At 43.2% G+C, this 141,141-nt stretch overlaps 8 protein-coding genes and 3 long non-coding RNA genes across 21 annotated transcripts in view; 6 read left to right on the top strand and 5 right to left on the bottom strand.

The window, feature by feature from the left end:
- Window positions 1-5,105: 5,105 nt before the first annotated feature.
- On the top strand, window positions 5,106-6,808 carry LOC120435494. The gene is made up of 3 exons (XR_005609768.1): window positions 5,106-5,266; window positions 6,186-6,214; window positions 6,652-6,808. It is a non-coding gene; the product is annotated as an uncharacterized LOC120435494 (long non-coding RNA).
- Window positions 6,809-38,451: 31,643 nt separating this feature from the next.
- Window positions 38,452-41,922, bottom strand: LOC120435866. The gene is made up of 3 exons (XR_005609979.1): window positions 41,414-41,922; window positions 40,246-40,489; window positions 38,452-38,488 (listed from the first exon to the last, which is right to left on the bottom strand). It is a non-coding gene; the product is annotated as an uncharacterized LOC120435866 (long non-coding RNA).
- A 4,453-nt stretch (window positions 41,923-46,375) lies between these two features.
- LOC116329868 (acidic leucine-rich nuclear phosphoprotein 32 family member E-like) lies at window positions 46,376-51,366 on the bottom strand. 2 transcript variants are annotated; one of them, XM_031751981.2, is made up of 7 exons: window positions 50,756-51,366; window positions 49,511-49,660; window positions 49,051-49,134; window positions 48,811-48,973; window positions 48,616-48,737; window positions 47,867-47,903; window positions 46,376-47,782 (listed from the first exon to the last, which is right to left on the bottom strand). In XM_031751981.2, exons 1-7 carry the CDS (start codon window positions 50,987-50,989, stop codon window positions 47,697-47,699), a joined length of 876 nt encoding a protein of 291 aa, XP_031607841.1. In that variant the 5' UTR covers window positions 50,990-51,366; the 3' UTR covers window positions 46,376-47,696. The 2 variants fall into 2 exon arrangements, with proteins under 2 accessions (XP_031607841.1, XP_031607839.1); XM_031751979.2 differs by having other exon boundaries at window positions 46,377-47,782; window positions 49,051-49,173; window positions 50,756-51,359.
- A 1,603-nt stretch (window positions 51,367-52,969) lies between these two features.
- Window positions 52,970-66,708, bottom strand: gabpb2a (GA binding protein transcription factor subunit beta 2a). 5 transcript variants are annotated; one of them, XM_031751971.2, is made up of 8 exons: window positions 66,570-66,708; window positions 64,606-64,713; window positions 63,947-64,114; window positions 63,676-63,870; window positions 59,785-59,938; window positions 55,699-55,875; window positions 55,493-55,611; window positions 52,970-54,654 (listed from the first exon to the last, which is right to left on the bottom strand). In XM_031751971.2, exons 2-8 carry the CDS (start codon window positions 64,711-64,713, stop codon window positions 54,304-54,306), a joined length of 1,272 nt encoding a protein of 423 aa, XP_031607831.1. In that variant the 5' UTR covers window positions 66,570-66,708; the 3' UTR covers window positions 52,970-54,303. The 5 variants fall into 5 exon arrangements, with proteins under 5 accessions (XP_031607831.1, XP_031607828.1, XP_031607829.1 ...); XM_031751968.2 differs by lacking the exon at window positions 66,570-66,708 and adding an exon at window positions 65,751-66,422; XM_031751969.2 differs by lacking the exon at window positions 66,570-66,708 and adding an exon at window positions 65,915-65,997.
- On the top strand, window positions 65,885-67,015 carry LOC120435702. Its single transcript, XR_005609852.1, has 2 exons — window positions 65,885-66,006; window positions 66,584-67,015. It is a non-coding gene; the product is annotated as an uncharacterized LOC120435702 (long non-coding RNA).
- Window positions 67,016-68,580: 1,565 nt separating this feature from the next.
- mllt11 (MLLT11 transcription factor 7 cofactor) lies at window positions 68,581-72,502 on the bottom strand. The gene is made up of 3 exons (XM_031751987.2): window positions 72,345-72,502; window positions 71,510-71,682; window positions 68,581-69,135 (listed from the first exon to the last, which is right to left on the bottom strand). Exons 2-3 carry the CDS (start codon window positions 71,675-71,677, stop codon window positions 69,049-69,051), a joined length of 255 nt encoding a protein of 84 aa, XP_031607847.1. The 5' UTR covers window positions 71,678-71,682; window positions 72,345-72,502; the 3' UTR covers window positions 68,581-69,048.
- Window positions 72,503-81,303: 8,801 nt separating this feature from the next.
- Window positions 81,304-98,788, top strand: cdc42se1 (CDC42 small effector 1). Of its 3 annotated transcripts, none has more exons than XM_031751992.2 (5): window positions 81,304-81,440; window positions 88,197-88,553; window positions 93,544-93,648; window positions 94,224-94,295; window positions 95,128-98,788. In XM_031751992.2, the coding sequence occupies exons 2-4, from the start codon at window positions 88,404-88,406 to the stop codon at window positions 94,290-94,292; spliced, it is 324 nt and encodes a 107-aa protein (XP_031607852.1). In that variant the 5' UTR covers window positions 81,304-81,440; window positions 88,197-88,403; the 3' UTR covers window positions 94,293-94,295; window positions 95,128-98,788. The 3 variants fall into 3 exon arrangements, with proteins under 3 accessions (XP_031607852.1, XP_031607854.1, XP_031607853.1); XM_031751994.2 differs by lacking the exon at window positions 81,304-81,440 and adding an exon at window positions 81,461-81,580; XM_031751993.2 differs by lacking the exon at window positions 81,304-81,440 and adding an exon at window positions 87,363-87,767.
- A 3,750-nt stretch (window positions 98,789-102,538) lies between these two features.
- Window positions 102,539-113,895, bottom strand: LOC116329870 (BCL2/adenovirus E1B 19 kDa protein-interacting protein 2). 3 transcript variants are annotated; one of them, XM_031751984.2, is made up of 15 exons: window positions 113,740-113,895; window positions 113,357-113,407; window positions 112,536-112,669; window positions 112,098-112,157; window positions 111,920-112,021; window positions 111,811-111,846; window positions 111,685-111,735; window positions 105,653-105,736; window positions 105,393-105,554; window positions 105,077-105,316; window positions 104,895-104,997; window positions 104,461-104,592; window positions 103,620-103,706; window positions 103,363-103,461; window positions 102,539-103,219 (listed from the first exon to the last, which is right to left on the bottom strand). In XM_031751984.2, the coding sequence occupies exons 2-15, from the start codon at window positions 113,395-113,397 to the stop codon at window positions 103,195-103,197; spliced, it is 1,356 nt and encodes a 451-aa protein (XP_031607844.1). In that variant the 5' UTR covers window positions 113,398-113,407; window positions 113,740-113,895; the 3' UTR covers window positions 102,539-103,194. The 3 variants fall into 3 exon arrangements, with proteins under 3 accessions (XP_031607844.1, XP_031607846.1, XP_031607845.1); XM_031751986.2 differs by having other exon boundaries at window positions 105,393-105,491; XM_031751985.2 differs by having other exon boundaries at window positions 111,811-111,843.
- Window positions 113,896-114,051: 156 nt separating this feature from the next.
- On the top strand, window positions 114,052-120,934 carry LOC116329873. Its single transcript, XM_039605377.1, has 7 exons — window positions 114,052-114,166; window positions 116,192-116,536; window positions 117,397-117,735; window positions 117,814-117,915; window positions 118,009-118,335; window positions 118,715-119,044; window positions 119,125-120,934. Exons 1-7 carry the CDS (start codon window positions 114,052-114,054, stop codon window positions 119,202-119,204), a joined length of 1,638 nt encoding a protein of 545 aa, XP_039461311.1. The 3' UTR covers window positions 119,205-120,934.
- A 3,766-nt stretch (window positions 120,935-124,700) lies between these two features.
- On the top strand, window positions 124,701-127,871 carry psmb4 (proteasome 20S subunit beta 4). Its single transcript, XM_031751983.2, has 8 exons — window positions 124,701-124,858; window positions 126,143-126,269; window positions 126,346-126,425; window positions 126,528-126,674; window positions 126,965-127,046; window positions 127,230-127,346; window positions 127,428-127,516; window positions 127,728-127,871. The coding sequence occupies exons 1-8, from the start codon at window positions 124,734-124,736 to the stop codon at window positions 127,738-127,740; spliced, it is 780 nt and encodes a 259-aa protein (XP_031607843.1). The 5' UTR covers window positions 124,701-124,733; the 3' UTR covers window positions 127,741-127,871.
- Window positions 127,872-135,280: 7,409 nt separating this feature from the next.
- Window positions 135,281-141,141, top strand: part of rfx5 (regulatory factor X, 5) — an 8,688-nt gene continuing 2,827 nt past the window's right edge. The window contains exons 1-11 of one of the 2 annotated variants that reach the window (XM_031751966.2): window positions 135,281-135,369; window positions 136,818-136,972; window positions 137,105-137,138; window positions 137,244-137,326; window positions 137,445-137,567; window positions 137,735-137,851; window positions 137,946-138,024; window positions 138,159-138,357; window positions 138,902-138,984; window positions 139,065-139,196; window positions 139,341-141,141. The exon at window positions 139,341-141,141 is cut by the window's right edge and continues 2,827 nt beyond it. In XM_031751966.2, the coding sequence (XP_031607826.1) occupies window positions 136,851-136,972; window positions 137,105-137,138; window positions 137,244-137,326; window positions 137,445-137,567; window positions 137,735-137,851; window positions 137,946-138,024; window positions 138,159-138,357; window positions 138,902-138,984; window positions 139,065-139,196; window positions 139,341-140,411 (2,043 nt within the window). In that variant the 5' untranslated portion in view covers window positions 135,281-135,369; window positions 136,818-136,850 and the 3' untranslated portion in view covers window positions 140,412-141,141. Of the gene's footprint in view, window positions 135,370-135,455; window positions 136,505-136,817; window positions 136,973-137,104; window positions 137,139-137,243; window positions 137,327-137,444; window positions 137,568-137,734; window positions 137,852-137,945; window positions 138,025-138,158; window positions 138,358-138,901; window positions 138,985-139,064; window positions 139,197-139,340 lie in introns of those variants that run through there. The other variant, XM_039605659.1, reaches the window with a different exon arrangement.

Genomic DNA, 141,141 nt, shown 5'->3' with positions numbered 1-141,141 from the left:
ATCTGGCTTCATGGATAGATAGAGCTGCGTGTCATCTGCATAGCAGTGAAAATGTATGCTATGTCTTCTAATGATACTGTCTAAGGGAAGCATGTATAATGTAAACAGAATTGGTCCTAGCACTGAACCCTGTGGAACTCCATAATTAACCTCAGTGTGTGAAGAGGACTCTCCATTTACATGTACAAATTGGAGTCTATTAGATAGATATGATACAAACCACTGCAGAACAGTACCTGTAATACCTACAGCGTGCTCTAATCGCTCTAATCATCATCATCATCATCGTTTATTAGTGTGAATGCTTGTAAAAGCATTCACAGTATTGTTCTTCTAATCTTTATTATTAGTGTGAATGCTTGTAAAAGCATTCACAGTATTGTTGTTGTAATCTTTATTATTCTATTTTATTATTATAGATTCCGTACGTTTTTTGTACTCTATCTCCTTCAAAACCGTTCAACTTAGAAAAACCATTCAAACACCGTTAGATTCCTCTTCTTTTGGACATGACTGCTTCTACTTTTCTCATTTATAACATTTATATTTTTAAAATTATTCAACTTTTTTTCAACAAAAATTTCCCATGTATTTCAATGGGAGACCCTTCAGATCCTCATTCAACTTACTCATTTTCAAACTGTATCTACTTCAACATACGTTGACATAGAGCTACCATTCAAACTTTAAAACGAAGACAAGACATTCAACTATTCAACTTGTATTTATCTTTTCAATATCTGTTATACTTTTTCTTCAGTTCCAGTTTAAGTTTCATGATGTTTTTTCAGCCGTTTCAGAGTTTATAATGGGTGTGTATGGGACGGAATGTTGGGGCTAGAGTGAGAGGAGCGAAAAAATTAATCTTAAAATCTTTTTTAAAACTGCTGCTGTGTCCGCAGCGTATGCTCTACAGGTATGATTTTACCCTCAAAACGTAGCCATCGCTGTCCTCTTTCATCCAATGTGTTTACTATTGTACTAGGTGTTATGGTTCTTTCATAAATGTCACCAAAGCACAGCCTCCTCCCTCCAACTCCTCCATAGACTCTAATGTTAAAATGGCTCAGAAGGTTCGTTTGAAAATCAGAAGAGCATGGTGTTTTTACACTGTCACCACGTCCATATAATAAACTCCACAGGCATGAAAACTGAGAATTAGGTAGACTGGACATTGCTGCCGCTCACGGTGAAAGAATTTCGTCAATAGGACCTGTACTTTTCATTTGGGAGCGATTTGTTTCGGCCTGACTTTTCTGTTCATTTTAAGCAGCAAAAGTGAGGTGCATGTCTGTGTGCGTGTGTACTGAGCCATTGGGTGCAGTTACTATAGCAACCAGGCTCACACCTGCCTGCCTAACGAGCTCTGTCTCTCACTGTGCCAAGATTCATCTTAAACACTTCTCTTTCAACTGCTGCTGTGTCCACAGTGTTTGCTCTACAGCCATCATTTTACCCTCAAAAAGAAGCCATCGTTCTTCTCTTTCCAACAGCATGTCTTTCAAAGCTCAGAGATGTAAACCTTTAAAAGTGTGTGGATCCAAGTGTAGGGATTACACTTTACTCATTCAGTGATTCAAAGAATATGAACTTTTAATATTCATTCAGGTGTTTTCTGACTCTAAATTTTCTGTTCTCATTTCTTAGGTTTTCCAAATTTTAATTTAAAAACTTTTCAGCTATTTTCCAACTTCTTCTGTGTGAACATCAGCTTTCAAAAGTTCTGCACTTTTGTTTTCAGTTTAATAAATCTGCATTTTCCAGCTCATTCAACATTTTTATTTTTAACTCAAAATTCAGCAATTAATTCATTTCAGTGCATACATTCAGATTCAAGCATTCACACTGCAGTTTCTTCAGAAAATGCACTTTCTAGTTAGTGTGAATGCTTGTAAAAGCATTCACAGTATTGTTGTTGTAATCTTTATTAGTGTGAATGCTTGTAAAAGCATTCACAGTATTGTTCTTCTAATCTTTATTAGTGTGAATGCTTGTAAAAGCATTCACAGTATTGTTGTTGTAATCTTTATTATTATTATATATTCCGTACGTTCTTTGTACTCTATCTCCTTCAAAACCGTTCAACTTAGAAAAACCATTCAAACACCGTTAGATTCCTCTTCTTTTGGACATGACTGCTTGTATTTTTCTCATTTATAACATTTATATTTTTAAAATTATTCAACTTTTTTCAACAAAAATTTCCCATGTATTTCAATGGGGAGACCCTTCAAATTCTCCTTCAACTTACTCCTCTTTAAACTGTATCTACTTCCACATACGTTGACGTAGATCCACCATTCAAACTTTAAAATGAAGACAAGACATTCAACTATTCAACTTGTATTTATCTTTTCAATATCTATTATACTTTTTCTTCAGTTCCAGTTTAAGTTTCATGATGATTTTTCAGCCGTTTCAGAGTTTATAATGGGTGTGTATGGGATGGAATGTTGGGGCTAGAGTGAGACAGCTGAACTGCTAGAGTGAGAGGAGCAAAAAAATTAATCTTAAAATATTTTTTAAAACTGCTGCTGTGTCCGCAGCGTTTGCTCTACAGGTATGATTTTACCCTCAAAACGTAGCCATCGCTGTCCTCTTTCATCCAATGTGTTTACTATTGTGCTAGGTGTTATGGTTCTTTCATAAATGTCACCAAAGCACAGCCTCCTCCCTCCAACTCCTCCATAGACTCCAATGTTAAAATGGCTCAGAAAGTTCCTTTGAAAATCAGAAGAGCAGGCTGTCTTTACACTGTCACCACGTCCATATAATAAACTCCACAGGCATGAAAACTGAGAATTAGGTAGACTAGACATTGCTGCCGCTCACGGTGAAAGAATTTTGTCAATACAACTTATACTTTTCATTTGGGAGCGATTTGTTTCGCCTGACTTTTCTGTTCATTTTAAGCAGCAAAAGTGAGGTGCATGTCTGCGTGTGTATGGGGCCATTGGGTGCAGTCACTATAGCAACCAGGCTCACACCTGCCTGCTTAACGAGCTCCCTCTCTCACTGTGCCAAGATTCATTTTAAACACTTCTCTTTCAACTGCTGCTGTGTCCACAGTGTTTGCCCTACAGCCATCATTTTACCCTCAAAACGTCGCCATCGATGTTCTCTTTCCAACAGCATGTCTTTCAAAGCTCAGAAATATAAACTTTTTAAACTGTGTGGATACAAGTGGAGGGATCACACATTTCAGTCATTCAGTGATTCAAAGAATATGAACTTTTAATATTCATTCAGATGTTTTCTGACTCTAAATTTTCTTTTCTCATTACTTAGGTTTTTCTAATTTACATTTAAAACATTTTCAGCTCTTTTCCAACTTCTTCTGTGTGGATTTCAGCTTTTAGCAGTTCAGCACTTTTGTTTTCAGGTGCAAATTTCTGTATTTTTCATCTCATTCAACATTTTTAACTTAAAATTCAGCAATTAATTTATTTCAGTGAATACATTCAGATTCAAGCATTCACACTGCAGTTTCTTCAGAAAATGCACTTTCTAGTTATTATTATTAGTGTGAATGCTTGTAAAAGCATTCACAGTATTGTTGTTGTAATCTTTATTCTATTTTATTATTATTATCTATTCCGTACGTTTTTTGTAGTCTATCTCCTTCAAAACCGTTCAACTTAGAAAAACCATTCAAACACCGTTAGATTCCTCTTCTTTTGGACATGACTGCTTCTATTTTTCTCATTTATAACATTTATATTTTTAATTTTATTCAACTTTTTTCAAGAAAAATTTCCCATGTATTTCAATGGAGAGACCCTTCAAATTCTCATTCAACTCACTCCTCTTTAAACTGTATCTACTTCCACATACGTTGACGTAGAGCCACCATTCAAACTTTAAAACGAAGAGAAGACATTCAACTATTCAACTTGTATTTATCTTTTCAATATCTTTTATACTTTTTCTTCAGTTCCAGTTTAAGTTTCATGATGTTTTTTCAACCGTTTCAGAGTTTATAATGGGTGTGTATGGGACAGAATGTTGCCGCTAGAGTGAGACAGCTCAACTGGTAGAGTGGAAGCAGGTCAAAAATTAATCTTAAAATCTTTTTTTAAAACTGCTGTTGTGTCCGCAGCGTTTGCTCTACAGGTATGATTTTAACCTCAAAATGTAGCCATCGCTGTCCTCTTTCATCCAATGTGTTTACTATTGTACTAGGTGTTATGGTTCTTTCATAAATGTCACCAATGCACAGCCTACTCCCTCCAACTCTTCCATAGACTCTAATGTTAAAATGGCTCAGAAGGTTCGTTTGAAAATCAGAAGAGCATGGTGTCTTTCCACTGTCACCACGTCCATATAATAAACTCCACAGGCATGAAAACTGAGAATGCAGTAGACTAGACATTGCTGGTGCTCACGGTGAAAGAATTTTGTCAATACGACCTGTACTTTTCATTTGGGAGCGATTTGTTTCGGGCTGACTTTTCTGTTCATTTTAAGCAGCAAAAGTGAGGTGCATGTCTGTGTGCATGTGTACTGAGCCATTGGGTGCAGTCACTATAGCAACCAGGCTCACACCTGCCTGCTTAACGATCTCAGTCTCTCACTCTGCCAAGGTTAAACCTAAAATGTCTGTTACATCTAAGCAGTTGTAGTAAGATTAACTTTTTCAATAGGTACAATAAGATAGGTTTTGACAGGGTTTTGCCACAGATTAACAGTGTGTCAGTAGTTAGTATAGGCCAACTGAATAGAGCATTCTCATTGCCCTGTTAAATTCAAGTTGATTGTGTGTTGGTGGACTTGTCTTCTCCACAGAGGTTTTTCAGATCTGGGCGGTTGGAGTCAGTTGATGACTTTAAAATAATCTTTTCTGACTGGATAGTTAAAGCTCTACCTGTCTGTAGTTGATTTTCCCACATTTTAAATAATCTAATCTCATTTAATGTCTCTGTTTTTAGTCTGTATAATTTATCTCCCCACTAATACACACAAAGTAGTCTTAAAATAAAACCCATAAAACAGTTCAAGATGACATACTTTTTATTTGCTAATTTAATGCCAGTTGCCCTCTTTCCTGAGTATAAGCGAATGAGTGACATAAAGAGAAAAAGTACCAATTTGTATGCTGATGAGTCTTGTGTGTTTTTTTCTCTGTCTCGCTATGACAGAGAAATGTATATGCTCAATATTGCTGTTTAAACTGATGCTCAAATTTCCAAGCACCACCTGAACGCCTCATCGGTCTTTAACTACTCACTGCACCAACTGTCGTCATTCCGCTTTGCTCTCTGCTGTGGTAAGTACAATACACTCAGTACAGCACTGTTTAATTTTTATGATGGTAAAAATACATGTTTGACATTTAAACTCACATATCAAGTCTTTTTAAAGTTCAACACAGTTCAAAGAATAAAGAAAGCAAAAAAAGAATAACTTTCGCTATCATTTATATAGGTTTATGACTTTTGCTGTTAGCAGCAGTGCTAACGCTAGCTTCAGTGCTAACGCTAGCTATAGTGCTAACACTAGCCTTAGCAGTTGTTAACTGACAAAAAGAATATTCCTGTGATATTCCTGTGATATTTATTGGGGGTCAGTAAGACAAAAGTAACAAATGAGCTTTATTATTGCCATTGTGGCTCAGTTTTAACACTAAGAGCGCTTTATGACTTTTGCTGTTAGTAGCAGTGCTAACGCTATCTTCAATGCTAACGCTAGCTTCAATGCTAACGCTAGCATCAATGCTAATGCTAGCATCAATGCTAACGCTACCTATAATGCTAACACTAGCCTTAGCAGTTGTTAACTGACAAAAAGAATATTCCTGTGATATTTATTGGCGGTCAGTGAGACAAAAGTAACAAATGATTTTTATTATTGCCATTGTGGCTCAGTTTTAACAGTAAGACTGCTAGTGCTAGCAGCAGTGCTAACAGTAACTGAAGTGCTAACGCTAACAGGAATGCTAGCGCTAGCAGCAATGCTAACGCTAGCAACAGTCTAACAGTAGCCTTACATAAGTACTTAAATCAATACTTCAGTTAATTAGTTTGAATTATAAAATGGCTGCTGTATCAGCTGGGGTGCTATATTACTCTATAATTACCCTGCTGACTATAAGTTCAGTGTATCATGTCATGTGGCCTTTGTATTTCTGTTAGTCTAATAACACTGTACAGACAACTAACATATTATTTCTCTTCTTACACTTTCAGGAACTTGACTGACATCTGTGCTTTGCCTGGTAGGTGTGCACATACTGTAAGAGAAGTAGACCAAAATAAAAAAAAAAAATAATCTGACTAATATAAGCTGTAAAGTGATGGGTTCAAACTTCGTGCTAGACCTTTTAAACACATTTTTATAATACATACACATAAGTTCAGCTTAACAATTGGGCTAAAATATTTTTTTCGTACATTTTTGTAGTCACATTACATGTGATTAGTTAACAATTCACTCAATCATATTTATATTTTAAAATATTATTGCTGAATTTAATTAAATATTTATTCTTTTAAAAAGTGCCCAATTATGCAACTTTTTGCACATGGCAGCCGACAGCAGTATAGCTTGAATATTTCTTTTGTCCTTTTTCAGTAGTCACAATTAGTTTATACAATTACCATGTGATATCATTTTAATGAATTATTATTATTTTTTCTTGTTTTTTGTTCACAGTGTGCAGAAGAAGAACAAGGACCAGATCTCCAGTCTTCTCTCTCACATCCCAACCCCCCAACCCCTCTATCCTCTGTACTGCTCCACCTGTTGTCTCTGCCTTCTTTCCATCTGTATTTCACCCTGTGGTTTGTGAGAAATTTTGCCAAACCAAGAATCTTATTATGGTTTGATTTCAAAGCCAAGTCTTCTAATTTTAGAGTTCGAGGAACTCTAATTCACGGTTTAATTGGGATTTCCCAGCCGTGTCTTTCCTGCTCTGTCTGTTCTCTCTGCTAAATTTTCTCTCTACCTGTTTTTCACTCCTGGCTTGCTGCTGAATAATGGCAAGCCAATAAAGCAATAAAGAGTGCATATTTTGCCTCAACCTATGAACAAACTGAACAAACAAAGAAAACTCTGCGGTTTGATTTCAAAGCCATCGTTCTCTAATTTTAGAGTTCAAGGAACTCTAATTCACGGTTTAATTGGGATTTCCCAGCCGTGTCTTTCCTGCTCTGTCTGTTCTCTCTGCTAAATTTTCTCTCTACCTGTTTTTCACTCTTGGCTTGCTGCTGAAAAATGCCAAGCCATTAAAGCAATAAAGAGTGCATATTGCCTCTACCTGAGAACAAACTGAACAAATAAAGAAAACTCTAATTCACGGTCTGATTGTGATTTCCCAGCCGTGTCTCTCCTGCTCTGTCTATTCTCTCTTCTAAATTTTCTCTCTACCTGTTTTTCATTCTGGGCTTGCTGCTAAGTTGTGCCAAGCCCATAAAGAGAGTGCATATTATTCTCTCGACTGACAAAAAAACTGTCAAACAAACAAAGACATCTGTTTCTGAGAAATAAAAACTGAAATATAAAGACAAAGACAACATCTCCTGGTGTGTGCCACTCTTATTTTTTGAATATATTTTCTAAAGACTAAGAGAAACACAGGTGTGTAAAAAAATGCCAAGGAAGCAGAAAAGTCACAAGCTGCAAAACAACGCTGGAAGAAGTTCCATGAGTTTCACAGTGTACCAACATGTGAACAAGCTGAGTGTGATTTTCCTAAGGGCTCTGCAGAAGACAGTGTGTCTGCAAAGACCAATGCTGATGGTGTCAAACAGACAGGTCAACATGTTCCTGCACATGTACAACAGGTATCCTATGCTGATGCTGTAAAGACTGGATTGCAGCATGAATTTAATGAACATCGGGTAAACCATAGAGACCAACCTGAGGTGTCAAGTTCCCCACAGGTGGGTTATGCTGATATTGTGAAAAGAGGCCATCACAGTGATGTGGCAGGGCCATCTCATGCAGAAAGAGTGAACCTTGAAAACCAGCCCTCTGTAACACATGTCTGTGCATCTCACAGCCAGGCTCATCCCAAATATGGAGACTCCAGAAACAGTCAGTGCACATGTAACTCACTCACATTTCTTGCTTTCCTTCATGAGAATGAAAACATAACTACAGCTGACCTTAATCTGGTCTTGGATAAAGGTGATGTGATGTACAAAGAGGCCAAGAAAAGATTCCCCAAGAGTATTCATTTGGCAACCGATGAGCTGCCAGACAAAGTTTATGCTCGCAGGTCTATGTATCATGTCGACATGACACAGCCTTCCCGGTATGGGACATTTGAAGAACCTCCAGAGGAGGCAGTAGATACCTTTCTCAGCTTAGAAGCAGGACTGAGCTGCCTGTTGTCAGATGTGCAGTATGCCTTATTGATTATGAGTGGATTGTGTATCGCAGTGTTCAGATCCACATCAGGCAAATATGGTTTCTTTGATCCACACTCCAGAACAGCCAATGGTCTTCCTCTACCACTACAGTCACGTAATCGTGGTACGGCTGTGATGCTGAAATTCACACTCCTCAGTGACATGATTAAGAGGCTCCAGGATTCTTATGAACGGATGGAGATATCACCTTCTTGTAACTATGAGCTGAAGCCTGTGCAGTTCTACAGTATGAGCACAGTCAACCTGAGTGATACCATCACAGACACACTCTGCAGACCAACAGCTGCCACTGTTGTGGCACCTACACACTCTGATACAACTGTTGATGAAGCAAACTCCTCTACTCCAAGGAGAAACACAACCACTGATCTGACTGAGAACATCTTTTGTCAAATGTCCATTTGCACGCCACTGGTGAAACAAAAAGAAGTCCACATGACTCAGTTCACACCATATGAACATCAGAATGAACCTCCTAATATACCCACTGAAGAACTATGCAGTGAATTAAATTTCCTTCCATCAAATGATGCTTTTTCATGTCAATCAAATGCTGCAATAACAAATGTTGCTGCCTGTGATCTTTCTGATATAGTTTTAAAAAAACTGAAAAAAGTTAATAAACAACAAAGGCACAAAATGAAAAGAAGATTAATGGCATCAGAGAAACCCAGAAATCAGAGAAAAGAAAACCAAAAAGGAAGAACGACAAAAAGTACGCTTCAAATAAAGATTACAAAGAAAAGAAAAATCTTGCACAAGCACGGCATATAAAAACAATCCTGAAGTTAGACAGAAACAACAACAGTATGTTAAAAGACGTTACTGTGAGAATGGAGAATTCAGACAAAAACAACAACAGTATGTTAAAAGACGTTACTGTGAGAATGGAGAATTCAGACAAAAACAACAACAGTATGTTAAAAGACGTTACTGTGAGAATGCAGAATTCAGACAGAAACAACAACAGTATGTTAAAAGACGTTACTGTGAGAATGCAGAATTCAGACAGAAACAGCAACAGTATGTTAAAAGACGTTACTGTGAGAATGCTAAAGTTAGACAGAAACAAAAACAATATATTAAAAGACGTTACTGTGAGAATACTGATTTCAGAGAGGAGAAAAAAAGCTATATCACTAAAAGGTATCGAGAAAACCCAGAATTCAGAGAGAGACAGAGACAACTGATGAAACAACTAATGCGAGTCAGGTATCAAAGTAATCTTGCATTCAGGATTATGCACAACATGAGATGTGCCATGAAAATAAAAAGGAAATACAGATGGGTGAACAGACAAACCCAAGAGAGTGACAACAGTGTGATCAACGAGGCCATATCTGTGTTCAAATCACAAATCAAAGTTGGACCATCATACCCATGTACTGTATGTTTCAAGGCTTCATTTCCAAACCAAGTGCGACCCTGCAGAAGGTCAAATTATGTCAAAACCCACATGTGGTTGCAACATGTTTGACAGGAAAGTTTGTTCATGTTTGTGATGAAAACTGCAGAAATGAGCAGTGCAATGTGCCTGATGAGAGAAAGAGAGAGTGGATTTGTCACACCTGCCACAATCATCTTAAAAATGGATCCATGCCAGCACTTGCTGTTGCCAATAAACTGGATCTTGCTGATATTCCATCTGAATTGTCTGATCTCAACATACTGGAGAGACATCTCATAGCCAAGTGCATACCATTTGCCAAGATTATTCCTCTTCCCAAAGGCAGACAGAGAGCAATTAGAGGAAATGTGGTCTGCGTCCCATCAGAGGTACAGGAAACTGTTGAAGCATTGCCTCGATTAAGAATTAATTCTCAGGTGATGAGAGTTAAACTGAAGAGACGCTTGTCTTACAAAGGTCATCAGCTGTTTCAGACTGTAAGTTGGTCTAAACTTGTGCAAGCACTGCATAAACTCAAGCAGATTCATCCACAGTATAAGGATGTGAGCATCAGAGATGATGCTGAGCTGTGTGATCCAACACTTCCTGATGAAGATGAGGAGGATGATGATGAGAACATGAATGAGGACGATTATGATGAGGCTGATTTAATGGAAATTGACAGCTGTGAGAAAAATGCACTGAGTGAAGCACAAAATAAAAATGAACAGGATATTGACACGTTACCCTGTGATGGTGAACAACCACGTGAACAGATGAGAGATGATTCAGAGCAAGAAGATGGACTGACTAATGGTGGTTTTGCACTCGAGTCCTGTTTGCAGCCCCCTGATGTGGCTGAGGAGATATTATGTTTCAGTGAAGGAATCTACTCTGTTGCTCCTGCAGAGAGAAACAATCCAATAAGTTTTTTCAAAACACCTAAACTGGAGGCCATGGCCTTCCCTGTGCAGTTTCCTACAGGCCAAAACACACTTGATGAAAGAAGGCTGATCAAGGTATCCCCCAGTGGGTATTTCAAATCAAGACTTTTCTGCACTGATGACCGTTTTGCCAAAGACACAAACTATTTGTTCTTTGCACAGTTTGTGACTGAAATACATTTGGCTACTTCCAGCATGACAATCCAGTTAAGGAAGGCAAAGCCTTTGACCAGAGATGGGAGAAAAATAACCTCAGGCATGCTGCAAGATAAACATGAGGTGGAGAAACTGGTGCGAAATAAAGATGCAGTGAGATTCATGCAGCCTCTGAGAGGAACCCCAGCCTATTGGGAGAAAACAACAAGAGATCTTTTTGCCATGATCAGACAGTTGGGAACTCCCACGTTCTTTTGCACATTCTCAGCTGCTGAAATGCGCTGGCCTGAAGTGATTGAAGCAATAACAAGGCAGCAAGGTGAACAAGTGAATTTTGAAGGACTCGACTGGTCAGCAAAGTGTGACATCCTGAGAAGCAATCCTGTCACAACAATGCGCATGTTTGACAAGAGAGTTGAAGCATTATTCAGAGATTTACTCTTATCTCCTGCAGAGCCACTTGGCAAAGTCATTGACTACTTTTACAGAGTGGAGTTTCAGCACAGAGGAAGCCCACACATACACTGCCTCCTGTGGGTAGAAGGTGCTCCTGTGTTTGAGGATGATGATGATCAAACTGTTGTTGATTTTATAAACAAATACATCACAGCACAGCTGCCTGATCCACATAAACAACCTGAACTGTACAAGAAAGTAACAGAAGTGCAAAAACACAGTAAGAACCACACAAAGACGTGCTTTAGGAGTTTAAACTCTGGGTGCCGTTTTGGTTTTCCCAAACCACCCTGCAATGAGACAATGATCACAAGACCCAGTGAGGATGATGAACTGGAGGTAGAAACTGCAAAGAACAAGCTCAGACCACTGAACCAGCTGCTGAATGAGCCTGAAATTGCTTCCATGAGTTTAGAGCAGCTCTTGGCAAGATGCAAGTTGACGCATGCAGAATATGAGAGATACCTGAATAAAATGAACACAAGGAGTACGATCATACTAAAGCGTGATCCAAAAGACTCTTGGATAAACGGCTATAATCCACATCTGCTTGAAGCCTGGAACAGTAATATCGACATAAGCTTTGTTCTAGATGCTTTTGGCGCTGCAAATTATTTAATGAAATATATATCTAAAAAAGAGGGTGGGCTATCTGAGTACCTGAAAACTGTCATTGAGAGCTCCCATAAAGACAGTGTAAATGAGTGCGATGAAATGAGAGCCGTCATGCAGGCATATTCAAAGAAGCGAGAGATCAGTGCACAGGAGTGTGTTGCTCGTGCATGTGGTCTTCACATGAAGCAATGTTCACGTGCTGTAATATTCATACCAACTGATGATAATCCAGTGAAAATGAGTCGTCCCCTGTCAGTTCTGGACAACACAACACCTGAGTCTTCCAATGTTTGGATGACATCTTTGAATGACAAATATAAAGCCAGACCTGAAACACCAGAGTATGAGGAGATGTGCATGGCAGACTTTGCTGCTACTTGCAGGATTGTCTATGGCCAACAGACAAAAGGTAAAGATGTTTTACCCTTCTCAATGAGATGGGATTTGTGCAAAGGCGCAAAAAGCGATAAGCCTGCTATCATCAGATTTCACCGCTGCTCACAAGAAAAACATCCAGAGCAATATTATGGAAGACTGCTTAAACTGTACCTTCCTCATCGTTCAGACAACGAACTGAAAACGCCATCTTTGCCAACCTATCAGGCTTTCTATGGTGCTGGCTGTGTACAGCTACCAGGTACTGACCGTCTTGAGTACGTGCAACACATTGTCAAAAGAAACAGAGAGAAATATGAGAAAAACAGTGAGGAGATCGAGACCGCTGTTGAGGAATATGAGCAGAACAGAGGTGTGACTGACGAATGGTGTAATCTGGCACCTGAATCAGATCTTGTAAGGTTGCCACTTGTTGAACAAGAAAGAGAGCAAGACAATGAAAATGAACAGGAAGATGTGCCCGACTACAGCCGTCAGGCTGATGCTTCAACAGAAGTCAGAGCCATCAGGGAACCCCCTGCTATTGATCCCACATTGTTACGTCAGATGTTTCAGAATCTGAATAAGAAGCAAGCCTGCATATTTTATGCAGTTAGAGACTGGTGCATTAAAAGAGTCTGTGCTCTAAATCCAGAGCAGTTTTTCTTTTATATTAATGGTGGTGCTGGAACAGGAAAATCACATCTTATCAAATGCATCTACTCAGAAGCATCTAAGATACTGAGCAAAGTGCCCAGATATGCAGACGATGTTGACATATCAAAACCCACTGTCCTGTTAACTGCTTTCACTGGGACTGCAGCATTTAACATTTCTGGAACAACTCTGCATTCTCTTCTCAAGCTCCCTAGAAGCTTAAAACCTCCCATTCAGGGACTTGGCAATCAGTTGGATGAAGTCAGATCAGAACTTTTGAATGCTGAAATAATCATCATTGACGAAGTGTCTATGGTGTCAAGACATCTCTTTGCATATGTAGATGCAAGACTCAAACAGATCAAAGGGACTCGGAGACCCTTTGGAGGCATGTCAGTCATTGCTGTTGGAGACTTCTATCAGCTACCCCCAGTGCGCCAGTCTAAACCTCTCTGTGTGCACGACCCGTCCGAGATCGACCTGTGGCGGGAGCATTTTCAGATGATCACTCTGACTGAGATTATGCGTCAGAAAGATGATGTTGTCTTTGCTGAGATGCTGAACAGAATCCGTGTGAAAGGAAAGTTGGATGTGCTTTGCGAAGCAGATAGAAAAATTTGTTGTCACAGGCCATAACTGAACCAGCCCATTGTCCGACTGATGCGTTGCACATTTTTGCAACTAATAAAGAAGTGGATGCGCACAACTCTGCAACACTGGGTCTGCTCCACACTCATATCATTGACATCCATGCAGATGATTATAGAAAGGATCCTAGAACTGGCAGAATGGCACTACAAGACAGACCATTGAAAGGAGGTAAAAACGAGTTACCAGACACACTGAAAGTTGCAGAAGGAGCTCGTGTCATGCTCACCAGAAACATTGACATACAAAATGGTTTGGTTAATGGAGCTTTTGGAAAACTACTTAGAGTAGTTTACTCTGAAAATGACCAACACATCATCAAGCTTGGACTTAAAATGGATAATGAGACATCTGAAAGAATAACCGCACACCAGCAGACGACATGGTGTACATTGAGAGAGCAGAGGAGAATCTAAAGCAGAAAGGAGTGGTACGAAGACAGTTCCCAGTAAAGTTGGCCTTTGCATGTACAATACATAAGGTACAAGGTATGACAACCACATCAGCTGTTGTCTCTCTTAAGAGCATTTTTGAGCCCGGCATGGCCTACGTGAGCTGTCAGTAGAGTGGCGTCTCTCAGTGGACTGTATCTTCTTGATATGGAGGAGAAAAAATATTCACCAACCCAGAAATCACTGCAGCGCTTGAGAACATGAGACAAGCCAACCTTGATGACATGATGCCTCTTCTACACGTGAGGCAAACACTGAGCAGGTCAGAGGTTTTCACCATTGTTCATCATAATACAGAGGGACTGCCAGCTCACATTAATGACATCAAGAGTCACCATGAATTGTGTCTAGCAGATGTTTTGTGCCTAACAGAAACACACCTGCGGGGCTCTTTTGTCGCAGAGAGTCTCCACTTGAAAAATTACAATTTGTTCAAACGCAACAGACACCTGTCCTACACAAACTTTCCCCAGATGGCAAACAGAAGTGGTGGGGAGTTGCTGTTTATGTGAAAAGTGACATTCAAGTGCATGAAAAACAGTACATCCATAATGTAACTGACCTTGAATTTCTGGCTTTAAAGGTTGAAGCACCAGTCAGTGCTCTGATTGCAGTTGTGTATAGACCTCCAGACTACACTCTGAGGCCATTCCTGAAAAACCTGGTAAGCCTATTAGACTCATTAGAGATCATGGACTGTCATCCCATCATAGTGTGTGGTGATTTTAATGAGAATGTTTTATCCAGTGCAAACAAACCAATCCTGGAGCTGTTTGAGTCTAGGGGATACGCACAGGTCATCACTGCCCCTACCACAGAGAAGAACACACTGCTTGACCTAATTTTCATTTCTCAGCCAGAGCGATGTCTCCATTCTGGAGTCATGAAGACCTACCATAGTTACCATGACCCTGTATACTGTGTATTGTCCTGTGATGACTCATGATCTAGATCTTTGAATACAGTAAGTAATGTTTATATTTTTGAATGACTTAAGAAAGTACAGCGATATATTTAAAGTTGACTTAAGAAAAAACGCCCTGCATTGCAGTATAATGTTTGAATTTTTTACATAAAATACAATTACATGAATTAAGTAATGATATCAGTAAAATATGACAAGTATATTTATTACAGAAAATCTAACAGTAATCTATGAATGTCAGAAAAATCAAATACAGCAGTTTAAAACAAACAGTGTAGGCATATCCTCTCTGCAGCCAGGCTTCAAAATCCTGCCAGGCTGCCCCAGTCTCACTGTGGCTGGGAGGGAGGGAGGGTGGACCAGAGGATTGCCCACACAACACATAAATGTTCAACAGATTCTTCATTGTTTCTGAGAGAACAACACAGACTAAACGTTTAAAATACCTAATTACAGCGATAATGACAGTTAAGTTAGTTTATCTGTGCCTCTATTTTGAAATAATATTTACAAAAATGTTATTGATTTCAGTTTGTTATAATCTTTAAACTTTTTCAAAAGTATATCATTATATTTTTGGACAAATCTTTCAATGAAACATACATTTTTATGAGCTTTTATCATGTTTCAGCCAGTGCATTTATCAGGGTGGGTCTGGGTCTGGGTTGATAACTGCACATTTCTGGCCAGAAATGTTTCAGCAGTATTACATATGCACTACATATGTTACACTTGCTTTTTGTTACCAGCTGATACCCTACATTTGTATAGACATTGGATGGTGTGAGGCTGGGGAGTTGAGTGGAGTGAGTAGGCGGGAGTTGAATGTGGGGGGGGGGGGGTACGGTGGGAGGTTGTTAGGTTTCTTTTCTTTCTTTTTTTTTTTTGTGAAGAGAGACACAGTCCTCTTGTGTCTTCTCCAAGCTTCACATGTAAAATCCAACAGTGTGAAGCACATAGCAGCCAGAAACTGTAATGCCACAGATCAGAGAGGCTTCATCATCACCATCTTCATCGCCGTACGATCAGAGCATGAGACTTCACATCTGGAGCACAGGAGAGATTCTGTGATAAGTCGGTGAGATTTACTCACAACAAAAAGGGTTAATGACATTATTTCCATGAAAACGTATTAATTCTTTGTAAAGTGTTTAAATTGTGTTTTCACTTGACCTTAGGAGTGTTATTTTGAGTGTATTTTAATATCTGTACTCAGGTGTTTCCCTCTGTGATCCATCCCCTTCAGAGCTGAGACACTCAGGACTGAACAGACTGCACAGTTTCTGTGACCGAGCCTCCAAAACATCTTCTTTGAAATCACACATGATAGAAGGGCTTTATATTTGCAGCAGCACTACTAAAGGTATTCAGTTTATTACAGGATGTGTTTGTTTCTTAGGACCAGCTCTAAGTGCACACTACCTAACATAAACACCTTTCTGTTTATTGCAAACCAACTACTCTGGATCATATGGCCAGTCGGCAGGACTGTTGCTGCAGGAAAACATCCCTGCAGATCACCATCATTGCCAGACTGACTGTGCCTCCTCTGTGCAGTGTCAAGATCCTCCCTAAATGAGTGTGTAAGTTCATTATTTTATTCCCTTTGACAAGACAAGTATCACCGATATTTACATTTACAACTACATATGTTCCTGTTTTCTGCTCTTCTTTTAAAGTCCTCAGCTATCCTGCTTCTGTGCTGCTTGCCGCACATCAAACACTGGCCGGATGACAGGGAGGATCCACTCTGAAGTCACTGGACTTGATTACAGGTTTTAAATGGACATAATGACTGCCTCTCTCTGATCAACAGGCTAAAGGATTGTTTTCATTGTTAGTGCTCTGTACAGTGTATGCTTATTTAATATTTCATCACAGAGCAAACCTTTATTTATTTAACATATTTTTATTTTGTTTTAATGTTGAATTAACTGTGGGGATTTTTTTAACTGGGCACTCGGGATGTCATATGACCAGAAATGTGGTAACTGGAATTCAACAGTATGTAAAGAAAGAATCTGCTAAGAACGAAACACACACAAAAAACCCCAAGAGAACTCAAATTCATTCCATGTAATCCAATCTAAGACATTTTAAACTGCTGAACAGCAACACAAACAGTGTTAAAGAAACAGTGTTAACAGAATAATTATGATGAGTTTGTACCAAAGTTTCAGGTCACATGGCACACCTAGTGTGTAACGTGGGGTATCAGCTGGTAAGTATAGGTTTTTACATATTTGTGTCATTAGAGTTCAGATAGATTAAGCCTTGTGTATAATAATTAGTCATAACCACAACTCAAAGTTAGGGATGAACTAAATTTGGGACTTTGTGCCTGAGCCCAGGTTAAAACACAGTGTTAAAAAGCATTTAGTGGCATGGCTGAACAATGCTGTAAACTAATGATACTTATTTATCCATGTTCACAAAAAGGACTAATGTGTTTATTTGATTATTTGTATGTGTTAAACTGTGTCACCACCTTAGGCTTTCGTTTGAGTTTACTCAAAAATCTCTATACAGTTCTCTTTTACCACTGTGTGGACACTGTTTACAATAAAACACAAAAAGAATGAGTAATAAAAGATGTGTAGACAGATCAGTAGATTAAGTAGACTGATAGAAACAGCTGTTCAGCCATTCAACACAATTTAAAGGTTCAGGATTGTGGTTTTAAAAGTTGAATTTTCATGTATTTCATATGTTGCTTATTATTTTTATTTGGTTATTTAATTTAGTTATTTTTATTTATTCTCCTGTGAAGTGTTTAACAAAAAAAAAGCTACTTTAATTTCAATTTTATTTGTTTATTATTTGGTAATTTGTTCTTTAAGAATCGAGTCTGTGCCAAAAACTAAAGTTGAACAGACACATGACAGGATCAGATTATTAACACCTTAAAACATTGCAAACGTCTCTTTTTAAAATGATTTTTATTCTATTTCAAAAAAAAAAACCATTTGTTGAATTGATTTAAGTCCTTTTCAGAAAGAAGCTGTACAATATGACTTAAGATTTTTATGTTATTTTGTATGACATTCAAAACAAATTGATGTATGTAATACCATTAAACATGATATACACATGTGTATATGTCTGAAAAACATTATCCTGGATATTAAAGCTTGTATTTTCTCCAGAATGTTTGTTCATCTTTTCAGTTCAATTCAACAAATTTGTTTTTACATTTATTTCATTTTTTTAATATGAATTAGAGATTTATAATACATAATTCCACTCTTTAAGTGATTAGAAGAATATGAACTTTTGTTATTCATTCAGAGGTTTTCTGACTAAATTTTCTTTTGTCATTACTCATCTTTTTCTAATTTATATTTTAAACATGTTCAGCTATTTTTCAACTTCTTCTGTGTGAAAATCAGCTTTCAAAAGTTCTGCACTTTTGTTTTCAGGTTAAAAATTCTGTATTTAATTAAGCATTTTTAGCTTAATATTCAGTATTTAATTCATTTCAGTGCATACATTCAGATTCAAGCATTCACACTGCAGTTTCTTCAGAAAATGCACTTTCTAGTTATTATTATATTTTATTATATATTCCGTACGTTTTTGTACTGTATCTCCTCCAAAACCGTTCAACTTAGAAAAACCATTCAAACACCGTTAGATTCCTCTTCTTTAGGACATGACTGCTTCTACTTTTCTCATTTTTAACATTTATATTTTTAATTTTATTCAACTTTTTTCAACAAAAATTTCCCATGTATTTCAATGGGGAGACCCTTCAAATCCTCATTCAACTTACTCATTTTCAAACTGTATCTACTTCAACATACGTTGACATAGAGCCACCATTCAAACTTTAAAACGAAGACAAGACATTCAACTATTTAACTTGTATTTATCTTTTCAATATCTCTTATACTTTTTCTTCAGTTCCAGTTTAAGTTTCATGATGATTTTTCAGCCGTTTCAGAGTTTATAATGGGTGTGTATGGGACGGAATGTTGGGGCTAGAGTGAGACAGCTCAACTGCTAGAGTGAGAGGAGCAAAAAATTAATCTGAAAATATTTTTAAAACTGCTGCTGTGTCCACGGTGTTTGGTCTACAGGTATGATTTTACCCTCAAAACGTAGCCATCGCTGTCCTCTTTCATCCAATGTGTTTACTATTGTACTAGGTGTTATGGTTCTTTCATAAATGTCACCAAAGCACAGCCTCCTCCCTCCAACTCCTCCATAGACTCTAATGTTAAAATGGCTCAGAAGGTTCGTTTGAAAACCAGAAGTACAGGCTGTCTTTACACTGTCACCACGTCCATATAATAAACTCCACAGGCATGAAAACTGAGAATTAGGTAGACTGGACATTGCTGTCGCTCACGGTGAAAGAATTTTGTCAATAGGACCTGTACTTTTCATTTGGGAGCGATTTGTTTGGACCTGACTTTTCTGTTCATTTTAAGCAGCAAAAGTGAGGTGCATGTCTGTGCGCTGCGTGTATGGAGCCAGTGGGTGCAGTCACTATAGCAACCAGGCTCACACCTGCCTGCCTGCCTAACGAGCTCTCTCTCACTGTGCCAATATTCATCTTAAACACTTCTCTTTCAACTGCTGCTGTGTCCACAGTGTTTGCTCTACAGCCATCATTTTACCCTCAAAACGAAGCCATCGTTGTTCTATTTCCAACAGCATGTCTTTCAAAGCTCAGAGATGTAAACCTTTAAAAGTGTGTGGATCCAAGTGGAGGGATTACACTTTAGTCATTCAGTGATTCAAAGAATATGAACTTTTAATATTCATTCAGATGTTTTCTGACTCTAAATTTTCTGTTCTCATTTCTTAGGTTTTCCAAATTTTAATTTAAAAACTTTTCAGCTATTTTCCAACTTCTTTTGTGTGAACATCAGCTTTCAAAAGTTCTGCACTTTTGTTTTTAGGTTAAAAACTCTGTATTTTTCATCTCATTCAACATTTTTAACTTAAAATTCAGCAATTAATTCTTTTCAGTGCATATATTCAGATTCAAGCATTCACACTGCAGTTTCTTCAGAAAATGCACTTTCTAGTTATTCTATTTTATTGTGTGGATGCTTTATGCATCCACACTATTGAGTTCCTGTTTCTCTTTATTCTTTATTCTACTTTATTATTATTCTAGTTGCCACTTTTTGTACGTTTTTGGCACTTAACTAGTCCCACAATTTTCAGCCGATTTTCACCGCTCAAATTTTAAACTATTCTGCTATTTCTGCTAATTCCTGCTATGACTTTTGGTATTTTCTGCTCTTATACTTTTTAAAATATTAAGCTTTTTCCTTTAATTTGTCCCATTGAAATGAATGGGAAACTTCCATAATTCTGCTAAAACTTGCTCGTTTTTGAAACTTAACTACTTTTTCCTACTTTCACGTAGAACAACCATTCAAACTTTAAAATGTTCACAAATTATTGGGCTATTCATGAATGATTCAGCTTTTTCATATCTGTTACCGTTTTCATCTTATCCCTCTTTAAGTTTTGAGTTTCATCTTTGTGATTTTTCACAAAATACATGCGTTGTTATGGTTGCTATGCACTTGGTTCTAAGTGAGCCACTGTACCTTTGGCAATTTTCTCTTCATGTCCGAACAACTTCTTGCTACTCGGTCAATTTTCACTCAATCCACACAAATTATACATCAAAACGTAGGTATTTTTGCTGGCTTTCAGAAAATGTCACTATCATTGTTGTGAGATTTATAGAATTTTGGCAAATCTCCTCAGACCAACACAAAGTAAGAAAACTCTCCATAGAAAGTCAATGGAGAGTTTGTTCAAAATCATCGCTGATTTCTCTAATGAGAGGCATATTCGAATCGTCATATCTCCTTAACGGCGAAGTTAAAACATGAGGCTTGTCCCGTATATCTTCAGACACTCCTGACGCTCACAATTCAAGAATTTTCTTCTCACCTATTACCGTTCTGAAATGAGTTAGACTTGTTTGAGGGTAGGAAATTGTCCTTCGCTCAGATTTCTTCAGATTTCAAACTCTGAAATGAACAACTTTTTCTCTCGTCATATCTTTTTTTTGATTTCCACAGAGACCTGAAAATTTCCATGACTGTTCACCAAAGCCTGCTGTCTCTTCACGGTGTAAAATGATATCGATACTCCAAATAGATTTAGAGTTAGAAAGCATTGTTTGAGGGCAAGTCAAGGCAGTTTTCGCTTTGCCTCTACTCAGTTATGGTGCATTAGAAGTCAAATATCTTTAATAATTCATATTTTAATGATAAAGTGTCAACACTTTAAGATTCCCCATCTCTTCTGAACAAAACGGTGTAAGAATGACCGTTCTAGCCCCTACGGTTAGGAAATTATGGCCATTTGTTTGAGAGGAATCCTCACTATGAGAAATACACTGCAGAAATCCTGTCTCTCTCTGTGCTGAGTGTGTAAAACGGCTGCACCTGTTTTGGCGGGAAAAAGTACACAGCCTCTCTGATTGGTGGATTCAAATTTAGCAGCTCCCAGGCTGCTTGACTGACCTAGGAACTTGCTTGTCTCTCCCTATGTGTGTGTGTGTGTGTGTGTGTGTGTGTGTGTGTGTGTGTGTGTGACAGAGAGAGAGAGAGGGAGGCGAGAGAGAGTTTTATGGGAGCATCTTATTATATGATTTCAATTCAATATATTTAGACTGGTTGACTGAATTTGATCCTGTGTGTGTCTCTCTGTGCATGTGTGTTTCCATGTGTCCATATTTGTGATTGTGTCACTGTTATACTTTTTTTTGCTGATTTTTTCATTTAACAATTACATTTGAGGGACCCTTAGCATGTTCAGGATTCTTTCAGCTGTCCATTTTGCTTTTCCAATTTTTCTATTTAAGTTATTACTATTGTGTTGAGTCATAGCATTTCTGCTGCTTTTCAGTATTTGTGCTAAATACAGCATTTCTGCAAAATCATACTATGTCTGCTATTTTATGAGATTTGTGCTAAATACAGCATTTCTGCTAAATCATACTCTTTGTGCTATTTCATAAGATTTGTGCTAAATATAGTGTTTCTGCTATTTCTGCCAAATTTAGTATTTTTGATTAATTAGGGTTTTTCTACCAAATCATAGTACAGTTTTACTGCTTTTTATAGGATTTTTAGAGGATATTTATATTGCTTAATATAGTATTTCTGCTTTTATAGGATTTGTGCTTAATATAGTTTTTCTAAAAAATTTAGTATTTATGCTTAATCATACTATTTGTATATATTTCTGCCAGGTCCCCAGGCAGCTAATCCTCTGTGAGGACTGATACATACAAATACATATCAGGGCCTGCACGGCTTCCCAGCCAGCCAATCATATCTGGGGTCTGCCCTTTCTTCTCTCGTCATATCTCAGCGACAGATGTACAAAGAGCAATGCAAATCACAGTCAAAGTACACGAAAGTACGCTGATTCACCCAGTACAAGAATTATGCTTCTAGTCCACCTAGTTTTTGAGTTACACGGCGTTTTGTAACTCCAAAAACAGCGTTTTTCGCCTCTCACCGCAATCTAATTCTGACTGCTCATCACCCTGTTTTCCAGGCGCTTGCTCTCTTCCCAGTGGCGCAGTTGGTAATGACACAGGTCTGCTACCCAAAGGTCGTGGGTTCAATTACACCTTGGGCAACATGTTTTTTTTCCCTACAAATTAATACACTATCACAGACCACTAATTCATATTCATCATTTATTACAATTCTGCAAACTTTTATGATTTTAGCAGCTTTTCTAATATGGACCTCAGATTCTTCTTAACACTCCATGGCACAAATACTGTTCCCTTTAGGCTCTGTGTATCTGTGTGTGTATCAATATTTTTCCCATTTTAAAGTATTACTCCTCCATAATTGCATTTCTGTTAAATCAAAGTACTTTTACTACATCTTAGTACTTCTGCTCAATCATAGTATTTCTGCTGAATCATAGTATTTTTGCCATATCATGGTATTTGTGATAAAGCATTGTATTTCCACAAAATAACAGTATTATGTACTGTTATATTATTACTGCTCATAGTATTTCTGCCAACTCATAATATAACTGCAAAATAAAGATTTTTGAGCCAAATCATAGTGTTTGTGCTAAATCCTAGTAAATCTGCTCAGTGATATAACTTCTGCTATGCTGTAGTGCTTTTGCTAGATTATAGAATTTCTTCTAAATCAAAGTATTTCATGTAAATCATAGAGCAGTTTTACAGTCATCTTACTGTTAAGCCATAAATTACGTTTGTTTGAGGGTGGAAATCTGTCCTCCTCTCACTTTTCAAACTCTGAAAATGAAGCCGTTTCTTCTCTCATCATATCTCCGTGACGGAGGTAAAAGGAGCAATGAAAATCGCAGTGAAAGTTCAGCAAAGTCTGCTGATTCACCCAGTACAAGAATTGTGCTTTATCCCACCTAGTTTTGGAGTTACATGACGTTTTGTAACTCCAAAATCGGCGTTTTACGCCTCTCACCGCGATCTAAATCTGACAGTTCATCTCCCCGTTTTCCAAAATGCTGCTCTGTTTCCCAGTGGCACAGTTGGTAATGACGCCGGTCGGCAGCCTAAAGATCACGGGTTCAATTCCGCCTTGGTCAACATTTTTTTTTTCCCTAGAAATTAATACACTATCACAGACAAGTAATTCATATTCATCATTTATTACAATTCTGCAAAGTTTTATGATTTTAGCAGCTTTTCTAATATGGACCTCAGATTCTTCTTAACACTCCATGGCACAAATACTGTTCCCTTTAGGCTCTGTGTATCTGTGTGTGTATCAATATTTTTCCCATTTTAAAGTATTACTCCTCCATAATTGCATTTCTGTTAAATCAAAGTACTTTTACTACATCTTAGTACTTCTGCTCAATCATAGTATTTCTGCTAAATCATAGTATTTTTGCCATATCATGGTATTTGTGCCAAAACATTGTATTTGTACAAAGTCATAATATTTCTTCTAAATCATATTATTTCAATCAAATCTCAGGAGTTGTGCTAAAACACAGTATTATTACCAAATCATAGTATCTGTACCCAAACATATCTGTTCAACTTATTTAACTCTTCTCAACAGTCCAACACCTCTTCTTCACCCCGTTTCAGCAGAATTGAGTTTTTTCACCCCTTTTCAGCACAAATCCCAGCTTTTTCAGGTGTTTTCAACAGAAATCTCTTTTATTTCTGATTGCTGATGTCTTTGTTTTCCAGCTGCCCACCCTCTTTCCAGGTGGTGCAATCAGTAATGACACAGCTCTGCAGCTCAAAGGTCATGGGTTCAATCCCACCTTGGTCAACATTTTTTTTTTCACTACAAATTTATACACTTTCACAGACCTGTAATTTATATTGCTAATTTTTTTTCACTACAAATGAGTAGTGCAAAACATACTATGTCTGCAACATCACAGTATATCTGTTATGTTATAGTATTACTACTAAATCACAGTATTTCTGCCAATTCAAGGAGGCTGACTGTTACTAAGTGCATCAGTGTACATAGGTCATCTCTTGTGTTGGAGTGCCCTCTTGTGGCGCCTTTTGGGTAGTGCCTTAGTAAACGTGAACGCTGCAAAGAAGTGGTATCAGACTGGTTTGTAGTGGAGGAATTTGTTGCCAGTTTCTTTCATCTTTAATCCGTATTCAAGTTGTAATGTGGTAACTTTTATGGCAGAAATACTATGTTTTGGCACAAATACTTTGATTTGGTGTACTTTAGCTTCTTCACCCCTTTTCAGCAAAATTTTCATTTTTTTCACCCCTTTTCAGCACAAATCCCAGCTTTTGCAGGTGTTTTCAACAGAAATCGCTTTTATTTCTGATTGCTGATGTCTTTGTTTTTCAGCCGCCCGCCCCCTTTCCAGGTGGCGCAATCAGTAATGACACGGCTCTGCAGCTCAAAGGTCGGGGGTTCAATCCCACCTTGGTTAAAAAAAATTTTTCACTACAAATTTATACACTTTCACAGACCTGTGATTTATATTGCTAATTTTTTTCACTACAAATGAGTAGTGCAAAAACATACTATGTCTGCAACATCACAGTATATCTGTTATGTTATAGTATTAATACTAAATCACAGTATTTCTGCCAATTCAAGGAGGCTGACTGTTACTAAGTGCATCAGTGTACATAGGTCATCTCTTGTGTTGGAGTGCCCTCTTGTGGCGCCTTTTGGGTAGTGCCTTAGTAAACGTGAACACTGCAAAGAAGTGGTATCAGACTGGTTTGTAGTGGAGGAATTTGGTGCCAGTTTCTTTCATCTTTAATCCGTATTCATGTTGTAATGTAGTAGTACCACAATATGGCAGAAACACTATGTTTTGGCACAAATACGTAAAACGGCTGCACCTGTTTTGGCGGGAAAAAGTACACAACCTCTCTGATTGGTGGATTCAAATTCAGCAGCTCCCAGGCTGCTTGACTGACCTAGAGTTTCTTCTCTCTCTCTCTGTGTGTGTGTGTGTGTGTGTGACAGACAGAGAGAGAGAGAGAGAGAGAGAGAGAGAGAAAGCCCTTTTATGGGATGATCTCATTGTAAGATTCAAATTCAATATATTTAGACTGGTTGACTGAATTTGATCCTGTGTGTCTCTCTGTACATGTGTGTTTCCATAGGTGTCCATATTTGTGATTGTGTGACTGTTATACTTTTTTGCTGAGTTTTTTTTTTCATTTAACAAGTACATTTGAAGGATCCTTAGCATGATCAGCATTTTTCAGCTGTCCATTTTGCTTTTCCAATTTTTCTGTTTAAGTTATTACTATTGTGCTGAATCATACTCTTTCTGCTATTTTACAAGATTTGTGCTAAATATAGTATTTCTGCCAAATATAGTATTTCTGATTAATTATAGTTTTCTACCAAATCATAGTATAGTATTTCTGCTTTTTATAGGATTTGTGCTTAATACAGTATTTCTGCTAAATGTAGTATTTATGCTTAATCATACTATTACTATATATTTCTGCCAGGTCCCCAGGCAGCCAATCCTCTGAGGACTGAGACATTCAAATTTACATATCAGGGCCTGCACGGCTTCCCAGCCAGCCAATCATATCTGAGGTCTGCCCTTTCTTCTCTCGTCATATCTCTGCGTCGGATGTACAAAGAGCAATGAAAATCGCAGTCAAAGTACACCAAAGTCCGCTGATTCACTCAGTACAAGAATTATGCTTCTAGTCCACCTAGCTTTTGAGTTACACGACGTTTTGTAACTCCAAAAATGGCATTCTTCGCCTCTCACCGCGATCTAATTCTGACTGCTCATCACCCTGTTTCCCAAAAGCTCACTGTCTTTCCCAGTGGCGCAGCTGGTAATGACATGGGTCTGCAACCCAAAGGTTGTGGATTCAAGTCCACCTTGGTCAACATCTTTTTTGCCCTACAAATTAATACACTATCACAGACCACTAATTCATATTCATCATTTATTACAATTCTGAAAACTTTTTACCAGCTTTTCTAATATGGACCTCAGTTTCTTCTTAACACTCCATGGCACAAATACTGTTCCCTTTAGGCTCTGTGTATGTGTGTGTGTATCAATATTTCTCCCATTTTAAAGTATTACTCCTCCATAATTGTATTTCTCTTAAATCATAGTACTTTTACTACATCTTAGTACTTCTGCTCAATCATAGTATTTCTGCTAAATCATAGTATTTTGCCAAATTATGGTTTTGTGCCAAATCATAACATTTGTGTTATGTTATAGTGTTACTACTAAGTGGAGGAATTTATGTCATGTTACAGTATATGTGCTGATTACAGTATTTCTGCTAAATCATAGTATTTCTACTATATTATATTTTTCTTTCTAATTATAGCATTTCTGCTATATAATTGTATTTCTGCTATGCTAAACCAGTGTATTTGTGCTAAAACATAGTATTTCTGCCAAATGTAGTATTTCTGTCAAATTACAGCATTTTTGCTATGTTGTACTGTTTCTCTAAATCATAGTATTTCTGTAATGTTTAAGAATGTTTGGCTAAATATATTCTTTCTGTTATCTTATACTATTTCTCCTAAATTCTTGTATTTTTGAGAAGTTATCGTGTTTCTGGTAAGTTACAATGTTTCTGCTAAGTTCTGCTATGCTATTGTATTTCTGCCAAGTATTATGTTTCCTCTAAGATATTGCAGTTCTGCTAAGTTACTACATTTTAGCAAAGTTCCTTTGCTTCTGCAAAGTTTTTACAATTTCTGCAACTTTTCAGCTTTTTCAGCTAGTTTCAGCAGAAAGCTTCAGCTTTAAAGCATCCACACTGCATTTTCGCAGGAAATGCAAATTTTTTTAGTAATAATAATTCCCGTACGTTTTTTGTACTCTATCTCCTTCAAAACCGTTCAACTTAGAAAAACCATTCAAACACCGTTAGATTCCTCTTCTTTTGGACATGACTGCTTCTACTTTTCTCATTTATAACATTTATATTTTTAAAATTATTCAACTTTTTTCAACAAAAATTTCCCATGTATTTCAATGGGGAGACCCTTCAGATCCTCATTCAACTTACTCATTTTCAAACTGTATCTACTTCAACATACGTTGACATAGAGCTACCATTCAAACTTTAAAACGAAGACAAGACATTCAACTATTCAACTTGTATTTATCTTTTCAATATCTGTTATACTTTTTCTTCAGTTCCAGTTTAAGTTTCATGATGTTTTTCAGCCGTTTCAGAGTTTATAATGGGTGTGTATGGGACGGAATGTTGGGGCTAGAGTGAGACAGCTGAACTGCTAGAGTGAGAGGAGCGAAAAAAATTAATCTTAAAATATTTTTAAAACTGCTGCTGTGTCCGCAGCGTTTGCTCTACAGGTATGATTTTACCCTCAAAACGTAGCAATCGCTGTCCTCTTTCATCCAATGTGTTTACTATTGTACTAGGTGTTACGGTTCTTTCATAAATCTCACCAAAGCACAGCCTCCTCCCTCCAACTCCTCCATAGACTCTAATGTTAAAATGGCTCAGAAGGTTCGTTTGAAAATCAGAAGAGCATGGTGTTTTTACACTGTTACCACGTCCATATAATAAACTCCACAGGCATGAAAACTGAGAATTAGGTAGACTGGACATTGCTGCCGCTAACGGTGAAAGAATTTCGTCAATAGGACCTGTACTTTTCATTTGGGAACGATTTGTTTCGGCCTGACTTTTCTGTTCATTTTAAGCAGCAAAAGTGAGGTGCATGTCTGTGTGCGTGTGTACTGAGCCATTGGGTGCAGTCACTATAGCAACCAGGCTCACACCTGCCTGCCTAACGAGCTCTGTCTCTCACTGTGCCAAGATTCATCTTAAACACTTCTCTTTCAACTGCTGCTGTGTCCACAGTGTTTGCTCTACAGCCATCATTTTACCCTCAAAACGTCGCCATCGTTCTTCTCTTCCAACACCATGTCTTTCAAAGCTCAGACATTTAAACTTTTTAAACTGTGTGAATTCAAGTGGAGGGATCACATTTTAGTCATTCAGTGATTCAAAGAATATGAACTTTTAATATTCATTCAGATGTTATCTGACTCTAAATTGTCTTTTCTCATTTCTTATTTTTTCTAATTTACAATTAAAACATTTTCAGCTATTTTCCAACTTCTTCTCTGTGCTTGTCAGCTTTTAGCAGTTCAGCTTTTTTGTTTGCAGGTGCAAATTTCTGTATTTGTCATCTCATTCAACATTTTTAACTTAAAATTCAGCAATTAATGTATTTCAGTGAATACATTCAGATTCAAGCATTCACACTGCAGTTTCTTCAGAAAATGCACTTTCTAGTTAGTGTGAATGCTTGTAAAAGCATTCACAGTATTGTTGTTGTAATCTTTATTATTAGTGTGAATGCTTGTAAAAGCATTCACAGTATTGTTCTTCTAATCTTTATTATTATTATTATATCATATTCCGTACGTTTTTTGGCATCTATCTCCTTCAAAACCGTTCAACTTAGAAAAACCATTCAAACACCATTAGATTCCTCTTCTTTTGGACATGACTGCTTCTACTTTTCTCATTTATAACATTTATATTTTTAAAATTATTCAACTTTTTCAACAAAAATTTCCCCATGTATTTCAATGGGGAGACCCTTCAAATCCTCATTCAACTTACTCATTTTCAAACTGTATCTACTTCAACATACGTTGACATAGAGCTACCATTCAAACTTTAAAACGAAGACAAGACATTCAACTATTCAACTTGTATTTATCTTTTCAATATCTGTTATACTTTTTTCTTCAGTTCCAGTTTAAGTTTCATGATGTTTTTCAGCCGTTTCAGAGTTTATAATGGGTGTGTATGGGACGGAATGTTGGGGCTAGAGTGAGACAGCTGAACTGCTAGAGTGAGAGGAGCGAAAAAATTAATCTTAAAATCTTTTTAAAACTGCTGCTGTGTCCGCAGCGTTTGCTCTACAGGTATGATTTTACCCTCAAAACGTAGCCATCGCTGTCCTCTTTCATCCAATGTGTTTACTATTGTGCTAGGTGTTATGGTTCTTTCATAAATGTCACCAAAGCACAGCCTCCTCCCTCCAACTCCTCCATAGACTCTAATGTTAAAATGGCTCAGAAGGTTCCTTTGAAAATCAGAAGAGCAGGCTGTTTTACACTGTCACCACGTCCATATAATAAACTCCACAGGCATGAAAACTGAGAATTAGGTAGACTGGACATTGCTGCCGCTCACGGTGAAGGAATTTCGTCAATAGGACCTGTACTTTTCATTTGGGAACGATTTGTTTCGGCCTAACTTTTCTGTTCATTTTAAGCAGCAAAAGTGAGGTGCATGTCTGTGTGCGTGTGTGTATGGAGCCCTGGCTCAGTCACTATAGCAACCAGGCTCACACCTGCCTGCCTAACGAGCTCTCTCTCACTCTGCCAAGATTCATCTTGAACACTTCTCTTTCAACTGCTGCTGTGTCCACAGTATTTGCCCTACAGCCATCATTTTACCCTCAAAATGAAGCCATCGTTCTTCTCTTTCCAACAGCGTGTCTTTCAAAGCTCAGAGATGTAAACCTTTAAAACTGTGTGGATCCAAGTGGAGTGATCATATTTTAGTCATTCAGTGATTCAAAGAATATGAACTTTTAATATTCATTCAGATGTTTTCTGACTCTAAATAGTCTTTTCTCATTTTTTAGGTTTTTCTAATTTACATTTAAAACATTTTTAGCTATTTTCCAACTTCTTCTCTGTGCTTGTCAGCTTTTAGCAGTTCAGCACTTTTGTTTTCAGGTGAAAATTTCTGTATTTTTCATCTCATTCAACATTTTAACTTAAAATTCAGCAATTAATTCTTTTCAGTGCATATATTCAGATTCAAGCATTCACACTGCAGTTTCTTCAGAAAATGCACTTTCTAGTTAGTGTGAATGCTTGTAAAAGCATTCACAGTATTGTTCTTCTAATCTTTATTATTATTATTATTATTATATTTTATTATATATTCCGTGACGTTTTTGTAGTCTATCTCCTTCAAAACCGTTCAACTTAGAAAACCATTCAAACACCGTTAGATTCCTCTTCTTTTGGACATGACTGCTTCTATTTTTCTCATTTTTAACATTTATATTTTTAATTTTATTCAACTTTTTCAACAAAAATTTCCCATGTATTTCAATGGGGAGACCCTTCAAATCCTCATTCAACTTACTCATTTTCAAACTGTATCTACTTCAACATAGGTTGACATAGAGCCACCATTCAAACTTTAAAACGAAGACAAGACATTCAACTATTCAACTTGTATTTATCTTTTCAATATCTGTTATACTTTTCTTCAGTTCCAGTTTAAGTTTCATGATGTTTTTCAGCCGTTTCAGAGTTTATAATGGGTGTGTATGGGACGGAATGTTGGGGCTAGAGTGAGACAGCTGAACTGCTAGAGTGAGAGGAGCGAAAAAATTAATCTGAAAATATTTTTTAAAACTGCTGCTGTGTCCGCAGCGTTTGCTCTACAGGTCTGATTTTACCCTCAAAACGTAGCCATCGCTGTCCTCTTTCATCCAATGTGTTTACTATTGTACTAGGTGTTATGGTTCTTTCATAAATGTCACCAATGCACAGCCTCCTCCCTCCAACTCCTCCATAGACTCTAATGTTAAAATGGCTCAGAAGGTTCGTTTGAAAACCAGAAGTACAGGCTGTCTTTACACTGTCACCACGTCCATATAATAAACTCCACAAGCATGAAAACTGAGAATTAGGTAGACTGGACATTGCTGTCGCTCACGGTGAAAGAATTTTGTCAATACGACATGTACTTTTCATTTGGGAAGGATTTGTTTGGGGCTGACTTTCCTGTTCATTTTAAGCAGCAAAAGTGAGGTGCATGTCTGTGTGCGTGTGTATGGAGCCCTGGCTCAGTCACTATAGCAACCAGGCTCATACCTGCCTGCCTAACGAGCTCTCTCTCTCACTCTGCCAAGATTCATCTTGAACACTTCTCTTTCAACTGCTGCTGTGTCCACAGTGTTTGCTCTACAGCCATCATTTTACCCTCAAAACGAAGCCATCGTTCTTCTCTTTCCAACAGCGTGTCTTTCAAAGCTCAGAAATGTAAACCTTTTAAACTGTGTGGATCCAAGTGGAGGGATCATATTTTAGTCATTCAGTGATTCAAAGAATATGAACTTTTAATATTCATTCAGATGTTTTCTGACTCTAAATAGTCTTTTCTCATTACTCAGGTTTTTCTAATTTACATTTAAAACATTTTCAGCTATTTTCCAACTTCTTCTCTGTGCTTGTCAGCTTTTAGCAGTTCACCACTTTTGTTTTCAGGTGCAAATTTCTGTATTTTTCATCTCATTCAAAATTTTTAACTAAAAATTCAGCAATTAATACATTTCAGTGCATACATTCAGATTCAAGCATTCACACTGCAGTTTCTTCAGAAAATGCACTTTCTAGTTATTATTATTATTATTATATCATATTCCGTACGTTTTTGTGCATCTATCTCCTTCAAAACCGTTCAACTTAGAAAAACCATTCAAACACCGTTAGATTCCTCTTCTTTAGGACATGACTGCTTCTATTTTTCTCATTTATAACATTTATATTTTTAAATTATTCAACTTTTTTCAAGAAAAATTTCCCATGTATTTCAATGGGGAGACCCTTCAAATCCTCATTCAACTTACTCATTTTCAAACTGTATCTACTTCAACATACGTTGACATAGAGCTACCATTCAAACTTTAAAACGAAGACAAGACATTCAACTATTCAACTTGTATTTATCTTTTCAATATCTGTTATACTTTTTCTTCAGTTCCAGTTTAAGTTTCATGATGTTTTTCAGCCGTTTCAGAGTTTATAATGGGTGTGTATGGGACGGAATGTTGGGGCTAGAGTGAGACAGCTGAACTGCTAGAGTGAGAGGAGCGAAAAAAATTAATCTTAAAATCTTTTTTAAAACTGCTGCTGTGTCCGCAGCGTTTGCTCTACAGGTATGATTTTACCCTCAAAACGTAGCCATCGCTGTCCTCTTTCATCCAATGTGTTTACTATTGTCCTAGGTGTTATGGTTCTTTCATAAATGTCACCAAAGCACAGCCTCCTCCCTCCAACTCCTCCATAGACTCTAATGTTAAAATGGCTCAGAAGGTTCGTTTGAAAATCAGAAGAGCATGGTGTTTTTACACTGTCACCACGTCCATATAATAAACTCCTCAGGCATGAAAACTGAGAATTAGGTAGACTGGACATTGCTGCCGCTCACGGTGAAAGAATTTCGTCAATAGGACCTGTACTTTTCATTTGGGAAGGATTTGTTTGGGCCTGACTTTTCTGTTCATTTTAAGCAGCAAAAGTGAGGTGCATGTCTGTGCGTGTGTATGGAGCCATTGGGTGCAGTCACTATAGCAACCAGGCTCACACCTGCCTGCCTAATGAGCTCTCTCTCTCTCACTGTGCCAAGATTCATCTTAAACACTTCTCTTTCAACTGCTGCTGTGTCCACAGTGTTTGCTCTACAGACATCATTTTACCCTCAAAACGTCGCCATCGTTCTTCTCTTTCCAACACTGTGTCTTTCAAAGCTCAGAGATGTAAAGCTTTAAAACTGTGTGGATCCAAGTGGAGGGATCACATTTTAGTCATTCAGTGATTCAAAGAATATGAACTTTTAATATTCATTCAGATGTTTTCTGACTCTAAATTTTCTTTTCTCATTACTTAGGTTTTTCTAATTTACATTTAAAACATTTTCAGCTATTTTCCAACTTCTTCTCTGTGCTTGTCAGCTTTTAGCAGTTCACCACTTTTGTTTTCAGGTGCAAATTTCTGTATTTTTCATCTCATTCAACATTTTTAACTTAAAATTCAGCAATTAATTCTTTTCAGTGCATATATTCAGATTCAAGCATTCACACTGCAGTTTCTTCAGAAAATGCACTTTCTAGTTATATTTTATTATAGATTCCGTAACGTTTTTGTACTCTATCTCCTTCAAAACCGTTCAACTTAGAAAAACCATTCAAACACCATTAGATTCCTCTTCTTTAGGACATGACTGCTTCTATTTTTCTCATTTATAACATTTATGTTTTTAATTTTATTCAACTTTTTGCAACAAAATTTTCCATTTATTTCAATGGAGAGACCCTTCAAATTCTCATTCAACTCACTCCTCTTTAAACTGTATCTACTTCAACATACGTTGACATAGAGCTACCATTCAAACTTTAAAACGAAGACAAGACATTCAACTATTCAACTTGTATTTATCTTTGCAATATCTGTTATACTTTTCTTCAGTTCCAGTTTAAGTTTCATGATGTTTTTCAGCCGTTTCAGAGTTTATAATGGGTGTGTATGGGACGGAATGTTGGGGCTAGAGTGAGACAGCTGAACTGCTAGAGTGAGAGGAGCGAAAAAAATTAATCTTAAAATCTTTTTAAAACTGCTGCTGTGTCCACAGCGTTTGATCTACAGGTATGATTTTACCCTCAAAACGTAGCCATCGCTGTCCTCTTTCATCCAATGTGTTTACTATTGTACTAGGTGTTATGGTTCTTTCATAAATGTCACCAAAGCACAGCCTCCTCCTCCAACTCCTCCATAGACTCCAATGTTAAAGTGGCTCAGAAAGTTCCTTTGAAAATCAGAAGAGCAGGCTGTCTTTACACTGTCACCACGTCCATATAATAAACTCCACAGGCATGAAAACTGAGAATTAGGTAGACTAGACATTGCTGCCGCTCACGGTGAAAGAATTTTGTCAATACGACATGTACTTTTCATTTGGGAAGGATTTGTTTGGGGCTGACTTTTCTGTTCATTTTAAGCAGCAAAAGTGAGGTGCATGTCTGTGTGCGTGTGTATGGAGCCCTGGCTCAGTCACTATAGCAACCAGGCTCACACCTGCCTGCCTAACGAGCTCTCTCTCACTGTGCCAAGATTCATCTTGAACACTTCTCTTTCAACAGCTGCTGTGTCCACAGTGTTTGCTCTACAGCCATCATTTTACCCTCAAAATGAAGCCATCGTTCTTCTCTTTCCAACAGCGTGTCTTTCAAAGCTCAGAGATGTAAACCTTTAAAACTGTGTGGATCCAAGTGGAGGGACCATATTTTAGTCATTCAGTGATTCAAAGAATATGAACTTTTAATATTCATTCAGATGTTTTCTGACTCTAAATAGTCTTTTCTCATTTTTTAGGTTTTTCTAATTTACATTTAAAACATTTTCAGCTGTTTTCTAACTTCTTCTCTGTGGATGTCAGCTTTTAGCAGTTCAGCTTTTTTGTTTTCAGGTGCAAATTTCTGTATTTTTCATCTCATTCAACATTTTTAACTTAAAATTCAGCAATTAATTCATTTCAGCGCATATATTCAGATTCAAGCATTCACACTGCAGTTTCTTCAGAAAATGCACTTTCTAGTTTGTATAGCACTTTGGACTGCCTGGTGTGTTCTTAAAGTGCTGAACAACACAGATCAAAACAACTACCAAATTAAAAATACGATAAAATCATTACATAGAATAAAATAAATAAGAAGGTGTCAGTTTCCTACAGAGTTAAAAGCCAGGGAATAAAAATAGGTTTTCAATCTGGACTTAAAGACCTGCACTGATGACGCTTGTCTAATTTGGAGGGGAAGGTTATTTCAGAGCATCGGAGCCACAATTGAAAAAGCTCGGTCTCCTCTGCATTTCAGCTGCGACTTAGGGACCGACAGCAACAGCTGCTCAGCTGAACGGAGCGAGCGAGGAGGAACATGTGGCTTCAGCAAATCAGATAAGTAGACAGGAGCCAGACCATTTAAAGATTTAAAAACCAATAAAAGGACTTTAAAACGAACCCTAAATTCAATGGGAAGCCAATGCAAGGAAGCCAGAACCAGAGTGATGTGGTCGAATTTCCTACTACCGGTTAAAAATTTTGCACTAACTGCAGGCGTGACAAGGTGCCCGACCCGACCCCTATTAAAAGGGAATTACAATAGTCCAGACGTGAGGTGATAAAAGCATGAATAAGAGTTTCCAAATTGGGTTTGGATAGGAAAGGCTTAACCTTCGACAGGCGTCTGAGGTGATAAAAAGCTGATTTTACCACCCCATTTACATGACCTTCAAAAGTAAGCGCGGAATCAAGTTTAACACCAAGATTAGTGGTATTAGGATATTATGGTCAACAGTATCGAACGCTGCACTGAGGTCTAGCAGGACAAGCACAGAGATGAGTCCACTGTCAGAGGCCATAAGAAGATCATTTGTAACCTTCACTAAAGCTGTTTCTGTGCTGTGATGAGCTCTGAAACCTGACTGAAACTCTTCAAATAAGCCATTCCTCTGCAGATGATCTGTTAGCTGTTTGACAACTACTCTTTCAAGGATGTTTGATATGAAAGGAAGGTTGGAGATTGGCCTATAATTAGCTAAGACAGCTGGGTCTAGAGATGCTTTTTAAGTAAAGGTTTAACTACAGCCACATTGAAGGCCTGTGGTACATAGCCGATTATTAGAGATAAGTTGATCATATTTAAGATTGAAGCATTAATTAATGGCAGGACTTCTTTGAGCAGTTTTGTAGGAATGGGGTCTAAAAGACACGTTGATGGTTTGGAGGAATTAATTATTGAAGTTAACTCAGAAAGATCAATTGGAGAAAAAGAGTCTAACTTAACATCGATGGTACTAAAAGTAGCTGTAGATAATATTACATCTGTGGGATGATTATTGGTAAGTTTTTCTCTAATGATAAAAATTTTATTTGTGAAGAAGTTCATGAAGTCATTACTAGTTAACGTTAAAGGGATTGTTGGCTCAGTAGAGCTCTGACTGTTTGTCAGCCTGGCTACAGTGCTGAAGAGAAACCTGGGGTTGTTCTTATTTTCTTCAATCAGTGACGAATAGTAAGATGTTCTGGCTTTGCGGGAGGGCTTTCTTATAAAGTAGCAAACTATTTCTCCAGGCTAAATGATGATCCTCTAAATTTGTGACACGCCATTTCCTCTCCAGCTTACGAGTCATCTGCTTTAGGCTACGTGTTTGAGAATTATACCACGGAGTCAGGTACTTCGGATTTGAGGCCTTAGTTTTCACAGGAGCTACAGTATCCAGAGTCGTACGTAGTGAGGAGGTAAAATTATTAACAAGATGATCGACCTCTGTTGGAGTAGCGTTCAGATAGCTGCTCAGCTCTGTGTTGGTACAGGGCATTGAAGATGATAACAGTGGGTGGATTATATTCTTAAACTTAGTTACAGTGCTTTCAGAAAGACATCTACTTTGATAAAGTCTACTCCCCACTGCTGTGTAATCAATTATTGTAAATGTAAATGTTATCAGGAAATGATCAGACAGCAAAGGGTTTTCAGGAAACACTGTTAAATGTTCAGTTTCTATGCCATATGTTAAAACAAGATCTAGAGTGTGATTAAAGTGGTGGGTGGGTTCTTTTACATTTTGAGAGAAGCCAATTGAGTCTAATAACAGATTAAATGCCATGTTGAGGCTGTCATTTTTAGCATCTACATGGATGTTAAAATCACCCACAATAATTATTTTATCTGAGCTGAGCACTAAATCAGATAAAAAGTCTGAGAAATCAGAGAGAAACTCTGTGTAAGGCCCAGGTGGACGATAGATGATAACAAGTAAGACTGGTTTCTGAGTTTTACAGCTGGGGTGGACGAGGCTAAGCATCAGGCTTTCAAATGAATTAAAAGTCTGTCTGGGTCTTTGGTTGATTAATAGGCTGGTGTGAAAAATTGCTGCCACACCGCCCCCTCGGCCTGTGCTTCGGGATTTCTGGTAGTTAGAATGACTCGGGGGTGTTGATTCATTTAAACTAACATAATCATCCGGCTGCAACCAGGTTTCTGTAAGGCAGAGTAAATCGATTTGTTGATCAATTATTAAGTCATGTACTAACAGAGACTTGGAGGAGAGAGACCTAATATTTAATAATCCACATTTCACTGTTTTACTCTTTGGTTCAGATGTGGATACTGTATTGTTCTTTCTTTGGGATTTTTATGTTTAAGTTGTTTATTGCTGGTTTTAGTTTGTTTTTGTCTGTTTGGGAGCTGACACAGTCTCAATGGAGATGGGTTTTGGGGGTAGCAGGAGGAGAGAAGCTGCAGAGAGGCGTGTAAGACTGCAACTCTGCTTCCTGGTCCCAACTCTGGATAGTCATATTTTGGGGGTTTAATAAATTGGTCCATATTTCTAGAAATGAGAGCTGCTCCATCCAAAGTGGGATGGATGCCGTCTCTCCTAACAAGACCAGGTTTCCTCCAGAAGGTTTGCCAATTATCTATGAAGCCCACATCGTTTCTGGGACACCACTCAGACAGCCAGCAATTTAAGGAGAACATGCGGCTAAACATGTCACTCCTGGTCTGATTGGGGAGGGGACCAGAGAAAACTACAGAGTCCGACATTGTTTTGGCAGAATAGAATAGAATAGAATAATCCTTTAATTGTCCCACAAGGGGAAATTTGGTTGTAACAGCAGCAGAATAAAAGCACATATACAAACAGAAGAGAAACACAACCAATTTTTACAGAAAAAAAATATTTATATCATATACAATAGTTACAAAAACAGACTGTTTATTAAAGTACAGTTATAAATGTATAGGTTTTTTTTAATATAAACTGAGAAAAATAATCTGCAAGTTATAACAGCGGTAGTTGTTCGGTTGATTAGTCCAAGTTGCAGCACTGATGTAAACATCTATGATTGTTGGGAGCAGTTCTGATTGTACAGTCTGACAGCTGCAGGGAGGAAGGACCTGCAGAAACGCTCCTTCATGCATCGAGGATGCAGCAGTCTGTCACTGAAGGAGCTCTGCAGTTCAGCAACATTTCCGTGCATGGGGTGGGAGACTCTGTCCATCAGAGATGTTATTTTGGCCAGAGTCCTTCTGTCTCCCACCACCTGCACTGGGTCCAGGGTGCATCCCAGAACAGAGCTGGCCTTCCTGATGAGTTTATCCAACCTCTTCCTCTCAGCTGCCGATAAACTGCTGCTCCAACATACAACACTGTAAAAAATGACAGATGCCACCACAGAGTCATAGAAGGTCTTTAAAAGCGCTCCCTGTACTCCAAATAACCTCAGCCGCCTCAGCAGGTAGAGTCTGCTCTGACCCTTCCTGTAAAGAGCATCAGTGTTGTGGCTCCAGTCCAGCTTCCTAGGTTTGTTAATATTTCAGGTGGATGCGGTGGAGTTTCCATGACTACTGTAGGTGTTCATCCACCTGTCAGTTGTTTAATAAGTTAGTACTAATTTTTCACAGTGTGGAGGAAACGCGGTTATTATCAGTGTAATGGTCATTTCAATCTTTTTTACATTCCTCTTCTTCCAGCTGCTTCTTTGAGGGGTCGCCATGCTGCGGCTGCTCTTCTTTGCCAAGTTCAGTCACGTTGGAGGGTTTTCCAGCATGAATGGCGCGTTTACAATCATATGTTGTTCTGGGTTCTTCTGTGACCTCCTGGATGAGTCATCAATGGGCTCTTGGCATAATTGTGGTGGGCCAGTCATTCCCAGGAAGGTTCAGCACCGTTCCAGGTTTCCCTCCTTGTGTGGGTAATGACTCTCGCCGTGGCTCTCTGGAGTCCCTGTAAGCCTTCCAGACTGATGGATGTCAGTGACCTTCTCCAAGCTCTCTCCTTTCACTGTACATCACACTTAAAGGTCATATATGGACCTTTAACCCTTACACCAGTTGGTTTGTGCTGCGGGGTCACTAACCAATCGCACGATGACCTTTGACTATAAATGAAATTCAACAACTTCAAACAATGACAGGAACGCAGCTGTTTGTGACGGTAACACCAGTAACAACAACCGTTTAATAAACGACAGCTGATCTGTTGTTCGCCGTCCTATGGAGACAGAGGAGGTCAGGTGACACCAATTTTCATCAGGTACAGCGACAAAGCTGAGCAAACAGGGGATGAGTATCAGGAGGAGGTGAGGCAACAAAGTGAGGTAGGGTAGTATGAGAGGAGAAGAGGAGTAAAGGAGGTCGAGGCTTTGAACAGACGCCGCGGGCTCTGAGTCCCGGCGAGCACGTTTCCCCTCCCCCACCTCCTCACTAATCCCTCCAGTGAGAACAGGCTGTAACGCCAAACAAGCACGCTGGCCTCTTATGTGTGTGCGTGTTAATAAAACATGGAATAACCCCGCCCCCACCTCCTCGCGGCTTCATTCGGTGGGCGAGCGAGCATTATAACTCAATGAGAGAGAGAGCATTAATAATTTACTGAACATGAATCAGAAGTCGCGGCCGCTGCAGTCTGAGTGAATAACCCAGTTTAAGCACGCACACACCGTCACACAGACAAACAGCAACAAAGCGTTTCCTGTTTCACCTTCTCAGGTGGGAACAAACAAAGCAGCCCATCTTATCTTAATGACCTTGTAGTACCATATCACCCTATTAGAGCACTTCGCTCTCACACTGCAGGCCTACTTGTTGTTCCTAGAGTATTTAAAAGTAGAATGGGAGGCAGAGCCTTCAGTTTTCAGGCCCCTCTTCTGTGGAACCAGCTTCCAGTTTGGATTCAGGAGACAGACACTATCTCTACTTTCAAGATTAGGCTTCAAACTTTTCTTTTTGCTAAAGCATATAGTTAGGGCTGGACCAGGTGACCCTGAATCCTCCCTTAGTTATGCTGCAATAGGTGTAGGCTGCCGGGGATTCCCATGGTGCACTGGGTGTTTCTTCTTCATGTTTAACTTCCCGTGTTAAAACAAACATGTTTACAGCCTGATCAGACCTGAACTATGACTCACCTGGATTGAAGTGTGCATTGTCAAGGGTGTGGCCTCTGAAGTCGCTGGTCATACTCGTCATACTCTGCTTTGCAGCTGACGATCGGTTGCTGGTGGACACTCCACGTTCTGGTTGCCTGGGGAACCCTCTAATGTATTTAGTACCAGGTCGTATGCCACCTCTGGGTTTTCTTCAGTCTCACTGGATCATCTGGATGTTGTGTTTATTTCAGGTCCAACACTTCCTGTTGCTGACTGTCACTTCCTGTGAGGAGAAAGAGCTTTGGTCACTACTTCGATGTAAATCAATGTGGACAAAGACTGACATTCAGGTTAGCTGCTGGCCTGTCAGCCCAGGGGAAGCTGCGCGGAGTGGAAGTGGCTAAGTTAACTGCTGGGTTCCTCAGATTCATCAGTCAATCAATGAAGCAATCAGACAAATGTAAACAAGCATTTACTATGGGGGCAAACAGAGTGAGGGGGCGTGGCTTAAAACCAAAGTCAAGCAACCTGGGAGCGATCAAGAAGTTTCATACTTGACGTCCATCTTTGTCTACAGTCTGTGTAAAGGTGATTCCAACAGTCTGCAGCAGGTATTCCCTGTTCACACAGTCAGAAACAAACCTGAGACTCTGCCTTCTCCCCAGGTGGGGTTCACAGCGTCATCATCTGTCCCACACAGCGACTGTCAGGCTGACTTCATCACACGGAAGAGGAGGAGGAGGAGGCACCCCTCTTAGCAACAGAACTAAAAATACTGCCTGTTTACAGTGTGTGTGTGTGTTTGTGCATATCGTTAAAATATCATGACAACCAAAAGCTTTTAGTTCAGAGAGTTTAAATATTTCAAAGAAGCAGAAACACGAGAAGACGGCACACACACACACACACACACACACACACACACACACACACACACACACACACACAGAGCTGAATGACACTCTTGCTGCGAGTCAGACTGATGGTGCGTTCCAGATTAACAACCCCACCTCAGCTTTCCCCTCCAACCCCGGCTTAACATTCCAAGATGGCGGCAGTGACGGTAAACAGCTGTTTCTAAATTTTTTCCTTATTTGAGCTGATGGAGTAACAAAGAAGCTGATGGTATACAAATGTAGCACAGTTAACAGACAGCTGTACTGTGTATTACTGCTGTGCTGAGAAAAGTTACATGTTCAGAATTTACCTGAAAATAAACAAATGTGGTTTCGTCCGGTCGTGGATCTTCCCTTTATCCTCTCAAGGATGTTTGAGAGTGCATGGGAGTTTGCCCATCCACATGTGTTTTGTGGACTTATCACAGGGATTCGACTGCATCCCTGTGAGTCTCCTGTGGGAGGTGCTTCGGGAGCATGGGGTGTCTGGCCACTTGCTATGAGCCATTTGGTCCCTGTAAAGTGAGAGTTTGGTTCATGCTGTCACAAATAATTTGAACTGAGAATTTCCAGGCAAAGCCAGGCAACAGAACACTTCCATCTTGGTGGCCTCAGAGCCTCATCTCGACTTTTTGAGGACCATGTGGGGTCATTGCCTTCTTTAAGTGGTGGCCTCCAGCTTGCACTGGAGCAGCTCACACCCAAAGCTGCAGGAACGAGAATCAGGATTTCCAATTCTGAGGTCATAGTCCCCAGTCCAGGTCAGGGGTGAGTTGCTGCCCAAAGTGGAGGAGTTGAAGTATCTCTTGTTCACAGGTGACGGGAGATCGACAGATCGATTGGTGCTGCTGATTTCATACCTCTCTCCCTCTCCTAGGTCCAGGCGTGCTACTGAAATACAGGAGGCAGGATTAGACAGTCACTTACAGCTGTGTCTGCCCACCTCTCCTGGCACAGCTGTTGAACGGCCCTCCAGCTTCAAGTTCTTGGGGACCCACATCTCTGAGAATCTGTCCTGGTCAACTAACACCTCCAACCTGGTCAAGAAGGCCCATCAGTGCCTCTTTTGCTTGAGGACACTGAAGAAGAACCACCTGTCTGCTGACATACTGGGTAACTTCCACCGCTGTGTGATAGAGAGCATCCTGACCAACTGTGTCACAGTCTGGTATGGGAACTGCTCTGTTGCTGACCACAAGGCACTGCAGCAGGTGGTGAAAGCCACCCAACGCATCACAGGGACTCCACTTCCTGCCATTGAGGATGTCCACAAGAAGAGATGTCTACGCCAAGCACGCATCATTCTCAGGGACTCCTCTCATCCTGCCAATAAACTCCTCCAGCTCCTCCCCTCCAGAAGGCGCTACAGGAGCCTTCAGACTAAAACCAGCAGGTTTAGGAACAGCTTCTTCCCCACAGCTGTCACCCTACTGAACTCAGCCCCTGCTGAACCTTTCTACACTCTTCCTCCCAGTGACCATGATCATTTCATTCTCAACATTCACCATGCTCACATTGGTTACTGCTATAGTTTTAGGACACTGACATAGTATGATCTCTGTTATAGTGCCTACACTGTTCACTGTTATAGTCTGTTCAGAGAGCTATGCTTCCACTAGGGTTGGGCAATGTGTAAAAATTTTCCAACCAACAATCGTCAGTCCAAGAATCACCGATGGGTGATATATTTGTGCATGCACAGACTTTTTGATGGGTGGAGCAATGTAATCATGGACGGACTGATTTGCGCGTTAACAACACAGAAGTCCAAACATGGACGAACTAATTTCCCAAAAAATGTAGGGCTGTCAGCGTTAACGCCGTCATCACGATTAACGCGATTAAAATTTTTAACGCACCCAACCCATCTGGAGTGCAGATTGAACAAACTTTGGCCCGAAATGCGTTGACATTTCAGGGATTTTGACTCTGCACTCCAGATGGATTAATTGTTAATCGCAGTAAAGTCACCAATTTTGGATAAAAGAGGTAAACCTAAGGATGTAACAAAAGCGGTGTGCTGCTTGTGCAGACGTATAGTGTGAGAAAAGTACTCAAACCCGAATAACTTGCATGAGCATGCACGTGTCCACCATCCGGCTGAGTATGCGGCTATCAGCAGCTTCTGCAGCTCCATCATTTGGGCGCACTCTGTGGAGGGGGCATTTGCTCGCAGATGAAAGAGGGTGCTGTTAAAACAGCGCTATTACTTTTTTTCTGTTGACTGCTTCTATTAGCTCCATCATTATTAGCAAACTTACTCTTGGGCAAATAAATAAGTAAATAAATCGCCCTTGTAAAAACCATCGCCGATGGGCCTATCGTCGATAGTCAATATATTCGTCCAATCACGCAACCCTAGCTTCCACTACTGTAGATATATTCATAGCACTCTGTAGATCTGTTTACCTCACACCGCTACATCTGTATATATGTAGCACACCTGTGTATTTGTTCATAGTACACCTGTGTATCTGCCCGTGTGTATAGCAATATAGAACATCTGTATGGTACACAGATCATCTGTATATGTGTACATTTGTTTGTAGTTCAGCTGTATATTTGGTCTCTCTGTACATAATCTGTTCATAACTATTCCACCATTTAAACTACCCTTATCTGTATATATCAGTACATCTGTATACAGTGGCTTGCAAAAGTATTCGGCCCCCTTGAACTTTTCCACATTTTGTCACATTACAGCCACAAACACGAATCAATGTTATTGGAATTCCAGGTGAAAGACCAATACAAAGTGGTGTACACGTGAGAAGTGGAACGAAAATCATACATGATTCCAAACATTTTTTACAAATAAATAACTGCAAAGTGGGGTGTGCGTAATTATTCAGCCCCCTGAGTCAATACTTGGTAGAACCACCTTTTGCTGCAATTCCAGCTGCCAGTCTTTTAGGGTCTGTCTCTACCAGCTTTGCACATCTACAGACTGAAATCTACAGACTGAAATCCTTGCCCATTCTTCTTTGCAAAACAGCTTCAGCTCAGTCAGATTAGATGGACAGCATTTGTGAACAGCAGTTTTCAGATCTTGCCACAGATTCTTGATTGGATTTAGACACCAGACAGGTCAGGGATAAAGTTATTGAGAAATTTAAAGCAGGCTTAGGCTACAAAAAGATTTCCCAAGCCTTGAACATCCCACGGAGCACTGTTCAAGTGATCATTCAGAAATGGAAGGAGTATGGCACAACTGTAAACCTACCAAGACAAGGCCGGGACAGGGACAGGGAAGCTGGTCAGAGTTGATGGGAAGATGGATGGAGCCAAATACAGGGCAATGTTGGAAGAAAACCTCTTGGAGTCTGCAAAAGACTTGAGACTGGGGCGGAGGTTCACCTTCCAGCAGGACAACGACCCTAAACATAAAGCCAGGGCAACAATGGAATGGTTTAAAACAAAACATATCCATGTGTTAGAATGGCCCAGTCAAAGTCCAGATCTAAATCCAATCGAGAATCTGTGGCAAGATCTGAAAACTGCTGTTCACAAACGCTGTCCATCTAATCTGACTGAGCTGGAGCTGTTTTGCAAAGAAGAATGGGCAAGAATTTCAGTCTCTAGATGTGCAAAGCTGGTAGAGACATACCCTAAAAGACTGGCAGCTGGAATTGCAGCAAAAGGTGGTTCTACAAAGTATTGACTCAGGGGGCTGAATAATTACACACACCCCACTTTTCAGTTATTTATTTGTAAAAAATGTTTGGAATCATGTATGATTTTCGTTCCACTTCTCACGTGTACACCACTTTGTATTGGTCTTTCACCTGGAATTCCAATAAAACTGATTCATGTTTGTGGCTGTAATGTGACAAAATGTGGGAAAGTTCAAGGGGGCCGAATACTTTTGCAAGCCACTGTATTTGCTTTCTACTTATCTGTATATAATCTGCTCTTATTGCACTTGCTACTCTTGCACTTCTGATTAGATGCAAACTGTATTTCGTTACCCTGTATTTATACATGTGTAATGACAATAGAGTTGAATCCTAATCCCTGCCACACAATCATTCCATCGATCAGTCGAGTCTAAGAAGTCTTTGCGTCTGTAAGCGCCGTGATAGCCAATGAGCAAGCATGGCGGTGGATAAAATTCTCATCATAAGGCTTCAAAAGCCAGCATGTGAAATCACACCCACCCATCTTTATACGTCTGAATCCATTTTAATAAGTCATCAATGATCAGTCAATTAATGAATCACTTATCGTTAAAATATCAATAACGTATAAAACATCTATGTGTGCTCAGGGCACGACCCTGTCTTCATGGCTTTTTCAGGCCACCATGATGTGGCAAACACAGTTTACCGAGTGACATCTCAGTGGCAGCAGGTATATTAAGCCACACCCACTCTGGACTACTGCTGTTACCTGTGATTATCGTCCTGACTGAATAAAAGGATCAATAAGTGTTAGTGTTTAAATTTGCTGATTTGCTGTGAGCTGACTAATAAAGAGGAGGAAAGCTGGTGGTTGAACGGCTCAGGACAACATTGGCGCCCTCCACAGGACAAAAAAAGAAAAGAAAAAGCTCAATCTGATCGGTGAACACTGGAAAAACACAATTCCTGTTATTAATCATTGATCGCCTCTGTCAGTGCGCCCCAGGGTGGCTGTGCCATCACCAGTGTGTGAATGTGTGCGTGAATGGGTGGATGACTGGTTGTGTAAAGCGCTTTGGGGTCCTTGGGGACTAGAAAAGCGCTATACAAATACAGGCCATTTACCATTTGATAGGTCTACTTTTTTAGCTTCGCACTCCTGTAAAAACTTTATTTAAACATGTGATCAGTGATCAATAACATTGAGTTTGTTTTCAGTTAAAAAAATGTAAATGATTTTAAACATTTTTTATTTACAGCTGATTGATTTTCACTTCATTCACACGCTCTCAGGATGCTCTGACCAAGCGATAAAGCACAAACAATGATCTGAAACCAGGAACTCACCGAGGCTGCTGAAGCCGACCAGCTCTGCGACCTTTGACCCTTTAGGTGACGACGCGATTCCTGTCAAACGATGCAGAGGGCACAGTGTCGTCAAACAGGTGATAACCAACCAGATGGCCGCTGCAATTGGTTCTTTGTATTCTGGGAAATAAGCACCCAAGCCCAGGTTTTGCAGATACTTCCTGTTGTTATGAGGAGCGCCGGCGTGCAGGTCGGAGGGTTTCATCCTGACTTCCTGTCCTCCTGGAAAGTATTTTTACTCGGGTACTGAGCTCCGTCTCTGCTTTTTCCCCATTGTCCTGAACACATCATCACACTCCGCTTTTACTTGTTTAAAATCTTTTATTTAAAACTCAAACACCACAAAGAGTAAAACATCTTGACCCTACAGACAGGGTGAGGGTACAAAGGTCAGAGAGGGGGTTACCTCGCTGCAGACACATCAAAATAAAAAACTTAAAAAACCCCAAACTGAGTCTATTTACAGTATTGCCTTAGAAGTGGTGAGTTCACCCTGACCTCAGCAGGTCACACACTTTGACCTGTTGAATGACAACACACCAGTTCAAAGGCAGCAGGGGGCGCTAACACAGCAACAATAACGACCATTTCAAAGCAACCGTGGTGAGAAAAAACTAACATAAATAAATAAAATGTGTATTTTTCATTTTAGAAGGAAGGAGTTTAGTGCAACTCTCTTCGAGCCGTTTAGCCTCTGAAATGCGTTAAAAACAATCATAAAACATCCAAATCACACAATTTCAGTTTATTTAACATCAGCTGATATTTTCTATAATCGGGAGCGCCGCCCCATTTTTCCTGACTGACTCCTGAATGTTCCAGCTTTAACTCTGATGGAGGAGCTGATATCGTGAAAACTCAAACGCTCCCATCACGTCCTCAGCTTTATTATTAAACTAATCACTTCCTGTTTCACTGTCATGTTTCTCAGAGGTCCTGGCTGTAATTGGCCAACAGGTCAAAGTCTGGGGGGGGCGCTAGAGCTGATCACATTTAGTTATAGATTCAGGGCAGAGGAAGTCAAAGGTCAAACAGTAAAACCATAAAAAGAAGGTCATGACATTGGGAGAGCGCGCCCTGCTGCTGGGAAGGTGAAAGTGCGTTTATCGGATGGCTGCAGTTCCTGCTCGCAGTAAATCGCCAACGAAAACCAGAGCAGACGGCGAGGTGGGGCCGGGCTGATCGGACGAAGCGGGCTCGGACTCATTGGTCTAATTTTCGTCTGTCTGTAGATCTAACACGCCAACGCTGGAAGCTAGTGGCTTTCTGCTGTCTGGGAAGTGTAGGACAAACCATCGGGAGGCCGTTCAGTCCCCGTGGAGGAAACGCCGCCCCTGAAATAATAAAGAAAACGGCGACCGGAGGAGCTGAAACCCGCTGAGGACGCAGGAAGCTCAGCAAACCAGCGAGGCGTTCAGACGCGGCTCAAAGTTCGGGGTGGGGGAAAGAGGGAAACGTGGCATCTTTAGCAGGAAGCGAGGGGTTCGGATAAAATCTCTCAGAAATTCTCTAAAATTAAACACTTGACTCACAAACGCAAACTATCTCAGGGGACGCCGCTGCCGCGGAGAACAGGACACCACACAGACGGCGGTCAGCTACAAGATTAGACATCATCATCTTCGTCATCCTCCTCGCCTTCATCGTCCACCTCTCTCTTCCTCTTCTGTCCCTGAGCGCCCGCCGCATCATCTGCAGAAACAGAACGGACCGATCAGGGCACGCTCCGCCCACCTGGAGCCTACATACAGCTGCAACACTGAAACACATGCTCACCATCCTCCTCCTCTGCGTAGTCTTCCTCATCGTCATCCTGAGATGAAGCACAGAAAGAAGAGAAGCAGATTTACGTTTCTGACTGGACGACTCTGACAGGAAGTGAACGAACACGTTATCAGAGGAAACAAATTTAACTCGTCATCAGGTTCTGAGTGCAGAGGACCAAAAGTGCCAAAAACAGATGTAACAGTTACATTTATATAAAATCTTTTTTACAGGCTCGCTTTGAATTTTATAATTTACACACAATTTAATAAATACAACAAAGAATAAACTATGAATGAAATCTAAACAACAGAAGATATAACATAAATAGAACATAATGCCAATGAAAAATAACAATCTAGTAAATAAAAACATAATGAAATATGTCATAAAAGAAGGATAAACAAATACAAAGAAATGATTACATTGAAAATGGAGAAATACAAAAGTGTCGCTTTTGGTGAAAAAACATTTTAATGACAATTTGTTGTTTTGGTGCTTTTACTCCTTAAAACGGTCAGTGACAGGAGGCGTGGCTGACAGCGGAGGAGCTTAGGCTGTCAGGAACACACACACACACACACACACACACACACACACACACACACACACACACACACACACACACACACAGGGGAAACTCGGGGTTCAGGGTCTTGGCCAAGGACACTTCGTCGCGCAGACCGGAGGACCTGGGATTGTACTGCTGACCTCAGGATCATCTGCGGCTCCACCTGCAGAATGAAGCTGGATTTGCTCACCTGGTTGGTGCGGTTCACCTGGAAACCCAGCCCCGCCTCTGCACTCTCCGAGCCGTCCTCGTCCTCGTCTTCCTCCTCATCGTACGTGCCAGTTGGCCCCGCCCCGTCCTCGCCATCCTCATCTGCAAACACGCACACGGGCATGACGAAACACAGACGAGGAGGAGGACAGCGCTCCGTCTGAGCGGGTCTCACCTTCGTCCTCCGCCTCGGAGTCGGGTGCCTCGTTGTCCTCCTGGTCGAAGCCGTCCAGGTAGGTCACCTGGGGCAGCAGCTCAAACACGCTCTCCCGGTACTCCTCCAGAGACGTAATCTCGCAGTTAAACAGGTCAAGGCTCTGCAGGCTCTTCAGGTGTTGCTACGGCAGGAAACGACACGTTAGAGCCTCAGAACATTTCCTCTGTAAGCACGGCTGGAGCGGCGCGAGAACCTCACCAGGGCCTCCACGGTGCTCAGCTCTTTGATCTTGTTCCCACTCAGGTTCAGGTAGGTCAGGTTTGGACATTTCTCCGACAGCATCTCAAGAGAACCCGACAAATTGTTATCGCTCAGCTCCAACTGAGGGGGAGCAAAGACAAGAATGTTAGGAGAACCATCAGCCAGGAGAACCGCAGTCCATGTGTGAAACAAAAAATTGGGATTTTCTTCTTTAAATTTCTTCCTTTTTATTTTTTGGGTCCACTACACCTTCATTTACACATTAATTTAGCAGATTTTGATTTTGGTGGCCTCGGTCCTTCATACTGCCAGTTACGCCTGTCAAAGCACAAAGGTGCCCCTGCTGGTTAGATCTCTCCCACCCGCAGAGGGTGCTCTCTGACCTCAAACTCACTCTCCTTCTTCCCCCTGAAAATGTTTGAATGCACCTTTGATGAGGTCAGACAGGTGAGCTCACCTTGCGTAGTTTGGGCAGCGAGGGCAGCTTGGCGAGCGAGGTCAGACCAACATTGACCATGCTGAGGAACTCGAGCTCCGTGAACTCATCGGTCAGACCATCGACCTCGCCGTCTGCCGAGCGGCTGTTGTCCAGCACCAGCTCCGCAATCTGAGGACAGAGCCGAATATGATGGGACATAAGCCTCTGTGTGTGATTTATTAATCAGTTTGAACATGAAGTATTGATGAACCCTATACCTGACTGTACGGAAGACAGAACGTGATAGATTTGATATTTGTTTATTTATCAGTTTGTAAGTCAAGTCCGAGTTAACACAAGAACCACAGTCAAGGTCATTTTGAGCCTGTACAAATTATTAATTATACTTACAGGTTGCCTAGCAACTCATATTGATTAAGAAGGCTGCTGTAACATGAGCCAGAACGAGCCAGGCGTGATGGTAAACGTCCTCACACTTATAATCAGAGTGGGTGGAGAGTGTGGAAAACCAATCAGAGCTAATAAAGGTAAATCCAGTAGAGATGGCTCAACAATGCAGCTGAACAGGTGAGTACAGAGCAGGTAGTTATCTATATGTAAATTAGCCCGTCCACACAGCCTCAGTCAGCTGGATCAATAATCTGATCCGAGATCAGTGTTAGTGACGTTGACTCTTTCTGGCTTCCTGTTTATGTAAGTCGTCCACCCCCCGGCTCCTGTGGGGAGGGGGCAGAACTCACCATCTGCTCCCCCCCCGAATGGCGGAGCGTGTTATTCAACTGCTGCAGCTTATATAACGCATACGCGCGCGCGGCACTATACGACGGGCGCACGGGCTCCGGTACTCCGCTGTAACGGAGATTAGGACAGTCCCGAGCAGTAATCCAGCCCTAATCTGCAAGGCTAAAACCGGTTACCCGGTACTCTCGTTACAGTTACGGCCCGCAGAGTCCGCCAGGAGAGAACATGTCCGCGGTTAATCCGCTTCTGTGACCCGGTACCGCCTCTGAAACGAGCTCCGTGTCGCTGTCCCGGAGGCTCCGAGGACCGGTCTGTTCCGGGACTCACCGTCTACCCTCGGCGGGTTACCCTGCCTCCTCACGCCGGACCCGCTGGGATTAGGACTGTAAACCCGCTGCTAGTCGGGCGGCCAGAGCTGAAGGATGCTCCGCATCCCGCCGTGACCGTCAGCTGGACGCCCGAGAGCGGGCACCCGGACCCCGGGCGCACCTGCCGGGCCACATGAAAGACCGAACGGCTCACCTCCGCCGGGTTCCGGTTCCGCAGCTCCAGGGTGATCCTCTTCTTCATGTCCATGCTGGGGCAGCTGTGTGGCGGTGAAAGGCTGACGGCGTCCCGGGGTCGGAGCGGTGCCTGCCTTCCTCTGTTGGCTACCGTTCGCCTACTGATCCTCCATGATACGGCGAGCCCCGCCCTCCACCCCACGGGGTTGGACGTGCACGCCTGAGCCACCGCTGATTGGACGGCGGGGCACATCAATCAGACTTGATCGGCTCTGGTCCTACGAGATAGGCCGTTTTTCATGGAAGCCAGACCGCACTGCAAAGCTTCATGGGAGAGACAGTTTAATCGCACAAAAGCTTCCTTTTTCTTTCATTGAATTAAAAAAACATCAAAGTGAAATAAAGCAGTTCTAATAAAAAATGACCCGATCTATAATTCTTTACAGGACAGAAGCTCTGCACTAGTTTTAAGAGTATGAATAAAATTAAACTTGACTTTACAGCTGGCTCAATAAATGCATCATGGATATAAAGGTTAAACATCATTGTAATTATTTTGCCATCACAGCAGCGGCTGGCCCTTGTTGCTTTGTCAGTCACCCAGCATTCATCGCCCCTGTTACCAATAATCCCAGCGGTCCGTTTTAGAGATGGCACGATACCACTTTTTTATGTCCGATACTGATATCATAAATTTGGATATCTGGGAATACCGATATGAATCCGATATAGTGTATTTGTTAATCAATAAAACTGTTTTTTTAATATCTTGCTGCATTTTGTATAAGTTCATACTCAAGTTTAAATAAACAACAACACTAAAGCTATTCTGTTATACCTGCATGTAAAAAAATACACTGCACCCAAAATATTTCATAGTTCAGCAACACTGATCAATCTAATAAACTTAATCCTCCCTATTCTCGTATTTTAAAGAGTACTTAGCAGAAATATTAAGCAACCTAACTAATAGGGTTGCAAACTCCCAGCAAAAAAAAAAAAAAAAAAAAAAAAAAATAGGGAACCACCCCCCACCCTCCACCTCATGATGCTTAATCGATGTAATCAACTTTAATTTAACGCATGTTTTTTTTTAAAAATGGATAGAAATATATTATTTTTCAACAATAATTAAATAGATTCAACATCTTTCTTCAACAGAATTGCAGACTGCACAGATGGTATCTTCCCAAAGGAAAAAGTACTATAGCTTACTAGGGTATATTAGACTTAGTTACTATATACAGTAATGGACTTCTATACATTTTACATCAGATTAAAACTTTGGGTGTAAGATTCAGATAATTATTTATTAAAAGCTAGACATTTTAAATGAGAATAAGAAAGAAAAGTATGTCTTTGTGCCCCCTTTTCCCTGTTCATGCCCTATCGGCCCCCCTGGCTAAACTTTGCTAGATCCGCCCCTGCACAGTTACCAGCGTCAGCTACGTAGAAAAGGATCCTGGTGTAGAAAGTAATATTAAATACATTCTAACAACAGCTTATCAAGCTTAAAGGTGCTGCTGTTGTTCCGCCGCTGGTTTCCTCTTTCTGGTGCAAAGTGGGCCAAAAACAAACAAGGAGTCGCCACAGAAAAGCCGATCAGCTGATCATTGATCAGTTTCACGATTGAAGTAGCAGCAGGAGAGGGAGGGAGAGAGAGAGAGGTAGAGGCAGTCGCTCCATATATCGGTTAAGCTTAACGCAGGAATGCTTTACAAACATTCAGAGATGAACTTACACCCTTGCTTTACTTCTCTCTGGGATAACTTCCTCGGAGATGAAATGTCGGTTTGGTAGCGAGGCTACAAATGCTCAACCAGACCGCCGACAGGTCTTGGACGCCACAGCCGCTCTATCACTGATACATACTGCTCCGACGTGCTATGGTTATGAGCTGAGTTACACCATGTCGCAAGTTTTGTGAGGTGCTTTCGTGATATTCAATGGATCAGATTACATTTTTTATTTCTCTCCGATATCCGATCCAGTAATTTAGGTCAGTATCTGACCGATACCGATATGTAATATCGGATCGGTCCATCTCTAGTCCGTTTGTGCAGAAAACACTTGAATGCAAAAATCAGAGCCTGGAGCCGTTTCAAGATGGCCACTGTGTTAGGCTCAGTCCTTCATCCAGAATCAGCGACGCGTTGTTCATTCTCCTGTAAGCTACCGGACTGGAGCTTAATTAAAACAGGACATTTCCCTGAGGTCAGTAAACACCTCGCTGTTAGCTTATGAAACAAGCTTTTATTGAAAGGAAGAAGCGTTTACCTGAGATCACAGGTACACGGGCAGCCGCCATCATCATCATGAAGCATTAAGGTACAGTTTACAAAAATACAAATTTATATGTACACTGAAAAGGTCGGCATCACTGAGTGTATAAAAATGACTGAAGTTATGCAGGTGATGGAGGACAGGTGTGCTGTCAGGTGGGCTTCTATAAGGGAGCAGGAGTGGGCTGACATGAGCCTCGCAGAGGAGCATTCTTGCAGCCTCAGGTGTGACATCCCCGTCTCTGAAATGAAAAAGTGAGCGGTGGAGCAATGCAGGGAGGAACAGTGTCCAGGATCAGGTGAGCTCAGCTATACTTGACACTTTTCACCTGGCAGTTAAGTTTCTGACAGTTTAAAGATAAGTTGTCTCCTGTGATGCTGGTCACATCCAATTAAGGTTTCCATTTCCTGTTTAGAGCATCCTGGAATGAATTAGCGTTTAGGAAGTGAAAGATTCTAACAGGAAACACTCACTGTGAAGCGTTTACACAGAACAGCTGTTTGCTTACGAGACAGCTGAGCGGTAGTGACCTCGAGGTCATGTGACCAGTGTCTGATGTTGGTGTAAAAATCAAAACATGTAAGTGTCACAAACCAAAGTGGGAGGAACTAAAAGAGCAAATTTAAGGACGTCTATGTAGATGAGTGTGAGATAGAGGAGGAGGATGGAGCAGGGCAGTGTCACACTGCTGATCATGTGACTTCAGCTTGCCCAATAGTCACCTGACCTTAGCCCGCCCCTTTAGAAACCACCTGGAAACAACATCATAATTAATGAACAGAGTCCATGATGGAGCTGGTTCAGCTCAGGTCAAAGGTTGCAGGAAGACAGAGTAACACTTCCTGCAGCTCATGAACACAAGGTCACATCGGAAGAACACAGCAGAGTCCGAGCATTCCTGGAAAACCGGCTCCTTTCACAGCGCCCTCCGCTGTATGGTGAAGGGGGTAAAGCGGGTGTGAGTGGCGGGAATCGGTCCACAGAAGGAACATTCGAAGAAGCTTCCTCTCCGCCAGCGCCGGGCAGAGGAAAGACGTTAAAGCGGCATTCGGGGAACAAATGGCTGAGGGTAAACGAGGTCCTTCTTCCTCCTCAGGTTGTCAATGTCCTCCACGCGGCAGCCATTTTGGACCCTGCTGAAAAAAAGAAGTGAAATGTTTCTAAACCGGGGAGTCTGGATGGCGCCGAGCTGAACTCCGCCCCCTGTTGAAGCATGTCTCACGCCGGGTTCAGGTCTTTTTGTGGGCATGAGTACGGCGTGCAAATCCCGCCTGCTGCGCTCGGTTAGGAGCTCACCTCCGTCGCCTCTCCCCCTGCCTCCACCAGAGTCACTTGACCCTCCTCTCCCTCCATGATGATGCCCCCCTCCTGCAGCACCACCATCTCGCCCTCCTCCTCCACCACGCCGCCAGCTCCCTCCTCCTCATCCTCCTCTCCTCCCACCACCTCCTCGGGGCTGGCAGCAGAATTGGTGGCGCCAGCCACCGTGTTTGCGGTGGCAGTGCCAGCCTGACTCTGGGCCATGGCCTCCAGCTTGATGCGGTACTCCTCTGCCTCCTGCTCCTTCCTCAGCAGCTGCTGTCGGTACTCCTGCGCCTTCCTGTTGGCCTCCTGCAGCTGCCTCTGCAACAGCTCCTGCAGGAAAACAAATAATCCTCATCGATTAGCACAAAACCATACAGACCAGCGCACCCCACCCAAACCACGGAGAGAAACCCCTGTGGTGTGACGTGTGCACACGTATTGAATGCTGCTGTGGTTTTACACATTTGTAGCACCGAGGTGTTTTCGAAGGAGGAAATGGTCGGATTCATGAAACTGGACTTCAGGTTTGGACATCATGCTCGAGGATCACGCTATACGCATTTGCAACTCTTTTGGGGGAAATTTCTCTCCATACTAACCCACACTGTGAACCCACCCACAGCACTGGCTCACAAATGAGCCCCGATTCAAATCTAATTAAATTACAGCGGGGCAACGGCAACGGTCTAACTTCCTGTTGTGTTTGTGGCATGGTTCCAAGACGCACGGCCACGTTAACAGCCAATTCCACCGTTTGCACTGACACGCCCACAACAGTGGGTCTATGCCACATTCACAGACGTGTTCTAAATCTCACACATAAACACAGAGGGCGCTACAGAGCCATATTCAAAATAAAAGCATTGGATAAAAGCAACATTAGAATCACAGGGTGGAGCTAGCACACATTCAGGTGAACACAGTTCTGCAGGTTTATACAAATCTGACACACACACACACACACACACACACACACACACACACACACACACACACACCAGCTTCTTTATGGTCCCTCAGGACTACAGAGGGTCATTGGCAGTGTGACATCATGTCAGGTGATCAGGTGAGGGGTCAACGTTGTTTTCTATACACTGTAAAATGCAGCTCACTGAAACTGTGAGCGGCGTTCAGAGGTCATTGATGACCGTGTGGAGGCGGCGCTCACCGTCTCTCCCGCGTTGTTGTGGTTGTTGGTCACCTCCAGCTTCCTCTTCCTGGAGGGCGGGGGCTGCGGCTCCTCCGTCACCACCTCCTCTGTCACGGTGTTGGCAGGCACGGCAAGCACTGGATAAAAAAAATAAAATAAAAATCAGGATGTAAACGGCCTCAGGACTTCCCGGCACGTCCTGTTCAAAGGCATCAGCATCATACTCTGCTGTCCATGCTGCATGGTGACGAAGAACGGCTGCGCCATCCCTCCTGTTGTCTGCAGGTTTCCGTGCTGGTCGGTTACTATGGTGATGACCCTCTGACCACCTTCGTTTACGACGGTGGCGTGCTGGATGTTGGAGTCAAGAGCGCTGGCAGCCATTGCTTCCTCAGAGTCGCCTGAAAAACAAATGGGGGTCGTTACAGCGATGCGGTCTGCGGCTTCTCATCAGTGTCGGGGACCGCGGTACTGTTTGTGCAGCATTTCAAAAATGGCATGAGGGAGGCGCTCTCGTGACTCACCGGCTCTGTCCCAATTCAGGGTATGCACGCTTGAAGTACGCATTTCAAGTGCGATTACGTCACCGCCACGCGAAGACGGCTGTCCCAATTCAAAGTGTATTTCAAATGCATACTCCAAATGCGCCGTCGATTTCCCCAAATATCAAGCGTGGTCCGTGCACGCCAGTGGTCCCATATATCCCACAATCCATAGCGCGCGGTGGGTGTGGGTAATTTTGCCGCAAAATACGGCAGAAGGGAGCGGCAAGAGTGAACTGTCAAAAGTAAGTACTGAATATGATGTCACTTATTTATGTGCGAATGTTTAAGAACATTAAAACATTACTGTTGGCCACATGTCGGCAAAGTTATGTGACTTTAGTGATGTTTGTACGTTCAGCTTTTACTTGCTTTTAAAGCCTTTAAAATATAATAATACAATAGTCGACCTTAATCTTACAGAGAATGTGATGATTTTATGGATAATTAAAGTCAGTGATATATCCACAAACACAACAAGCTGAAAGTCAGTGATGCTGCTCGGTTTGCAGTCCTGAATATGACGGCACAAGCAGGATTCACTGCACTGTTAATGTTAGCTATGTTATATTGCTGCCTCTGTTCGGTGGTGTCGAGCCAAACGGACTTTAACGTGTGTTTGAACGAGCTGACGGTTCACTCGTTAAGCTGAAAGAAAGATGCTTTAATCACAGGAGTCACACATGTGTCCACTGGACCATCTGGGAACTCTTCTTGTTTAGCACTCGTAATAACACAAACACTAAATCCTCCTTCTCTTGTGCTGTTTTGTAGCAGTGTGTACACCTGAGACTGTCACCTGTCTGTCTGTCCTGCACTCTCTCTCTGTTTCTTTCTCTCTGATTGTGGAATAAAAGTATGAACATGTATTTATAAGTTACACTTGTGTTTGAATCCTGCAGCTTATCACACATTTGATTTCCATGTGTGACAACTGCAAGTGTCCAGAGTGAGGACAGACTGAGGGACCCACTGCTGCACATCATCTGTGAGGCTTTGCACCCTGATGATCCACCAGGACAAACTCAGCAGTGTGTGAGGAAGAGGAGGAGGAAGAGCCAGCAGCAGCTGACAGATGGAGAGAATAGACAGACTGTTCCCTGTTTGTGAAGGACTGCTAGGAAAGTTTAACATAACTAATTGTCTGTCCTGAATCAGTCTTGTTAGGTAATGTTCAAATAATGTTATCATCCCAGTGTTTTCAGTGTGGGAGAAAGTACTCAGGGCCTTCAAGTTACACACTATGAAAGGCAGCAACAAGTTTAATATTCAGAAATCTAAAGTATGTATCAGCAGCAGGATGGAGCTAAAAATAAATGTTTGTTTCAGTTCTATGAAGCTTTGAGTATTTTGGATTAGTAGCACTGCTGTGTTTGTTGCATCATATTGCTGTAATTGTTTATATGCTTTATATATTCTGAGCTAAGTTGATCTATAGTGTTACATCATATTCTATAAGGATGTTATGTGTTTGTATACTTTCTGCCCAGTTTGACCCATTTAGCAGAAGTGAGCCTGTTTAAGGCTCTGATATCTATTCTGTATGACTTAAAGCAGTTATGACATGGTCTGATTTTCTCACCCAATAAAGGAATATTTCATATATCAGTCTGATCTTCATTCTATCAGAAACAGTTATCACAGCTCGTACATTTGCTTTTTACACATATATGTAAGCATTGAGCCAAATTTAGTAATGCCAACATATTAAAAGAACAATGTTTGTCTCTTATATATAATACATCTGTATATACACTGTCAGAGATACTTGTCTTTGAGTGAAGATTTAAGGTGATAGGAAATATAAATAACTGCTACTTGCATCTTTGACCCAGAGTTCAAGCTCATATATACATACACATATATACACACGTGTGTGTGTGTATTAGGGCTGCCACGATTAGTCGACTAGTCACGATTACGTCGACTATCAAAATCGTCGACGACTGATTTAATAGTCGACGCATCGTTTGAAGCTTTGTAAGATCACAAAAGACGCAGGAATAAGTAGTAGGATTTAAGAGTGTAATAACGGACTGAAACAGAAGATGGCAGCACTGCATGTACAAGGATGCCAGCTGCCGTTACACTCCGAAGAAGAAGAAGCAGCGTCCCAGAATTCATAGCGCGGCCCTGCTCAGTTTTCAACAATGGCGGCAGCTAGTTAGTTTTAATATTACTCTTATTAATCTTTCTGGGTCACAAAATAAACGTTTAACATATTTTCAGGCGAGAATGTAGCTGTGTAAACCTCAAATATTTGCTCAGTTTATCAAGACACTGCATATTTTCAAAAGCGCCCCGACGCTTTTCGGAGACGCCTGTTACCCACTAGCTCGATAGCTAGCCGGGGCAAGGCTCACTAGAGCCCGTGAGAACACCGGACTCCCGGCAAATCGCTTTCAAACCCACCACTGTCTTTCGCTACTCAGGTTAAACATATATAAGTCAGTTAGATAACTTAAAAATGTTATTGTTTGGCCTTTTTTTGAGTATTTTATTTGTTCCTGAGTAAATCGGTTTGGCTGAGATTAAAGTTATAGTTTATACACGACTGAATAAACGTCAAGCAGACAACTGATTATCAGAAGTGTGAGATGTTCGAGAATATACTCCGTGTCCCGTTATATTTTAGATAGCAAGGAGTTTATTAAACTTTACCAAACAATCTGTAAATCTCATTAAATTTAATAAACTATCATCTTGTCTTTATTTTTAGTTAGCACATACCCTAAACACTTAAAACTGTAAGCTAATGTTATATAAGAGCAGATGCTGCTGGTGCAATAAGCTGTACGCTTTTACGTCCAATGGATGCATGATCCGATTAGTCGACTAATCGCAAAAATAATCGGTGACTAGTCGACTATCAAAATAATCGTTTGTGGCAGCCCTAGTGTGTATATATGCCGCATACACACATATATACATACATGCATGTAAGTAAAATTATTTATTTATTTATTATATATATATATATATATATATATATATATATATATATATATATATATATATATATATATATATATATATATATATATATATATATATACACACACACACACACACACACACACACACACACACACACATATATATATACATACATATACACACACACACACACACACATATATCTGACAATACATATATTATCCATATTATATTAACATTACCACAGTGAGATGTCTTTAGTCTCATGAACAACATTAGCTAATTATTATTTACTAACTAATCTTGAAATGACTGTTCAGTACAGGAATGAAGCCCAACTATCATGTTTTACAGTCCCGTGGTCTCAACTAATCAAAGTGACGTCATGACTAAAATGAATGAACAACAAAACATTTTTTCTCCTTCATTTCTGTCACACAAAGCTGTATGAAACGTTTCTCTCGGTCAGTATCATGGTTGCTAGGCAACCTGAACAGCGCGACGAAGGCTAGACCGTCCCATTTCACAAGCCTCTCACTTCCGCACTTCCCGTACTTGTAGTACGCACCGTACGTAGTACGCGTAGTGTGCGTACTTTAAGGCTGCAGACCCTGAATTGGGACACAGCCACCGAGTATTTCCACTGACCAGCCAATCGGTGGCAAAGAATCTGCTGACGTTGCATTTTTGGATTGCTTGAAACCCCGGTGTAGTAGGTAGGTACTGAAAAATGACCAGGTACTACCACGGTGTCAAGCTGTGACATGCTGACCAAAGAGGTACTGATGGAAAAGGGCTCTGTGTGTGTGTGTGTGTGTGTGTCTGTCTCACCTGCATTGGCCTTGTTCAGCAGCTCGGCCAGGTTGACCACGCCCCCCTGAATGGCAGGTATGCCCTGGATGATGAACTGTGGTTGGTTGGTGGTGCTGCTTGTCTCCACATTCATGCTCACCTGGTTCATATTCACCTGATTCTGCATGCCCTCCTGCACACACACACACACACACACCCACACACACAGTGAAGCCTTCATTAATTCAAAGGTGGCTTTTTCTGCGTTTCTACCTCCACAGAATCAACCAATCAGGAGGCTTCTGTTAGTAGCGTTTTATTTATCCTCACTCCGGCATCATCAGGTGTGCGCAGGTGCTTTGTACTGAAAGGTAAAGACCCTACAATCATACAAAGTAACCCCATCCACTTCCTGTAAACACGGTACAAAGACACAGGAGAGACTTTTGGAATGCCCCCCATGTCCTTTTCTTCTGCTGGCTGTGGGTGTAAAGGGTTGGGACAGGTTAGGATCCAGGCTGCTATGATTCCTGTTTCCTGTTATCAGGGGAGATGTTATCAGAACGTGTGATTGTATGATCACCTTGGTCACCTATAGCATGTCAGAGTTTCTGGCTTCGATCCTAAGCCCGTTGGTCGGCAGCTCTGAACACCTGAACACAGGACACCTTGGACATTGTTGAGAGATGTCATTATGGAGGCAGATGAAACCATGGTCTCATACCATGTTACATCTCTCTTTACTTGCATCCCAGTCACTGAAGCGTTGGAGGTACTTAGTAATAGAGCAGGGCGATATGGCCAAAAATATTTACCGCGATATATATTTGAAAATTTGCGATAACGATATAACTGACGATATAATTGATGAGAGACAAAATACAACTCCACAACTTTACTAGCACAAAAAACCCATCCATTTATTTTCACTTAAACAAGCAGCTGTTTTTTTATGTGCATTAAAGCTATATAAAAATCTAACAGTGCAAATGCAAATTCCTTGCTGAGATTTTAACCAAAGGGCATTTCCAGTAGAAATGGGCTGACATATCCTCAGCATAACCATGTATAATATCCACTGAAGTTAAAAAGAGATGCTTTGCAACAAACTGAAGTGTGCCAAATACGTATTTTTCGGACCATAAGGTGCACGGGATTATAAAACACATTAAGCGAAACAAAGCAGTCAGATAAATCAAACTTTATTCAACTCATTCTTCTTGCTTCCTCCACTTCTGTACCATTGATTCATTAATGCTGTATTCTATCACAGATGCTCTATTCCCATGTTGTTGCAGTATATTAATGACTAACCTCGTATTGTGGATGGATTATCTCGTTTGTTCTCCTGACTGAAGTTTGGTCTGTTTCAGTAACTCTACAAACGTCACTGCTGTTTAGTTTTCTGTCTTGATTTATGTTAGAAGTGATGGCAGAGCTGTACGTTTGAATTGTTTCAGAAATCTCTCAGTCAGAACATGCTATATCATGTTTAGGTGGAAACTAGCGCGCTAACTTCCTGCTAACTTCTAACTCCGTTAAATTTAATAAATTCTGTTTTCATGGATGCCTGGATGTTAAACTTAATTGTTACACCTGGTAAAGCAGCAACGCTGATCATTTTATTAAAGGTGAAAGAATTTAGACAGTTTTTAACTCTCAGTGTGCCGCAGTGTTCGTTTGACTTTGGGACCCGAAGCAGATGGAGTTTAGGACCCAGATTACTTCCACATTTACAAGCACCTTAGTCCGACAAATACAGCAATAACGATGGCTCGCTTGCACGTTCTACCAAAAAAAAAAAAAAAGTGCTTTGGGGTATCTGATGGACAAACACCAAACCAGTTCCACATCACTGAAGTTGCGCCATTTTGACAAACTAATTCTGGTTCATCCGTTTCAGCCCGCTTTCCCCCTTCTCATTCTCCGTTGCTGCCATGCTTTTTTGGCCATGTGTGTATGAAAACAAAGGCACTGGCATGCGCGGTTTACCCATATTCTATCGCGATATTTTATTTTCTTATCGTTGCCTAACATTGTACCGGTATTACCGTGAATTGTATAATATGGCCCAACCCTAGTTCGCAAGAGATTACAGGATGAGCCCAACCTCAGCAACAGGACCACTCTCAGCATCGACCAAGTGTGTTTGAACTGTGTCTTCATTTCACCTGCTTCACATACAAGGGTCAGTTCTACAGGCAGAACCATGGGTGCGCCATGGGTTCCCCAGTTTCACCCATTGTGGCCAATTTGTACATGGAAGAAGTGGAAAACAGGGCTTCGCTATCCTACCCTGGAACACCACCAAGTCATTGGTTCAGGTATGTGGATGACACCTGGGTGAAAATCAAATCTCAGGACCACATTTCATGGATTACATTAACTCGGTGGACCGACACATCAAATTCACCAGGGAGGATATGAAAAGTGGCAGGTTAGCCTTCTTAGACTGTGAGATTTCCATCAGTAATGGGGGACATCTAAAAGCTGATGTGTACCGTAAACTTACGCATACGGATCAGTGTTTAAGGTTTGACTCTCATCATCCACTGGAGCATAAACTGGGTGTCATCAGGATGCTACAACACAGAGCGAACACCATCCCCACTGACACAGCGGCCAGGGAAGCAGAAGAACAGCACATCAAGAAGGCCCTGAGTAAATGTGGTTATCCCAGCTGGACTTTTGTCAAAGCTGGAAAGGCTCCTAAAGAAAGCTCCAGTCGATCCAGGAGAGAAGGACAACCGCTGCCTAAGAGAAAACCTGTAGTGATCCTGTACGTGTCAGGAATATCGGAACAGCTGAGACACATTTTTTCTAAACACCGCGTCTCTGGCTTTTAAACCCCGAAAATTGGTCCACCCCAAGCATCTGATAGCCCATTGTTCCTTCAGTGGTGCTAGTTTTAGTCATTGTGCAAATGTCCTGTTTATAAGGTTGGAAACCTGCAGTCAGCTGAGACTGAAGAAGTCACCTGGATGACAACGAAGCGTCCAGATGAACAGAATCAACCTTTTGAGAAGTGTATGTGTGGTGCGGCTGTGGGGGAGGCGGACACACCTGAGCAGCAACCGCGCCTCACCAGCTTCAAAGCAGAGTGCACTGGGTCCGGTTGTTGTCGTTGATGTGTGTTCGACGGCAACTGAAAAGCTGCAGCCGTGTGTGAGGTACGACAACCAGATAAAAGTGCTGAAAAGTGTGAAAATGTGGTCGGCTCTGCCATGCGTCTGTTACAGTACAATTGGCTCAGACCTGTGTGTTTACAGCAAAGCTCGTTATTAAAGCAGGATTTTACAGCAGCAACGAACTGAACTCAGCTTCTTTTTCTCAGCAGTGTGCACACAGAGCAACTCTCTGCTGTAAACAACAAGTGAAACAAAGATAAGTGTGTTAGTCTGTCGGATTATTCACTAAGTGTTTCTGCTACTGAAGTACAGTAACAGAAATGCTGTCATCACTCGAGCTGCTCTCAGCTGACTGCCAATGTCACTGACGTGAAACGGCTGTAAATAAATTATATCAGAGACTGCAGCACACGATGAACTCTCAGCAGCTCACTGCACCAGATGGAAATTGTTGTTATAATGAACATTTATCCATTGTTCCAGTCTGATGCTATGAATTATGGGATAGTGTTTTCTGCTCTCCTTTCATAAAGAACACTCCAGTGTCTCCTGTACTAAAGGAGGCAATAAAGGAAGCGTTAAAGCTCCTTTCCTCACAGCTCTGATTATGGCCTCCCGGCAACAAACGTTCCTAAACAAAACAACTCACGCAAAATGTCTGCCTCACCTGATCTCCGGGCAGCCTGAAAGTCTCTGTGATCTTCAGTTATCGACCTCGCTGCAGAGCGCGAGCACACCTGTGACCGTTCTGTCACACTGAAACCTCAATGTTCTGCTTCTCCTTGCCAAGGCGTCGACTCACCTGCAGCAGCAGCATCAGCTCCGTGTTCTGGATGTCCATGGCGATGTCGAATGGCGTCTTGTCGAATTTGCTGAGCGCGTGTACGTCGGCGCCGTGCTTGATGAGCGTTTCAGCCACGCTGTGGTGCCCATGCTGTGCTGCCCAGTGCAGCGCCGTCATCTTCAGCATGTCTTTGGCGTTGATGTCAGCGCCGTTCTAAAAGGGAGGTCCACATATGTCATCACAGCGCTTATAGCACACAGAGCCTTCCAAAGAAGACGAGCCGTCTTACCCGGACCAGCAGCTCCACGATGACCGTGTGTCCCTCGGCGGCAGCCATATGCAGCGGGGTGCGGTCGACTTTGGTGCGGGCGTCTCTGCTGACACCGGCCCTCAGCAGGACGTCGGCAGTGGAGTAATGGCCGTGCTGAGCGGCCAGGTGGAGCGGGGACGTCCCAAGCTGAAGGTGAGTGAGAAGGAGCCAGAACAGGTGAGCTCAGGTGCAGCTTTATATCTCGGAGCCTCAGAAACAACTCTTTTTCAAGGTTCAAGTTCCATCCATTCACTTCCGTGTATTCCGTGTATATTTTCAGGGGCGCTGGAGCCTATCCCAGCTGTCTTAGGCCAAGAGGCGGGGTACACCCTGGACAGGTCGCCAGTCTGTTGCAGGGCTAACACATAGACACAGGCAACCATTCGCACTCACATTCACACCTAACTTTAACCTAACCCCACAAACATGTCTTTGGACTGTGGGAGGACGCCGGAGTACCCGGAGAGAACCCACGCAGACACGGGGAGAACATGCAAACTCCACACAGAAAGACCCCAGCCTGATGGTGGAACTGAACTCTTGCTGTGAGGCAACAGTGCTAACCACTGCGCCGCCTGTTGACGTTCCCATCCCATTATTAGTGCTATTTTTTCAAAAAAAAGCATGCAGAGTCTCACCCAGTCAGTGGTGAACGGCGCCCCGTTGGCCATCAAATTTCGAACCTCGTCATCCTGACCTTTCCGGGCTGCCTCCAGCAGCCGCTTCCCCAAATCGACCAGCGACATCTACAGAAAGGGATCAATATAGCTGATCAGTTCTCCCAATCAGTAACTTCAGGCATCCTCAAACAGCCAATGAAAGCTGCAGTGTCCATCCTTTATTTGCAGGCTGTTATTTATGACCAACAAAAACCTTTATTTCAACATTTCTTAAAAACACTGTTTAACTTCTCTCAGCCTGTCTGATTAAACAGCTCCTTCAAACATACCAGCTCGCTTATCTGAAGCTAACAGCTAGGTGTCTATTATCGGACACACACGGTTCATCTGCGCCTGCTCCGTCGGTAAGGCTCAAGTTGAAGTTGCCCGCTTGTAATGTTTTAAGAGCAGAAATGTAAAAAGTGTTTTTGCTAACATCTGCTCATATGCAGTGGGTTAGCTCCTCTTTAAAAGACACAAAGAACAAAAACCTGTTTGTGTCCGACAACGGGTCCGTAGCTGAGGGTTTCACACGGCAGGGCTACAGAAACCTGCTAAAGTGCACCAGAGGGCTGACTGAACCCCCCAGGGCCGCTGTGAGCGTGTTGTGGAGGCTCACACCTGACCGAATGCTTTAATTTAACGAGAACGTGCCCCAGGCCGTGTCCGATAATGGAAATCGGGTAGTCACACCGCTCTCGTGATTGCGAAACAGCGGAGAAGGACGAGGTTTCTCTCCGCGGCCGAGGAGCCATTTTAGGCGCCTTGACGGGCAGAAAAAGTCCGCCATGAGCTGCGTCGCCCCGCACAGCCTGTCCGTGCTCTTCTTCGCCACCCACACTGCCGCCACGGTCACAACAACACCGACAGGAAACCGTTTGATATTAAGTTGTTGGTTTTCCGGGGGAAGTCACACAGAAATTTCCTATTTTACACGCGGAGAAAAAACTACTTCCACATCCGGTTAGTTGGTGTCGTCGGAGCGCGCGCAGTCATACCGCTCACCAGAGCCTCGTGCGGAGAGATTGACTCCGGCGCGCACAATTCCACTTTCGTGCGGAGGACGCGAGCCGGAGCACACGGGCGGCTGTGGTCCCGCGGCGGCCGACGAAGCGAGTACTTACCGGCTCCAGGTTTGTGGGGCCGCGCTACTCCTCGCTGCTAACGTTAGCGGCTCGATGCTAGCCGCCCCACCGTGGGCGTCTGCGGGAGCTTTGTGCTCGTTTTGCGATCCGTGCTACGGAAGAATGGGTGCAGTCAGGCGTACACTTAAGGACTAGAACCGCACCAGAACATGAATGCCGAACACCAGGAGAGCTTGGCCCGTCCGACTCCAGCGAGTCTGTTTACGGAGAAAAGTTAGCGAGACGCGGCCGGATGGTACGGGTGTAACCTTCAAAATAAGAGCCTTTACAGCGGTCCAGTGATTTAAATGTTTTTTGTTTTTTTTTTAACTGAACCGTCATCACCGCACTCCTCTGTCAGCGTTAGGAGTATTTCCAGGGATTGTTCACATTAATGTTATTTAGTATTTGAGAATTAAAATGTTTCCTGAAAATTCTGAGTAAAGATCTTAAAGTGCATTTCAATCATTTGATATAGCCCTCAATGACAACATTCAGCCAACTGGCTTTGGAAGTGAAGAAAACCAGACATTGTCATGAAGACATCTGCCAAAACTCAGTTTTTGTCGAAAATGCAGCAAAATTCATATTACAACTAATGTAAATTTAGAGTATTTTCCCCTCGGCTAATTAATAGCAAATAAATCAATTAACTACTGATTAACGGTGAAAGTGTACCTGAAATCCACAGTTGGACCGTACACTATTTTATGTTGAAAGTCTTGAAAGGAAGTGTGGTCTTCTGTAAAGCTTATAGCTCTGTTAGCCGTTAGCCTGTGCGCATGTAAGCTGGAACAAGTTAAAATAAAGCTGCTTTACCTTCTTATCTCAAGGTTCTCGCGATCGTACGCCTCCTGGCGTGGATGGGACCCGGAAAGGTGCGCTTGCCTGCTCAGAAAACCTTTACAAACAGGTATTTTTTTTTAATGTTTAATGTGCTACAAAGATGGCGGCCCCGCGACACCGGAGGTGGAAGCCGGAGAGTGTTAACCTGCCAGGGGGCGGGCTCTATGCCGGCGGAGGCGAAGAGATCTGAGGTCAGTTCGAAGAGAAGAGTGTGCGTCAGAGGGCTGTGAGGCAGTGACCGAGGCTGACCGCAGATCAGCCAACAGGAGAGGCTGATTCCCGCCTGTGCAGCAAAGAAGAGCACGACATGTTGGGAGTAGTAGAAGAGTCCAGCGTTTTGTTTTCTGGAATTTCACATTTAAATATGTATAAATTAAAATATTTATTAATAAATCTCCAATAAACAAAGAAAACTGACAGTCTGACGTGTTTCGATTATTTAAAGGGATAATGGGTTTTTGTGAGCTGTCACGTTGGACAAAGGACAGATGTGTGCGTTTTGTCTGAGATGATCAATGACCCCAGGTGATCATAGAAGAAGAAAATTATCTTGATGTATTATTAACCTGAGATGAATCAGACCAATAAGAGACTGATGTTTGGAGACGTGATTGGTCAATTAAATGCGTGTCAGCAGGGTTTTGATTTGAAAGAGCTTAAACCTCCACTTTGGATGTTCAGGTGTGAAACATAAAGAAGTACTTCTAATCAGGTAACAGCACAGACCTGCTGATGGCTCAGGTGCGTGGGCAGCTCTGCTAAATCCTGCAGCAGAGATCACAGAGAAGCACACCTGGGTTTATGTCAATTGCACCTGTAGCGCCTCCTGGAACAATCAAACGCTGTTTAACAGGTGCAGGGAGGTTTGAAGCTCTGAGGTACATGATAGAAATAGAGGGCGTTTATCAGTATGCGTACTTGTGCGTACTTGCGTTCTCGTGTACTCGTGATACGTCATCAGTCGGAGACCAAGTACTGTTCCAATTCGAAGTACGCATCAAGCCGAGAACGCGAAAAAGTCCCGGATGTGTTCTCGATCCGCCCGTTTTATCGAGCATGCATCGGTGTGGACTTGGGACAGCTATATATCCCAGAATGCATTTCGTCCAAAACTCAACAGCGGACTCCCGGCACATCGTTTTCAACCCCCCCCCCCGCTCGCGGACTTCTCACTACTCAGGTTAAAGAAACTCCAGCAGCTGTCTATAGTATTGAGTGTCCACTAGAATAGAAATAAAAGCGTTCTAACATCTCACCTGCTTGTTTTATTAAGGTATGTACACGTATGTACATGTACACTATTTTTATTAATAGAGAGGTTTCACTACTGAGGTTAAAAATGATATATAAGTCACTTAGATCACTTCTAAATGTTAATGTTTGGTTTATTTCAGTGTTTTATTTGTTCCTGAGTAAACCGGTTTGGCTGTGATTACAGTTAAGCTTCATAACATGTTACTCACAGTTAAATTAGGAGGGACGGCAGTAAAACTCCGGACCTGTGACATCATCACGTACGCAGGTGTTCCAATTGTACATATCGCGAGTCCGTGCTCGCGTTCTCGGCGGGTACGTACTCCCGTGCGTTCTCGGCGAGTACGTACTCGCGTACTTGGGCATTGATAAACGGCCAGAGTTTCTTCTTCTGTGATATTCGACTCCGTTACCCATAATCCACCACCAGGTGCCGGGCACAAGAAGAAAGGTTCTGTTCAGAGGATCATTTTTCAGGAGCTGCTGATCAAATGCATTGATTATCCGTGTCATTTTGTAATCATCAGCAGGTGATCAGGTAATCACTCGGGTTTGTGCTGTGAACGTTACTCAGTGATCTCACAGAGGTGTTTCTGACCCTGAAGCTGAACACAAATTTATTCGTCGTGTATGACGAGGTTTACTCCATATTCCCTGTAACTCACAGACATGGCCGGTTAATGACGTGTGACTTTATTAGTTTGTACTTTTACTGCAATAAAAGCCAAACTTACAAGTAACTGTGGACTTTTTTTATTGTTGTTGGCAGATGTGCAGGAGTGCAAGGTTTGATTACAGCTACACAAATAAATAAATAAATAATAAACAGGGCAGACTGTGAGGTTAACCTGAACAGCTGTAACAAAAGAAAAAAAGGCACAGATGAAAATGAACAAAGTGATCTTCACAGACGTCTGTTTAAAAACCGGAAAATTAAAGGCCTCGTCACACTGATCACATCATCTCCTTCAGTTCTGCAGGTGAACCTCACCTGTGAGGGTGACGCAGTTCTTCAAACATCAGCTGCTCCATCACAAGTCAAATTTATTTTACCAATCGATAATCAAAGGGTTCTCAGTGCACCACACTTCCCGTTTCCACCGAGGAAGAAAACAGGAAGTGTGGTGCATCTAACGTGCCGTCCTGCAGACCCTCCATCTTTGCTTCAGTGTGATCCGAGGTCAGACGTTAGCTGGCTTCACAGCAGCAGGTCAGCAAGCAGGGCATCCACAGCGGCAATCGGAGCTCTCCAGTAATTAAAGGAGGAGAACTCTGACAGCTCCCCCTGCAGGAGACACATGGAATGACACATTTCAGTTAACAACAGGTCTCTGTACAGCACAGCCCAAGGGCAACATCCAAGAGGGGAGTAAACTCTACATGCAGAAAGGCTAACTTACATCTATGTCAGATCCTGAGAGCAGGGCTCAATGGTGTAACTCCGTGTCTGAAGTTTTAAAAACGGCGCCCTCTCCTGTCAGTACGGAGCGTGACATCATGTGGTTGGCTAACAGACAGAGCTAACTAGTGACAGGATCGATACCTCAGAGGAAAATAACGACAGTGAAGCTAAACCTCAGTGTGAGGGGATCACTTTAGCGCTGCAGCAGTCAGTTCATGTTAAACCAGGATCTAGTGTCCACTTTACTGTCTGTGTCTGCAGCAGGAAGTGGCTGTTTGGCTAAAATCCAGCTGTTAGCTGTGATGTTAGGGTTTGTGGAGGAGAGCCTGAGTCACATGGAGTCAGAAACTCTGCAATCAGAGCTATTTTATGCAATAAAATAATCTGTTTTTACCCAAACACTCTTTATTCAAAGAGTTTACTACATACATAACTACATCACACCATTTTTACCATCAGCACGTCTGCAGGGAAAACAGCTTCCTCACATCATCTGACTGACTGCATTACTTCATATTAGCAGTGAAGCCCCCGTGTAAGTGAAGGACACTGTAACGTGGAGATTTGTTTCCTGTGGACATGATGTCAGGTTTCCACTCTGCTTGTGTCTGTGGTGTGACACGCGTGCAGTAACCTGTGATGTTGGAAACTGTGGCTGTGTGGGGAAAAGAGAGAACAATTTATTGTTTAAAATAACACCGATCGTATTTGGCGAACATCTGCTTTGCCAGCTGATTGCACGGCTCGGTTCACCCGGCCTGGAGAGGAGAATCTGGAGCGTGGACTCGAGCTTGTCGGTCTGGTGAACCCCGAGTCACCTGACTCAGACTCTGCTCCACACGTTTGTAAGACTCTTATTTCTTAAATCCAGCTTCACAGAGAGAGTTACATCTATGTCAGTGTCTGAGAGCAGGGCTCCATGATGTACATTAGCCTTTATATGTGTAGTGTCTCATGTCCTCTGAAACAGCCAATGGAAGAACTCACAGAGCCACCCACAGGAACTGTAGACTAAACCTACGTGCAGGTACAAAAAAACAGCTGAAGCTTACTTCCAGGCTGGACTACTGTAATTCTTTATTATCAGGATGTCCTAAAACTCACTGAAAAGCCTTCAGCTGATCCAAAATGCTGCAGCAAGGGTACTGACAGGGACTAGAAAGAGAGAGCATATTTCTCCTGTTTTGGCTTCCCTTCATTGGCTTCCTGTTAAATCCAGAATTGAATTCAAAATCCTGCTCCTCACATACAAGGTCTTAAATAATCAGGCCCCATCTTATCTTAATGACCTTGTAGTACCATATCACCCCATTAGAGCACTTCGCTCTCGCTCTGCAGGCTTACTTGTTGTTCCTAGAGTATTTAAAAGTAGAATGGGAGGCAGAGCCTTCAGTTTTCAGGCCCCTCTTCTGTGGAACCAGCTTCCAGTTTGGATTCAGGAGACAGACACTATCTCTACTTTTAAGATTAGGCTTAAAACTTTCCTTTTGCTAAAGCATATAGTTAGGGGCTGGACCAGGTGACCCTGAATCCTCCCTTAGTTATGCTGCAATAGACGTGGGCTGCGAGGATTCCCATGATGCATTGAGTTTTTCCTTCCAGTCACCTTTCTCACTCACTATGTGTTAATAGACCTCTCTGCATCGAATCATATCTGTTATTAATCTCTGTCTCTCTTCCACAGCATGTCTTTATCCTGTTTTTCTTCTTTCACCCCAACCAATCACAGCAGATGGCCCCGCCCCTCCCTGAGCCTGGTTCTGCCGGAGGTTTCTTCCTGTTAAAAGGGAGTTTTTCCTTCCCACTGTCGCCAAAGTGCTTGCTCATAGGGGGTCATATGATTGTTGGGTTTTTCTCTGTATTTATTATTGTGCTATCTACTGTACAATATAAAGCGCCTTGAGGCGACTTTTGTTGTGATTTGGCGCTATATAAATAAAATTGAATTGAATTGAATTGAATTGGAGCTGGTCGGCAGTGACGCGTCTTCATAAGAAGCAATATTTCCTTTGCTTGTGTTCCGGCTTTCTCAGCAGGAGCGTGTTCACCTGCTGTGAGGTAAATACACCTGGAACTGATCACATGATCAGATCATCAGGCCTGCAGCACTTTGAAAACTGCTGTCAGGGATTCGGGTGTTTTATCACAGATTTTTCCCAAATAATGATTAAAAAAAAGGAAAAATCAGTGAGCCTTCATCAGCTCGTCGGACGCTGCTCAGTGGGACATTTTCACGTGTCACCTGTTTTAGCCTCACCTCTTCATCACAGCTCCACACCTCCAGCGTCTTCTTCTCCCTTCCTTTGCCGCTGTTGGCTGCCCCGCGGTCTATCAAACCCAGGTCCTCCAGCTCAGATAGGTCGAGGGCCGGGATTGGCTGCCTCCAGAACAGGAAGGAGTCATACTGGCTGCTTGATTTCTCCATTACGTCTGAGACAAAACACACAAAATCACTGATCTCAGAGCAGATTTTCACCCTCGATATCATTTAAACATCGATTAAACCAGCAGCTCAAACCCGGACCCTACAGAGTCCAGCCCCCACAGATGGTGCATCCAGTAAGCCCCCCCTTCCACCCCACGAGTGGGGGAGGATATTTATGTGGTCAGCTGAGGTTCTAAAACAGGAAGTGGATCATCTGATCTAAGCAACCCAAAATAATCCTCCATGTTATTCCTGCTCTTTTTATTCCTGGGCCTTAATCATAGACCTGGTCCTGGTCCTTGTAATGGACTTGGTCCTGGTCCTGGTCCTGGACCCGATAACCGGGTAACCCATAGCCAGCGATGAGATGAATCACCAATAACGTAATAACTTATTGATTATTGGAGCGGCCGCTGTTTGAGGCGTTGGCCGGTGCGCAGGCGCAGAACAGACCGACAGATGCCCCTTAAATCTAAAGACTAAGAATAAAAACTAAAATAAAACATTGATTTAATTTAATAATCGAATATTTAAACACGTGTAATCTTCACGCTGCTGTTTTTACACTAGCTGACGTCATTTTACCATCAGCTCCATCTTTCCGACGAAGAGATGCAATTCTGAGAAGAGACACAGATTTAAACTAAGCTCACCTGCGCGTGTTTACCTGCGTGTATTTAGCTGCGCGTGTTTCCGGTGTGAGGACGGCCGCTCCGCTCCGCTTTCTCCTCTTTTGTTCTGCGGGTTTCGGTGTGATCAGACGCTGCCGCTGCGGTGCTGCAGGTTGAAATGAGCTCTGCGACTGCGTCAAACCTACCTGAACGTACACCAGAACTTCCTGTCCCCGATTTCACAATAAAAGTCCAACAATGGTTTGACCTTTACTGCTAACATCATCATCATCTTTATTTATAAAGCACTTTAAAACAACCACATCTGAAGCGAAGTGCTGGACATTGGAACTAAATAATAAAATTACATAAGATATAAATAAAAACAAACACAAGAAAACAATAAAATAATTAATTAGTTAGCTAATAACTAATTTAAATAGAAGAGAAACTAAGTCTCACTACGGTCAAAAGCCAAAGAATAAAAATGGGTCTTAAGACGTGTTTTAAAAGTGGACCGTGAACGGGCCTCTCTAACGTGTACGGGCGAGTTATTCCATAATTTGACCTGAGAGACAGACAGGAGGGTGTGTAGAGTGGTACAGCGGGGCAAGACTGTGAAAGCATTTAAAAACAAACATAAGAATTTTAAAATGAACTCTAAAAGAGACAGGCAGCCAGTGAGGTCGGCACAGGGTTACATGCTCTCTTTTACTAGGTACAGTTAGCCGCAGACGCCAGAGCAACGACTGACTGACCCCACATAGACTGAGTTACAGTCGTCCAGACAGGAAGTAATAAAAGCATCGATCTCTCTCTCTCACACACACACACACGTACAGGAGTCTGGTGCAGAGAAGTTGTCTCTTCTCTCCCTTCCCGTCTGCGGCGTTTTCACGGTGCCCTGACCGCAGTCCTCCAGCAGGAGGCGCTCTGGCCCTGATATATATATATACATATATATATATATGTATATTGTTAAGGTTCAAAAATATAGGGAAGGAAACACAGGAGGAATGCAAGTAACCACATTGGTCCAAAGGGTAAAGACGATGATTTTAATGAAATGACACGCGTGGGAGAATGAGCGGACTCCGTAAGCAGACAGCCCCACAATCTCATCCTCCTAACATCTAAATACAGTTTTATATGCATCCGAGTATATTTAGTGACGCCCCCTCATTGCGTCATCACATACATCAGCTTCAAAACCACAAATGTTCTATTCGACAACTTAAGGCACAATTAAAAGAACACTGGCTTCCATCTTCTCCCGGTGGTTTCCGTAAGCCCGCTCAGCTCTCGCATCGTGCATCTACTGCTTCATCAGTCAACTTTCACCTACACCCCTAACAGTGTGTGTGTATGTCTCTCTGCTGCGCACAGAGTGTGCATCTGCTCTCTGCACCTTAGTTGACCTACTTAGGCAACCAGGCTAAGGCCATCCTGTGTTGTGATGATCTTAACTTCTATGTAAAATGTATAAAACAAATATTTCAATCTACTACAACTACTTAAAACTTAATCAAAGCTTAATCAGACGTATAAATGCATAAAAGATGATAATAGCATCATCCAAACTCTGGTTTTGGTTTCACTTCCTGCAAAAGCATGTAACTTCAAAGACATATAACTTCCTGTCTTCTTTTAGCACAGAGTTACTCTTTCACCCTGCAGTCTGCATAAACATTAACATTATAAATTCAAGTCAACAGTTTGAAGTGGTTATAACTGGACCTGTAATAAAGGCTAATATGATACCAATATGTTTGAACATCTGAATGCAATATCAATACCTCTTGTATCAATACTTCTTGTATACATATGCTTGCTACATGATTATGATGCAACAGTAATGACAGTAATAACAGAAATAACAAAATAATAAAAATAGAATTAACAAAAATAAAATAATAAATGGACATAACAAAAATGACAAAAAATAATACTTCGTTCCCAACAATATATATATATATATATATATATATATATATTAGAGATGGCACGATACCACTTTTTTATGTCCGATACCGATACCGATATCATAAATTTGGATATCTGCCGATACCGATATGAATCCGATATTGTGTGTTTTTTAATCAATAAAACAGTTTTTTTAATATCTTGCTGCATTTTGTATAAGTTCATAGTCAAGTTTAAATAAACAACAACACTAAAGCTATTCTGTTATACCTGTATGTAAAAAATACACTGCACCCAAAATATTTCATAGTTCAGCAACACTGATCAATCTAATAAACCTTACCTAACTTAAAACCTAACTTAAACCTACTCCATCCTCCCTATTCTGGTATTTTAAAGAGTACTTAGCAGAAATATTAAGCAACCTAACTAATAGGGTTGCAAACTCCCAAAAAAAAAAAAAAAAAAAAAAAAAAATAGGGAACCACCCACCCTCCACCTCATGATGCTTAATCGATGTAATCAACTTTAATTTCAAAGTCAAAGTCAAAGTCAAAGTCAACTTTATTTGTCAATTCTGCCACATGTACAGGACATACAGAGAATAGAAATTTCGTTACTCTCAAACCCAAATGAACATTTAAATATAAGAGAGTGGTTAAAATGCAAGTAAAATAATTAAAAGTAAAAATTTAAATAAATACAGTACAATTTACATATAACAAAAAAAAAAAGCTATACAATATACAATATTCAGGTAAGGGTAAATGACATTGAGTGTAAACCAGGCAAGGTAGTGCAAATAGGCAAATAGTGCAAATGGAGATTTGGTAATGTACGGTAGGAGATAGTGTAACAACAAAGTCTTTATGAGGTAATGGCAGTCCAATGCTCCACAAAGTGACTAATAACTGGTGCAGGCCAGTGAGTGAGTCAGAGAGTGTGTGTGTGTGTGTGTGTGTGTGTGTGTGTGTGTGTGTGTGTGTGTGTGTGTGACAGAGTTCAGTGAGACCGTGGAGGAGAGAGGGGAGAGGGGCAGAATCGGGAGGAGTTAAGCTTCCTGACAGCCTGATGGATGAAGCTGTCCTTCAGTCTGCTGGTCCTGGCCTGGAGACTCCGCAGTCTCCTCCCTGACGGCAGCAGCTTGAAGAAGCTTTGCATTGGGTGCGTGGGATCAGCCGCTATGCAAAGGGCTGATTTGATGCAGGGTGAAAAAAAATGCACAGAAACAAATTATTTTTCAAGAATAATTAAATAGATTCAACATCTTTCTTCAACAGAATTGCAGAATTCATAGACGGTACCTTCCCAAAGGAAAAAGTACTATAGCTTACTAGGGTATATAGACTTAAGAGTTACTATATATAGTAATGGACTTCTATACATTTTACATCAGATTAAAACTTTGGGTGTAAGATTCAGATTATGATAATTATTTATTAAAAGCTACATATTTTAAATGAGAATAAGAAAGAAAAGTATGTCTTTGTGCCCCCTTTTCCCTGTTCATGCCCTATCGGGCCCCCTGGCTAAACTTTGCTAGATCCGCCCCTGCACAGTTACCAGCCGTCAGCTACGTAGAAAAGGATCCTGGTGTAGAAAGTAATATTAAATAAATTCTAACAACAGATTATCAAGCTTAAACGTGCTGCTGTTGTTCCGCCGCTGGTTTCCTCTTTCTGGTGCAAAGTGGGCCAAAAACAAAGAAGAGAGATGGACTCGCGACAGAAAAGCCGATCAGCTGATCATTAAGCAGTTTCACAATTGAAGTAGCAGCAGCAGAGGGAGAGAGAGAGGCAGTGGCTCTATATATCGGTTGTTAAGCTTAACATGGGAATGCTTTACAAACATTCAGAGATGAACTTACACACTTGCTTTACTTCTCTCTGGGATAACTTCCTCGGAGATGAAATGCTGGTTTGGTGGCGAGGCTACAAATACACACAGCCGCTCTATCACCTGATGCACACTGCTCCTACGTGCTACGGTTATGAGCCGAGTTACGCCGTGTCACAAGTTTTGTGAGATGCTTTTTTGATATTTAATGGATCGGATTACATTTTTTATTTTTCGCCGATATCCGATCCAGTAATTTAGGTCAGTATCGGACCGATACCGATACGTAATATCGGATCGGTCCATCTCTAATATATATATATATATATATATATATATATATATATATATATATATATATATATATATATATATATATATATATATATATATATATATATATATATATATAGTCCTCCAGCAGGAGGCGCTCTGGCCCTGATATATATATATATATATATATATTGTGGCGTGTTGGGGGAGCAGCTAGTTCTCTCCCATCATGCCTTTGGACATGTACTGCTGTTTTCATGTTCTTGTTTTATTGCTTATGTTTACATTACTTTTAACTGTTACCTTGAATGTTGTGTTTATGCTGCAGTATAATTTCAGTGACAGTTATTGCTGATGAAAGAATGTAGTACCGTGAGTGAGTTCAGGCTTGTGGTTATTGACCCTCTGTAGCACAGTGTGGTACAGGTGTGTGTTTAAATAAAAAGCTTTCTCTACCAGTTTGGGGTTGAACTGCAAGCTCAATCTCTCCGTGAGCTTCTTTGCTGAGATTCCTCTGCATGCCACTATATATATATATATATATATATATATATATCAGGGCTAGAGTGCCTCCTGCTGGAGGACTATATATATATATAGATATATATCACTACAACAACTGAAACTATCCATCCATTCATTTATTTATTTTGAAAGGAAGAGCAGAGCAGTTTCCGGTGTGTTCGGCTCACAGTGAAGACTTTGGCTGTAGGGTCTGCAGCCTTAAAGTACGCAGCCTCAACGGTCCTCAAGGGCCGCGTACTCAAAGACCGCTAAGGCTGGAAGTGTGAGGCTTGTGAAATGGGACGATCTAGCCTCCGTCGCGCTGCCCAGGTTGCCTAGCAACCATGATAGCTGGAAACCTGTGGTTGACAGAAATGAAGGAAAACATATTTTGTTCATTTGTTTGTTTGTTTCTACACGAGCTTTGTGTGATTTAATAAGTATCTGAGGCTGAGACCACAGGACTGTAAAACATGATTGTTGGGCTTCATATCTGTACTGAACAGTCATTTTAAGATTAGATGAGATGAGATAGCCTTTATTTGTCAGTTGCAGGTCTTTTGCCCGCAACCGAGATGACAGACCTTGCTGACCGCACATACAATACACAAACATCACATTGGGGAGACAGGTCAGGCTAGGTAGCGAGGAAAAAAACATCGAAATGTGTAACACAAAAGGATAATACAGGAATGCACAGATATCAACACACCATAGCACAATAAACACAGACAAGCAACATGGGAAAGAGTTCCAGTGTGTACATCTGATCTGGGACCGCTGCAATCTTCGACTGCGCCTCCAACTGACCCGATGTCCACATCAGAGGGGAGGTAAGCATTGGAGGTGGTGTTGGATCCGGGGTAGGGAGGGTGATGCGTCGGTGAGTGCTTATCGGTATCAGTATATGTATGTGTGTGCATGTCCAGAGTTCAGCTGAGACAGTGTCCTTCGCCCTGCCAGGCTAAGTAAACAGTCTTCCAGCCAACCCAGGTGGCCTTGTATGGAATGGGAAGGAACAGACTAAACACAGTCGTTATCAGGGTGTTGTTGTTCAGCTCCGGCCTTGCAGCTGGCGCCAAAGGGGTATCCGCATAAGTGATGTTATTTTTTTACTTTAGTCCGAACAGCTCATATGAATTTCAAAGCAGTTCTACAGTCCAACACTGGTCTCTCAATCTCCCGTTGGAGAGCCGCGAGCTTCGCCATACTTGCGTTCTGTGATGTTGTCACTTCTTGTGCTCAAGGAGCCAATGTCTGAGAACTCACGGCAGTGTGCCTCCCCGAGATGTCATCCAATTTTGCGCCCAGAGATGTTATTCCGGGCTAGCCCTTCCAAGATGTATCCAGTCTGCAGTCAGAGATCTTATTCTGAGTATTCACAGCAGCCGTAGCCTCTCCAAGATCTTATCCGTGCTGACTCAATGAGCCCATTTTGAGAAACTCACGCCTCTCCCATCGTTCCAATCCCAGCGGGCAGCCTTGTGGCTGTAAATAGTAAATAACAATTAGCTAATGTTGTTCATGAGACTAAAATCAGTGTAAATATGATATGGCCAATATTATAGTTATTATATTAATCATTATTAGTTATTACAGCAGTGAGTTTGAACTCTCAAATCAAATCACTTTTATTGTCACATCACATGTGTAGGTACACTGGTACAGCACATGTGAGTGAACTCTGTGTCAAATACTGAGCTTCAGTAAAGATTCAAGTTGCAGTTATTTATATTTCCTATCACCTTAAATCTTCACTCAAAGACACTCAAGTATCTTTGACAGTGTATATGTAGATGTATTATATATAAGAGACAAATGTTGTTCCTTCAGTATGTTGGCATTACTAAATTTGGCTCAATGTTTGGCAGAAAGTCTACAAACACATAACATCCTTATAGAATATGATGTAACACTATAGATCAACTTAGCTCAGAATATATAAAGCATATAAACAATTACAGCAATATGATGCAACAAACACAGCAGTGCTACTAATCCAAAATACTCAAAGCTTCATAGAACTGAAACAAACATTTATTTTTAGCTCCATTCTGCTGCTGATACATACTATATGTTTCTGAATATTAAACTTGTTGCTGCCTTTCATAGTGTGTAACTTGAAGGCCCTGAGTACTTTCTCCCACACTGAAAACACTGGGATGATAACATTATTTGAACATTACCTAATAAGACTGATTCAGGACAGACAATTAGTTATGTTAAACTTTCCTAGCAGTCCTTCACAAACAGGGAACAGTCTGTCTATTCTCTCCATCTGTCAGCTGCTGCTGGCTCTTCCTCCTCCTCTTCCTCACACACTGCTGAGTTTGTCCTGGTGGATCATCAGGGTGCAAAGCCTCACAGATGATGTGCAGCAGTGGGTCCCTCAGTCTGTCCTCACTCTGGACACTTGCAGTCGTCACACATGGAAATCAAATGTGTGATAAGCTGCAGGATTCAAACACAAGTGTAACTTATAAATACATGTTCATACTTTTATTCCACAATCAGAGAGAAAGAAACAGAGAGAGAGTGCAGGACAGACAGACAGGTGACAGTCTCAGGTGTACACACTGCTACAAAACAGCACAAGAGAAGGAGGATTTAGTGTTTGTGTTATTACGAGTGCTAAACAAGAAGAGTTCCAGATGGTCCAGTGGACACATGTGTGACTCCTGTGATTAAAGCATCTTTCTTTCAGCTTAACGAGTGAACCGTCAGCTCGTTCAAACACACGTTAAAGTCCGTTTGGCTCGACACCACCGAACAGAGGCAGCAATATAACATAGCTAACATTAACAGTGCAGTGAATCCTGCTTGTGCCATCATATTCAGGACTGCAAACCGAGCAGCATCACTGACTTTCAGCTTGTTGTGTTTGTGGATATATCACTGACTTTAATTATCCATAAAATCATCACATTCTATTGTATTATTATATTTTAAAGGCTTTAAAAGCAAGTAAAAGCTGAACGTACAAACATCACTAATGTCACATAACTTTGCCGACATGTGGCCAACAGTAATGTTTTAATGTTCTTCATTATTAAACATTTGCACATAAATAAGTGACATAATATTCAGTACTTACTTTTCACAGTTTACTCTTCGGCCGCTCCGCTTCTGCCGTCTGCGGCAAAATTATCCACACCGACCGCTGCGCTATGAATTGTGGGATATGTTGGGCCACGAAGTCTACACCGCCACAGCCTTAAAATTCAGGGAAATGAAGGACGCATTTGAGGGCCGCATTTCGAGCAGCCTTTGAATTGGGACAGCCTTCGGCGCGTCGCTGTGACGTAATCGGCCTTAAAATGCAGCCTTTGAGGCTGCAGACCCTGAATTGGGATACAGCCTCTCTCTGTCTTTATCTGTGTCTCTCTCTCTCTAACACACACACAGTCTCTCTCGCTCTCTCTCTCTCTCTCTCTCTCTCACACACACACACACACACACACACACACACACACACACACACACACACACACACACAGTCTCATCAGCCCCCTGCTGCTCAAAGTCAGCAAAACCAAGGAGCTCATCGTGGATTACAGGAGACTGCAGAGAGGAGGCCACAGCCCCATCCACATTGAATGAGCAGAGGTGGAGAGAGTCAGCTGCTTCAGATTCCTGGGCATCAACATCAGCGAGGATCTGAGCTGGTCACACCATGTTGGTGTGATCACAAAAGCAGCAAGACAGCGTGAACTCCAGAATACTTACAAACTTCTATCGATGCACCATTGAGAGTATTCTGACAGGCTGCATCACCACCTGGTACGGCAGCTGTAATGCTCTGGACCGCAAAGCTCTGCAGAGGGTGGTGAGATCAGCACAGCGTATCACTGACTGAACTTCCAGCCGTGCAGGATCTCTACAGACAGCACTGCATGAGGAAGACACAGCGGATCCTCTCTGATCCCAGCCACAGACTTCTCACACTCCTGCCGTCCGGCAGGTGGTTCAGGAGCATCCAGACCCGCACTAGCAGACACAGAGACAGTTTTTACTCACAAGCCATCAGACTTTTGAACTGCTGACATTCCATACACACCACTACAATTACAGGACTCTGCACACTGTCACTTCAACTAATGCCACTTAAATGCTCATTGCACAAGTTTGTACAACCTGTAAATACTCTTGCACAAACTTGTAAATACCAACTCGTCTTCAATTCTCTAATATTTAATGCTTTTTTCTGTCCTTTTCTCCTTTTCATTGTTATTATCATTATTACCACTGCTAATTTCTGTTATTTTCTTCTCAGTATAACTGCACACTCTCTATATGCTCATGTGAAGCTGAGGAGCATGAGCCAAAGACTTTCATTATGGATAAATGTGGCTACACTGTTTATCTATACATGACAATAAAAAATTGCAACTTGAAACACTGGAGTCTGGTGTAGAGAAGTTCACGGTGCCCTGTCCGCAGTCCTCCAGCAGGAGGCGCTGTGGCCCTGAGCTTGAACGCGGGGGGAGGAGACGGACGGAGCTGGGGGTTTTGGAGGAGCAGAGGATGGATTTCCTGGTTTGAGCCACACCTCAGACTGAGAGAGCCCCTGAGAGCTGCAACGCTTTTCTTCCAGCCTCTGCTGTCGCTGCTCTGCGGTGAGTCTGCGCCTCCTTTTTACTCCTCTTTGCTCCTCTTTCTTCTTATCAGACTGAAGCAGAGTCAGGCCTGGGCTCAGTCTAACCCGGGTTAAAACGGGGGACGTTCAGCTGGAGTTACCGGGTCGATGTGAACAAAGGTTCGTCTGTGAATGATTAACAGAGCTGAATGTGAGCTGAACGTGAGCTGAACGCTTCTCGGTCTGCACACTTGTGTTTGACACGCAGGACTGGCTGACCTTTGCTCATTTCTTTGACCTTCATGTTTGACTGTGTTCAGGGTCAAAGTTCAGGTTTGGGAGGTCTGTCTTCGCTCTTTTTCTGACCTGACATATTGAATGTAAGTTCTTACCATAGCTTAGCAAAATGGCTGGAAACAGGGAGAGTGCCTAGCCTCATGAAGAGAAGGATGAGAATAAGTCAGATCTGCAGGTTTGTACATGGACTCTGATGTGTCGGTGTGTGAGCGCAGACGCCCTCTCATAAACCTGCCAGTTTTCCTTCTTTAGTCCCAACTTCACTCTGACCTTCTCTTTCTGTCACTACGTTTTCCCCGTGAATCCTTTCAGCAAACGGAACATTAGCGTGTATGATCTGGTTGTTTCCGAGTGGAGTTTGGTCTGAAGAAAGGAAAAGGAAAAAGTGCACGTTTCAGACTGGAGAAAACAAAAGTTTTTCAGTGGAGTTTTATGTGAGGAACAAGGAAGTTGATGAAGAAGTGTGAAGGACAGGAATAACACGACGACCTAAAGACTGAGTTCAGTTTTTATGGAGGAACGTGAATCAGTACGACGTGCATGTTTTGGACAGCAGGCATGAAATTGGCCGATTTCTGACTGGACTTTGGTGGAAAGGGTGAAATCTGCAGGTTTCAGATTGATTCTGCTTTTTGCAGCGCTGACATGCTTCACACATTTCTCAAATACAGACAGCTGCACAAAATGCAGATCTATGGGAGAACTCTTCAGCTGAGTGTGGAGGTTAACGGTCAGAGGTTACAGGGTTCAGGGGATGGAAACTTTGATCCAAGAATATAGCTCCCCTCCACCATCTCCATGATGGAGTTTGTGGTTTGACTCTGTCCTCCTGCCGCTGCCTTCACGTGCATCGGCACGTTTCGGACAGCCCGAGTGTCACACAGCTCAGATAAAGCATCATCTCTGAGTCCAAACAGGCTGCGATGGTTCTGGGGTTAACCCTGACCCCGAGGCTGATTCTGGACCGCTCACCTTAAGCTGCGGCCCGTTGAGTGCAGACGGGTCGGATCGAGCGGCAGGGATGCACCGTCAGTCGTCACCTTGGTGACAGCAGCTCCCAGCGCTGAGGTCGTTCTCCTGCAGATGTTTGGGGACTGAATCGTGCTGACGTGTGAACACTTTGTACGCCTGAAGGTCTGTTTAAAACTGGCTCAGTAAGTGTAGGGTTTTTCCTGCAGAGGAACAGGAAGTGATTCAGAGGCGCGGGGCGGCGTGTGGTGGCTGGACTCTGACCTCCGTCTCTGTTTGCGAGGACAGGAATGGGTGAACGGCTCAGAGCGCTGTCCTGGTCCTCACAGTTTGTGGGCTCAGGAATCTGCAGTGATTCAATCAGGAGCTTTTTGTGTTTCACACTTGGGGCTGAAACGGTTAACGTGATGTTCCCGTAACACTCCTCTGATATCACCGTGACTCGCTGCACGCTGACTTGACTTGTTCCTCTGGACGTGTTGGGACACCGACATCCTTCACAGAGGTTGTGTAATTGATGGCCGGTCGATACGAGACCGAGTGTTTTGTGCTAGTTCTTCTTGTTGTGCCTCCTTGAAAAAGTCTTTGAACTCTTCATCACATTAAAGGTGGAACTGGCTGATAAACATCAGCTGCTTACAGGGAGAGGAATGCAGCCTTATCAGGCTAGCATCATTTATCACTTTCACTCGATAATCGCACACAAAGCATGTTTGATGTCTGAGATTTCAAATCAACCCAACTTTAGCTTCTAATGACCGACTCTTTGTAGCTGCTGAAACCTCGGCAGGATGAACATCTGTAAGAAACATCTCATTTGAAGTGAAGCGACGGCTCACCACAGACGTGGCTGAGGGATGTGAATCTGGACACTTTTATTTTTCATTGAATGGTTTAAAGTAGACAGAGAAGGTCGAGGATGAAGACGCCGGTGTGAAGGTGGAGGACGAAGGTCGACGGCAAAGACGCCGGTGTGAAGGTCAAGAACAAAGACGCCGGTGTGAAGGCTGAGGACGAAGGTCGACGGCGAAGACGCCGGTGTGAAGGTCAAGAACAAAGACACCGGTGTGAAGGCTGAGGACGAAGGTCAACGGCGAAGACACCGGTGTGAAGGCCGAGGACAAAGGTCGACGGCGAAGACACCGGTGTGAAGGTCGAGGACAAAGGTCGACGGCGAAGACACCGGTGTGAAGGCCGAGGACAAAGGTCGACGGCGAAGATGCCGGTGTGAAGGTCGAGGACGAAGACGCCGGTCGAGCTGTGATTCAGACCTGAAGCTGCTCGCGGTGGTATAAACGGTGTGAAGGCGGCCACAGAGTTGTATGGTTGAAATAAAGGAGCTCCTTGTGAGGCTGACTGACGGTCCAAAACCACCAAACCACAGTGAGAGTTTGAACCTTCCTGACGTCCGTCTGGTTCTTATAAAGCTCATGTTGCCGCCTTCACTGGAGCACACGTGCTGTCTAAAAAGAATCGATGTAAAATTCACACGTGTTCATGTTCCTCCTCAGGTGGATGCTGACTTTTATGCCGCTGGACCTCAACATTCTGATCCATTAATGCTGTTCTCTTGGTTTGAGTGAAAGTATTATTGTGGATGTAATCCATACTTTTACAAGTGTTATTTGTCCAAAGTAAGGCAACCCCACCAGAGCTGGCTGTGTAAATATATTTTCTTCACAGTAGAACTCAGAAAACTCATGTTTAATGTTTAAGGTTTGATTTTGTTTTTTACTATTTCAAGAGGCAAAGGAGCCCATGTTGAATTTGATGATCTCAAAAATTTGAGACAGGAAACCAAAAAGCTGGAAAAGTAGAACTCCAGCCAATCAGGTTCATTGATTAACGTGACACAAACTGTGGAAAAATTTCAGAATAAAGTTCGTCACTGTGAAGATCTCATCATCTACACAACAACATGTCGTCAGCGTGAATGTGGAGTAACGAGCTTCAGCAGCGTTTCATTAAAACATGGTTATGTGATGAAATCAGTGCAGACGCTTTATTATTAGTCTGTTTGTCTGACACGTGTTGGAATCACCTGGATCCATTCGGACTCTGTGATCTTTCTTTTCTCAGTGAAACAGTTGAAAACTGTTTTTACAAACAGCTGAATGAACCTTTGAGCCCCTCGCGATAAGGACTGATTGGCTCTTATCATATCTAAAGGGACAAAGTGTTCTGTGGTTTGTCCTGGCCCATTACTGTGAAAGCTTTACACGCTCGCATTAGTACTGTCAGAAAGAATCATTATACATCCCACCGTTCGTATGTCGATGATACACACTTACACTCATCATTTTCCTCTGATGAGCGAGCATCTGTTCACATGACCTGTGGGATTAGAATTGAACAGTTTGTCTGAACCCCAGCGCACGAGTCAGGATGCTCAGCATCCTGACTCGTGCGCTGTCAGGATGCTGTTTTTCGTCGTAGCGGTGTAAACGGTCACCTTCCTCTGCACCGTGTTTTTTCTTCTTATCAGCTGAGATAAGCATCAGCAGGAAGTCAGTGTCTCAGTTTAGAAAGGAGGAATGAAAGCAGAAAATAAAGCACTTCAGTCTGCCTGTTATCTAAGAATTTACCTGAAGTATGGAGTCGTGTGTCGTCAGCGTGTTGGAGAAGCACGATTGAAATGAATAGATGAAGGTAAAGAAAGAAGACCATTATCTGTTAGTGTTAGAATCAGAATCAGAAGACTTTATTTATCTCCGAGGGGCAATTAACAAACAATTGAGCAGCATAACGTTGAAGATAAAGACAATAAGAACAGGCAATAGGAGTGAAATAATAAATATACAGTTTTAAAATTAAAGTGACTAAAAGTGAATTAAAGTGTCAGTAGTGTAGGAAGAGTGTAGTTTATGTTTCTGGGTGTGGGAAATGTTCTTATCAGCTGGAGTCAAAAAGCAGAGTGGCTTTGGGGACAAAGGTGGCTCTCCTCCTCTCAGTCCTGCAGGAAATGCAGCGGAGACTGCAGGCAGGATCAGCCACACTCACTCAGGAGGATGTTTAGCTGTGGGATGTTTGTGTCCAATGCTGAGTCTACTGTGTGAAAATAATCCCTGTGAGGCACACACGCTTCAGACTAAACGCTTTTGTGATGTCAGCGTGTCACACCTTTCTGTGTCATCGTACGTTATCGGAAAACGGTGAGTGTGTGCTCCAGCCAGACGCTCTGGGTGCTGCCCTTCAGCAAGCTTCCAGGAGATGGCCAATCTGATGGGCCTCTAGGGAGGTCTTAAAGGGACAGGAGCTGAATGAGCTTGTTTCAGAGGCTGAAACGCAGGTTCAGAAACAGAAGGATGATTGTGAAGCTTCTCTGTGGAGTTCAAGGAGAAAAGTGCAGCAGCAGGCAATCCCTGATTGTTCAGTCAAAATGTCATATTAACTAAACAAGTCTAAAAAATCTTCCACTGAAGAAAAAGCAGAAGCTGATGAAGGGCAGAGGTCATTCAGCAGATGTGTTTAAATAAAGGCCTTCCTCTGTCAGCTGACCAAAGTGCAGTCATGTGACCTGCAGGCCGTCGTCCCGCACACACAAACGGGCTGTTGTTGTTGGTGTTTCAGCTGATTCGGCCTCGGGGCTGATGAACGCTCAGCTGATGTCACATCAGGTGGTCAGCGGTGACGACGATGGTAATCACATGATGTCTGCGGGTTAGTTTTTGGTGTTTTCACAGATGAAACTGTCCTGATGTCAGATAAAGATGAAACCTCTGGTTCACTTCCACCTTAAACTTCCTCACACATTCGTTAAACAGACTCGTTTCACTTCCTATAACCAGACCGGCCCGTAGCACCTGCAGACAGACGAGGGAGGAAGAGTCTGTTCCTCCTCCTCGCGTTGGCATCACATGACAGATCTCCTGCTAGCAAACACAAACACACAGTTTGCACAGTTTCCGCCGCTCACATCGCTCCTGCAGGAAAAGGCCTGTCTTCTGATTTTAGGCACAAGAATAAGACTTTCCAGGATGAAGCTGTCGATTTCACGTCATTCATCGACAGAAACCCAAACGTTCGCCTCAGTTCAGCGACGTGTTTGGACGTCACACATGACAAAAAAAGCAGCGGAAGTTGTGTTTTTCTCCCAGCTCACATTCGTAACAATCCAGAGTCTGAGTGCAGCTCCTTACAGGTAAATGTAGTGCGTCAGGTGGTCGGCTCACAGCTGCATTACAGTGAGTTAAACCTGAAGGCTGAACTTCAGGTGATTCCTCTGATCCTGTAGGTCAGGTGACAGAGGATGATTCGAGTGACAGAGCAGAGCGCAGGACGTCCTCTCTGGGCCTCCGTCAGGAGTCAGAGCCGCAGGCTGAATTCCTGGCTGCTAATAGGGTGGATGTGGAGCGTGAAGCTACATGTTCCTGCCTCCACATTCTTTCCTTATCGTCTGCTGAAATGTGCTGGACCGAGTCCAGAGCAGACGCTCGTTTCTGTCCTGCATGGAATCGGGCCGCAGGCCCATGTAACAAAAAAACGACGTTTCACGCCTGTGCTGCTCATGAGCTCACACATGAAAGTTGTGGGAGGAGTTTACACGTCTTATTAATCTGAAAACCAGCACGCAGAGCTCGCTGCAACATGACACACAGATGTGTTGGCATTCTCTAAAAATGAAGCAGAAAGAAGGTCTCATTTATTTGTTTCATGTTCTGTGTTTAAGAAGTTAGAATATATATAATAAAAGTGCATGAGCGCTCCCTCAGCGTCTGTCTCCATCGATCTGCAGCCATGTTTGAGAAAGACAGCGGTCTGTAAATGTCCCACCTGAGGGGTCAAAGGTCAGATCTGTATGATTTAATCAACAGCTGGAGTCAAGTTTCAGGATCAGCTTGAGAAGAACGCCCAGAAACAAACACACACACACACAGAACTGTGTTTGGACACACCCAGTGTTTAGTCATGCTCGATGTATTTGCCGTGTTGACGTCTCTGAGGGTTCCCACGTAGCTCCACTGTGTTCCTGTTTTCCTGCCATGTGGGGACGTTTGGGAGAATTTTTGGGTCTCAAATGTTGGGCTCGCAGTCATTTCATCGCCGTGTGTAAATCTGCTGTTCCTGGAGCTTTTCTGCATTGGTGCTGCTGTAAGGACATGTGAGTGTTCACAGGAAACCACAGTAGAATAAATATGAACGCTGTAAGCTGGCTGAGAGTTACATTCATGTTTGAACCTGCAGAGCTCAGAGAGCCTTTATGAAAGCATTAATAACTGAAGCACAGCTCTTGGATATTTTCAGCATGGTTAGTTACTGTTTCTAGTGTTTTAATCAAACTGCCATATTTGTTAAACTTTTAGATATTTTTTAAAGATACAAATAAATCAGATGGTCTCTGACAGCCAGCATGGTCCAGGTGTTTCTAATTGTAACTAAATTTATTCGTATAGGATTTTCAAAATAAAGCAGGCTGGATATAAATTTGTAGTTAGGTGTAAAGTGAAGGTTGAACCCATGAACTTCCTGCTGTTAAAGCTGTGATGATGATATCAGTCATTTAATTAGATGAACGTTTCTGTCTCCACAGATCAAGCGTGAAGGTGCAGCTTTGAACTCTCCGCACTTTGGATTTGATCTTTTCTTTTTTCCACCAGATTTGTGGAATAAACACGTTTTCTTCTTCAGCTGCTAAAGATCTGTTGAATTAATCGGGGACATACTGACTCCAGCCTGCGCTGGCGTTTTGGGGGTTTTAGGCGTCTGAGCTTTGTCGTCAGTCAAGTTTTTGGCCTGAATGCCCCAGGATTACCCTCAGGCTGTAGTTCCTCCTCTGGCCTGCAGGGCGGCAGCAGAGAGCAGCATCCGGCCGCTGGACAGACCGAGCCTCGGCATGAGCGACTTCTGGCACAAGATGGGCTGCTGCGTGGTAGCTAAACCACCGCCGGTGAGACGTGCTGTCTTTTGACAACTTTAAACGCTACACATGATTCTAAAAGTTCAGTGTTTGTACAAATATTAGAACTAATCATGTTAGCTAACGTTAGCTGATAAAATGTTTCAAAGCTGAAGTTAACATGTTCCTGTTAACTGAAGGTCCAAGTTACCATCGTTTTAGCTGATGGTAACTTGGACCATCAGCTAAAGCGATGGCTAATGCTGAGCAGGTAAATGAAGTAGACACAGTTATGTGATCGATGTTGTTTAATTGTCTGAACGTGACACTGCACAGGTAAAGGCGGGGCTTGTGTGCTGTTCCACAAATGTCCTCACAAGGCCTCAGAGTTACTGTGGCCCACACACACACACACACACACACACACACACACATATGCACAGCTTCCCTTTTCTCTGTGACCTCTGCAGCCGTCGGTTCCGTTTTTGCTTCACGTGACATAAACAGAACGCAAACATCAGCACAGAGCTCCACGTTAAACCCAATAAAAGGTTCCTGATGGTAGCGACGCTGCCCTGATGGGAGGAAGTGCTGCTGTGGCCTTTCTCTCCAGAGAGCCTCCTCCTCTTCCTCTTCTTCCTCCTCCCTCCTCCCTCTGGCTGTATTTTTAGCTTTGTGTTTGTTCCATTGTGGCACTGCAACAATACACCTTTAATAAACACAGCGAGACGCACCGATGCCAGCGCTGACTTCACTCAGGAAGTCTGTGTGAGGTCAAAGTGGGCAGGTTTGGACTCCAGCTGCACAAAGTTTCACACAGAAGGCTTTGGTGGACGTTTTGACTTCATCGTTATTGTGCGTATTTTCACGTCCCCCGCGTCTCTTTGTGCAGCTGTTTATGATAAAGTTGTGACGGTGTGAGTAATGTAGACGTCATTAAATCAAAGGGAAGTGGGGTTGTTTCTGTGCATGCTCAGTTTGTCGTCAGCACTAAAGATGTTGTGTAACGGCTGCGTCTGAGGATGACTGCACATATTTCACCCATGTTCCATAAACACATGACAGCATCAAATCAGGTCCTGCGTAAATTCCACAGCCACTCGAACGAGCAAAAACATTGCCCGTTTTAAGGTTTTTGATGTTTCATCTTTTGGGGGCGGAGCTTTTACTTTTGGCCTGTTTAGGACGAGTGGATAATGTCGGCCATGTTGGAGGTCTGTGAGCTGATCCTGTCTATGATCCTTCCAGACTTTCACCAGCTCGGACTGCTCTGACTCACTGATTACACGATGATGATGATGACGAGGGTGGGGGTGGTGTTTAGCTGTTCAACACAGACGTTGCCAGGAGATTTGTTTTCTTCTTCTGCTGTTTGCTCTGCAGCGTCTCAGGGTTACGTAATGAAGCTGTGAAGCCACTGAGCGTGCTCAGTTTGTAAACCTTACATCACCTCAGTTTCTGCACTTTGATCGGATCTGTGACGTTTTAGAAACATGAGCAACATAAAGAAAAAGCTTTGATTACAAGTTTTTAGAGTCATGGAAATAACCTGAGGCAGAGAGGAAGGGTCTGTGCAGGAGAGCCGTCCACACAAGGGAAAGACCACATCACTGTCACAGAGACACACACTGGTGTCTGGGACTGAAGTGAGCATGTCTGCACTGCTGTTTGAAGGTCAGGTCATGTGACAAGAGTTAAAACAGACAAACTCACATCTCTGTCACAGACTGTGGATCTTATTTAAAAACATGTGTGACCCTGTAAACAAATGCAACGTACCTACAACACTGCAGAAGGAGCACAGACACAGCAAACACAACACAGACGTGTGTTTAAGTCTGTGTGAGACGCAGAGGGCCAAAAACACCACTGCAAACATGGCCGGTCACTGTTCACGGACAGAAGGTCCACGTAACAAACACATGAGAAGACAGGGCCCCTGGTGCGCCTCGCACTGATTGGATGATTGATGGGTGTTATTTTAACCTCCCGCTGAGTCAAACGTGACTCGTCCAGTTTGTCAACCAAGCAGTTGTTTTATTTCTGACGTTGCCATGACGACGGCCGCCCCCGCAGAGGAGGAGGCGGCGCACGGGCCGAGCGGCGATGATTCGCGTTCAGAGGGGGGAGCGTGGCTGTTTACGAAGCACTGATCTGCAGAGACGCTGTGACGGTCCGACGACGCCCGGGTTCTTCACTGTCCCGGGAATCTTCAGCTGGCAAGGCTCAGACAATCAGTCGAGACACTGGCACATTTATTGCTTTAAAGGAAAAGCACCGTTTCTCTGTCCAATCAGCACCAACGTCTTTGTTTACCTCATTTATTATTTATTCTAAACAGATACAGCACACACACACGTCTGCTTTAATTCATAACAAACTGCCAACTTAAATCTGATTTTAATAAATGTCAGATACTTATTTTTAAAATCACAACTCAAGTAAAAATATTCAATATTTAAATATTTTCATGTTGAACATGAACAGCATTTAATTTTATTTATATAGCGCCAAATCACAACAACAGTCGCCTCAAGGCACTTTATACTGTAAGGTAGACCCTACAATAATACATACAGAGAAAACCCAACAATCATATGACCCCCTACGAGCAAGCACTTTGGCGACAGTGGGAAGGAAAAACTCCTTTTTTTTTTTTTTTTTCTTGCCTGTCCCATTTGGTTCTTTAGCCGTCAGAATTGTTGTCTGAAGACCAACAAGGATACCAAATGGATTTATTTTGCGAGAGGAAGTGTTACGTTCCCCTGAGGGGTCTAGGCGGTGAGGGGGAAGTAACAAAAAGTATCCGGGTCAGAAAAAGGAGACAAGAAGGCAAAGAGGGTTAAAATTAAATAGCTTTATTAAAGTTGGTATTAAAACTAACTAAAAGAGACGGACAAGCCGCTATCACCATTTAAAGAAACAAACAAAACTCAAGCGTTGGTCAACAACGTAAAACGTAAGCCAAAAAGAAAGAGAGCAGCTCACTAGCTGCAAACATAGCAAAGACACACACAGCTCACTAGCTGCAAACACTGCAAACACGGCAAAGACACACTCAGCTCACTAGCTGCAAACAGACACGCAGCTCACTAGCTGCAAACCACAAAGTACAGCTCACTAGCTGCAACCCACAACAGCACAGCTCACAAGCTGTAACCACACTAATGGCACACTGGCCCAGAGCTCACCTTTCCCTGTGCTTAAATACTCCTGATTACTGACGAGCGTCAGCTGTGTCAAAGAAAAGAGGTGGCACCTCAGGCAGAAGAGGTGGTGGGACACGCCCACACAGGCACCTTCAGGAGGAGGCCCTGCTAGGGCCGTAACAGGAAGAAAAAGAAAAACAGAAGGGAAAAGAGACAGTGAGAAAGGGCACTTACAAAGACAAAGAGAAAAAAAAAAATCTCCTGGATCACCTGTTGAGAGAAAAAGAAGAGAAAACAAGCAAAAAAAAACAAAAAAAAACAAAGCAACATACTAAACACAACACCATCACGTTAATCTAGCTAAGTGTGAACAGCAGTAAATACTAAATATTGAAAGTTGATGTGCAGCACGCAGGACAGACAGCGCACAATGTGCTTTGAAGTAGCAGCTAAGAAAGGTGTAGTTTATGTCTACGAACAGTGAACACCCGTGTGCACACCTGTGTGGATCAGCGCGCTTGTATACAAAAGGTTTCCCCATGTAACGGTCTGCTAGAGGGTGTGGAGGCCCATAGCCCCGTCCCCCAGGGCATGAAGCAGGCATGGAGGAGATCCAGGCTCCAGACAAACTCCCTTTTAACAGGAAGAAACCTCCGGCAGAACCAGGCTCAGGGAGGGGCGGGGCCATCTGCTGCGACCGGTTGGGGTGAAAGAAGGAAGACAGGATAAAGACATGCTGTGGAAGAGAGACAGAGATTAATAACAGATATGATTCGATGCAGAGAGGTCTATTAACACATAATGAGTGAGAAAGGTGACTGGAAAGGAAAAACTCAATGCATCATGGGAATCCCCGGCAGCCTACGTCTATTGCAGCATAACTAAGGGAGGATTCAGGGTCACCTGGTCCAGCCCTAACTATATGCTTTAGCAAAAAGGAAAGTTTGAAGCCTAATCTTGAAAGTAGAGATAGTGTCTGTCTCCTGAATCCAAACTGGAAGCTGGTTCCACAGAAGAGGGGCCTGAAAACTGAAGGCTCTGCCTCCCATTCTACTTTTAAATACTCTAGGAACAACAAGTAAGCCTGCAGAGCGAGAGCGAAGTGCTCTAATAGGGTGATATGGTACTACAAGGTCATCAAGATAAGATGGGGCCTGATTATTTAAGACCTTGTATGTGAGGAGCAGGATTTTGAATTCTGGATTTAACAGGAAGCCAATGAAGGGAAGCCAAAACAGGAGAAATCTGCTCTCTCTTTCTAGTCCCTGTCAGTACTCTTGCTGCAGCATTTTGGATTAACTGAAGGCTTTTCAGGGAGTTTTTAGGACATCCTGATAATAATGAATTACAGTAGTCCAGCCTGGAAGTAATAAGTGCATGAACTAGTTTTTCAGCATCACTCTGAGACAGGATATTTCTAACTTTAGAGATGTTGCACAAATGGAAGAAAGCAGTCTTACATATTTGTTTAATATGTGCGTTGAAGGACATGTCCTGGTCAAAAATGACTCCAAGGTTCCTCACAGTGTTACTGGAGGCCAAGGTAATGCCATCCAGAGTAAGAATCTGCTTAGATACCATATTTCTAAGATTTTCAGGGACGAGTACAATAACCTCAGTTTTATCTGAATTAAGAAGCAGAAAGTTAGCGGCCATCCAGGTCTTTATGTCTTTAAGACATTCCTGCAGTTTAACCAGTTGGTGTGTGTTACCTGGCTTCATGGATAGATAGAGCTGCGTGTCATCTGCATAGCAGTGAAAATGTTTCCTGTTCAACTCCATGATCAGCTGATCATCCTATGAAGGAGGATGGGTGTGTTTTTTCATCAGGCTCAAATATGGACAAACACATATCAGAGACTCTTTAATAATGTGTGTCTGTGTGATCACAGAAGAAAAAGAGGAGGAAGATTGATCGCAGCATGATCGGAGAACCGACTAACTTCATCCACCTCACACACATCGGCTCTGGAGAGATGGCAGAGGGCCTGCAGCCGGTCAGTAACAATCCTGTCTACCTGTTTACTCACCATGCAGCCGTATGTCAGGTCTGTGTGTGTGTAATACATCATAAATCAGTGCATAAAAAATGGATAAGTAACAACATTAACAGGAATGTTTGAGAACAAAGTAACAATAAGAGTTGATGTTGAAATACTGAACATAACGATGACGTGTGTGAAACCATCACTCTGAACAGAAACCAGTTACAGGTATGATGGAAGCTGTCACACTTCAGTCTTAACTTGAACCGTAACGTGTTCGAGTTTTACTGCAGGTCGCCCGTCGACCCCAGACTGGGATTGTGTCTCTGCTGGAACTGAACCAGCAACCTTTATTGGTGTAAACCACTACAGTTTGGAACAACAGCGTTTTAATATATACTCTGTGTTAGAGATGAGAACACCTAAATACAGTTCAGTGTTACACTTGCTTAAACATTTAAAAGGTTTATTGATTACAAAAAAGATGTGACTGTGTGTCATTTTAATTCATTATGATTGTTGTCTTCTGTGTTTGTGTTGGATACATATGAGTGTGCTATGTAAAGAAATATCGTTGTGTTTTACAGTCGGGGTCGGTCCAGGAGCAGATGAGGTCTAAAGGCCCAAACATGAACGGAAGGAACAGCGTGTTATAGCCGGTAAACCAGCTCAGCTTCTCTTTTCATTTGAGCTCATTTAGCATCACAGGTGAAGATGTTCCAGCAGCAGCTGTTAAAAATCACATTTTAGAAAAGATGAGTAAAGTAAGGACTGATTATTTAGTCGGGTCCAGGACTGTATGGTTTCCTGTACCATGGTATGCAGATGAGTAGGTTAAAAACAGAATAGAAAGACAGCTGGCAGCCTTAGCTTAGTGTGGTTGAGCCTGAGCTTCCTGTTAGCAATCGAAGCAGCGGTGATCCCTGCTTTCCCTTTAAACCTGAGTGTGCATCTTTCTGACAAAGCTGAAATGAAATGAGCTGTTTCACAGTGGCTGTATGTGTATTACACATCACCTGTTTGATCTCCATGGGTCACTTTATCGCAGAACACAACTCGATGAAACAGAACTACAGTTTTTTATAATGTTGGTAGTTTCTTTAAAAAACCAAAAACCGAGTCCAGCTGTGGTGCTGAGCCGGTCCGACGTTTTCCCGAGCGTCCATCCACCCTGACCTCTCATGCACACTCTGGCTCTGTCAACACCTCCCTGCACTTTGTCCTTTGTCATCATTCATTTGACCAGTAGGGGGCACTTGCCCATAAACTGTAACTATGAATTTTTTATGCTGCAGCACACCTCCAGCATCGGTCAGTTCACTGTTCCTCCACATGTTTAGAGTTTTTTGAAGTGTACAGATGTTTATCCTGATCCCCAGAGGATGAACCCTTTGGATTGAAGCATGTTCTGCAGCCTGTAGGGGGCGCTGACTGCCACATTTTTACACTAGTCAGCACCGTTTCACGTTTCCCGTGTTTTTCATCTTCTAGGAGTGTATGACATCGACCCAGACCAGCTGACCGACCTCTTCCTCTCCACACTGAGCCTCACCTCTAGCACTTGACTGCCAGCCAGGTGGTTTGACTCCCTCCTCCACCCTACTAAAGTGCCCTTGTGCAAAGCGCTGAACCCCTAACACCTACAGGAGGCACTAGCCTGACCAGATATAACTGTGGATTTTTTTTACTCACCAAGACTGAAAATCAGTTCCCACTTTTAAAGAAACCAGAATAAAATGAATATTTTTGGTCACTACAGGTTTCCCTGTCAGTATTAACGTCATTAGACTCCATTTCCCAGCATCCATTTCAATTTTTTCAGTATCAAACAAATGACAGGATGTCTGTATTTATGAAAGAAAAAGGTTTTCTGGCTCCAAAGTGTTCAATTTAAGATTTCATGTGGACGTTTTTTTCTGGAGTGTTTTTTACTGGACTTCATTTCCAAGGATGGCCCGTTGTTTAGTATTCAGCTCCTGAAGGATTATTACACCTTTGTGGGGCTTCGTCAGCAGATTCTGAACCGTGCGTATGTTCAGGGATCACGTGGCCAAAGCGATTACATCACTGGATGTCCTCTCCCAGGACGCTGCTGGTGCTGAATTTTAAAGGACTCTTGTTTTAGGAGACGGGAAAGTCCCATGAATCCCTGCTACACTGGACTGCACTGTGTGTGTATGTGTGTGTGTGTGTGTATGCTTGTGCTCTTACATGTCGATCTTTGTGGGGACCTGTGTGATTGTTAGATCATGTGAGGACATGCCTGCAGAGGGCTCAGATTTGTTGTTCAGGTTGTGTCATGGAGGGTCCTCACAACGATAGAAATCCAGACATGCCTGTGTGAGGTCATATGTGGCTTGGTTCACTCGGAGAGGACTGGACCCACAGTCCTAAACCTCCACTAGAAAAACACCAAAAGTTATCATTATTATTGTTATTATTATTCAGAAAGTTCTTTGTTTTTATTTTTGACACTTTTTAAATTCTTCATCCAATTACTGTGTTACTCAAACTGTGGTTCAGGGACCCCAAACGGGGCTTCAGATGACATATTTTAGCTCCTTATTTTTAGCGCACTGCTTGAAACATCTGTTGTAAGCTAAGGTGTCACAGTTATTACTGCTTTAAACGTGTGTAATCTTCTGCTGTTCCTGATTGGCTGTCTCACATCTGCTCAGTTTTTATCCAGATGTTCAGGTTGATCTCAGCTCACAAACCAAATGTGTTTAATGTGGTCATGAAAAAGATCATTTTGTAGTTTTTGAAACATCTGCTGATAAAACTGATGTTGATGTTTCGTAAAAGTTTCCTTCCAGATCTTTCTGTCATAGCTGAACATTAGTCCACATTGTATTTATTTTTGTAAATCACACTAACGTACAGGTTGGTCCAAATGTGTCCCAGGTCTGTGTGCACCAGCCAATCCTGTTTCACATCCAGTTATTAAATGTGTTTGCCAGTAGGAGCCAGCACTGTTTGTTTCTGCTCCAAACACGCACACAAACGCATCACAGTCATGACAGTGAGCCATGTCTTATTGGTCGATTTATTCGAGTCGCGCCGTTCATGAACGCCATCCTGTACCCAGATGCTCTAACAGCAGCGCTGACTTGTCAGGGAAAACTGTCTGAATGGTTACCGTGGAAACCACCGAGCGACGCGGCAGCTGGCCACTTCCTCCAAGCAGTGGCGAGGACAGGAACGCAAGTGCCCGAGCTTCAGGTGCAATCGTTAACTGCGCAGAGCGTGGGAGGAGTTAGTCAGTAATGAGTCTTTATTGCTGGTCCTTGTAAAAGTATTTGACTCAGCTCGTTTCAGCTTGTCGCTGAAAACGTTTGTGTTCACAAACTGAGACGTGCAGCGTTAACGCTGCAGTTAAACCAGCGTCAGGGCGCCTCTGACCCATATCAACACTCGATTGAAGTCTGAACCTGTTGTCCTTCGATTAGTTCGTCCTGTTCAAAGACACAGGGACTGTTTTAGTGGACACGAAGGAAGGATAGGTCTCTGATTCCAACACTTTCACCTGGGACAAACTCTGTTTTCCTGTGGAGCATCTTTGTTTTGGATCATTTTAGCTCCAGAAACTGTTACTCTCATTCTAGACTCGTGCTGGGAACCTGAATGTCTCCTCCACCAAGGCCTGAAGAAGATCAGAATGTTTTCTTAAGATCAAGATGTTCAGCCTGAGATGTTTCATTGTGAATTTTTTTTCCAGGACAGCTGAAACTCGGATCTTTATCCTTTTTCTGTGTCATATCAAACATATTTAATCCTCCTGAGAGGAAATGCTCAGGCTGCTCTGAACGCTCAGCTTCCAACAGCTCGTTCTACTTTTATAATGGATGTCTGCCCATCGACTAACTGCAGGCTTCCAGGCACTGACCAATCAGAAGACAGTGGGATTTAGGGAGGGCTGTCTTAAAGAGACAGGAGCATACAAGGGATTGTTTGGATCTGGGAGTCGTGCACAGATAATGATTTGATTACAAAAATCTGACCATGTCAGAAACCGTCCCGACTGCTGTGACCCGACTGCATGTAGGTGAAGACAAGGAAGTCTCCAGGCTGGAGTCGACATCGTGGCTCAGTCATTCTTGCTCTTGGATTCTGGATTCTTGGAAATTCAGAGTTGCGAGTTGAGCCGTCGGGTGCTGAAGCCTCTTCCTGTCGACAGTCCTTTCCCTTCAGGTGGAAACAGACCGAGTACTTTTGTCTAATTATCACGTTAAGCTTTTATTTTGTGAAAGACGCTGATTCTATTGGTGCATATGATTGTTGCATTGAGAGTACTGATCACAGAGCTTCTCTGGAAGAGCCTCGGTGGGAGCGCTGTCCAAAACCACACAGTCCTCATTAGAACAACTTTTACTTTTGCAGCTGTTTGTCTTCTGACACTCTGATAAACTCTGATGTCAGCCAATCAGCAGCCCCCCTGCAGCTGCACTGGGATTAAAGTGAATGCAAATGATTGGGCAGAAGAGTTTTAATGGATTTCTTCTGAGCTGTGTTCACGTTTGATTAGCTGAGGAAACTGTCAGTCAGCGAGCTGTGGTGGTTTTGGTTTTAAAGCTGTGAGCGTGAAACACGACACTTCCTGCTGGTCCAATGATGGTCTGCTGACCCGGCGAGAGCTGAGGAACGAGCTGAAGTCGGGAGCGAAGCTGAAACTGCTTCCTGCTTCCATTACTGTGCAGATGACTGATGTGAAACGCTAAACTCTTCTGTGCACTGAGTAATAAACTGAATCACACATTAGACTCGTGAGCCTGGCTCGGTTTACGAGGATATTTGTTCAAAGATCTCGAAGGTTTTAACTCTGCATGCAGGAAAAGTCACGTTAATGAAAGCGAAGCTTGTGAAGTCGTCTTTGGTCTGCTGCGGTAAAGAGATAATAAAATGCCATCTCTCTGATCTACAGCAGCTGTATCCTTGTGTTTACAAAACCTGATTTTCTCACCTCATCTCCACCGTTGTAAAAACAGAGATCACAGCGGTTATTAAGGAAACATTAAAGTGATATGAATGAGAGGTTTGTGTGGCTTTTTCTGTTGTGTGAGCTGCTCCTCCTGCAGAGGCACAAAAACACCTTTATTCTTATGTAACGCGTGTCTCATGATGGCTGAATAAATCTGTCCGTTTCTCACCAAAACTGTGTTTGTGGCTTAGTTTATTCTAAGAATAGTGCAAAAAATAAGATTTGAAGATGACACTTTTATCAGTCCTAAAGTACTGAAACATGGATGGGAACACCTTTGAGGGTCGGTGGTTTCGTTTCATTTTGTTCTCAGTAAATCACAGCAAACATGTTCAGCTGTCGTCATGGAGACGAGGTTTCATCTCGTAGGCCGGATGTCTTACAGACTACGCAGTGTTTAAATTCAGGTCAGGGGTTAGTCAGTCCACATCACCACTGCAGACAGGACGGGGCTCCACCCCCACCTCCACCCACCTGTCACTCCTACTGCACACCTCACCGCTGTCTCTCTGCCATTCCCGACTTTCTCTCTGGCAGCCAATCATCTGTTTTCTCTGATCCACAAAGACACTGAAGCTGCTTTTGTCCTTGTCCGCCAGCACTCTCGGAGGAAACATCACATGTGTAGTTGTCTTGCTCCACAGCACCATCCTGCAGAGTAGCCACATTCTCTGCTAACAGCACCTTACAGTGTCTTATAGGCTGTAGTCCACCTGTGTATGTCTCACTCGTGTATATGACCCTGTGTTTCTCCCTCTCACCTGTCCTTCTGCAGTCCTCTCCTCAGCACCACGCCCACCCAGCACCCTCTCCCCCTGGGACACTGCTTCTTCTCTCTCCTCTAACTGACCTCTGACCTGTGCGGCAAACACTTTGACAACATCACCGATTTAATGTCCACTTTCAAACGCGTGATCTTGTCTGACGCTCTCTTCACCCACAACACTGTTCACATACTCTTCCTTCAAGGTCGCCTTGAAGGGTGCGCCGCAGCTTGAACCCACCTCCACTGCTCCTGGCCCTGCTTCCTTTCCAACTGCAACTCCAACAACAACACCACTTAATGTTTAAATGCAGGTGTTTTCAGGCACAGGTGTATAACCTCACTCGTGCAGACACGTGAGAGGCGTTTGTAAAAGACTGGGCCGTTCCTACGAGCTCACTGAATCAGACTCAGCCTCGCTAATGTTAGCACAGGAACAGCTCCTCTAGCTTAATGTCCAGGACTGACGGGGACCAGAGGTGCTCTGACAGAGAATGAGCTCAAACAGTTCTAATGAAGGCCACAGCATCGCTTTCTCATGAAGCGTGAGTCTGTGCACAGGCTAATGAGAAACACTGAGTGTAAGAGCAGCACGTGCGTTTCTACACGTATGACCCCGTTCACAGGCTGCGTTCACATTTTATTACATGCAGCTGTGCACAGACCGCAGAGCTGTAATGATGATGGTTAAACTAGGTGTTTCTATGGAAACGCCAGCCGAGCACTGAGGAGGAGGAAGCAGGACGAGTGGAAACATGAAGGAGGCGGTCAGGGCTGGTTTGCTACGGGCTGAGCATGTGTGGGAAACACGTGTGTGATGTCATAAATGTTCCACGCTTTCAAACAGAAACACAGCGCAGAAAAGCTCCGGCTTCACGTTCCAGCCCGAGCCGCAGGAACATTTTTCTTTGGAGACGTTTTCATTAAAACACTTTTTATTATGTTTGTGTGTTTTATATCTGAACTCTGGTATACAGCAGCAAACGTCCACAGCAGGGTGTTTGTGGCTTTGAAGGAAAATGGTGTCGATCTGCAGTCATGAGCAGTTTACAGTTTTTAGGGCACAACATGTTTATACAGACCGATTCAGACTACAGAGGCTTTTATTTTGTAGGATCACAGAAATGCTTCAGGCAATAATTTTACCTTTATGTTGAAAATCAGTTCTTGACATGAAGATGATGTCCTCCAGTTGTTCTTCTTTAATTATAATAATAATAAAGTCCTCTCATTCAGCCATGGGTAAAAAAACTGAAAAGTGTGTTTTTATAATCTATGAGGCTCAGTAAGAGTTCTTAGCCTTGAAAAAGCTCCCTGAGCTTTGGTCCAGACGGTCGATGCCCTTCATGGACAACCGTCCCCCTCACCTCATGGAAACGCTGCATCGAGCATGCTGAAACCAATATCTGATCAACAATAAGCCGGAGCTGCTCTTTCCTGAGTTCATGTTTGGAACTTTGATTTCTGTTTTGGGGTTTGTGTGTTTTTTGTGGTCCTTTTTTGATCAGCTGTAAAACAGCCTGTTTCAGTTTGTTGTTTCCAATAAAAACAGTTTTGTCTCACTCTCATTTCTTCTTGTTGCACGTTAAAGCTCTGCTTGGAACCTCGATAAGATCCAACCATGATCTAAGACTTTTGATCGGGACTGTGTGTCCTCGCAGTTCATTGTTCATTTAGAAGACACTCTTCTGAGGAGCTCTCGCGATCTTCAAAGCTTGGCTGAATTGTGTTAAATCATTAGAGATATATCTAAACAGAGACATGTCTGTCACATCTGTCTGTGCTCCCTCACCCTCAGCAGCATCAGCTCGGTGATTATGTGATAATCATTCGATTATCAGCACCTGGCTGCTAGCGCTGACTTTGTCAGCGCACCTGGCCCAGTGTGTACATATGTATCTGTATGTGTGTAGACAGATAAACTACTGGCTCCCCTGAAGCCACTGTGGGTGGTGAAAAGATAGATTTGAATTCTGATTAATTTGTAAAATGCAGCCAATCATCTTCTGTCTTTGTGTTAAATGTTGCACTAACCTGTGAAGTGTAATGGATCGTACGCTGCATGCGCTGCTGCGTCATCGCTGTTCAGGGCTGGATGGTCTCATTTATGTGCAGTAACAAGCACAACATACAGCAAGTATAAGGTGTTAAAACTGACTGTGTTTGAATAAATCTGTTGACAGTCTCTTTAAGTGTTTAGTCTTTGACAGATGGAGAAAAAGCAGAAAAACACATTTCGGTTGGCTTGAGACTCGCACACAGTCGGCTCTGTGTTCCTGTTTATGGAGTTTCCTCAGGAGTGACCTCACTTCCTTCCTGTCAGCCTTCATTTCCTGACCAGCGGCTGGCTTCATACAGACCACTTACACACACAGCAATGTTTCCATCACTTCAGAGCAAATCTCAGTGAAGTACTAACTGTAACTGTCATGATTTACGTTACAGGGACCTAAAGGTTCTGGGCCCAGGCAGACCGGTCCCCACAAGGTGACTGTGTGTCCCCATAAGGCAGTGAAACAGGAACAGTCACACACCCACAGACATGTTTTCCTTTTCTTTATAAATGGTCTCTGTGTTCAGGTGTCCACACAAACCCTCACTCTGCTGTCTCAGTGATGTGAGTCACTCAGGCAAACCAACGTGGCTCTCGGGATTTTCTTTTTTCCTGGGTGGGGAGTCGGGAAGGTTTTCATCATGTGTGGGGTGGTGACACACTACGAAAGACATTTACTTCAGCAGCAAACATACCTTACATCAGGCTCTGCTAACAGATGGGTTGCAATTGTAGATTATCCCTCATGTCATACACATTCAGGTAACTAACATGTGATGAACACACAGGAAATGAGCCAATTATATCCAGTTATTTATCATTATAATTATATCTGTATTCCAGTTATCCTTGATAAAAAGGATGTAACAGATGTTACAAAAAAACAGAGTTATAAGAAGCAGAAGAGGATTCTGGGATATCGAGCCGTTTGCATCATCAGCAGTGGGTCAGACTCATTCTCAGTGACTGTGCACACTGTTCGCTGTTTTCAGGATCACAGCCCAGCAGCTGAGAATCAGCACCATGTCTATAATAACATTATTTATAATAGCATCATTTTGAAGTGTGAATCTTGCAAAGTTACGCTCATGAAGTAGGAAGCAGGAGGTTCAAACACAAAGCCCAGATTGTGGAACTATTGCGAGTTTATTCAGCAGCACAGAACATTTCACTTTAAGGCAAACCCTGACTGCAGAGAGGGCTGAAGGTTCAACTCTGACAGAAAACACTGAAACTTGGAGAAAATGTGTTAAAATCCTTAAAACACATTTTTTTTAAAAACCCTTTGATTGAAAATGTCCAACGTTGAAATCTCTGACAGTTCTGGCTCAAAAACACTTTTTGTATCAGTGAAACTTGAATGTTTGCGTGTCGTTCTGAGGACGCGCAGAACCTGCAGTTCATTTTACATCACTGTGCTTTTGTCCTAATACTTTTAATTTTAAGTTCTACAAACAAGGTTGTAACTGTGGGACTCTGAAATGTTTCAGTTAAAATCACAAATGAAGTCATGTATCTCAGGGGACACTTGTTCCTTCCTGGCTCATACTGTACAGTTATGTAGCAACAGCCCTCAATTTAAACTTAAAGCATAGAGATGTTGGACCCATTAACACTGTTCACCACTCAGACTGTCGATAAAGTTAGAAGTCTTGAGAAAAGTGACGGTGATTCACTCAGGAAGCCCAAATGCTGACACAGTGCATAAGATCCTGCTGGATGTCAGAGAAACACGTACGTGACTCTGCAGCGCCACCTGGAGTCTCACCTGGACAGGCTTTCATCATACCTGTGGGGAAATTAATACGTCTCAATATTTCTTGTGTTTGCAGCTGACGTTTTTCCTGTTTTTAATTCATTTATGAGGAAATATGTTTTAAAACATACGTCTAATCTGTCAGCTTTGAATAAATAAGTGATGATGTCACTCACTGCTTGACACAGTCTGGGATCTGAACATGCTCAGTGGGGATGACGTTAGAAAGTTCCTTTAAGCTGCTGATGAACTGAAGCTTCCTGCTGAACTTGGTACTGAGGATGAAATAAAAAGACAGTTTGAGTTTCAGCCATTCAGATATGACCACTGTCCAAGAAGACGGCATGATGGGATTTATGCTCTAAAGCTTTTACTAGCAAAACAATGATCTGTGTCAGTATCAGACGGTGGTGATGAAGAGCAGACTGTGCACCTGATGAAGGGTTTGATGATGGTGATGAGAGCTTTAATGTACCAGGTGGGATGAACCACATAGAAACCCTTCAAGTTCTTCCTCAACCTGCAGGCCAAAAAAATCACCAAAAAAATCATAAAGAAACACTGAATTAGGGACTTGGGATAAACCATCCATCCAACCAACATCCAATCATCAATGCAGCCATGGTCTTCCATTTATCCATTTCCGGGTCATGGATGTTAGGGCCTATGTCAGGGTTAAGGGTCAAACAATGAAATACAATTTGTGAAATAAAAGGCTGAAAACAGGCGAATGAAGGAGGAAATAGATTAAAAATTATGCCTGGCACACCTGAAAATGAGTTCATGACATGAAGATGATGTCCTCCAGTTGTTTTTCTTCCACTCGTATATTCATAATAATAATAATAGTAAACCCTTCTCCTTCAGCCACGAGTGAAAAAACTGGATCTAATACTGTGTTTTTATTATTTATTAGGCTCAGTAAGCATTCTTAGCCATGAAAAAGATCCCTGAGCTTCGGATACATCAGTGAAATAAAGCTTAAATATGTGCCCATTGATACAGTCCTGATCAAAAGTTTAAGACCACATGAAAAATGGCAAAAACTCCTATTTTGCATGGTTGGATTTTAACATGGTTCCAAGTGGAGCTTCAACATGCAACAGGAAGAAATGGGAGTGAGACAAAACACGCAACAGAAACTGGAAAGTGCTGCAAGGCTAAAGGAAGAATAGCAGCTCACCCTGCCACCACCATGACCTGGCTTTGGATAAGTGGACGATAACAGATGGACCGATGGACGGATGCACTTGTTCGGACCTGTTTTTTCTTACCTGCGGTCGATGGTGGTGTAGCACTCTCTGAGCCAACTGATTCCTGGCAGTTTGTCCTTCTGACCTCCAGCACAGAGATACACAATCACATAGTTCTCCGCCACCATCAGCTCCAGAGTGCCCACTACGAACCTGATACATACAGAGAGGCAGTGGTGAGGTGGCCAATCGAAAAAGCTCTGAACCGATCAGCTTCACTGCCACTGGTCAATTATCTGACAGCTGAACCAGAGCCAGTTCCCCTTAAGCACCATCACATCCACAAAGACTCTTACTGGTTTTATACTGGAACCCGTAGTGGGTCTGTGCACTAAGAGGAAATCAGCCTTTTGATATGTCTTTTTCTTTGCCAGGACTTCTGACTCTGGGATATGTAAGAGCTGTTTGACTCAGAGGTGAAGGTCAGGGGTCAGAGGCCAACGTGTGTTCATTACCTGAACAGATTATCCATCACATACTGGTAGTTCTCCAGACAGTTTTCTGGCAGGTAACAGGAGGAAAACACGATGATGTCATTCATACCATCTCCATAGTAACCTGGATTGACAACAGGTGTTAAAAGTGTGAGGGGGCATAAGATAAACTGGTAAATCAGTGCACAGGTAGCTAGCAGTACCTCCATGAGACAGCACCCTGAGAAACGGCTCCAGGACGCTCATATTGACCCGGCTCTCCTGTGGAGGGTCACCTGTAGTGAAACAACGCCACCTGGTGCCATGGTTGTCCACCACATCCTCCCTTTCCAGAAAACCCAGACCACTCTGGTCTGTCTCCATCAGGCAACCAGTCTGTGGGTCAGACCTGGAGCTGTGACCTCTGTGGTGGCTGGAGGCAACACCAAGACGCCGCAGGTCATCTGAGAAACAATTAGGTAAGAAGATAAACAGCTGTCTTCAAACCTTGGCCTGTATAACCTCTCTATGACCGCTCACCTTCCAGGTCCAGGTCATACATGGGGAAGGGCAGCGATTCGCTGTCTGAGGGTGTCTCTATAGCATCTAGATCAAAGTCAAGTGCTGGGTCGTCTTCATCTTCAGGGGAGGGGGAAAGGAAGACAGAAGACAGGTCATCAGAGACCATGGACCCGCTGCGACCTGCAACCCAACACCAAAGAGCCAGCTGAAACTACATGCCACTAAACGAAATCTGTGGCTGGAGTTTTAAAGAGAAATCCCAGCTATTGTTTCGTTACCTAATGACAGACTGAGAGTCGGAGCCACCAGGACTTTTTTCTTTGCTTGTGGTGGGCTGGTCAAAGCTAGAGTGCATGGAGGAGCTGGAGAAAGAGAGAACAAGCTCAACAGTGACATACCTACTGAATGTTTCTGTGTTTACCAATGACAGCCACCGGATGATGAGGGCCTGTTTGGATTTTTATTTTCATTTTTTTTAAAGTAAGCGCAAACATATTAGTTTTTGAAAGAAAAAAGCCTGAAAGCTGCAGGTTCTGCCTGCCTCGACTCAGCCACATGAGATTACAGAGCAGCACGTGCTGAGGTACATAGTGTGCAGTGATTCCCAACTTTTTGCAGAGTCAAGCCCAACAGACCTCCAAACTTCACGTGGCCTTTGGATTAGCTCAAGAACAGCACGTAGAGAGCTTCATGGAAAGGGTTTCCAAGGATGAGCAGCTCCATCCAAGTCTTACATCAGCAAGCACCTTCTAAAGCCTCGGATGCAGGGGTGTAAAGGATGCTGCCACTGGACTATAAAGAAGTGGAGACATGCTCTCTGGAGTGACCAATCACGCTTCTCCGTCTGGGACTGTGATGCACGAGTCTGACTGCACTATGCCAAGTGTAAAGTTTGGTGGGGTGGGGATCAGACAGCATCACTGTCTGAGCTCACAAATGCGCTTCTGAAAGGTGTGGTCAAAAACTTCCAGAAACACTCTGAAGCTGTTAGAGCTGCAAAGGGGGGCCGACGTCGTATTACAGCCCATGGACTGAGAATTTCACTTAGGTTCACATGCATCTATGAATATATACATCGATAACAAAATAATGTGTTTATTATTAATTATTATTATCATGTATATAATGTAAAGTGTATTTTAAATTTTCATTGATCTGTTTATAGGATTACTTTTCAAATATAAATCTTTTCTCGAGGCAGCAAATGAGCAGGAACAGGACCGGTCCTTCGGTAGTAACTGTTGCTAGTACTCAGCCACAGTAAATGAAGTGTTTTTTCACCCCATGGGGTGATAAGCTACTGTAAAGGATATGTCTGTCATTATCGCTGCCACAGCAGCTGCTTGGCCATGACTGTTTGCACAGCTCAGCATAGCTCAAAGTCAAACCATGAGCTGTAGCTGGCTACGTTTCACTGCCTTGATCCTCATGTTTGCTTCCTTCTCCTATTTTTGTTCCTTGCTCTCTTCCTTGCATCCCCTATCTCCTTATTGCTCTTTCCTGTCATGCTTAGTTGGACTACCTGAGGGAGGATGAGTCCTGGTGACAGCTTGATGGGTGATGTGGGCAGCCTTTCTTTGTTCTGTGTTTAGAGGATGGTGTATAAGGAGGGAGAGATGCTGTGGAATAGGAGCTCCAAACAGAGGAACCAGGTACCAGGCAGCAACAAGACCAAAGTGTCAGGGCCTGGGTCTAGCCACCCAGGGCTCATGTATCTTTGTATATATGTTTATTTTTCCATGTGTGGTGTTTTGTTTTCTCTGCTTTTTCCCCTCATCTCTCCGTGTGTACTTCCGGATGATTTGGGTCGCCTGAGGGATCGCAACCCCGGAAGTGTTCGTGCGCTAGAGGCAGCCACACCTGCGTCTCTTCATACACAGCAGCTGCAGCAGATCGTCAAGGGAGCTGTATTTAAAAGTGTGCCCGAGCTCTGGTCGGCGCTGGATCCTTGAGTAAACTTGTTAGTACAGCTGTGGACTTCTGTATGAGCAAACCCTTGCGACTGTACATATCCTGCTAACAGGGGTGGATCTAGAAGGGTGGCATGGGGTGGTGTTACGGCTGTGGCCATAAGAACTCTGTGTGGGCTGTTTTGTTCTGTCTCTTTACTGTGCCTAAGACTCTTTGCAGGTCCCTCCCCTAATGAAGAGTAGTGAGCAGCTGATTGGACCGTGGAACACGTGACTGCGTTCAAAAAGCCATTCTGACAGCTCCCGCCAGAGAGAGAGAGAAGCGAGCGAGCGAGCAAGCAAGCAAGCAAGCAAGCAAGCAAGCAAGCAAGCGAGCAGTTTGACAGCCGACGCGGTCCTGGCCCTGGCCCTGGTTTCCAGCCTATACTTTTGCTGTGTGTTTGTGTGAGCCGCGCCTGGTGTGTTAACTTAGTGCTTAGGCACCCATAGGCTGAAGCGGAAGGGGTGAGCCGCCTTTTTCTTTGGAACAGTTTTCTCCTGTTTTCCGGGTTAGGGAGCGAGGGTTAGTATTGTCTTTTGTTTGTTTTGTTTCTTTCCTAGGGTTTAGTTAGTTTTCCCTGGTCTTAGTTGGTTTTGTTTATTATTTTGGCCTGGGTTCACCCTGGAGCTATGCTTCATTACCTTCAATAAAATCACCTTTTTACTCACCACTGGTTTTGGATGTTTGGCTTGGGAATCAGGGCGTGTACTTGTCTCTCTCTCCTCCAACCTTATGTACGTCTCTACACGCCTAGACCTAAGGGGCGTAACAGTGGCAAGTGCCACCCTAAAATGATCCCTTGCCACCCCAAGTGCCACCCCAGTTTTGCATATGACAGTGTTGTTTATTAAAATAAGATAGCATTAACAGTTTGAGCGTAGTTACAGTCAACAGTGAATATAAATGCTAAAACTGAATATATTGGATAGTGTCCCCCCCCTCCACCATTAACAAATGGTTCAGCCCATAGCAGGACCGGCTTTTTTCTTGTTTTCAGTAGCAAGCCATGCTTATGATTGTGCCAGAGCACATTTTGAACAACACCATGGGAATTTAGGATTTTACAGAGGTGGTTGGATGTTACACTCTGGAAATGGAAGCAAGGTGAGTGTTATTAACCCTCTGTGGTCCACGGACACGCTGCACCTCCAAATCACATGAGTGATGTAAGCTGACACAGCAACAAGCTGCAGCCACGCTGAGTCTCTATTTCAGCCCACATTGAAAGTTTGGACTTCAAAGTTTTTAAATTTTAATTACAGACCAGTAAATCCAGAGTTATGATAATATATATAAGCCACGCTTTTTACTAAATACTGTCGTCACGTTTTTTATGTGTGTGTGTGTTTTAAGCGTTTTCTAAGGACAGCGCGAAAACAGTAAAGAAAGGAAAGAGGTGGCTTTTTTTCCCATCAGTGGAAAAATGTACCATGTCGACCAATTTAAAAAAAAAAAAAAAAAAAAAAGTCAACACGTGGGATTTTGTTGTTTAGGCAGAGGGAAAAGTTTTGGAAGTGACGGTAACGGCAGAGAGAGAGCAAGAGAGTTTTTAGATGTGGGAGATTTGTGACGTTTAGTGTGGAGTGTATACTTATTGCGTTGTGTTGTCTTGTGTAGTTGTTCTGTTGTGTAGTAGTTGTTTTGTTTTGTGTGTCAGTGAGGGCACTAATGAATGTCACTAAGGCACATTTGCAACGTAAACACTGTCACTAAGTAGAAAACCAGCGGAGTGATACACCTGCTGTTGTCAGGCCTGCAGGTTTATCCCTGTGCTGCTCTCCTCTGTCTTTTGGTGGACAAACTTTTATTTTTTTTTTTACTGGCACACATCATTTGTGGGGCATCTTATTGCAACACCTGATTGTTCTCTCATTTTAGTTTTAGTAATATTTTTAAATGGTTGTACAAGATGGAAAAAAACGGCAGGTGTATTGGCTGCATTTTTAGAGAAATAGTTGTATATGTTTACAAAATGTACAATTTATATTTGCATTTCAAGTTATAAAAATTTACTCAACATGTCTGTGGGTTTTTTTTTTGTTTGTTTGTTTGTTTTTACAGTAAAAAAATACTTTTTTAGATTTTAAGTTCTTTGTGTGATTTCAGATCAGTAATACTAATGCAGTATGTCAGTGACAAAAACAACTAAATTCAGTTGAGCTGAAAATAATGATACCAAACAAGGCAAAGGGGGAAAAATAAAATGAAACAATTTGAGGGTGAAATACAAACGTAAACTCAAAAGGAGTCAAAAATGTCCGGTTGTATTTCAGACCTCAGAGGGTTAATCCAACAAATCATGAAAAATTAGGTTTAAATTTTTGTTCATGACAGTGCAGATTTCTGACATTTTGTGTAATTTAAGCTGTAACAATGTGATTTGGTTCTAACAAAAAACAGTGAAACTTAAGTTAGACTTGTGTTTGTAAATGAACCGCCCCATGTTGTGTAGCTTTCTGGATTTTATACTTATTGGGCTCCATATTTATTTATCATACAGGCTATACAGTACATAACATCAAAACTCACATGTTTTATGTAACTGAAGTGTGTAATTATGTGGGCTACAGACAATAATTGAGTTATAGACTATATTGATATGAAAAACGTGTATACTTACTGCATTTGAATTATTTTAACCATATGTAACCACCTGCATATGTGTTTGAAAAAAAAAAAGCCTTGATTTTGCCACCCCATTTGATTTCTTTGCCACCCTCATGCCACCTTAAGAAAATTTCTCTAGATCCACCCCTGCCCGCTAACCTGAGTGTGTTTGTTTCTTACCAGGAATCGGGGTGTGTTTTTGGAGTCACGGTGTGGGAACGGGAGTTTTTGGGGTTGCTCCTTTTCTCACCTTGCATGGACTTCTGCACTGTGTGGGATTCAGGGAGAATCGCCACGGGACCACAGAGCTGGGATTTGTTTATAGTTGTTTTTCTGCTCACTGTTAATAAATCCACTGTTCATTATGAGAGTCCTGCATTTTGGGTCCGACTTTCACTGCTTCTCCACAGTCTGCCATCGCGGCCCGTGACACAGAGTTCTGCAGCTTTTCTTTACACTGTGCTATCAAGTTAAATGACACGGATATAAAACATAGAATAACTGGCAGGAACTGAAAAGTTATTTGGACCTGTGCATGGTTAAGAGAAAAAAAGGCTGAAAGCTGTGATAAACCCCAGCATTGTTACCAAAACATGTACATGCTAAACATTCAAAGACCAGTGAAAACGCTTGTTATACTGGGAGGATGTGATCGGTCCATAAGTCTTAGAGCTGTATGGTTTGTAGACTTTGAACTTGGGTTTCTATTAATCAGTGGAATTCATTGTATGGAAGTTTGCCTTCAGTGTAAGGAAAATGAAATGACTGCAAAGCATTTTCTCATTTACTGTGTATTTTTATTTTAATCCTGCCGACTTTTGAACAGGCGCAACAGGCAGCTACGCGAGTCAGCGACATCCTTTCCACACTCCAGGCCAGCTGGTGGCAGTAATGCACCACCAATAAAACACGAAGAAGAAGTTATGCGGGTTCTGCAATGGCTAAGTTACCATCGTTGGAGCTCACTCTTGCTAACAGTGATGACTTGGTGGTGCACAGGGGAGCAGATTCCAGTCCAGCTCTGGTCTGGTTCTGATCTTTTTACTGGGCATGTCGGGGCATTACTTTGGCTTATGAACAATATCGTATCCTGTGTAATTGTTGTTGGTGTTTGCTCCACCCATGTGGTGGAATAGATGGGCGCAGTTCTGTCCAGCACAGCTGTTGTTGGTGTTTCTCGTTGTGCTGCTTTAATCTTTTGTCTCTGCTCTAGATTTCAGTCTGTGGACAGCTAACTTGGCCATAGGTGTGAATGGTTGTTGGTCCGTGTGTGTCAGTCCCGGGTGACACAGTGCACGCCGCCTCTCGCCCTCCGGTCGCTGGGAAGTTGAATTATTTGCAGATTTGTATTTAAATCACGAAATTATTGTAAAGGTTTGAGATGAAAATGTTTATTTTAATTTAATTACAGCTGAAAATGTATGAAGGCATTTCAAAATAATATTGTTTTAAAAGTTTTGTTATTTTTTATTTTATTATATTGTTTTATTTTTCATTTACTGTATATATTTATAGTAACATACTGATATTTATGGTTTATTTTAGATTTCAATATTTTGATGGATTCCTTAATGAGTTTTATGTTGTTGTTTTTTATTGCTTTCCTCCTGTGCGCAGCTTTAAGCTATGACTTTGTAATACACATGTATACATTTTGAAGCGATGTATTTGCTTTCATATATTTTTCTTTCTTGTGGCATCAAAAGAGCAGAGAAAGGTTAATCGTCTCAGAAACAACAAATTGTCTGCGTACCCGGTCTCTGTCTCGTGGTTGTCAGTGATTTATCCTCTGAGTCGCCACCGCCTGATAGATGACAGGAAACAATCAGAGAGGAACCTCAGAAGAAGCAGAAAATAAAGGAGCAGCTGTCAGAGTTACCTGGCTGGACATCAGACACCTGCTGCAGTTCATCTGCTGGAAAATTGTGAATATGTTGAGAAGAGAAAATGTCATCTGAAGGAAAAACAACTGGATGAGCCTTCCTTACCCTCCTTGTCTTCCTCATCCTCCTTACACCCGTTGCCTTCTTCAGCCTCCTCATTTCCAACAGATATTTGCCCCCCACATTCTTCCTCTGCCACCTCCTCATCTTTAAAACCCAAAACATCACAGAATTCATGACAGGGACTGGCCTGAGACCAGGACGTACTGTTTGTTCTCCATACCTGCTGACCGCTCTGTACGTGCTGTGGAGATGAGCGGTTTGTCACCTGTTTCCTCGTCGTCTGCAGAGAAATGATTTAAAAATAAGATTCAGGTTTGAGTCCGAAGACAGACCTCAGAGCTGCCTGCTCACTCCAACAGAGGTTTGTGCACCGAACCAAAAATACACAATAAAGATGACGGAAACAGTTGAACTTTGACACAAACTCAGGTGGAGTTTTTCTAAAGTGATAGGGCGTTATAGTTGTTCTCCTTCAGTAATAGACACAACTGTGTGATTTGGTGATATGATTAATTTCAGCAATGATGCTCATTTGTTTGAATTTATATCATGATGCCTTGAACTCCACATACTGGATCTCAGTGGGTCAGCATGAATGAACGCGAGTGTATTTGAATACATAAATAGTGTCTGACACGCCTGACGGCTCTGTCAGTACCTGATCGACCGTCTGCAGCAGACGTCGCGCTCACAGCTGTTGCAGTAGTTGTCGCAGTGGTAGTAGTGGTCGTATCATCTGTTATGCCGTTGGCTGCTTGGATGCTCTCAGTATCTTTGCCTTTCAGAAATGATCTGCACACAGAAGCACACTGAGCGATACTTTACTTCTGTTTATTCTTTTTTCTCTTGTCCAGTAATGCTGCCTAAATTTCACACTTACCCACTGTGGCATGACCCAACCACAGAGTTACACACTGACACACTGTCCTGTTTCTCTAACGCTCGGCTGCACTTTTACAGCCGACAGCAGCACACAACAACAACAACAGCAACCAGCTCAGGCCCAGAGTGTGCTGCTTGTGATCAATAGCAGTCTTCAGTTCGCTCCAAAACTGTGGAACAAAGTGCCCTTCACATCTCCACCTCCCCAACATTACACATGTTTCAGACCTGTCTGAAACACACGGTTATTCTCTGCGTTTTACATCAGGATGACTTCTGACTACTTTGATTGTCTGATTTCTCACTAGGCTCAACTTATTTTCTTAAATTGTTGTTATGCATTTGATTATTTTATATGTACATCACAGCTGTTGTTTTTAAAGGTGACTCAGACTGTGACGGAAGCTAGCTCTATTATCTCCTGTCTCTTTACGCCCCCCCCCCTCTCCAAAAGCCCTTGTCCTTCTGATTGGCTGTCTTCTGGATGCCTGCAGAGGAGCAGGAGCCCTGGTCATAACACTACAGCTGTTTGTTAAATGATTTTGTTTGATTACATTTCAAACTGAAGGAAATCAAAAGGCTGAAATGAACTCTGACCTCTGTGTTTCCTCATCAGGCTCCTCCTCTCGTGACTCCATGTTGTTACTGCTGTTGAGGATCAGTGAGACAGCGTTAGGCCAGAGCCTGCTGCTAGATCAAGTTTGACTAAACTAGCTAACATTCCTGCAGTTTAGCATGGAATCCATGAAAACATTGTTCTGTAACATTATAACTGTCAGTACATTGTAAAACAGCTGAAACGTTGCTGCATTAAGATCTGAGGAAACACTCTGGGCTCAGGTCAATAATCTTTATTGACACAACTGTTATCTAACAAAAACAGCTCAAAGGAAAGACAAAGAACACATTACAAAATAAAAGTCTAAGCAGAAAAAGACTTCCTGTGATAAAGAAAAGTTTAAGAGTCAGAAAAGACTTACAGCGAGTCCTCAGAAAGACGACGGCCAGGTGAAGTCAGACAGGTGAGACAGGTTCAAGGTAAATAGCCGAGATCACCTGAGAGTCAGTGTGTGTGACTGAAGGCTCACCTGATGACATCACAGCTGCTTTTAGTGAGTTTATGAGCGAACTCTGATACCTCAGCCCCTCCCACCCCCGTCTCTCGCTGTACTTTTAGCCAACAGGACAACAGAGGTGTGGCGGCTTTGATTTGTTGGCACAACAAGAGGCCCGCCCCGTTACCACAGCAACTGTGACTGTACAAGTAGACATGCAGGTGTGGAAACTGCAGCATGCAGGTCGCTACCTGCTGCATGTGTGTCATTGTGGTTCAGGTATTACTGTTTTATGAGGACCTGCTTCAAACTTATGGGGACATGAAAGATCCCCGAGACGGAGAAGGTGGAGGTGAGTTCGTGTGAGTCTGTTACACCAATGCTTTGGGTTAGGACTGCTGGGAGGGACTCAGAATGAAAGACTTTAAATATTTACAGTAATACTTTGGTGGTTTATTATTAATGAATAATTCTGAGAATTTTTGAGTTGTAACTGTGGGACACAGGCCTCATGGAAACATGCTGGCATCCACACAGCTGATGCTTTATAAATGAGCAGAATATATAAATACTGTAATTATATACGCTGTAACCCTGCCCTCCAGGATCAGGGACTTCCTGTCCAGGTGGTTAACATGGGCACCGCCTACTCCTCCACCCTGACCCGAGGCTAAGTCCTCGTGTCTACGCCCTGCACACTCATGATCCCACACCTCCCTTCTCCTCTAACACCATCATTAAACATGCTGATGACAGAACAGCCGTTGGCCTGATCAGCGGAGGAGACGAGATTGCGTACGGGGAAGAGGTTAAACAGCGTCGAGATGTTGTGCTGACTACAACCTTCTGCTCAACACCATCAAAACTGAGGAGACTGTAACTGACTTCATAGGGAAACACATTCCCCTAACTGTGTTCAGCGAGTGTCCTCCTTCAGATTCCTGGGGGATCTTAGAGAGCGTGCTCACCTTCTGCATCGTGGCCTGACATGCCAGTTGCTCAGTGTCAGACATTAAAAACCTGCAGATGGTCATTAACACAGCACAAAAGATCTTCGGCTGTCTCTTACTGTCTCTGGAGGAGATGGTCAGCGCTTGGTGATGCGTTGCACCTGCATGACCTCTGCCCTCTGGGAGCAGGTGCAGGACAGCGAGGCCATCAGAGCACTGAGCCCGCTGAATGGCCCTAGTGATGAATGCACGAGCGAATGTTTGTATGGTGGTGTGCTGAAATGAAAGCCTAGCAACAATACAGTAATAGTTATGTTGTCTCTATCCTGTAGTGCATTTTGTGCACCAGATGATAGTTTCAATAATATACAAATGGAACATTTCTAAATAACAACTTGATGTACTTCAGTATTTCCAGTACTTTTATCATTTATTTATTTATTTAGTGCCACTCGAACACGAACATTTTCACTGCACTGTCTCCTCAGGAAGATTTCATCACTTTGCAGATTTTTCCATAAGAATCATGGAACAAGCTGATTGGTTATAAATGCAAACAGTCATTAAAACTCAGAGCTGAACTGAAATGAATTTATTACATCTGATAACTGAAAATGAATCCATGTTATTTTCATATAAAGTTAAAACAAAAAAGTGAAGATTTTTCTTCCTCCCTTTGAATTCATGTTTTTTGTAATAAGTATACATCCAGACTCGTCCCAGCCTGTGCAGCTGCAACACCGTCCAGTTCAGCCTCTTCATTCCTCCATCTCAGCTCCCTGTTACTTTACAACAATTTATCATTGCAGTAATTTATGCGTCCTTCACTGATCCATCACAAACAACAAAAGCACTTTGTGGATGGGACGCTCCGATTTCTACTTTTTGCTGCTGCAGAAAGCTGCTCGACCGGAATCTTCACATTCCCGGTGCCTCTTCTCTGGAGGTTGTTTTTCTTTCTGTTTCCTGGGGAAGCGACGAGCCGCCTGTCACCATTTTAGATCCACTCTGGACAAAGCCAGCCCTTAAAACAACGCTTAATCGAGGAAGATGAGGGGCTTTTTGATCCTCGTGCTCGGTAAGATAGTGTGGGCAGCTGTGGGTTATCTCTGACTCTTGCTGTCCAGAGTTTCCTTACTCAGCAGCAGCTTTGGATCACAGTGATCTCAGACAGATGTTTTATCAGGAATCAACGCACAGTTGATGGTCCTGAGGCTCCTAACCTGCACTGTTCAGCTCTATTTTTGTTCAGTTTAGTTTCAGTTTTGTGCTCTCGCTTATTTCCCCCCTAATGGGTTTATTCTCACTTCATTCCTGAGTTTTAAGTCTTAAGTGCACTTCCTGTTTTATTTTGCTACATTCTGTCTCTCTCCCAAACAGTGACAGCAAAGCTAAAAAACACTCTGACTGTTGTGCGTGTGTTCCAGTTTCCCAGCATGCCTTGGCTGCAAAAGTGGAAGTGTATGAGGGGGCGGAGTCTGTGCTTCTGCCCTGCCGGGTAGGTTTTTTACTGGAGGACACCACAGTGACATGGAGCCGCCCTGACCTCGATCCCAGCACCATCCACAGGTGGCACGAAGACCGAGACGAGCCGGAAGGTCAGAACATGCGTTACCGTGGGCGCACGGCAATGAGGGCAAACGAGGCGGACCCCAAAGACCTGAGCCTCACTCTGAGCAAACCCGAGCTGTCTGACACCGGAAGTTACGACTGCATCATCAGCAAGCAGAAAGACGTGCTAAAGCTGACCGACATAGAGCTCCAGGTCAAAGGTCAGCACCGGACTCTCTTTGAAGTCAAAGTAGCTCAGGCACATAGACATGAGATTTAACACACCACAGTTTAGACCACTCTGCTTTACCTCACTTAGTAGAGCAGGTCAACAGGACTAATTAAAAAGTTGATGGTTCAATTCCCTGGTTGCATCAATACAGTAACTCATGCATCCATCACAGTGTGAACGTTAGACAGAAAGCACTTCAACACGGAAAAAATATCTGTGAATGAGTTGTGCTATACGACAAACGCCGAGTGCTCTGAGTAGAAAAGTGCAATCTGTCCATTTATCATATGGTCACTGTAGCACACAGAAGCCCCACCCACCAGCTTTCTGTACAGTTTTTGAGGATGACACAAATTTTCAATTGTTCAGTCCTCGAGAACAACTAAGAGTAATCTATAGTATATAAGAGTTGTGTTGTTGCTGTAAAGCTCCTTTAGGCAGCTGTTGGTGTGATTTGGAGCTGTATGAATACAACTGAACTGAAATGAACTGAAGAAAGCTCAGCATGACACTGCAGATCAGGAACCACATGCTATGTTTTTCTCAGCTGCTCCGAGTCCTGGGATCAGATAAAGAAGGATGATCTTGAACTGGCTCTCAAGCAAAGCTGCTCTAGGGTCCAAGAATAACAACATGGAACAGCTGGTTAAATCTGTGCTAAACTGACAAAACAAAACTAAATGTTGAACTAACTCATGGACATAATGATAGTTTGTGATGAAGTCATTTTAAAAAGGCCGTCTGTTCACATGATGGAGGTAAAAAAGGTCTAATATGTGAAAAACATCCCCTCACCCTAACCTGACCTAACCCTGACCATCATGCACACCTTTTCTTTTACCCTCTCAGTTGGCATGTTGGAGGTGGAGGTGACAGAAGGGTCCGAGTTCATCCAACTGCCCTGCCAAACGACATCTCTGCTGCCTGCCGACACCACCGTGGAGTGGAGCCGCTCCGAGCCCATCCCCATGATTGTCCACGTGTTCCCGAACAGCAGTGCAGAGCTGCCGAAGAAACAGGACGAGTTCTTCTGTGGACGCACGCGCATGCATGAGGACTCGCTGAAAACGGGAGACCTGAGTCTGACCCTGAAGTACCCCTCAGAGCGAGACAACGGTCACTACGTCTGCACCATCAACACGGGCACGGACATGCTGAAGCAGAAAGTAGCCCTGCAGCACGTCAAAAGTAAGCGGCGGGGACACGGGTGAGAGGGAGGGATGTGGTTCACACGCTCACATTCGTGCCTCTTTCTTTGACCAACAGAACCGTTTCCCACCTGGGCCACGGCTTTCCTGAGCATCATGGCCATCAGTCTGGTTGCTGGCGGAGGTTTTGTGGCATATTTCTGGTATTATTTTAAGATGGGTATGCTTTCCATTTGTTTCACGTTTTGGTTCTGTGATCTTGTGGTTTAGGTTCAGTTTCCATATTTAATGTTTTGGTTTTGGTTCTTCTCAGTCTCCACCATGGAGGTGGATGAAGGGGGGGAGTCTGTTCAGCTGCAATTTAAAACCACGCCTAACCTGCCAGTCGGTGCTACAGTGGCGTGGAGGCGCTCCAGGCTTGGCTTCAAACCAATCACAGTTTATGAGTACTCGAACGGCGAAAGCAAACCAGGTGTGAAATACACGGACCGTACAGAGATGGTCGAGGACCCACTGACATCAGGAGATCTCAGTCTGACCCTGAGGCGACCGCGAAGACGAGACAGCGGGATCTACATCTGCACCCTCTGCAGGGGCAAAGTCGTCCTGGGTGAGAAACGACTGAGGCTGGAGGTCAAAGGTAAGAACGTAGCTCCAGGGCTGAAGCTCTGTACCTGCAGTCCCGTTAGACTCCCATGTTGAAACTTTACAGCAGAAAGAAACATGTTTACAGCCTGATACAGAAACAGAAACATTATAGATGAAACAGAAAAACAGAAACAGAAAAATAGAAAGTGGAGGACGTCCCAGAGGCTTTACTCACAGTCACGGAGTTCCTCAGGGTTCTGTTATCGATACTTTGTATTTACTCAGGAAACTTCTGCTCGTTTTTGGCTCCAAAATTACAAAATATGGAGTCAACAAACAACTGGGTGACATCACGGTGGATATGTATATTTTTTTATATACAGTCTGTGATCAAATGTCTCATCTGATGCTTTGATTGGCTGTCCTTTCAGTCCCTCAGGTGAAGGTGTCAGAGGGGGTCGATGCTGTGCTGCCCTGGAGAACCTGGATTCCTCCAACAGAAAAAGCCACTGTGGAGTGGAGCCGTCATGAGCCGTGGCCCATGATTGTCCATGTCTATCAGAGCGGCTCAAGCTGTCTGGAGAAGCAGACCTGGTTGTACCGTGGCCGCACAAAGATGGAGGACGAAGACCCTCGTAAGAACAGAAACCTCAGTCTGGTCCTGCACGAGCCCACGGTGCTGGACAGTGGCGAGTATACGTGCACCATCAAAGAGGAAGAGCGAGTCGTGAGGACGAAGAGTCTGAGGCTCCACGTCAGAGGTCAGAGGAAGAGTTTGTTTCCTGTTTCTGTTGTTTTCGTCGCTTCCTGCTGTCTGACCATCTGTCTGCTCCTTCTGCAGATTTCAATCACATCTCTGATGATGAAGAAAATGAAGAAAATACTCCTTTGATCAGATACCGTGGCCCCCAGTCTGTCTAATCTCTGGCTCCCCCTCAGGTCCTCTCGGTGAACTGTGCTCAGTATCAATCAGTGAGCCGTGGCCCAGATTTTAAAAGTCCAAACAAAGGAAAGGAGGAAATAAGACAACGGGATTCAAAGGTTTTTAAACGTCATCCATTTTTAAAGTATTTCAGACAACAGAACATGTACTGTTTGTTTCTCAGGATCCACATGATAAAAAGTGTTTAGCTGACATTAACACTGTGGTGGGCGTTGGTTTGTGGGGCGTCCGCAGGGGAGACCGACGCACCGGAGCTCCATCATGCGTAAGAAGAATTAACTGGATCCTGAGTTGTTGTTGTTCTGTGCGTGCTGCTAAAAGCTGCAGCCCAGGGGTGTTGTAGCAGCAACCGGGAAATAGAGTGTGTCAAAAGTGTGAAATATGTGGTCGGGTCTGTGCTTACCGCCACAAACACCTGTAGGACACCAGATTTATAACATTAAAAAAAAAGACAGTTTGAAAATTATTCCTTTTGGCCCAACAACCAAACCCAGTTAGGGAGATTGTCACAGTCTGTGGAAGCAGACTGTGACAATCTCCCTAACTTCTGAATGTGGGAGTGAGAAGGAGCACCCAGGTGCAGACACGCCAGGAGACGGAGCTGAGTTTACACAAAAGGCGAGCTGAAAAACCATGAATACAAAAACAAAGCAGCGGGAGAGAACTACAACTACAAGCTAAACTGTGACGACTATGACAAAGTGACATGAACATGATTCTGAACAGGTGCATGCGAGGAAACACGAACATGGAACACGAACACGGAACATGCCCTGAACAGAATCATGAAAGACTTTAAATTCCCACTAGAGCTGCTCATTTCAGGGGATACTCCCTCTTGTGGTGTAACGGAGGAATAACTACCCTTACAGCACTGTGTCTTATCTTATTGGAAATTGGGGCACACATTATTATACAACAACCAAAGAAAATAACATATTTGAACAATCAGAACATTTTAACCAAATATAATATTGTAACTAAAGATTATGGGGGATGTCTTGTTTTTGTCCATAATGCGTCTCTTGTCCTTACAAATACTAGAACTTAACATCCTTTCAATGTAACATAAGAAAACAAAAATACAAAAACTAAACTCAGAGTGCTGGGTCGCAGCCCCTGACAGAGGTGATAAAACCAGAAGCTATTTCAGAGGGACATCACTGAAAGATTGTCGATGTTGATTCATCTCTGCAGCGCTCTCTCAGCTTGACTTGTTAAAGAGATACCTGCAACCTTATTCACAGCTCTGCTGCAGGTTAAACATAAGGCCATATAAAGCCATCAGCACCTCAATCTGAGGTGTGTCCTCCATCCTGTGACCAGGATCAGCCTCAGAGCTCCATGTGGAAGGAGGTCTCAGCAGGAGCTCCAATGGAGGATCCACAAACGACACAGAGAATGAAGGATTTTTGTTGAGCTCATTGACTTATTCTCAGTCAGACTCGTGTTTGAGATGTTCACGATTCCTTGAAGTCATCACAGGACTAAACATGAGCACAAAAACCTCAACAATTCTACATCAACTTTTTATCATGTGATCAGGTTTCATCAGCTTTAAGACATAAAAGCAGTCAGAATGAGCAGCCTGTGTCACTCTGAACTCACCTGTAAAACCAAGTGGGCACAAAGTGAGAGATTCTGTGTACTGAGAAAAAATGGAAATGAATAAAAGCACTGGAGCCTGTCAGTGTGTGCCTTAACTGTTGCTCTTTGATTTCTTTAAATTACAGTTACATTATACAAACAAAAACAGATAACTCAGCGGCATCATGTGGGCTGAGGTCCAGAGCCAGCTCACTATGGTATCCACTTTGGTCCTTTGATGGATTTCAAAGTGAGATCATGGATATCAGAACATCCATGGGGAAGAAATGTCAAGGGAAAGAAATCCTGTCAAGGTTCGAGGTGTTTCAGTGTGGTCTACAAATTGGAATAAAAGCATTTATCCATGCAGCCTTCATCCATCCACCCACCGATCATCCTTCCATCCATCCATTCGACTGTTCACCCATGCATCATCCATCCATCCTTCAAACTGTCCTTCCGTCCAACAGTCCATCCATCTGTCAGACTGTGAATCCATCAAACAGTCCATCTGTCCGTTGATCCGGTCACTGCCACTCCAGTGGTGCATGTGGGCATGTTTAGCAACACTGTTTTGTTTAAACCATGAGTTGGGATGTTGTGGGGGATTCTTATCGCAATGTTCCCCAGCCTTAAGCTGCTTGTCACACACTTTCCCTGATAACGCTACTAAGCTTTCTTAAGGTGGAAGATTACTGAGGGGAAGAGCGCTTTTGTGGGCCAAAGCATTTTTCACTTTTCATCCTATTGCTTCCTCCCCATATGATGTTTTCTTCAATGAACTGAAAAAGACTTTTGCTTGTCCAGTGTCTGAGAGCAGTTCTTCCAAGAAATTATTGAGCTGTTGTGGCAATCCAAGCGTAGCTGAGTTTGTAGTTGATTTTCTTAGTGTGGCCACAGAGATGGACTTCTCTGTAGGTATTACAGGTACTGCAGTGCAGTACCTGTAATACCTACAGCATGCTCTAGTCGCTCTAATAGGATATAACTTCTCTGATGGACAGAGTCTCCCACCCCATGCATGTAAATGTTGCTGAACTGCAGAGCTCCTTCAGTGACAGACTGCTGCATCCTCGATGCATGAAGGAGCGTTTCCGCAGGTCCTTCCTCCCTGCAGCTGTCAGGCTGTACAATCAAAACCGCTCCCAACAAACACAGAGGTTTACATCAGCGCTGCAACTTGGACTAATCAACCGAACAACTACCGCTGTTATAACTTGCACATTATTTTTCTCACTTTATATATACTAACTAATCGGAAGTTACACATTGACTTTTTAATGCACAGGTACAATCACACAATCTGCACTTTTCTAATTATTCTAAATATTCTTAACTATTTAAACATCTTTCAGTATCCTGCTCTGTTTGCACACTACAACCTGGGTTTGCCACTTATCTGTACTTTAATTGTAATAACTGTAATTGGTAACTATTGTCCATGATGTAAATATGTAAAAATTGTGTCTGTTTCTGTTCTGTGTCCTGTGTCCTGTTCTTGTTGTATATGTGTCTTTTTGCTGCTGTTATAACCAAATTTCCCCTTGTGGGACAATTAAAGAATTATTCTATGCAAATTGCCATGATCATTGATCAATGACCATTGAATGGTTATGAGTACCACCACAGAGGGGTGTATTTTTGCAGGCACTAAATGACCAGATGAAAGACCAGTGAACCTGCTTCTTTCGAGGAATTAACCTCCCTTACTTTCACAATTGGCAACTGCCTGAGGCAAAGGGAAGCTGAAAAGAACTACAAGGCCCATAAGGCACCTGCTAGTTCACCTCTGGTGTCCATCCCCACTCTCCCTTCTCCACCAGTCACTTCAATTTACAGTACCACCCACTCTACTCTTAAGCCACTGGTGGAACCCATGCAGTGCTTGCGGTTGACCCTGAAGGAGAGGAAAATGTGTTTGAGCCCACTGTTTTTACTGCATCACTCAGGGCATTTTCTCGCTCGCTGCCCTGTAAAGCCACAAAGTCTGTCTACTGTTAACTGTCACACTTTGTAAAAATCACTTCTTAAATCGTGTGTGCATGAAAATTGCCCTACAAGACTTGGCATGCCACAAACTGTCTGTAGTGTCTGTACTGGATCAGTGTACGCCAGCAAGAATCAACATATGCCTGCAGGTCCAAGGACGATGCAGCTTTCTGCACTTGTTGTGGTCCCTCCTTGTTTGTCATTTACGGCACCACCTCTGCAATAACTTGGCTGTAGCTCAATCTCTGGGTGCTCCAGTCTCAAGCCATAGTATCCTTGGCCACGTTACTGAACCCCAAGTTGCTCTCTGATGGATCCATTGGCTTGTGAATGTTGGATAAAAAGAACTTGGTTGTGGAAAAAAGTGCTTGGGTGAATTTTGCATGGTACATAAACCTTTGAGTGCTCGAGTAGAAAAGCTATCTCATATGACTGGAAGTATTCCTCTGTCTCAGTTGACTCCTCTTTCTCAATTGATTCTTTCTCTTCGGGGTGATCTTTGCTCAAGAGTTGGGAGTTCACCTTGTAATCGGAAGGTTGCCGGTTCGAGCCCCGGCTTGGACAGTCTCGGTCGTTGTGTCCTTGGGCAAGACACTTCACCCGTTGCCTACTGGTGGTGGTCAGAGGGCCCGGTGGCGCCAGTGTTCGGCAGCCTCGCCTCTGTCAGTGCGCCCCAGGGTGGCTGTGGCTACTATGTAGCTTGCCATCACCAGTGTGTGAATGGGTGGATGTCTGGATATGTAAAGCGCTTTGGGGTCCTTAGGGACTAGTAAAGCGCTATATAAATACAGGCCATTTTTACCATTTTTCATCATAATAAGTGTAGTCCTCTGACACATCTTCCATTTCAGTTTCAGATTCACTGAAACTACACAGACATATTTCAGATTCTTGCCCATCGTCATCTTCGACACTTTCCTTCACTTCATATCCTTCTTCCACATCTGCAGTGGGTGATGTGGGGGCTTCTTCACAGGGAGAAGTAGCATGTGGTCTAACTATTGGATATATGTCCTCGTCATTATTTTCCTCCTCTTTCAACCCTGAATCCTCCTCATCAGTTGATTCTTCCTCCTCATTGGAGGACAACATATGCATTGTCCTACTGGTCATTGTTTTTCCACAACATGGTAAAACAGACTTATTTTAAATCACTTGAACAGTATAGATAAATACCTTCTGAAAGTTATGTCAGCAGCCAACAAAAAAAGCCGTCACAAAGTGCTGGCTTCAGAAATGCCCCTCAACGGGCATTTTATTTATTTTCGTTATGAAACAGTTACATACATTAGAGCAGATGACATAAGCTATAAGGCTCCAAAGGACCCAGGAAGAAAATGTGGGAGAAGTGGTGTTATTGTTTGGCTCTTGAAGCAGACTAGGCCACATTGTACAGTTGGATCATACAATTTTGCCTCTAACTTTTACTGCAAAAGTAACTATTGTACTTGATTTTTTTAATAATCATCCCATGACCTCTTGTTCCTTCCTTTTCAGCGTGTATGTTCGTGTTTGTATGTTTACAGTTTTAAAAAAAAAGGTCAGATATCTCACCTGCCTGTCCTTCAGCTTACCACTACTCGGGCACCAACATGGCAAACCTCCCTCTGTGGAACCTTGGCTCGTCACCGTCTCCAGCGACTCTAGTGATACCTATACTCAGTAAGGTTTTGCACTTCAGAAATAGCATTCTCTTCGGTCTGTATTTGTTGTAATTTAGTATTTCTAAATTATTCTGAATTGAATCTCAAAAGTTGGCTCCGTCCACAAATATTTTCCTTTTCACATTTAGAATCTGTATCTACTTTACTAATGACGCGCTGTATGGTTTCCTCCTGCCAGTAGGGGGCGGTAAAACGCCATCCTGTGACATCAAACTGGCTAATCGCCTAAAAGAAGGGGCGTTGTCGTCACTTCCGGCAGTATCTAACATGGAGTCTGGTGGCGTGAAGTTGAGTCTGTGGGAGGACGGTCCAAAGCCGGGACACTTTTACTCCTTCCCCGGGAGCAGCAGTAGCGGACCGGGTACAGCTTGTGGACCGGTCCGACACACACTGTGAGTGAGCCGCGGTCCTCCTCCGGGGCCGGTCCCGGTGCCGGTTTCGGTTTGAGTGCTGCATCATCATGGAGGAGGGTAGCTAATGCTAAGCTAACTGCCAGGTTACACTGATTTAAACGCTGGGTATTCTCCGTCCTTTCTGCTGAGTAACGTCAGCACCGACGTGAGACCCACGGGTCACACCTGAGTCCACCTGAGCTCTCGTGCGGTGTTTCAACAACAGGTTTAGTTGAGTTCGGTGGACCCGTCCCTCGGGCAGCTTTACTGCTGTTTGCTGGCACTGGCGCCATCTTGGGACGTGCACTCAGTGTTAACAGGCTTAAAATTGACCCAGGCAGCAACACTCGAGGTTAGGCGTCAGTCATCTGTCACTGCAGTGTGGAGGTTTACAGGAAATACAGCCAGGCTTGTCCAATTAGAGCTTTCAGCAACCTGAAGGTGAGTCTGCTTACGTCACCATGGTAACGAGTGGGTGACTGAGAGCAGACACACGTTATCCACAGAGCGCAATTTACTCTGTTTATCAACAGAGCCTGGCTGTAGGTGAATGAACTACTGCTCCCATGAGAATGACCTCTGACCTCCTTTAGCCGAGTCCTTTCTGTTCAGATCGCACTCTGTGTGTGTATTATCATTTCCAAGGTAACTGTGCTCTCCACTAATCAGACGTTTAAGCAGAGGATTGTGGGTAGCATAGTTATTTTCTGTTACATGTAGGCATGTTCCTGGCATCTAGTTTCTGAGCTGAGTAAAAGAGGAAAAAGATTAGGCTAGCCTCAAAGTAAGAATCACTTCGATAGCAAGTTAAAATTGACGACCATTAACTGGACAAAGGCATTTGGAACCATTAATGAATCATGCTGCTTAACTGTGGGACACCTTGCATCATGGATTGTATATGTATTTATAAAATATACGCGCACAGACACAGTCCAGATAACGAAAAGAAGAAACATGCGCGTTGCGTGTGTTGTGCCGTGCATTAGTAGCAATGCACACTGTTCGAAAATTCATGACAACCATTTCAATAAAAGTTCTACATCTAAAATATTGAGACAATAAAGCATCTAGGTATTTTTTTCCGCTTAGCTGAAGTTGAGCCACAGGGCAATGGCCCCAGCTTACCTGGGGGGAACATTGAGGCATCTCAGGGCCAGCTGAGATGTCCTCTCAGTAGGACATGCTCTCTGCCCTCTGGGTTTTCACATGTTCCATCACACAGGCTAATTAAGCCACCATTGGTCTTGTTTAAATTAACCGTGCCCTGTCCTCCTTCCACAGAAACCCGATGGTTACAGGGACGTCGGTACTTGGTGTGAAATTCACTGGAGGGGTGGTGATCGCAGCGGACATGCTGGGCTCGTATGGCTCTCTGGCTCGCTTTAGGAACATCTCCCGCCTCATGAAGGTGATGCCACCACCAACAGAGGTCAGCTGACCGACTGCTTGTTTCAGCGACTTTAATATTGGTGTTTCCTCTACAGGTGAACAACAACACCATCCTGGGAGCCTCGGGCGACTACGCCGACTACCAACACCTGAAACAGGTCATCGAGCAGATGGTGTAAGCACACACACACACACACACGTATGTGAGTGTGCATACTCATATACACACACTTGTACATCCCCCCTCCCCATCTCACTGGTGTGGTTTTCTCGTCAGTATCGATGAGGAGTTGCTAGGTGACGGGCACAGCTACAGCCCAAAGGCCGTGCACTCGTGGCTCACCCGCGTCATGTACAACCGCCGCAGCCGCATGAACCCACTGTGGAATACCGTAGTCATCGGCGGCTTCTACAACGGTGAGAGGTGAGACTTCCCGTCTGCTTCATGAATAAGGACTTGGGGTGGGGGGTGGTTGGGGGCAGACCAATCAAGCTGCATCCGTATTTGTTACAGCCCGTTTGTTTAGTTCTAGGTCAGTTTTGTTTCTTTAATGTTTTATGTTTTTGGTGCTCATGGATACGGCGGTTTCTTTAAAAAAAAAAAAAAAAGTCTGTAACTCCCAGGATGCGTTTCAATGTGTTTACCTGTTAGAGGTGAACCTGAAATGGGAAGTAGCTCTTCTCTCATTAGGTTGCCGCCTTCCTTCTGTCCAGTTTCCTAGGTTACGTGGATAAACTGGGCGTGGCTTATGAGGCTCCCACAGTGGCCACGGGCTTTGGTGCATACTTGGCTCAGGTGAGTTTCAGCTGTAACGCTCTGCTGGCTTTAGAAGATTAATCATGTCTAAAGGTTTTTAAGGTGTGGTCATACAGCTGACTAACAGTTGAGGCATTAAAGCGTTGCCCAGGAGACCAGTGATGGAGTGTTTGTGCGGAGTTTGAACCTGTCCCAATAAAGCTGTGTTAAATCTGTGTGCAGCCTCTGATGAGGGAGGTGGTGGAGAACAAGGCGGAGATCACCAAACAGGAGGCACGGGAACTGGTGGAGCGGTGCCTGAAAGTGCTGTACTACAGAGATGCTCGCTCCTACAACAGAGTAAGTCGCACCGCCGCACACACTTAGGTGTAATGGACGCCATCCAGAGAAAGTAACAATTTTATTTCTGTTTCATTTCAGCACGAGATCGCCATCGTCACTGAAGAGGGCGTGGAGATCCTCGGACCCCTGTCTTCTGAAACCAATTGGGACATAGCCCACATGGTCAGGTAGGGTCAAAGGTCAGAATACGAGGAAGAGTTAGGGATTTTTCCTCCAGTTTAAAAACTGTTTCTGAGAGTAAGAACCACCTGATATGTCGATAGCATAACCAAGCAGAACACCTGACTTCACTGTAATGAAAATGTTGATCAGATACAAACAAAGCTTTATTTACAATCTGTTGATGTGACTGACGTTTTTCTTCATGTTTCTCTGCAGCGGGTTTGAATGAAGAGAAGTGGCAGCGGTCTCAGCATCACTAACAAACCCTTCTCTTCCTGTTTGCTCCAGTTTATTCTGTGTACTTTCTCTTTTGTATGATGGAAAATAAATGTAAGAAATAAAGAGAGCTGTTTTTCTTGGTTTATTTGTCATCTGCAGTTTATTGAAGATTATCTTCAGATGAAACAGTTAAATTTGTCCTCAGTAAAAGTAGAATCACCTTTTTTTATATCAACTGTTCCACAGATTTTTACCACTGCACATTGGTTTGAAGAGTTGAATTTGTTTTGATGGGGGTTTTGTTTTTTTGACATTTTGGAATTAGTCTTTTATCCACATTAAAATTCTTGGGGTTTGTAGGGAAAAAGCATTATTTACTCTAAGAAATTTGAGATTGTGTAAATATTTTAACCACATCCTTTATGTGGTTAATGAGAATTCAGTTATTATAAAATGCTCAGACTGGAGAACCTGAGCTCCCTGTTTCTTCCTAACATTTCTACTAGGGATGCACCGATACCGATACTGGTATCGGGTATCGGGGCCGATACTGTAAAATGTGTGCGTACTCGTAAAAGTTAACCGATACCATGAACCGATACTAATGTAGCCCGGATGGGAATTTGGGAGTAGATACTCATAATTCCCATGGACTTGAACGCCACGGTAACATAAGGTGTTCACAGTTATGTGATGTGTACCCTGAATTTAATTTGCCCTGTAATATGTCACAAGGTAAATACAGGTAATTAGAGCAATCAAACTGTTATGTTAATCATAAAAGTATTATTTTATGGTATGTAACTCTGAACAATATTTTAACTCCCTTCAGAGTTCTAATTTTCTGGAGGCCCGTGAAGGTAGCATAAAACGGGACCTGTGTATCTGTTGCAATGGAGGAGGAGAAGAGAACGGCATGGGGAGATGCACGAGGTTAGCTGAACCAAAGTGAGAGACTCGGCTAGTTTTACTGAGGTTAACTAGCACAAAAGAGTGTGTAACTAGAAAGCTAACCGTGTGGGAGCTTCGCAACAGAGTGTGGGTGAAGTGACTTTTTGTTTCAACGGTCGCACCACCGTGGAAAACTGTGTTTCCAGCTACGATCGCCGAGGCTAAAGGCTAGCCCGGACTGCTTGGCTGCACCACGGAGGCAGCCGCTATGGACTGTCGGAGAGCTGGACAGTGACGGGCTAACGCGCTGTAGCAGAGACAGCATCGGGTCCGCAGGGAGTGGATTTAGTGTGGGACTGGTGAACGGCGACCTACCGAGCAACGGAACTGTAAGTCAGACTTTTGTGCTCTCACTGGGGAGAAGAGGATTTTTCTCCATCGTCCGGCGTGAGCAACAAACAGGCCTGCAACAAGTGTGAATGTGAGTGTGTGTGGGGCCCATGTGTGAATATTGTATGTTTAGTGGAGTTATATAACGTGTTTTGGAGTGTATATTAGTGAGTAACTTACCAAAAGGTGATAACATAAGTTGGGTTGTTTAATATAATTTGAAAGGGAATTATTTCATTTATACAGTGTATTTCATTTGGTTAAGGAATTGGAATATCATTTGAGTTTAAAAAGGGATGTGTTGTACAGTATTTGTCTCTGCCCTTACGCTCAGTAAACGCTTTCGCTTTGTGTTAAAGAGTTGTCTGGGGTCGCTTTACTACTGGTTAAGTTTAACATGTGTGGTAGAAGTATCGGATTTTGTACTCGGTATCGGCAAGTACTCAGATCCAGGTATCGGATCAGTTTGAAAAAATTGGTATCGTTGCATCCCTAATTTCTACATGCATGTCAACTTTGTTTTGTTTGAGCTGGCTTTGCTTTCGCTGTTGCTATGCAGAGTTAAACTGAAAAATTCATCTGTTTTGTAACTAGGCAGACCAGGAAAACCGTACAATCAGCATAATTCTTGTTCTAAAAGTAATTCTACTCAACGAATAGGATTAAACCCGTTTTTGGTGTCTGGGTAGATTTTTGAGAACTGACCAATGGGAATAGACGCTGGGTTTATGTATCATTACCAAGAATTGTTTGGAAATGAAAAAGATCGCGCTGAAATGATTTAACGGGCTGTTTCAGCGCTTGCTAGCTAGTCTCAGCTGACTGCAGGTTTCCCCAAACTTATGCAAATGTCCTGTTTATAAGATTGATGAAACCTGCAGTCAGCTGAGACTGAAGAAGTCACTTGGATGAATGATGAAACGTTTCTCCCACTGAAAACGCTACATCCAGATGAACAGAATTCAAGGATTCTTTATTGTCATTCGCATCACATGTTTACATGAGGTGGAACAAAATTATGTGCACACGGTCCCGGAGCGAAAGAAACAATAACAAAAATAAGTAGGACAAATAAATAGAGTGCAACAACCTGAGTACCAGTATGGAGTATAGATATAGCAGCAAACGGGCATGATGACCACCAGCACTGATAAAGTGACTGTGTGAGTGTCAGTAGTGCTTGAGGAGCTACAATATCAGTTCTTGTCCATTTATGTATTGAGAAGTCTCACAGCTTCTGGAATGAAGCTGTTTCTCAGTCTGGTGGTTTTACATTTAATGCTCCTCAGCCTCCTGCCTGACAGGAGTGGGACAAAGAGTGTGTGTGCTGGGTGAGTGGGGACCTTCATGATACAGGTGGCCCTCTTCCTGCATCTGGAGGTGAATTCTCTTCGTCTGGACAGAGACCGCGAACGCACCGGGAAGCAATGGCGGCGGCGTGTGTCTGTATGTAAACAACAGCTGGTGCTCTACAGTCACTGTGAGGTAGAAGCTGTGCACTACAGACATCGAGCTTCTGGCTGTTTCCCTGCGCCCCTACTACCTTCCCAGACAATTCCCACAGCTTTTCATCATCCTGATTTACATCCACCCCAGAGCTAATGCAGCTAAAGCCACAGAGTACTTCACCAACACTCTGTACAAACTGGAGCAATTATCACCGGACTCTCCCAAGTTCATCCTGGGTGATTTCAACCACTGTTCCCCTGACAAGTCGCTTAAAGGATACCAACAGTATGTTTCATGCAGCACACGTCAGGGGAAGACTCTGGATAAATGCTATGGCTCTGTACCAGATGCATTTAAAGCCCTAACCCTCCCCCCTCTCGGCTCAGCAGACCACCACACCATCCTGCTGGCCCCTGCTTACACCCCAGTTATCAAGAGGATTAGAAAGGTCACCAAAAACATCAAGCAGTGGACAGCGGAAAGTATCCTCACCCTACAAGGATGTTTTGAAGCCACTGACTGGGACAGCCTTCTTTCTCCCTCTGATGACATCGACGAACAAGTCGACACGGTGACATCATACATCTCCTTCTGTGTTGACAACATTATCCCCTCAAAAACAGTCTCCATCTACCCCAACAACAAACCCTGGATTACCAAGGAACTCAAGGAAATCCTTAATAAAAAAAAGAGGATTTTCTTCACCAGCTCTGCACTGGACAAAAAGGAGGTCAACAGGGAGGTGAAGAGGGCCATAAAAACTGCTAAACTGGAGTATAAAAACACAGTTGAAAAAAAAATTCACCACAGGGGCCCTTCACTCAGCCTGGCAGGACCTCAAAACCAACCATGGCCTGCAGTCACCATCCCCAGAACCATCCAGGTGGAGGGCAGCAACCCCTCCTCCCTCCCTGACGACCTCAATGCTTTCTACACCAGGTTTGAGACGGACAGCATGGCCCAGCTTGAGGAGTCCAGATCCTCACTCAAACCTGGCAGCTCTGCACTCACCTTCAGGACTGAGGACGTGGTGAGAGCCCTCAGGAGGACCAGGGAGAGGAGCTCACCCGGCCCTGACAACATCAGCAGTCGAGTTCTGAGGCACTGTGCAGGGCAATTAGGAAGTGTGTTTCGGACTCTATTTTAACACTCAATTGACAGTCACACCGTCCCCCAGCTGTGGAAACACTCCACAGTCATCCCCATCCCCAAAAGAAACAACCCAAAGTCTCTAAAAGATCTTCGTCCTGTGGCCCTCACCTCCCTGGTGATGAAGGCCATGGAGAAGATCATAAAACAGCACATCATAAGAGCAACTGACCCCCTGATGGACCCACTCCAGTTTGCTTACCGTGCACGCAGAGGTGTTGATGATGCATAAATCTTCATCTTGGACTCCATCCACAAACATCTGGAGCTCCCTGACTCCTCTGCCAGACTTCTGTTTGCTGATTTCTCATCGGCGTTCAACACTCTGCAGCCTCATATCCTGGCCACTAAACTTTCCTCCCGATTTCACCTGGATGATCAACTAATCCTGTGGATATTGGACTTTTTGACCAACAGGAACCAAAGTCCGGGTCAACAATTCTCTTTCCGGTCTCCGTTCCACCTCCACTGGCTCCCCCCAGGGCTGTGTGGTCTCCCCCCTGCTCTTCATCCTCTACACTGATGACTGCAGATCCACACAGCCCAACTGTCACCTGGTGAAATATGCTGACGACACAGTTCTCCTGTCACTGCTGTCAGGCCCCTCACAACACCACGGGTCCACTCTTCAGGAGTTTGTAGAGTGGTGTGACAGCTCCAAATACCTGGGAACCATCTTTGACAACCTCCTGAAATTCTCTGCCAACACAGAGGAGATTCTCAGGAGGTGCCACCAACGGCTATACCTCCTTAGGAAACTCAACTCCTTTGGAGTCAGCACACCCATCATGATGACTTTTTACTATGCCTTCCTGGAAAGCATCATGACCTTCTCCATCACCTGCTGGCTCCACTCCCTCAGCCTTCAGAACAGGAACAGACTGCAGCACACGGCATCGGTGTGCTCTAAAATCATTGGACTGCCTGTCAGAACTCTTGCTCAGGTTTTCAGCCAACAGGCCCTTAGGCAGCCAAAATCATCAACGACCCCTCTCACATTCTTCACCCCGCATTTCAATGGCTCCCCTCTGGGCGACGCCTCCACAGCATTTCCTGCAGGACTGAGAGGAGGAGAGCCACCTTTGTCCCCAAAGCCACTCTGCTTTTTAACTCCAGCTGATAAGAACATTTCCCACACCCAGAAACATAAACTACACTCTTCCTACACTACTGACACTTTATTCACTTTTAGTCACTTACAGTTATTTATTCACCTTCAGTCACTTTAATTTTAAAACTGTATATACTGTATATTTATTATTTCACTCCTATTGCCTGTTCTTATTGTCCTTATCTTCAACATATGCTGCTCAGTTGTTTGTTAATTGCCCCTCGGGGATAAATAAAGTCTTCTGATTCTGATATGTCTGTGACGGTTGGGAGGCTGCCTCTGACCACTCTCTGTGCAGCCTTCACCACCCTCTGTTTCAGTGCAATTTCTGTGCCACACTTTGATGCCAGAGCACAGAACACTCTCCACCGCACATCTGTAGAAGGAGATGAGGACTGAGCTCTCAAGTCCTGCATACCTCAACCTCCTCAGGAAGTAGAGCCTCTGGTGAGCCTTCCTGATCAGGCTGGAAGTGTTGTTTTTCCAGGTAAGTTTGCTATCCAGGTACATACCCAGGTACTTGTAGCTGGGTACTACTTCGACTGCAGATCCTCCAACGTGTAGGGGTGTGTACGTCTTCCCCTCCTCAAGTCCACAATCTTCTCCTTCGTCTTCTTCTCATTTAAGCAAAGATTATTTTTCCTGCACCAGTCCTCCAAGTGTTCCACCTCCTTCCTGTAGCCGGTCTTCTCATTGTGATGCAACCAACCACAGCTGTGTCATCCCCAAACTTCTCAATATGACAGCCTGGATGGTTGGGTGAGCAGTCAATATATAAGCAGCGTGAACAGGAGGGGACTTAGCACACAGCCCTGAGGGAAGCCAGTGCTGAGGACTATGGAAGATGAGGTGACTTTGGTCGTGTCCAAATTCATGGGCTGCATCCTCCTGAGGACCCGGCCTTTGCGGTCTACGTGGGCCGGGTCCTCAGAAGGTCGGGTAGGCCAGAAGTAAACGGCTGTGAAATTGGATGGTCTAGCCTTCTGATTAACGTCACCGCTGTCTCGGTGGAGTTTAATAAACTCGGCCGCCTGCTCCTTGCTATCTAAAATATAACAGGACGCTGGCGTAAACTCTCGACCATCTCACACTTCTGTTTAATCAGTTTTCTGTTTCATGTTTATTCAGCTGTGTGAAAACCACCCGGGGGATTAATAAAGTTTTATTTTATCTAATCTAATCTAATATCTTTAATCTCAGCCAAACCGATTTACTCACGAACAAATAAAACACTGAAAAAAGCCAAACGATATCCTTTTTAGGTTATATTACGTTTAACCAGAGTAGCGAAAGTCCGCGGTGATCTGAAAATGATGTGCCGGGAGTTGTGCCATTCTCGGCGGCTTCAGTGACCCTCGAGCTCTCGGTTAGCTATCAAGCTGGTGGGTAACAGACGTCTCTGAAAACGTCGAAGCACTTTTGCAAATATGCAATACCTTGGTAAACCGAGCAGATATTTGAAGTTTACACAGCTACATTCTCGCCTGAAAATATGTTAAAAGTTTATTTTGTGACCCAGAAAGATTAATAAAAGTAATTTTAAAACTTAGTAGCAGCCGCCATTGCCGGAAACTGGAGTTTGGCTGGGCCGTGCTATGAATTCTGGGATATGGTGGGCCACGAAGGACACACCCGACCCATCCTTCAAATTCGGGGAAAAGGAGGACGCATTTGTCGGCTGCATTCAGAGTCTACGAATTTGGACAGCCTTCGGCGCGTCGCTGTGACGTAATCGGTCTACAAATGCGGCCTCAGGAGGATGCAGCCCATGAATTTGGACACGACCCTTGTGGATCCTCACAGACTGGTCTGTTGGCCAGGAAGTCCAGGACCCAGTTACAAAGAGAGGAGCTCAGTCCCAGAGTCAGTAGTTTGTCAACTAGTGTCTGCGGGATCAACTTTTGATCAATTTTTTCAACAACAGAATCAACTTTTGGAGACATAACCAGGCAGAACACCTGACTTCACTGTAATGAAAATATGATATGATGATATGATATAAACAAAGCTTTATTTGCAATCTGTAGATGTGACTACTGTTTGTGTCCATGTTCTGTAAAAGTAGAATCACTGATTTGTATTAACTGTTCAACATAGTTTTACCATAGCATGGCATTTGAATGGTTGAATTTATTCTAATGTGCGTGTTTTTTTTATTAGTCTTTTATCCACAATAAAATTCTTGGGGTTTGTAGGCAAAATAATGGATTATTTACCCTAAGAAATTTGAGATAATATTTTAACCATATCCTTTATGTGGTAAATGAGAATTCCGTTTATTAATATTAAATGATCACTTCAGACTGGAGAACCTGAGCTCCCTGCTTCTTCTTAACATTTCTACATGCATGTCAATTTTACGTTTTGTTTGAGCTGGTTTCGCTTTCGCTGTTGCTATGCAGAATTCGACAGAAAAAATCATCTGTTTTGTAACTGGGCAGACCAGGAAAAGGCGTCCAATCAAATTAATTCCTGTTCTAAAAACATTTCTACTCGACGAATAGGATTGAACCCGCTTTTGGTGTCTGGGTAGATTTTTGAGAACTGACCAATGGGAATAGACACTGGGTTTGTAGTCAGGCAGACATAACAAACTTGTCCAATCACAAAAAAATCTGAAAAGGGGAATTTTGCTGTATCTTGGCTCAGGTACTTTCTTTTTCTTTTTTAGAATAAATAGTGAAGCGGGCTTCGCTTATTGGATCATACAGTAATAACAGAATTTATGTATCATTATCAAGAATAATTTGGAAATGAAAAAGATTGCGCTGAAACGATTTAACGAGCTGTTTCAGCGCTTGCTGGCTAATGCTTATCAGTTAGCTACTAGCTTAGCTTGTGAGCCACCCTATGATGATTAGCATGCAGGTAGCCCGTATATGTCTGTTATCCGGAAAATCACCGGTGTGCTAACCGGGAGCCGATTCACGCAGGCGTGACAGTCGTGAAACGGTTCTAACATCTGTTCAGAACAACTCAGCCACCGAGCCTGGGCCGCCTCCGGTAGCTAACGCGGAGGACGGCATTAGCCTGCTAGCTTCGGAGTAACATGTTGAGCTGGGCTCGTGTGTGTGTGTGTGTGCGCGCGCGCGCGCGCTGTAAATGGCAGCACATGACCATTGGCGCTGTAAACACTGCAGCCACACCGGCGCCTCCTGATAACGGTAGCGGGCTCCGCGCTGCTCCTCCCCCGCTCCGGGGATCGCCGTAACACAGCCGGCGTTGGTCTCTCCGTTACCGCCCGCGGTCCGGCTGCCAGCCGAGCTATGACGCGAAACGTGGGCTGATGGCAGCTGTTTACATTCAGATTTTTTAACCTGGACGGTAAAATTAAACCGTTTCAGCTGGATCAGCATCGAGGGCCTGCGTGGATAGGACGTTAACCTGAGTCCCCGGAGGGGTCCAAGTAGGGCAGTGTTTGGCCGTTTTCTTGGGTTTCTGGACCCCGCAGGCCTGTACAGTAAAGCTGGGCAGCAGTAACACCTCAGGGCCCGCTGGACCCCAACACTGGACAGCAGCAGGACTGTGAACTGCATTGAGAGTCACAGCTGCCTCCAGATGTTTATCATCGTGCAGTCAGCTGTAAAGAATCCTGAGATGTCCCAGTAACTAATTGCTGAGTTTTAGGCCAAAGCTGATCAAATTAGTTCTTAAACTGTTTCCTGAACACAGTTAGTGTCTCATCATATTTTATTAAACATGGTTAGTTCTGCTGGAAAGTTATGGGAGTCTGTGGGGACTGACTCACTGCTGGCCCCTCTGCTGAACTTCAGAGGAGCTGCAGGTGGGCAGGCTGGTTTTAAATGTGTCTGTCCATGTACATTATTCTGGTGGTGGGGGGGGTGTCGTGTGCAGTCTTCTAAGATCCTGACTGCACATTGTTGAGCGTGGATGACACAATTTGATCGGTTGACAAGAGTTCATTGAGAAGAGAAGAACTGCAAACAAACCCTGCAAAGATTAAAAAAAAAAAAAAAATGAATAAAGAGCTCGCTGCAGGCAGACGGGCAGACCCCAAACTGGACAGCGACCACAAAACTGTCTTCAGTTGCTGCTTTTGTCCTTACGGTGTGCATTTTCCTGTGTGTCTCTCTCAGATGGTGTTTCTCAGCGTTGGTTAGTTGGTCCTGATGTCCGAGGACCAGTGTCACCAACGGGCTGAGGCCTCCCGGCGGGGCCAGGGCGGCCTGGAGACAGGGGAGGGTGACACTGAGCCCAGCATGCTGTTGCAGAAACTGAAGAGCAACATCTCGTAAGTCTGAGTGAGGGCAATGAAGCAGGAAGTGTTTGTGTGTGAAAATGAGGATTAGAATTTCTGAAGCTCTGACGTCCCTGTGTGGTGTTAGTGATGGATCTGATCAGCATGTCCTCTGTCCTCTTACAGGAAACACGTTCAGACCAAAGTAGAGCAGATCCTGGTAAGAAACTTGATGTGAGGTTAAAGTCTGGTTTAATTAGACCTGCAGACTTTGGTGGTGCTCACCTCGGGTCTGATTCATTCACTGTGGGGGTTTTTTCAACAGCAAGATGTTCAGCGTTTCTCTGACAATGACAAGTTGTACCTGTACCTCCAGCTGCCCTCTGGACCAAGTTCCGGAGACAAAAGGTGGAGTTGCTTCTCCGTTTTGCTCCTTTAATTTTTATCCTGATAGTTTGTGATTTGTTGTTTTTCTGTCAAAAAGGATGAACTTCTGTAAATCTTGAATTTGTGTGTTTGTTCTCAGTGGCGGCGATTCAAGTTCATTCAACACGGCCGACCAGCTTCACACCTGTAACTGGATCCGCAGTCACCTGGAGGAGCATTCAGACACCTGCCTGCCCAAACAGGACGTCTATGAGACCTACAAGTCAGATATCACACACACACACACACACACACACACACACACACACACACACACACACACACACACACACACACACACAGTGACCCTGTAACAAGGATGGTTTGACACAGATCTGGTTGCCATGGCGCTCCGATGCTTTCCTGACTGTGCGTCCATCTGTCCTGCAGGAGGTACTGTGAGAACCTGCAGCAGCGTCCTCTGAGCGCCGCCAACTTCGGGAAGATCATCAGAGACATTTTTCCCAACATCAAAGCGAGACGGCTCGGAGGCCGAGGACAGTCCAAATATCCTTTCAGATTAAAAGTGCAGAAAACCTGAACCCAGTCTCAGGTCAGGAATGCCAGGAGTAACATTTAGCCTTCCTTAACCCGCTGACACGTACTGTTACAGCGGCATCAGGAGGAAGACAGTCCTTAACATGCCTCTGCTGCCCAACCTCGACCTGAAGAATGACCCGGTACTCAAAGTGCAGTACTGCTGTGTACTGCAGTATTTCAGTGTGCTATTCTGTACTCCTGTGTACTGCAGTACCGGCCATATTTATTTGCAATTTGTTGGTGATGAATACTGTTTGTTCCTCTTCGTCTTCAGGCGGAGCTCACCGAGCTGGTCCAGACCTACAAACAGGAAGTGACAGAGGCGGCGTGCGAGCTGATTTGTGACTGGGCGCAGAAGATCCTGAAGCGCTCGTTCGACACGGTGGTGGAGATCGCTCGCTACCTGATCCAGGAGCACATTGTCAACCCTCGCTGTAGTCAGGCTGAGCTCGTCTCCTCCGCCGCGCTCGCAGGTCTGTGTGTGTGTGTCTGTGTGCGTGTGTCTGTGTTATGACCCCCCCCTCAAGGCAGGGAGGAGAGAGCAACACCGGAAACATCAATGAAGGAGGACAGCAGCAAAGTTAACAGGCAGGATTCATTGATAGTCTGCTGTGTGTTGGCAGTCAAACTCAACAAAAGAAAAAGGTGGGGGAGGAGGACCAGGTGGTTGAGCCAAATCGAAGAAATGAATAAAACAAAAAGAAGTCGACAGCTTCCCTGGGCCTAAATAAAACAATATGCAAAACAAAAGGGATGTCTAGCTGCTCGACAGAAAAGGTCAGTAAAAACTTACAAATGTGGCATCAACCACCTCGCCTAGTGTTTGTAACAGGCACAACTCTGCTTCCAGAGTACAGGGTACCCCCAGCTTACCTGTCCAGCCCCCCACCAGCACTCTCTGACATACAGAGAAACCTTCAAATAATGATTATGGTCGTGGCGATGATGGTGATAGTGATGAACACGATGATCATGGTGTTTGTCAGCACGTAACTGACTGCGCTGTTTTCTGTGCAGGCGGTCCAGCTAAAACCCACAAAGTCATCAAGAAGACTCCTTTGGCGTCCAGAGCTGACGGTGATGGCGCTCCTGATCAGAAGGTTAGTTTCCCAGCAGGTAGTGATGTCACCGATCCATGCATCACATTCTAACTTCTTCCTGTTTGTCTATCCTTCCACAGAAGGACCTCGGAGACTCTTCCTGCTCTTCCTCGCTGAAATCACAATCGGGAGACAAATCGGCCTCGTCTGGAAAACCTTCCTCCCTGGATGCTTCGCCTCCCTCCAGCTCTTCCTCATCTCTACGTCCTGCGGTAAGTGACGTGAACGAAAGCTACTGGTGTTCATAGAACTCAGCAAAACACAGAAATCACAGAAACAGTCAGGGTGCTGTGCTTATGTTTGTTTGTTTCAGTCAGACCATTCGGTGACCTCCGTCCATCTCTCACTGTCCGCAGGTCGAAGCATTCATCAAGCAGTTACCCAGAATCCTCCCTCGCAGCTCCATCCCAGACAAGACACTCTCCGTCCGCTCCTCTCCACCCTCACTAGCTCCCAAAGATGCCTCTGGTGTAGGGGAGGTGTCTGGACATGGAGGCCCCACTGCCACCACTGCCACGAGTGGTGGCGGGGTGAAGGTGATCGCGATGGCAACGCTGCCACAGCAGCAGGGCGGCCCCATTCCTGTGATGATTCTGCCTCAGACCTGTCTGTCCTACGAAAGGGAGAAGGTTGCCCCGCTTCCTCCACCTCAGCAGCAGCATGCCCCTTCAGCCCCCACCTCTGTGGTCCAGAAGGTGCGAGGTGGAGCAGCCAAGCGTCCCCTGGAGGTGGTGGTGTCCAGTGGCAGCACCATCAGTAGTAGCACCGCCACCAACACGACACCTGTGAAACGGAAACGAGGACGACCGAGAAAACCTCGCCCGGAGGACTCCCTGCCAGCCCCACCCACTACTCTTCCTCCTCCACCCCTGCCACCTGCGCCACCCCCTCCTCCTTCCATCATCAGCTCTGTGACCGGTGGCGTCATCCAGAAAGCCTCCTCTTCGTCGACCTCCTCACAGCCCGTGCTGGAGCTGGTGATCCAGGAACCGCCCGGCATGGTTCTGGGTACGCTGCCGGCAGTGGAGCACCGTGGCGTGGTGGTGCAGTGCCCTCCAGAGGTGGACCGCCACAGTAAGCCACTGCTGCTGCTCCAGAGCCCGGGAAACCAGGGCTGGGAGCTGGCGGCGTCAGGGCGCACCCAGATGGTGGAAGTCATCCAGAAAGCTCCAAGACCTAGCAACAACAACAGCGCCACCACGCCGCCCACCGCACATCTGCCAGCGCCTCCCCTCCCACTGCCCACGCTGCATGAGGAGCAAGGCGAGGTGGAGATCACGCTGACGCCAGTGGAGTCGCACGTCAACTTGCCGCCACCGCCTCCTCCTCCCACTTCCTCTGCTGGCTCCGCCTCTCCCGCCACAGTGACGAAGAATGTGGAAGAGGATGCAGAGGGCAGCACATCCTCTCAGAGGGAGCGGCACTAACCCTGTTACCTCACTCGCTACAAAGCCTCGCCCCTCTGACGTCCTCTTCCTCATTGGTGGAGATCCCAGATTGGCTGCGTCAAACAGCCAGTCAGGGGCATACATGAAACCAGAACACTCACATCTCGTCGCCACACTTCCTCCGAACATTTGTTGGTCTGCTGCTTTGCTTCACCTTAAAATGTGCAGAGGAGGAGGCGGGGTTTGGTACTTACGGGTCAGAGCCTGGAAAAGGTTCTGTGTGTTAAACCTGAGAAACCACCTCTTTAATGAGCTCAGCCTCTGCTCCCCTGTAGACCGTTGCCTCCAGGAGGTGCCGTTTGGGGAGCAGAGGCTCCGCCCCCCTGTTCTGAACAGCCTTGTTTTTATCGTGTTGGTTTGTGATTTTTTTTTTTTTTTTTTTTTTTTTTTTTTTAAATGTGCTTGAGAGAAAAAAACAAGTTACCCCCAAAATGAAGCCGTTTGATCTAAACGTTTGAATGCGACTTTATTTATTAGTTCCGCTTATTCGATTACATTTAAATTATTAATAGTCAGTCACAGACTCTAAAAGTGCTCGTGTCTGTTTCCGGTTTCCTGATCGTCAGGGCCAGATGTCCTCCTCTCACAGCAAACCTGCTTCCATGTGTTCTTTGTCAATAAGGACCAACTTTGTTTAACTAAAAAGTACTTTTTGTAAACTGTGCTGGAAACCTTCACCACCTGGTGGCAATTTACTGAAAGTGCTTTT

The sequence above is a fragment of the Oreochromis aureus genome, linkage group 22, assembly GCF_013358895.1.
Source record: "Oreochromis aureus strain Israel breed Guangdong linkage group 22, ZZ_aureus, whole genome shotgun sequence".
Taxonomy (NCBI): Eukaryota; Metazoa; Chordata; class Actinopteri; order Cichliformes; family Cichlidae; genus Oreochromis; species Oreochromis aureus.
Note: the sequence above shows the minus strand (reverse complement) of the source record. Positions and strands in the feature narration are given on the sequence as shown.

What these genes read in the sequence shown, in the direction of transcription:
- LOC116329873 (XM_039605377.1), top strand. Translation starts at nt 114,052, where the DNA reads ATGCAGGTCGCTACCTGCTGCATGTGTGTCATTGTGGTTCAGGTATTA. An exon ending in CTGGTATTATTTTAAGATGG is followed by an intron (nt 117,916 to 118,008) that starts GTATGCTTTCCA and finishes GGTTCTTCTCAG; the next exon opens with TCTCCACCATGGAGGTGGAT. An exon ending in TCTGAGGCTCCACGTCAGAG is followed by an intron (nt 119,045 to 119,124) that starts GTCAGAGGAAGA and finishes CTCCTTCTGCAG; the next exon opens with ATTTCAATCACATCTCTGAT.
- LOC116329870 (XM_031751984.2), bottom strand. Translation starts at nt 113,397, where the DNA reads ATGGAGTCACGAGAGGAGGAGCCTGATGAGGAAACACAGAG. An exon ending in AACCACGAGACAGAGACCGG is followed by an intron (nt 105,737 to 111,684) that starts GTACGCAGACAA and finishes CTCTTTCTCCAG; the next exon opens with CTCCTCCATGCACTCTAGCT. An exon ending in GACTCTCAGTCTGTCATTAG is followed by an intron (nt 105,555 to 105,652) that starts GTAACGAAACAA and finishes GTTGGGTTGCAG; the next exon opens with GTCGCAGCGGGTCCATGGTC.
- cdc42se1 (XM_031751992.2), top strand. Translation starts at nt 88,404, where the DNA reads ATGCCCCAGGATTACCCTCAGGCTGTAGTTCCTCCTCTGGCCTGCAGG. An exon ending in TGGTAGCTAAACCACCGCCG is followed by an intron (nt 88,554 to 93,543) that starts GTGAGACGTGCT and finishes GTGTGATCACAG; the next exon opens with AAGAAAAAGAGGAGGAAGAT. An exon ending in TGGCAGAGGGCCTGCAGCCG is followed by an intron (nt 93,649 to 94,223) that starts GTCAGTAACAAT and finishes TGTGTTTTACAG; the next exon opens with TCGGGGTCGGTCCAGGAGCA.
- psmb4 (XM_031751983.2), top strand. Translation starts at nt 124,734, where the DNA reads ATGGAGTCTGGTGGCGTGAAGTTGAGTCTGTGGGAGGACGGTCCAAAG. An exon ending in ACATCTCCCGCCTCATGAAG is followed by an intron (nt 126,270 to 126,345) that starts GTGATGCCACCA and finishes TTTCCTCTACAG; the next exon opens with GTGAACAACAACACCATCCT. An exon ending in GGCTTCTACAACGGTGAGAG is followed by an intron (nt 126,675 to 126,964) that starts GTGAGACTTCCC and finishes CCTTCTGTCCAG; the next exon opens with TTTCCTAGGTTACGTGGATA.
- LOC116329868 (XM_031751979.2), bottom strand. Translation starts at nt 50,989, where the DNA reads ATGTGCCCCGCCGTCCAATCAGCGGTGGCTCAGGCGTGCACGTCCAAC. An exon ending in CTCCGAGGCGGAGGACGAAG is followed by an intron (nt 48,738 to 48,810) that starts GTGAGACCCGCT and finishes GCGTGTTTGCAG; the next exon opens with ATGAGGATGGCGAGGACGGG. An exon ending in AGGTGAACCGCACCAACCAG is followed by an intron (nt 47,904 to 48,615) that starts GTGAGCAAATCC and finishes GCTTCATCTCAG; the next exon opens with GATGACGATGAGGAAGACTA.
- mllt11 (XM_031751987.2), bottom strand. Translation starts at nt 71,677, where the DNA reads ATGGAGAAATCAAGCAGCCAGTATGACTCCTTCCTGTTCTGGAGGCAG. An exon ending in TGTGGAGCTGTGATGAAGAG is followed by an intron (nt 69,136 to 71,509) that starts GTGAGGCTAAAA and finishes TGTCTCCTGCAG; the next exon opens with GGGGAGCTGTCAGAGTTCTC.
- gabpb2a (XM_031751971.2), bottom strand. Translation starts at nt 64,713, where the DNA reads ATGTCGCTGGTCGATTTGGGGAAGCGGCTGCTGGAGGCAGCCCGGAAA. An exon ending in CATGCAGCATGGACAGCAGA is followed by an intron (nt 55,612 to 55,698) that starts GTATGATGCTGA and finishes TTTTTTATCCAG; the next exon opens with TGCTTGCCGTGCCTGCCAAC. An exon ending in ACAACAACGCGGGAGAGACG is followed by an intron (nt 54,655 to 55,492) that starts GTGAGCGCCGCC and finishes GTTTTCCTGCAG; the next exon opens with GAGCTGTTGCAGAGGCAGCT.